The sequence below is a fragment of the Periplaneta americana genome, chromosome 17, assembly GCF_040183065.1.
Source record: "Periplaneta americana isolate PAMFEO1 chromosome 17, P.americana_PAMFEO1_priV1, whole genome shotgun sequence".
In the NCBI taxonomy this organism is placed as follows: Eukaryota; Metazoa; Arthropoda; class Insecta; order Blattodea; family Blattidae; genus Periplaneta; species Periplaneta americana.
This window is the reverse complement of record NC_091133.1, coordinates 111,053,649-111,197,827: the sequence shown is the minus strand read 5'-3', so window position 1 is coordinate 111,197,827 and position 144,179 is coordinate 111,053,649.

Sequence of the window (144,179 nt, the reverse complement as noted above, 5' to 3'; positions counted from 1 at the left end):
TGTAATGAACGGCAACCATTTTCAGCAACTTGTTTAAAAATTCAGATTAGCTTTTTTTGAATTGAGGTGGCTAGAAGCAAAGGAATGCTAGTGACATTTGTAATAACATGAGTTAAGTGCATCCAGTGTAAGCAAAAGTATCTAAAATTTAAGTGGCAAAGGGATATTTTAATCGCATCACACGTTAAAATTTAAATAAAAATTTTACCGGTTTTACGAAAGCTTAAATATGTAAACCCCATTTTCTCAAAAGTAACTTAAGTGCACTTACAGCCCTTTACTTATGACCCCCTCAATTTAAATGCACTCTCTATATTGTATGTTAACATCAATAATTAATATGCTAAATAAAGTAGACATTACGTAACGAACATAGCCGCCTAAAAAGTTGAGTTTTTGAAAAAAAAATGTTACTACTCTACTGTATTTTGATAAATTTCGTAAAAGTGATGATCAAACTGAAAATCGTAATATCGTATTTCCCTACAACATAAATGGATACACTACTTTTCTCTCCTCCTATACCTAGTAAAATGATTTGTTTACATATTGCAGTGTTAACATCAAACTCCTGTAATGGAAGGGGGCAACAGTGTTTCCGAGTATAGCCAGGTTAATGTTAAAAATGTTGGTAAAAGTAAAGTGATGTCCCTGTATATCGCAAAACGCTGACAATGAATTTCGGGAGATTGAACATAGGCTATCTGGCTTGCAGAAATCATAATCGACGAGATTCACTATGCTATTCATTTTTAAAACATGTAGAATAGTCATAAAAGGTTAGATAGCAGAAACTGCTCACAGTGGTAGCCAGGGTTTGGCTAGCTTTTAATCAGATCGGCGCGAATGTTTATTACTTTCTGGACGACTCTCCTAATAACATAAAGCCTCCCGTGTATTGTGTAAACTCTTCGTAAGTTTTCTTTCCTTGCGGATCTCCCATTGTTCTGAAGATGAAGTCAGACTAGCCTTCCGAAACGTCGAAATTTTTCCCAGCAGAACGAAGAGATGGAACCTGAGGCGGTTTGGTAATAACCTATTTTACGTTCTCGAACTTATTTCCTTCCCCGGAGTTGCGGGAAGCGTCTGGATCGATGAACCCTGCCATATTCTAGTTCTTTTCTCTGAAATGGGGGCTCGAGCACACATCAGCTTTCTGAGAGAAATGCCCCCTGGATAAACTCTGGTATACGTTGTTGTTGTCTAACTTCCGTCAAATATTTGCTCTGTCAAAGCAGTGCTTTGACTCTAGAGGCCGTGGTTGCGCCGATATTTCAGTTTTATGGATCTTCAAAGTAAGACAGAAGAAGCGGGAAAACTTCTATACAATGAACTGAAACTTCGTAATGCTGATACCACCTTTAGACATGAAGGCGAATCAGGGAATATTTTGTTTATAACCATAAATTAACATCTTTATTATTACAGTAGAACCTCTATTATCCGTGGTAATGAAGGGGAGGGCTGAGCGGTTAATCGAAAAAATCGGATAATCCGTACCACAGAAAACTTTCATAAATTAAGTGTTGCATAATGCAGTTTTCGTAATTTTCTCCGTAGTCATGTGTTTAACACATTAGGTTGTGGATCAGAAGTTTTAAGTATGATAGCTCTGTTGGAAAGAATGGGTGAAGAAAGAGTAATGCTGAAACTGATCAGGAAGAGAAAAAGGAATTGGCTGGGTCACTGGTTGAGAAGAAACTGCCTACTAAAGGATTCACTGGAAGAAATGGTGAACGGGAGAAGATTTAGGGGCAGAACACGATATCAAATAATAGACGGCATTAAGATAAATGGATCATATGCGGAGACTAAGAGAAAGGCAGAAAATAGGAAAGACTGGAGAATGCTGGGTTTACACTGACAGAAAATTATGAATGAATGAATGAATGAATGAATGAATGAATGAATGAATGAATGAATGAATGACGGGTTTCCAAGGGTCAAGGAAACTTCGTATCATGGATTTCTGTGGAAAGATAGGAAAAGTATAGGTCTCATGTTATAGATTTAAGTAATTTATATACTTTATCTTTGTTTTTTATTAAATCCCGCACAGTTGTAACTCCAATCTCGTATTCCGATGTCAGATGAACCACAGTTCCTCTTTTCCAAAACCACTCAATTATATGCACTTCGATACTTAGCACAACCTGTATTCTTTTGCCACTTCTGGAAGACGTTTTGCAGAGAAATTAAACAGGTCACTCGAACAGTAGATCATAATGTGCAAGGGCAAACGCTTGTAATATCACTCTCTATAAAAAAAAATACGTACTAATGTATTGTGCAGTACTCGATATTTTTTCTGCAACAAAAAGGGAGAGAATGACAAACGGATAATCCAACAATCGGTTAATAGGGTGACGGATAATCGGGGTTCTACTGTATTATTATTATTATTATTATTATTATGATTATTATTATTATTATTAATATTAGTTTCTGTCTTGGTCATCAGTCGTCAATCTCATACTCTACATACAAAAAATATCACGAGTCGCCACTGTCCATAATATTCTTCGACTATCATGCTCTACCGCTTGCCGATTGCAGGGGACTTACTCCGCGTGTTATATCTAAGTAGGTGAAGACTGACTTTATCCTATACTGACGGAGCAGTGTAATTTGAAAATCAAACTGAACGTAAACTTTGATAATTTCGAAGCTTGCCTTAACGTCATATTGAACTGTTACCACAAACATTCTCGTACACTTTGTTTTATCGGGTTAATTAGCATGAATTACGCCAGCACTCTCAATTGCATTCACTCCTATAATAACGTTATTAATAAAACTCATAATTATCGTAAAAAATCGTCTTGGACCTAGACGTAATCCGGAAGGAGAGCTAATTTTAAATCCTCATAGTACACAGGGAACATTTTTTTAATTCGGATATTTAACACTGTTATCAACTACGAAGCTATCTGGTGTCGGTGGAATTGATGATATATAGATATGAGACCGAAAATTCGCCATAAGATTACTTATCATTCACCGTACAGTTAGATTAAAAGCTCGGGAAAAAAACATTCGGGTTATTTAGCCCAAACAGGATTCGAACTCACGGACGAACACAGCCTCAGAAAAAGAGTCCCGTTCGTTACCCCGCTAGCGATGATTCACATGGAAAAGTCATCATTGAAGTTTACATGCAGGTAAAAAGTTACTTCACTTCTTCAGTTAATGACATGATGTAATATTCGTATGAAGGAACAACAGTTTCTATCACCCTGTACTTTTAATTCGAGAACGTTACAGTTAAAAACATAAGGTTTACTCGAGAGCTGTTTATAAAATATGACTTTTATAACTTTTTCTATGCATATCTCATTTCAGTGTTCAAAACTACGTCGTAAAGGCGTAAATACAAAAAAGTCAACCATTTGGAAACAGACATTCTAGCCCTGGCTTTTCAGACCTGACGTGGTGAAGTGTCAAAACACCAAAGCGAATACGCCCCGAGGGAGAATTTCTATCGGTAGGTGAATAAAAACACGCGCTGGAAAACTCATAAAACTAAACTATATTTGTCGCCTCCTCATATTTATTTAATACAGTGGTACAAACCTTGACAAAATGTAACTCGCCAACGCAAATTAAAAATAGTCATGAATAGCGCTTCAATTCTGCATAGCTTAATAAAAGTTGCTGCGTTTGCTATGTAAGAACTTTCATTGTAATATATTATAATCAGAGAGATGTTGTCACGGAATGGAAATAAGATATCCATCCAGTGATAAAACTTTAATTAAGAACAAAAATTTATTTATACACAATTGGCATAAAAAAGTACTCATCGTCACACCTCTGGAAGACGACGGATGCCATCCATTGCCTCTTTTGCTCTAAGCTTCTAATTGAGTGCTCTACAGTTTTTTTAGTTAGTTGTTTAACGACGCTGTATCAACTACTAGGTTATTTAGCGTCGATGGTATTGATGATGGCGAGATGAGGCCGAGGATTCGCCTTACGGTTCGGGAAACCCTTGGAAAAAAAACACAAGCAGGTAATCAGCCCAAGCGGGAATCGAACCCGCGCCCGAGCGCAATTCCGGATCGGTAGGCAAGCACCTTAGCCGACTGAGCTACATCGGTGGCTCTACAGCTGTTATAATAGCTTGTATATTTATAAAGTTTATCTCTCTCCGTGGTTCTTTCTCTTAGGGAAAAGGTCGTACTTTATTTATTTTATACTCGACCATGCCGAAATGTAGTAATTATACACCTGGTAGCAGACCTTTAATGCATGTCATTAAAGTACACCTACTCATTAAAGTACAGGTGTTCAGCCAATGACATCTCAGCTTACAGGTGTTCAGCCAATGACAAGTCAGCTTTGTACCGTTATAAAACCGCAAGTATCGATTATTCTCGGATATGCACTCGAAAGAGAATTAGCGAAAAGTCACGGAGGCTGGAAATCTAATACTGTCGCAGAACGTTATGTTCTGTTGCTATAATAATTAGCGTTAATTGTAAATAATATTAAAATAAATTCAATTTGTCATCTCGTTTTTCAATGTCGAATTCAATAATCAAGGTTATATCAAGTTTAACGGGATTACATCAAGGACAATGACATTATTGATCCTCGGAAAAAATCAATACTTTCGCGTCTGCGCACATCTCACAATTCACGACCTAGAACAATGTCACTTCCGATCTTGTCAGATACAAATAAAATGTATACATCTGAATAATTTCAAGTTAGAAATATGGTCGAGCATAAAAAGTCGTCTGAAACTCGCCTATAATGGTAATTAAGACGCTCGTATGAAAATTATGAAACTCGCTTGCGCTCGTTTCATAAACATCCTTACTCGCTTCTTAATTACTATCATTATAGGCTCGTTGCATAATGTACTATTATGCTATTTGTTTATGAACATAACAGACAAAGCCCAGTTACAATGTTCAAGACTTAAATTTACATAATTTATAAAACATAAAGAAGGAGACGAAACATACCCTTATTAAAAACAGGAACAAAATAGAAAAGAGAGAAAAAAATTGGAAATAAGGTGTGAAAGTAGTTTGGAATTAACTAATAACAATATTCTGCAAAATATAACAAATTATTCTATATTTAGAAAAATTCATATTGAAAATATCAACATTCGGAGGAGGATGTAATTCATTGTATAACTGTAACATTTGGAAAACTGGAGAAGTTTTGTGTGATTCAGTATTTTACCTTGGTATGAAAAATAAATTTCGAAATTTTTTATTAAACTTGGGTGCATATAATGTCATATACTTACTTACTGGCTTTTAAGGAATCCGGAGGTTCAATGCCGCCCTTACTTAAGCCCGCCGTTGGTCCCCATCCTGAGCAAAATTAATCCATTCTCTATCATCATATCCCACCTTCCTCAAATCCATTTTAATATTACCTTCCCATCTACGTCTCGGCCTCCATAAAGGTCTTTTTCCCTCCGGCCTCCCAACTAACACTCTATATGCATTTCTCGATGCCTATGATATCATATAATAAAATAAATTAACACAGTCGATCTTATTATTAATAATTTTATAAAGAAGGTTTGGAGATTGACAATTTCGTGTAATTTACAAACTAGTAAAATGGAAATGTTGAAGCATTGTAGCATAACTCTCATAAGTAGGATAAATATTATAAAATCAATAATATAATCATTTTAGACATTTATTTGGATTTTTTATAGTAAGACAATATATTTGTTAGTAACTCGATTCCAAGTCCACCGTTGTGGTTGAGGGGTTAGCGAGTCTAACTTCGAACCCAGCGGGCCCGGGTTAGATTCCCGGTCGGGACGAGTTGCCTGCGTGAGGTTTTTTCGGGGTTTTTTCCTCACTCCAATGGATTAATATCAGGTAACTTTATCAGGCGATTGGATACCCACTCATCTTTTCCACTTCATTTCCTCCCCTATCATCCTTTCAGTCATCATCCCGTTACTTCTTGTTTTCAGATCGCTCAACAGGCGGCCCTCCGAAGCTGCTGGCTCTCTCGACCGACCTCCGTGGATTGTATTCAAGTGATGATGAATAGCTTCTGCAACGGAACCCGGGGCAGACCTTCTCGGGGGAGGACTTCCGCCTTAGACGGTTAAGGGAGCCTTGGGGGGGGTTGCCGAAGCAGGAGTGGTACATGGTCTCTGTTGGCTGTAGGGACCGGTAGTTAAGGGGGTCAAGTGGTTAGGTCGGTGCGCGTAGAGGATCAGTGGGCACGCAACTCATCCCATATCGGGAGGTGTACAATAGACCTCAGGTCGTAGTGCTGGGATATTCCTCCCTCCCTCCCTTCCTCCCCAACAAGGAAAAAACTGGATTCCAAATAACCGCACACTCAGGGCTCCGCGAAACACAGGTTGGTGATCGCTGCCATAATACTACATTACTACATTCTACATTGCCTTCCCAACATCAGCTTAACTTGAAGGTTTCTTCATTGAGAACTGATAAAGGAATTTGATCTGAGAATCCACAGGGACAAGCGCTTGTTTTTGGAGATTACTATAGCCCCGTCGCTCTAATTTCCGGCAGCCAATCGCGTTGCAGGTCGGCTACTTTTAAACGTGTGCGCCTTGTGATTCGCTGATGAAGAAGTTATTCATTTCTTAAAACTCGATAAATACTTAATATAATCGCCCGCCATTTTGGACTTTTCGTTGGCGTTCGCAGAAAGCACACGAAGACGTTATTTGCCGCTCAATTATTTGCTGAATTACAGTGCGTTTGATTTATTATCATAGGAGCTACGACATGATAACGTTTAACGGTGTGGCAAACAGATTCCTCGCATGGTACCTCGGTAACGAAAGGACAAAAATGGCGAACGATACTGCCTACCTAGACTTTATAGAGCCTTCACTTCCTAAGACGTAAGCAAAGAGGAGGAGTCACGCCGGGAATAACAGCGTCGCGACTATAGGAATCTGGTACGTGGCTTGTCAACTGTTTTAAGCTCTTAAGTTGATTTTTGTTTTCAAACTAACTCCCAGTTTAAAATGTAACCAGTTTCTCCCAATCTCATTGTTTGTAAAACTGGCACATATTAACACTCTGTAAATTACGTAATTCCTCCACGTATTATTGTCATTACATAGCGGCTGCACACGTGTACTGTCACATTTCCCACATTGAGTTAGTTCAGTTTACTTATACTGTGTTCGTTGATTACATTGTATGTTATAACCCGTGTTAAAATTTAATTGCAGCTTCCGGCACTTGTTTTTACGTTCACGACGTCATAGGTTTGTTTGCCGAGCCTAACAAAAGACAGACGATTTTACTCATTTAATAATATTTTCCGCACTTAATATTGTATTTTTTTAAATTATTCTCGTTGCCGACGTACTTCAGAAAGAGACGATATGCAATTATTTCTTCTGCTACTTTGTATTCTAAGGCAGTGACTCTATAAATTAAATATTGCTACATACCCACAGCTTCTTGCTTAAAATTGTAGAAACAGGTCAAGAATTGGACTCACCTGGAAAGAAATAAAACACACACATTTAGATATGTTTTCAATAATCTTTGGATTCTTCTTGTTAATTGCATGGGATAACCACATTCATATCGGATAGACAGAACTAAATCGAATGTATGACCAAAACCTATTTCACTCGTGTACCAATGCACCATTACCTTCTCCTCACATCGGCACTCTAATAGATAGTAGATCCTTTAAAATCGCAATGGCTTTATGCCTTGCGAGTAAACTCTGCCAGCCACACCAATGTATTTGCGGAGGAATTGCTGATATTTACGGCCATCATGCACTCAGCTGTGCGAGGAGCAAGGGTTGCATTCCTAGACATACGAGTACATCACTCAATGATATCATTAAAAGATCTCTGACTTCTTGTGGCATCCCGTCTCCTTTGGAACCACCAGGTATTAGTCGCGCGGATGGTAAACGACCCGATGGTCTCACCTTAATGCCATGGTCTAGACGAACATCTTTAATTTGGGACTCCACTTGCGTTGACACTCTAGCTCCACCTCACTTGCCGAATACCTCCAGACGCGCAGCATCTGCTGCTGAATTAGCCGTGAAAAAAAAAGTCAATAAGTATGCTCATCTTTTAGACAATTATATCTTTGTCCCCTTTGCTGTGGAGACCTTCGGTCCTTGGAGTCTTGACGCTAAAGTTTTGGTATCTCAAATCGGCCAAATATTGATCTCCATTACTGGTGATAGTCGTTGCACTACTTATTTGCGTCAACGTTTAAGTATTGCAATTCAACGCGGAAATACAATGAGCGTTTTGGGTACTCTTCCAGAGTCCAGCCCTTTGGCTGAACTCTTTCTCTTGTAAAATTTATTTAGTATTCCTTAAGTAAATATTTATATTTAGTTTTATATATTGTATGAAATTATTTAAATAATTTTTCTGTTTAATTTTATAAACATTTGTGTTTCAAGATAAAATTTCTCAGTAACACTATATTGTATAATCTTGTACCAAAATTGTAGCTATGAAATATTTATAAGGTCAATTCGCCACAATTTCATGCACCAATGGAGTATAAGATCTATTGATGTTTAACCAATCAAATCCAACTATCAACTGCAAACTAATCGAAACAATCTTGTCGCACCTGATGCGCATTTTTTTTAAATATCTTGTCGCACTTGATGTTCAGATGTTAAATATTTTCAATGTTTCCTTAACAATACAATGGGCAGTGACATTGCGAGATGGCCGTGCTAGAAAATGTAATCTATTCCTTTATGTTATAAATTATTTATTTATTCGCGAAATAGCGTTATTCAAATATCAGAAGAGTTCGGTAATTCCGTTGTAAATGCTTGTACAGATGTGATATAAGAAATAAAGGAAAACCGATACTTAATAATAGGCTACAATTCATAAATAAAATTGTATTAAAGTTATTTCATTCAACCTTATTCAGGATAGTTATAAATAGGAACCAATTCTTTAAAAATATATATCACAATAACAGCCAACAGAGAGCATAAACGTTTCACGTAATAACAGGGATCCTTTGAACACCCTGTCACTTTTTATGTCAGGGGTAGAAGTGCCCTGAGTTCAACGTAAAACCACAGTCTAGTATATACAGTCGCGAAGCTCCATACGTAGTAAATATGCAAACATTAGATAGTTGCTCACCACTAGGATCGCTAATATCGCCTCATTACAGGCAATGCAAAATAGTACCGTCACAGTCTATTGTTTCTAGCACCCTCAAAACTCAAGCTTCGTGACTGTATATAGTAGACTGTGGGAAAATTGGAAAATAATATTAGACATTACAATATTTTAGTTCCTCTCTTAAACACTTTCTGAAAGAATTAGCACAATCGGTTGGAATTTATAGATTTTATTAACGTTTATACAAAAATCGCGTTTTTAGCTCGAAATACGACGATTTTTCCCACTTGGACGATTTACACTAACAAACCCATATTTTTCCGCATGCGACCATAATCTTTTGATAGAAATTGGTGCATACACTCGAATTTAACATTTTTTTAAGAAATTAGAAAAATCCGATGGGATTTGTAATTTTTATTCATGTTTATAAAGCTTAAAATCTCGCAAAAACTAAAATTTTGTTTGAGTGGAAAATCGAAACGAGTGATAGAATACTGTTTAATAACGCATATTAAGGGGATCCGGTACTAGGACGGCTATGTTAAAATCATTATTCTTCATGAAGCTTTTCTCAGAAACTGCTAGTAGTAGGCACTTGATTTTTTACACGTTATTGTTACATATACTGACCTGAATTAACACAGCCAATTAAAGGAAAAGTGCATAGTCCATTAAATATAATTTTTTTTTGTTCCGGTCCAAATTTTAACTACATTTTATATATATATATATATATATATATATATATATATATATATATATATATATATATATCAGTACATAATTATTTTCACAATTTAGATTTATTGAAAATCTCATGTTAAATTAGGGACATGGCTTATGGCAATGTGCTCTGAAAAACTTATTAGTGCATTCCTGGGCCTTATTCACACTTGTTTTTGAAATAGTTATTGGGAAGACAGAATAATAATTATATATATATATATATATATACATACATACATACATACTAGTGGCTTGTGCAGCAAATGCTGCAAACTAAGTTCATGGGACGTCCAAATAAACATTTTTCAGATTTATTTTCAATGAAGAATACCAGACATTCTGAAAGTTATTTGCTTCCATAATAATTAAAGATACTCTCTCTCGAGCCAATACTGAAGAGAACCACGCATATAAATATCTACACCACACCGCCATTAAATATATGAAAAAGACCCAACCCCACTTGATTAATAACTATAACAATATTTGATTTTTAATAATATTATTATCTTACGTAAGTTTTATAGCTTTCAGTAACATATACTATATATATATATATATATATATATATATATATATATATATATATATATATATATACTATATAGCCGCCACTCAGTAAAATACAGAAATCAAAATCTAATTTAAGTTATTCTCTACATCTACTTATATAACCCCAAAAGTTTCACTTTCATATCATCAATATAGCATTAATATGTATAATTAATGAAAAATAGTTACATCACGGCATTAACTACAATAATATTTCATTTCTAATAGTAATAATGTCATCAAACCACCTCAAGTTTTGTACTACTACTACTACTACTACTACTACTACTACTACTACTACTACTACTACTACTACTACTACTATATATACCACGTTGGGATCACTCCCTCCGTGGTAGCCTGATTTAGAGACTTAATGAGTTTTGTAGTTTTTAATATCCAATACACAGCTGTACCCAGAAAATTACACACCACAGAATCGAACCTGTAAATTATTTTTAGTAAGTTAAGTTTTTAAGAACCAATTTAATTTGAGCTCTAAATATGTCAGCATTCTTGCAGATCATGGCCTTCGTGTAACATTGTTTACTGTAGTGTGTGTTTTGTTTCATTCTGAAATGCAACACGGCCGACTTGATGCTCGCTTCGCTTCTCCTGAATGCAATTAGCTAGTTCTCAAAACTGACGACAGATGGATTTTAGAAAATAGGAAAATTATGTAGGAAAATTGGCATTTCACTGAAAACTATTATTTTTCCGAAAAACTTTGGGTTCCAAGCTTAAAAATGAGAGGCCATTTATTAAAATTCGTTCAGCCGTTTTCCCGTAATTTCCATTACCAGTTAAAATTATATATATATATATATATATATATATATATATATATATATATATATATATATATCAAATTAAACAGAAAAGAATGTATAATTCTATAGCATAAAAGTCGAAAAAAAAAGTTTTTTAATTTTGCCCACCGGATCCCCTTAAAAATACCCAAATTAAACTGCATATTGTGAATCCTAATGAAATATTCTATTTTTGATATAAAAGCAATATTGCAAGGAAAATATACACATATCTATTTTAATAAAACTTTTATGCTTCAATATCAACAGTCATTTACATATATTTTATGACGTGAAAGAATATCAATTTCCTGTCGTGTAAATCCGTCACGTGACGTTCACAATGTGGATCAATAAACTGTGTAACAACCCTGACTGTCAATGTCTAACACGACACAAAGCCTTCATTTAAACAATAGCTTCCATTTCGCACATGTGTACCTAAGTTAAAGCAATTGCGACAGACAATATCTTCACTTGTATAATTCCAGGGCTAGACTTCAAATTCCAGTCTTATCAGAGCTACGCCGGTATTTTAATTATTTCCACCTTCATCCCTGCTGCAGGAATGTGGCAGCATATGCGGCTATCAGTCGTGCGAGTCCGGATTCGATTTCCGGTGAGGTAGCTGGGTGCAAATTTATATCCAGCCCACAAACCCAGGTTACCTATCATTTTTAAGCGAGCGGTTACAAATCCTTTATTTATGTGACTGTAAAGTAATGAGTGTACGATACCTACGACACTACCATGGAAATGGCAATAGCCTGCGATATTTATTATATACAGTCAGTAAAAAATGTCTCCGTACACCAGGCTCACATATTAACACTTGTGAAAAAATCTGATTAAATATATAGTAAAAAAAAAATAAATTTTATTATTACGTTAAATATACTCTGTTTACGGTTAGTACCTACAGGAAACAGCGTAGTTACCTCTGTACATTTTCTTGTAAACATGACACAACACAACTGAGAACTAAAGGAGAGTACATAAAGTCTCCGTACGGGCAGCACTGGTGTAAGAGAACCTGTGTTTGTTGTTGTTCAGAAAACTACAGAGTCAGTATAGAGTTGTCTGTGACTATAGTAAGGTAAGACGCAGCAAAATTTGGGACTACAATGGAAATACCAATACCAATTAGAGAGTTAATTGTTAAGTCGATAAAAAATAGGAGAAAATGTAAAAAAAAAAAACCTCTTCTGTACAATATATGTTTGAAGGGTACAATGACACAAAATAACTGGTTAGTAGAATTCGATCAGGACGATCCAAGAAACTGGAATCCAACCATAGACGGGCAGTATTGGGATCCGCTGCAGGTGTGGGAAATTTGGTTTTTGTGGACGGGACTATGGTCTGGATACAACATTTGAATATCCTGAAGGAAAACCTACACGACAATGCTGAAAACTGAACATCAGTGAGACATTTATCTTTCATCAAGACAATGACCCTAAACACACTGCCTAAAATGTGAAGCTCTGGTTATTGTACAGTACAAAAAAACAGCTCCAAACTCCTCCACCATCCCCCGACAAGAACGCCATAGAACATTTATGAGATTAAATAAAACGAAGGCTGAAAAAACATAAGATAAGAAGCAAGCAACAATTGAGGAAAAAATTCTAGAAGAATGGAGCAACATTGAGCCAGAGAAAACAAGTACCAACAATCCCTAAAAGCATGAGGGATGCAATAAAAACAAAAGGAGGTCTAATTGATCACTGAATGAAGAGTGGTTGGTGATTTGAATGCATATAAACTGTAGTGTACGGAGACTTTTGTTTTATTATGTTTTTGGTTTTCAGTTTCATTTAATGTAATTTACAAGTTTGTTTCGTTATTTTTCAAACTGTAGTATATAATTCCGTTAGTATACATCAGGATAATCTATACAAACGGATCAGCACGTTTTTGTTTTACTTATGTATATGTTATTATGTAAAACAGAATAAATTTGTAGGTTGTACGGAGACATTTTTTACTGACTGTAGGTACATATAAGCTAACAGCAATGTCACGTCTTAAGATAAAGTTTCCATTACTAATAATTAGACAGTGATGCGAGATGACTTATCGTTGAATGATAGTACACATTTACTATATGTTACATTTTTTTTTTTTCATTCAGACCATTGGCTGAACAGATTTTAAACGTAAACAGACGACGTCAACATGCTGCTGTATCTCCGTACAGTCAGAAGGAAAAGAAAAATAATGTACTGTAGTACATACCTTCCAAGGTTCAGTCCTCGTCATCATTGATGCAATTACCAGCGTTGCAGTAAACGACGATATATTCTCGTAAGTTGTCGAAGCTGAATCGTCTTCGCTTATCGCTTAAACAGTTTTTGTATCGAGAGAATTTCTGAAGAAAAACTCTAAAATGGGGATCACTCAATTTCTTTAGAGGAATATTTGCACTGAGCATCATCTTGCAAGTGTCGTTAGACTCGCACAACTAAATGATGATGATGATGATGATGATGATGATAATGATGATGATGATTATGGTTCCTCAGATTTCATTTCAACGCATTTCCTGTGCGATGTACTGTTGCAATGTTTCTCTATAGCCTGAGTTGTTCTGGTTTTTATTTCAATTTTACATAAATTACACACGATGTTGTCTTCGTTAATACATAAAATGTCACTCTCATACTTCTTAACCGCATTTCGTATCTCTGAGCGAATTTGACGTTTTGCCATTATGAATGGATCAGCACAACATATTCAACGCGTACTAAATACTTGAGCAGGATAACACAACTGCACACATTGCGTTGCAATGTTACTATGAAGAGATCGGGGTTCATTCGTTTTGTACGCTGCTGTACTCGCCAGGTACACAAAAGACGGACGGCGCGGCACGTGCCATATACTCTGATACGAAACAATTTCACTTTTCCTTAAGTAATCCCGCATCCACTGTCTACTAATAATTAAGTTTACATTACATTACACAAATATGTAAATAAATGATAAGTAACTAAGTAAATGACTAAATAAATAAAAAATAAATAAGTTATGTTAAATGTTATGTTTTATTTAACGACGCTCGCAACTGCAGAGAATAAATAAGTAAATGAGTAAATAAATAAATCAATAAATAAAATAAATAAGTCATCATCATCATCCAAACAAGTGTAAGGTCCAAGACCTGTTATGGTCCCTGTGAGTCATTCTCGGTCTCTTCCCCTGGATAGAACATTTTGTAGCATTTCCGGGGTGACTTTAGCACAGACTTCAATTATACGGTTATTTAAATGTTCCACATTCTCAATTTTCTCTTCATCCTACCAAGCTCTTTATGTAACCCCAAAAGAAGAAATCAAGGGGTGTTAAATCTGGAGACCTGGCCGGCTATTCTACTGTTCCACGCCGACCAATCCAATGTCCAGGGAACTGTTCGTCCAGTCTGCTGCAACATTTATGTGGCTTAACCTACCAGAATGAAGAATGATATCAGTCTTTTCCTCTTTCGATAATATCATAACGAAAATCAAGAAATTTGTTACAGGAAAGCTTCAAATAATCACAACAATGCATTGAAACTGTCACAGGCTAACCAAATAGTAAAGCAGGAAAAATTAATTACTAGAATTGCATAAAAATACCTTTACCAAAGCCTCTTAGTACTGTACCATGTTACAAAATAGCTATCTGCAGATGCAATAACTAATGTTTGTGTCATTATGCCAGTTATGATTGAACAACTTGAAAACGATTAGAGATATCTCAAACGGATTGCACCATTGTTTTTTTCACAGAAAATTTCACATGATTTTGAGTATTTACACGGCCCCCTTTTCCATTTAAAATTTCAAAGTTGCATTCAAAATGGCGGGTTTTGAGATAGCTGAGGGCTAGAATCGAATGTGTCACTGGTAAAGCATTTGGTCTTACAAATACTGGTAACAACTATAGTAATCGAAAATCAAGTATATGGACGATATTTATATGGTTCCAGACTTTTGAATCACCCTGTATAATAGCTTACTACAGTCTGACTTGCAACAGCATGTGACTGCCGCTGTAGTATGTGCGTTCTTGTTCAATGTAAACACGTAACATTTTGTCCTGTGTTTCGTATTGAAGTTTGACGAAAATTTGCTACAGTGTACTATACGCATTCAAATATCTAATCCAGGGTTGGGCAGAATTATGCACTCTGTGCTTGCACGGTGTACTACGAGAGAAGTGTGCTTATAGAGTGCACGAAAACCGGTTTATTCAAGTTGCGGTACGTACTGTATGTTTCAAAAGAAAATGTTATTCTACCAAACTAAATAAGAACACAAAGTAATGAACACTTCCTTAAACACAAAACAAAACATGTCTGTTGCACATTAATTCGTATTACTCAATTTCTCAAGATTTGAAGAAACTGCATAAGACTCGACCTTGAATCACATTTTGCTCGCATCTCTCAATCACATCGCAGGTCAATCAATTCACACTATAATGAAGGGGGGACGTTATCAATAATCAGTTGGAATCAGAACATGTAGCAAAAATACGCAAATCCATTTCCAGGCAATCTAAATCGTGGAACCTTGATGTAAATTCCTCTAATAGACCGGATAGAATACATGCGTACATTTCGAAATTTTCATTGTCCAAAATTCTATGATGTCTCCGTGGTCTGTTGGTCAGCATGCTGGCTTACAGATCTGGAGGTCCTGGGTTCGATTCCCGGGTTCGGCTCTCAGAAGAATTACCTGGGTGTCTAGAGTCTGGAAATTTGTATGAATATGAGTGTGCCGGGTTAATATTAATTAACCAATCATCAAAAACATAAAATACATAATTGTAATTTTATTGTTCATATTGTAGTTGGAATCTCCAGGTAGAAGGGCAGAGAAGGCCTGACCGCCTTATCTCTCCCAGGTTAAATAAATAAATAAATACTAAATAAATACTAATACTAAGACTGTCGCTGGGCAGTTACCTGAATACACGTTTCAACGTCACATTGTTGACAAGTAACTCCATCTGTTAGCACAACCATAAAAGCATCTAATATATGCCTTACAGTTACCAACAACGAAAAAAAAAAAATTCTATGCGCTTAGATAAGGATGGGAAATGATATATTTCGCTCTTTTGCATTTGACGTATCCATAACAGCAATTTCTCCTTAAAAACTGCAATTCTTACTTACTTACTTACAAATGGCTTTTAAGGAACCCGAAGGTTCATTGCCGCCCTCACATAAGCCCGCCATTGGTCCCTATCCTGTGCAAGATTAATCCAGTCTCTATCATCATACCCCACCTCCCTCAAATCCATTTTAATATTATCCTCCCATCTACGTCTCGGTGCTGGGTAACTTTCGGTGCTTGACCCCGGACTCATTTCACCGGCATTATCACCTTCATTTCATTCAGACGCTAAATAACCTAGGTGTTCATACAGCGTCGTAAAATAACCCAATAAAATAAAAAATAAAAAAAAAAATCTACGTCTCGGCCTCCCTGAAGGTCTTTTTCCCTCCGGTCTACCAACTAACACTCTATATGCATTACTCTATATGCATTTCTGGATTCGCCCATACGTGCTACATGCCCTGCCCATCTCAAACGTCTGGATTTAATGTTCCTAATTATGTCAGGTCAAGAATACAATGCGTGCAGTTCTGTGTTGTGTAACTTTCTCCATTCTCCTGTAACTTCATCCCGCTTAGCCCCAAATATTTTCCTAAGCACCTTATTCTCAAACACCCTTAACCTATGTTCCTCTCTCGGAGTGAGAGTCCAAGTTTCACAACCATACAGAAGAACCGGTAATATAACTGTTTTATAAATTCTAACTTTCAGATTTTTGGACAGCAGACTGGATGATAAGAGCTTCTCAACCGAATAATAACACGCGAAGGGCTAACAACCCATCACTGTAAAAAACAGCTTGTTACGAATCCCTACAATAAGCCTCGGAAAAGCTGCAATTCTATCTGCAAATTGTGTATTAAGAATTTCTTTTCCCTGAAGCCCTAAATTTAGCTCATTTAAAAGCTGCGTAAGATCTGTTATAGCTGCTGGCACACTACAGCGCGCGAACTTGGAATGTCCCGTGCGCACGGAGCGCAAATGCACTCAAACGCCCATCGCTGACTAATCCCTTGATCGTCGGAAAACGCGCGCATAAAGATTTACGCCGTTATTCGGGTTGATGTTCTCAATTATTCTTGTTTATACATTAAACTCCAATAGCTATACGGCGTTCCTGAGATTATGGTAACGGTAAGTAAGCAGCGTAATTAGATCTTTAATGAGCGACAGCTTATTTTACAGGCAATAAATCTAAGACACCAACCCAGGTATGCTCAAAATTGTAAAAGCGCCGATTACACGGATGATGCTGCACCGCATAACACACACAGTGTACGAACTGGGCTCCGCAACTACACTGCAGCACCGCACGTGGCATCGCTCTCACTGTCTTACAAATACGGATAATAAACTGGATTTGAAAAAGGAAATTTTCAGTTATTACATTATTTATTATATTTTATACATTTATGATACTATTATATCATAGATGTTATTTTCATATTCCACATTCAACATGTGTAGGCCTATTCTTTTCTGCAAGTAATCGGAATCTATTTCCAACGAATTTACTGCAATGCACAAAAGATTCTCATCTATGTTTGGATTTTTGGATTTAGCAACCTTCATTCTCGAAAATAATTGTTTGCACATATACTGTATTTCGAGTGACAGCGAATAAGCTCATCTTGGGATATTGAGTTTTGTTCATTTTTGAATACTTCTATGCTTGGCAAATCATATTCTCCGCATTTAGTTCTGAATTCTACGTGATTTTGTAAATCAATTAACTCGTCCTGGAACTGCACTCTCACGGATTGTACTCAATTTACTATGAAAGGATTAATAAAAAGATTAATATCACTTTCCATACGTCCAAAATCATTAAATCTATGTTCTGTGAATTCACATTTGAGCTGTTCCATTACAGAGATGTAATTAACTATATTTTGTTCAGGCACCATAGATTTCTTTACAAGTTCACCATCCGTGAAGGGTTTTTAATGCCTTAGCTAATTCCCAACATACAGTACTACACAACTTGCTCCTAAACATAGACTCTGAATTGTTCGACTCTCTTCAATGTTTGGCCTATGATGAAGTGCTTTCAGTTCTTGAAACTGTAGTGCACGTTGCACCCCTGAAAAATTATTTTATCATAACATGTATTTCTGTTGGAATAAAATCATGAACAATAACAATAATTGTAGTAGTAGTAATAATAATAATAATAATAATAATAATAATAGTAATAATAATAATAATAATAATAATAATAATAATATTGATATATGAATACATATTACAGAAAACAGCTTCCCTGTCATTTCGGCATGTTCTGGATGGCAGAGCGTATAATGTTTTATGTTGCTCAGTAGTATTCCTGACAATATTTTACAACATAGTAAACACTTTACGTTTTCACAACAAAAATAGTCTTCCTCCCACACTGTACGGAATGATCGTTTGCTTACAGAAGGTTTTGACTGTGTCATTGTCCCGCACTGTTCGTGCGTTTACTAAGTACTTGAACTGCCTTCCGCAGTCATCCGTCGAGCTTCGAACGAGGAACAACACGCTCTACATTCGAAGGTTGTGATTACAGAACGTAATCGGGAGTCAGAGAATGAGCATACCTGCACTAACCCCATGCTAAGAATTTTGACCGTCCTTAAAAGCTCAACGATAGCGAGCACTCAAGATCAAACGGTAAGAGTGGTAGCCTATCCACTTGACAACCAAGACTGGCTAGACTTCGTTAACTTTGCTATTACTGCTCAGAACGCTGTGACTTCAACTGAACACGCGATGTCGTCTGACACTATAAATTACAACTTTCTGCACGAAATTGTCTTTGTCCAGTTGTCAGGGATTTCAAAGCACGACAGATTCAACAGACAAAAGTAATATACTGAGGTGACGAGGGAAAAGTCCCAGAAGATGGAACCAGCAAGCAGTTCCTAAACGTTGAAAATTTAAAATAAAACACAGTTCTTACATTCGGAAGCCTTCAATTTAACATTTTACCCTCTAACTACGGATTTTAAAATTAACAATAAAATTTTAAATACTATACTGTTCGCAGACGATCAGACAATTTTTAGCGGCTCTGAAAAGGATTTACAATTTGCAGTTTACAAACTAAATGAAATAGCAAAGAAATTCAATATGACAATCTCTGAAAGCAAATCGAAAGTAATGGCATTCAACGGAAAAGATCATATGAGATGTAAAATCAGCATTAATGACAGCATAATAGAACAGGTGAACAATTTTAATTATTTGGGATGCAACGTATGATACTGCCAGAAAGAAGATATTAATATTAAATTAAATAAATTCTACAGAATGTGCGGCACTATAAAAAGAACACTGAAAAATAAAACACTACAGAGTACACAATTAAAATTTTATAAAGTGATGGCGGTACCTACCTTAACATATGCAAGTGAGAACTGGACTCTTAATCGCGCAGACAGAAGAAAAATAGAAACTGCAGAAATGAAGTTCTTGCGTTCAATAGCAGGTGTGACAATATTAGACAGGAAACGAAATGAAGATATTAGAAAATACTTAAATATTTCTAATTTAACAAATAGAATCGAAAGCATGAGAAATGGCTGGTATGAGCACGTTCGAAGAATGCCTACAGACAGAATCCCCCAACAGTTACTACAATACAAACCAAGAGGACGTAGAAGTGTTGGACGCCCAATCACTAGATGGGAGGACTCATTAAATTTCGCTTGATGTGAAAACAGGTCAAAGGCCTAATTTCATGACGCAGGAGAAGAAGAAGAAGATCCTCATTGAAATAAATATACTATGTCATGAAGATGACAATATTTTCCATTATACATTTTGCACATTCGGGAATCAATTTTGTTTCTAGCGTTGTAAGTTATACAGAGACATCATTTTATTTTTACTTCAATTTTTATTGTACCTGAGTTTTTGAATGTACTTCACTCCCACCCCTTCTATTAATGAAGTTCAATCGTCCTCCACACAGATCCAAGACCGCAGATACAGTCATAGTAGCCTTACGGTCATAGTAAACAGTAAGTTCCAAAAATATGTTCGCCTTTTCTAGTGACTAAAGAGCGTTCAATATTGCATCATTTTCCATTTGTCTACGTCGCATCCAGGTTTCCCCCACTTGCTTCTATTCACCTCTCTGTAAATGCTAGTGGCTGGGCTGTCTTAGCTCTTTTCTAAGAACATTAATTTCTGTTAAGAATTGGATGTCTACGTAATATTATACCCATACAATTGTTTAAAATAACTTAAATAAAAGGGCCTCGTTAAGTAATTAATTGTCACGTGATTTCCTCCCTTTCTACGACGCTGCGACGGAACCACTTGGACGGCCAGTAGATAGCATATCTGAGTAATTTTATCTTTTCGGATCGGGCAGAAGTGAAATTTGAATTTACAGTACCGTAGTTTCCCCTAACTATGGTCCACATTTGTCACATTTTTCTTTGTATATTCAGTACTATTCATCCAGATTAAGTGAAATTTTGGCTTCGGACTCCTGTAAGTTTATATTAAATAAATATTGGCATATGTGTTTGAAATTATTTAATTACAAGTGTTAAAAAAATAATAAGCATTGGTACATAGTTGTATTCTGAGTTGCCCAACTATGGTCCACTCATATATTCATGCTTGAAAGCATGAGTGGACTATAGCTGGAGCTATAATTATTCGTAAATCAATACATTGAGTTTCTAATTTAAGGGTAGAAACATAATCTAGCACAGAAATATTAAAAATAAATGAAAAGTACATGGATTCTTTTTATTAGTACACATTACATAAACACTCAATAAACAAGTGAAATCTGAAAGTAATTTTTCTGCAATAATGAACAACTACACTCACCGGCAAAAAAACCCGGCCACCTAAAGTTTCTCAATTTTTTATGAGGTGAGAATCAGAAAATCCTTTATGAAAAATGAAGAAAACATTGCTTCCCAGAAAAAAAAAAACTTATTCATTATCATTTGCGCTATTATTTTCAACGCCAAACAATGGATATAATTAAAAGGTGTAAAAACTTACAAATTATATCAATTTTCTTCCAAATGTTCAACTGATTTTGTGGCCACCCAGATGTTGGTAATAGCGGGTATTACCTCCCCGTGACTGTGTGACTAGTTGGCCCGGTTTTTTTTTAAGGTGAGTGTATATCAAAGAACAAAAGTACGGTATCAAAATAAACTAACACATTCGTAGCAAAATATTATGCAAATACTGTAAATACACTGTTAATGTTTATTTATCGTACTGAGAACTACATTCATTAGGCTTATTTCGATCATTTGAATCTCCACTTCTCTTGTAATTCTGAAATTGAATCATAATCTGTATCCTATTCAATTTCATCGCTCTCATAGTCACTCACAGAGACCATCATTCGTGCTAGTACCATTGATGCTGGAACAGCCTGTTTCTTTGTTTACTTGACTATAATATTAAATGGTGTTTTAGAATATACTGAGATACCGCATTTGCAGAAGTAAATAATCACATTGATCACATTTTATTGAAACAAATATTTCAAAATGAAATACGACTATGGTCCACGAAAAATTGTGGTACATAGTTGAGGACTGACTTCTAGCCTTGAAGTTAAACATTTTTCACGCAGAGTCCTTAACCTCTGCCAGTGTAATTATTACGTGAAAGTAAACACTATATAGCCAGGTTTAATTGTACAAAGAATCATATATCTATAACGTACCAGTTCTACAGAGGAGAGCTTAATAAAGCAGACAATCACAAACTGGATGATTTCGTGTCTTCACACATTCAACAGAACGATGCACACTGACCTTGTTAAGCATCCATATCATTGCCACGTGTAATGGTAGATAGAAGCATCTATGGGGAACATAATTCCATCACAGTGGCGCCTTAAATGGCCAACACCGAACTCTTGGGAGACTAAGTAGTACATAATGCGTTTTGGACCATAGTTGGGTGCCTGGACCATAGTTATGGGAAATTACAGTACGTAAGGTCTCTTTTATAGAGTAGGTACAAAATTATTTCAACATGAGTTACTGATACGAAGTACGAACCTGGTAATTAGAACTACGTACAATAGTCTATAGTGCGATAATATGCACATTAGAACTGTAGCCTGTATCAAAATGAACGGCCACTATTTTCAAAAATGTGTTTCAATATCCATATTATGATTATTTTTCAATTTAACTTCATTCTCTATAGCGTAGGCTACGCTAATGTGCTGTAGACAGTATAATATACACTGCATAATGAATACGTCCGCATGGAAAGCTCAGTTCGTGAGTAAAAACACTCATTGTTAATACTGTACTGTATTTTGATTAAACAAAATACCTAATGAAAATTATCAAACTCAAAATCGCGATATTTCCTAGTTTACGTAAATGGATGAACTACCTTTCTTTCCTCCTATACCTAGTAAAGTGATTTGTTTGTATATTACGCCAGTATCATCGAACTCCAGTCGTGGAAGGGGGTAGCAAACGGTGTTTCCGGTTCTTAATCGTTGATCCAAAGGTATAGCCAGGTTAATATTACAAATGTTAGTAAAAATAAAATGATGTCCCTGTATTTCTGTCTATAGGCTCACAGACACACTCAAGGATAGGGGCTTAGTCTGGAATTGGCATTTAAGTGGACTCATTGCACTATCGGCCAGTAGCGGCCGGTGATCAAAATCCTCGGTGAGGTCAGATGCAACTAGTTTAAGTGCCTCCGATAGGAAATGTTTGTTTATGATATTAATTATTATTGTTATTATATTATTAATATCATTATTATTGTATTATTATTACTATTATTACTCTATTCTTATTACTATCAATGAAAAATAATAATTTCACTCACCAAATAAGCTGTTATGCTCTGAGTTTCAGTGATTGTTTCAGTGTGATGAAGCATCCCATATTATGTGTTGAAATTCCCCTTTCTTTCCTTTATTTTTATTTTTTTCCTTTGACAGCAACAAACAAGGCCAAGAGAAGTTTATTTTGCATCACATTACCACATAACCATTTATGTTGTCCATACCAGGATGCAATAGAAACTCGCGTTTTAAGATTATGTGTCAGAAAAATTATCAGCGATGTCGTAGGTATCTCGGTAGTCTCTCTCTTTATTTAAAACTTCCTTTCTTTTAGTATTATCTCTTCTCGAAAAAGGACACTAACAATGAATTAACTGCACCAGCATTATTTCTCTCACTTGTTTCTGTTTATATTTTCCCGAAATACATAACAACATTGGCTCAGATTCACTACTGTACTACCAAGTACAATAGTAGAACACCCTCGCTTATGTCATATACTGAGACATAAGAGGAGAGAATCTCGAGTGGGTTTCTGCCTGCCAAAGAGCTGGAATTTTGTTATTTATGGCCTAGTTAGGAAGACAAGTCACCACTGCTATTCCCACCCCACTCTATCCTTGAGGCCGGCCCATGGATGGGAGGAGTGAAACCTGACCAGGCCAGCCGAATTGTGCCTCAGCTACAACGTTTTAAGCGTTAACTCAAAGCCCGCGAAAGGACATGAAATGCATTAAGCCAAACCCGGCACGAACGATTCTGGCCTCAGGAACAAATTTTACTGCAAAACAGGTCTATATACATCACAAGCCAGACCCGGCACGAGCGATCCCGGCCTCAGGAACAAATTTTACTGCAAAACAGGTCTATATACATCACAAGCCAGACCCGGCACGAGCGATCCCGGCCTCAGAAACAAATTTTACTGCAAAACAGGTCTATATACATAAAAGTTTTCAAATGCTTCTACAGCGATATATGCTTCATTCAAATAACTAATACGTCATATAAAAACACAAAATTTGATTTCAGTTAAGCCAAGTGACTGAGGCCCGGCCTCACTTGCCTCAGTCAATCAGCCGCCACTGCTATCGGGTATGGAATGATGTGTATCACAAAAATATGAGAGACTTGATTACGACAAATGTTAGCGCAATTTTTTGGAGGTGTGAAGTCTGGATTCATTGAAGAAATGGTTTATTCCATATAAAACTATCAGTTCAGTAGAACTTCAACAAATGGTATCATTAATTGAATTTTGAAAACAGAGTAGTCACCAGATGACTGATAGCAAGTAATGGTCTCTTAAACCAATTTATAGTATACTAATTTAGCTATATTACATCTAGAAGTACTAATTTACCCTACAGAATATATATGTAATATTGACAATTAATAGTTAAGGAGAAAAATTCGCTCCGGCGCCGGGGATCGAACGCGGGTCCTTGATTCTACGTACCAAGCGCTCTGACCACTGAGCTACGCCGAATTCAATCCACAGCACCGGATAGAACTCTCCTGCCTCGATGCTGTCCTTTTGTGGCCTGACTCCAAGTTAGGCATATACAGCGACATCACTTTATTTTTACAAACATTTTTAACATTAACCTGGCTATACTCGGAAACACTGTTACCCCCCCCCTTCCATTACAGGAGTTTGGAGTTGCTAGTGCAATATGTAAACAAATCATTTTACTAGCTATAGGAGGAGAGAAAAGTAGTGTATACATTTATGTTACAGGGAAATTATAGTATTACGATTTTCAGTTTGGTCATTACTTTACAGTATTTTATCAAAAAAACAGTAGAATAGTAACATTTTTTTTTTTTTTTTTTCACAAACTCAAGTCTTCAAGCGGTTATATACATTATGTAATGTCTGCTTTATTCAGCATATTACTAACCTAATTTATTCTTGAGAATTTTGTGAGCACTTCCGTAAGAAACCCCAATTTCTACAGCTAACTTCTTGACCGACTTATTAGGACCTCGCTGCATCCGTTCTCTAGCATCTTCTACAGCATCTTCTGTCACCTTTGTTGGCCATCTTACACTTTTCTTCCTTTCTGTACACCCTGTAGCTTTAAATTTATCTACTAGATTAATGACATTTCTACGAAAATATTCCGTAATGATATAATCAGGAAATTGTGAAAAAAAAAAAAAAAAAAAAAAAAAAAGAAAAACTGTTGTTCACATTCCGTTATATTGTAATTCCAGTTTCCATCATCGTCCTTCATACCTACACACAGTAAAGCAAAACTCTTGTTTAAATAATGCTGTTAAGTACCGTGCCATATTATAGGGTACCGTACTTTTGATAACTCTAATCTTCACTTGTGCTCAGTCCACACAGATAAATTCAGTTATGCTACACACCATACTTGTGTGAAAATAAACTTCAATAATATAAGCTTTTTCTTCTATAGAAAATGCAACGTAATTCTGAAACACACTGTACTCTGTACTGTTTATTTCACTGCTAGCAACAGCAGCCGTAAGTTTGTGTGACTGACGTTAGCAAGGACATTAGTGAAAGGGGTGGGAATCAAGTACATTTAGAAACGCAGGTACAATAAAAATTGAAGTAAAAATAAAATGATGTCCGTGTATATATTGACATATATGTCCAATGTCAACTGCCATTATACTAGGAGCGCACTCAGCTGAGTGACTTGTTGGCCGGGAATCCGCAGTTATTATGCACTGCTAGCTGAGATTTTTTTCTTAAATATTTCTCCTTAAATATTAATTGTCAATGTTACAGACATATTCTGTTGGACAAATTAATGTATATCTATAATATTCTCGAATTTAACAATTTTAAACAGTTTCTTGAATTAAAAAAAAAACTTCTTGCACAACAGTTATTGTCAGATTGTCTGAAACTTCTCACGAGGTCAATCAAATGTTGACAAATAAAATTTAATTAACATTTTTATGAAATATTAATATTAAATTCCTTCGGGGAATATTCATTTTGCACTTAGATTAAAACTTGTTGTAAGTGATAAATGCATAAAATTTAAACATTTATTGTGACCTTCTATATAGACGGAGCTCAAAAACCTAATTAATTTTTATTTCCATGACTATTTTCAAGCTTTAGAACAAATATGAACTAAAAATTTTGAAAACTTTGTCGCAAAGAGCCTTTCTAGCGACATCAATGTAATATATATTTTTTAAAAGTATATAATTTTAAAAAAGTGCAGGATAATAGACAGGGTTTGGAGTTGAATGGGTTACATCAGCTTCTTGTCTAAGCGGATGACGTGAATATGTAAGGAGAAAATCCACAAACGATTAGGGAAAACGCGGAATTCTAGTTGAAGCAAGTAAAGCGATAGGGTTGGAAGTAAATCCCGAAAAGACTAAGGATATGATTATGTCTCGTGACCAGAATATTCTACGAAATGGAACTATAAAAATTGGAGAATTATCTTTCGAAGAGGTGGAAAAATTCAAATATCTTGGAGCAACAGTAATAAATACAAATGACACTCGGGAGGAAATTAAACGCAGAATAAATATGGCAAATGCGTGTTATTATTCGGTTGAGAAGCTTTTGTCATCTGGTCTTCTGTCAAAAAATCTGAAAGTTAGAATTTATAAAACAGTTACCTGTATATTACCGGTTGTTCTGTATGGTTGTGAAACTTGGACTCTCACTTTGAGAGAGGAACAGAGATTGAGGGTGTTTGAGAATAAGGTTCTTAGGAAAATATTTGGGGCTAAGAGGGATGAAGTTACAGGAGAATGGAGAAAGTTACACAACGCAGAGCTGCACGCATTGTATTCTTCACCTGACATAATTAGGAACATAAAATCCAGACGTTTGAGATGGGCAGGACATGTAGCACGTATGGGCGAATCCAGAAATGCATATAGAGTGTTAGTTGGAAGGCCGAGGCGTAGGTGGGAAGATAATATTAAAATGGATTTGAGGGAGGTGGGATATGATGGTAGAGACTGGATTAATCTTGCTCAGGATAGGGACCAATGGGGGGATTATGTGAGGGTGGCAATGAAATTCCGGGTTTCTTAAAAGCCAGTAAGTAAGTATATAATTTCAAAACTAATAGCCCTAATGGCAACAAATTTTGTGTAGATGATAGTACGGTAGGCATTTTTAAGTAGTTTAAAATTCATAAATGTTCGATGAATATTGTAGAAGTTTTAAAATAATTATGTATAATTTTAATTGTCATTTCTCCCCAGCATTGGAAACTGGAAATAAAGCACAGTTGAAAGACAGGAACTGCACCTTACTTCATTCTTCCACTAATCCACGGGCCCTGAGTCAAATTAGCAGGCTGGATGCATGCCATTCAATTGCACTTTGCGTGCCGGACGTCCGTTGTGTGCCTCACTCCGCATATTTAATAGTGTCTGATTCTCATCTCCCTAATAGAGCGCTTCTCATTTTTTTCATCATCCAGGAAAGGTTATGACACATGCACAGAGATACCTGCAGTGCTCTGGGATTCGAATGAAGGTACAAAATAGGCGTTCCTATTGTAAAAACACAAATCACGATAGCGGAGGCTGATTTATGCCACTTCTATAAAGCGGACAATAAAAGCTCCAATTACTATACGTATAAGAGTTCAAATACTCGTCCCTGGTCATCGTGTTGATTAAAATCGACGAAGGTGGGAAATAATGAAACAGATTAGCAGTGATGTCTGTTAAGTTGAATAAATATGCTCTAGGGAAGCAAATTTTCATCCCTGTGAAAAAAAAAATGCTTACATTGTTGCAATTAATAAAGTTTTGAGAAACATAGAATTCCAACATGTCCATTTTCACGTACAGTATAATAAAATTAATTCTTGAACAAAATAAAGTTCTTATACAATATTCATAAACTTCTTTTTCTTTTTCTTCTACTTCTTCTTCTTCTTCTTCCCTTCAAGTATTAAGCCAAATGGCCTGTTACGATCTCACAATTGAATTTTCAATCCAGCGCTTCTTTTGACGACCGAGAGATCTCTTCCCGTTTGGACGATAGTGGAGCATGACTCTTGGGATTCTATCTCTACGCATGCGATGGAGATGATTTATCCAGTTGTTCTGATAATGTTTTACGTGATTAATTATAGGTTCTAGTTGTAATACTTCCATTACATCTTCATTGCGTTTGTGATCCCATTTCGTATATCCCGCTGTATATCTCATAAATTTCATTTCATTAGCCGTTATTCTGCTTTCGTCTTTCTTCCTCAATGTCCATGCCTCACAGCCGTAACAAAGTACAGGTCTCGCCACAGTCTTGTAAAGGCGAATTCGAGTATGCCTTTGTACTAGGGAAGGTTTCATAATGCTGTTAATTATTCCCATTGTTTTGGTGTATTTAGAAATTTTCTGTGAAATGCCTACTTCATCGAAAAAAAAGATAATGTGTATCCGAGATATGTAAAATAATTTATCCTTTCTAATAGTTTTGAATCTAAACATATTTTGCTGGGCACAGGGTATTTTCCGCAGAAGGCCATGATTTTAGTTTTTTCTTTATTAATTTTCGTATCATATTTAGTTCCAATTTTGTTAAATTAAAAATTGAACGTTGTAATTCATCTTCTGAGGATGCCACCAGAGCTAAATCGTCTGCAAAAAGCAATGAATCTAGTTGTAAATGTCTACTGAGTTGCATATAAATCCATGAGGCAATTGTTTCCATTCTCTAATTATTTGATTCATATTATATGATAAATAGCAACGGCGAAAGGCCGCAGCTATAAGTTGTTGTGGAACATGGTTTGTGGCCAATGGGCCTACATTTAATAATTTATTTCTGTTCACCCTATCAAATGCTTTTCCCAAATCAATGAAAACAATATGTGTTTCTAAGTTGAATTCCCGGTGTTTTTTAAATGAAATAATGTAATTCAAACTAAACCAAATAATTTTATCCACTTTGATTATGTAATGTGGACTTTACATCACTAATAATATTTTGTAATAATATATTACGATACGAGGTTGAAAAGTGCTTTTAAAAAATCGAGGAAAAGTTTGAAAAAACGAACAGAGCGATTTATTCAATTTTCGAGATCTTATAATACACTTCACCAACGTGTATTGTACAGTATTTTTTGCACGATAGTATATTTTGAAAATAATATTTTTTTAATCTCAATACGTACAGTACATTACACTATGAACAGCTGACTGAAGATCAGCAGTCTGGCCAACGTACAAACTTCGCCATCAACTTCAATGTGAAGGAGTAAAAATGACTGAATCTACGACCATTAATCGTTTATTAATGCCATGAGCAACAGTTTCTTGAAATAGACATAAACCGTACTAAATTACAAGAAATATAAAATAATATTTGACATAAAATGTAAAACAGATGAATACAAACAATACAAATGAAATAATACTGGTAATAATAGCAATAACAAATACCAATAATAATCGTAATAATACAGAGCAATGCAGCTTAGAAATTTAGAATACATTTACAGTGATGTCAAGTAATTCACTAATACAACAGTATAGTAGATACAGTCACGTCCACACTTGTGGAGTAACGGTCAGCCGCGAAACCAGGTGGCCCGGATTCGAATCCCGGTGGGGGCAAGTTGCCTGGTTGAGGTTTTTTCCGGGGTCCAGACTCATTTCACTGGCATTATCATAAATAACCTAGATGTTGACAGAGCGTCGTAAAATAACCCAATAAAATAAAATAAATATACAGTCACGAAGCTTGAGTTGTGAGGGTGCTAGGAACAATAGATTGTGTCGGTACTATTTCGTATTGTATGTAATGAGGCGATATTAGTGATCCTAGTGATTAGCAACTATCTATGGATGCATATTTACTACATATTGAGCTTCGTGGATAGTTGATTAACCAGTTATACAAAACAGATTTAAATTGTATATAGTGTAACTTATTAAACATTGTTATAGCAACATAACTAAGTCATTTTTTGGACTTACTTAATCCAACTCTAGGTTGTACCTTGTATTATAGTGGTGAACTTCTGTTTTAAGGTGATAAGAATTAACGTTTTTCTTAATTTTAATTATACATATATATATTTTTTATTTTACTGGGTTATTTTACGACGCTGTATCAACATATAGGTTATTTAGCATCTGAATGAAATGAAGGTGATAATGCCGGGGTCCAGCACCGAAAGTTATCCAGCATTTGCTCGTATTGGGTTGAGAGAAAACCCCGGAAAAAACCTCAACAGGTAACTTGCCCCGACCGGGATTCAAACCCGGGCCACTTGGTTTCGCGGCCAGACGCACTGACCGTTACTCCACAGGTGTGGACATATATATATATATATATATATATATATATATATATATATATATACAGGGTGTTTCAAAATACGGGGCATAATTTCAGGTATATATTTCCCACTTGTAGACAACCAAAATAGTTCATTACAACATGTGTCCGGAAATGCTTCATTTCCGAGTTATGGCCTTCACAATATTGAAATTCACCGGAACGTTTTTCTTTCCGCAGGTCGTTGTCATTACAGAAGATGTTCAAAATGTCCACCTCCTGCTTGAATACAGACCTCACATCGATGTCTCATTGATCTGCGAACACGATCCCAAACTCCAGGAGTATTGCGTATGTCCTCAGAACATGCCACAATTCGATTCCGAATGGATTCCAAATCAGGCACCGGAGACGAATAAACCAATGATTTTAAATGGCCCCACAAGTAGAAATCGAGAGGGTTCAGATCAGGTGAGCGTGGAGGCCAAGCAATTGGGCCACCTCTACCTATCCATTGATCAGGAAACCTTCGATCCAAGTACCTACACAACACTGAATGTAACCTTCGCCTCGGAATGAACTGTCAGAGTGCCCTCTTAATGTCTCCTTTGACGGCAACGACCTGCGGAAAGAAAAACGTTCCGGTGAATTTCAATGTTGTGAAGGCCGTAACTCGGAAATAAAGCATTTCCGGACACATGTTGTAATGAAGTATTTTGATTGTCTACATGTGGGAATTACATACCTGAAATTATGCCCCGTATTTTTGAAACATTAATTAATTAAAATTAAGAAAAACCTTAATACTTATCAGCTTAAAACAGATATATATATATATATATATATATATATATATATATATATATATATATATACACAGTGTGTATATCAATGTATGATACTTAAATTTTTCTTTAATAAATAGTGGTCTACAGTGAGCGTCATATGCAGAGCCTGTTAATATGTGTAAGGTCCTTTTTTTTTTTTTTTTTAAAGAATGAGAATATTGGATATGCTACTGCTATTTCCCGAAATATAAATACCATATGATAATAAACTACTGAAAAGGCGTAATAAGAATTTATGAGGTAGAATTTTGGTATTAAAGGTTTTTAATGTCTTGATAAGTAAAGAAAATTACTCTTGATAGCCTAAGATTCAGCCGGGTGTAGACGAAGGTTCTTTAATGGATATGGATATAAAGTATAGGACTGAAATAATAACAAATCGGTATGCATCCTAGAAAACCTCCCATAACGTGCTTGTGCATTACAAATAATTATTGCAGGTTTAACTCACCAAGATATGAGCTTGGGTCTCCATATTGAGTATCCTACTAATAACACACATCTCTATCCCATGTTCTCACTACAATTGCCTTCAAGGCAAGGGGAGTAACATAAACAAAATGCAAGTGATGCGAGTGTATGAGGTTTAGGGCTTTCCAGACGGTTGAGCTTTAGTGTTGCTGTTGGGAGTTTTAGTGTGATGTGATACAACCGTTCCTGAGGGTGAGTTACCCGATATGGAGTGGGACAAAACCTTCAATCTTCATCTGTTCACTGCGAAGCACAGTTATTCGAAAGGCTACAGCGTCACATTTTTACGATCAGTTCAGGGTTAGAATCCCAGACAATGCACAAAATTGGTGGCTGACAAAGAAAATTTCAAAGGTCACTTATATGAAACTCATTTTGCAGCCACAACACCGCAATTTTATTTTACCTAACACCATGATCCATACAGGAAGCATCATCGTTCGCCGCAGAATTTGTTTTTCAAGAACGATATCCGGCTTTAAATCCTGGCTAGTACATTTTGATAATATGGGTTCGTGGCAAAGAACGGAAGAATCTCACGGTCACTTGGCGAAAAATGACGAGAAATTTTATCTGTAGAGTCTATAACGGACACAGTTCTTTTACGTCCCATAAATCTAAGACATTGGACCTACATTATTGTTTCCATTCCAAAGGAATTTTTACTGCCTTTAAAATTCCATCCCCCTGCACTGACAAGCAAACATTCTCATGGGGGCAGATAAAAAAGTTATTCTTTTCTTCCATCATGTTAATAATGTCAAAACAAGTGCCACTCGAGCGCAATTACGATGGCCTTCCAGAAAGTAAGTTTCCCTGGGGCCGTTTACAGAAAGGAAACACAATTTCATGGAAAGATTTATTGAAACAGATACCGATATTGTTGAAGTATTTTTCAACATATTTTCCACCGGAAATGAAACAGTTGTCATAACGTGGGTTAATTTCTGCATATGTTGTATAAAATTAACTTATAAACACGTAAACTAGACTTAGTGCTGATATTTGCAATAAAAATATGACAACATCGTGAAAGAAATCATCACCGTCTCATGAATATGCCTCTCAATACATGTGAGAAATATAATGAACGCTGGATTCAGAGCATTATTTAGTTTTGTTTATGGTAACTGAGGACATAACCTTTGTTCAAGTTCTGTTCTTTCCACAACGAATTTGGTACCTGGAATTACATTTTAAACTGCTTGTCATCGAATTCAATTAACTGATTTTATTTATTTACTTATTTAATTATGTATTTAATTATTTATTTATTTATTTATTTATTTATTAATATATTAGTTAATATATTTATTAATTAAAATATTAATTAATTTATTTGTTTATTTAACGTTGTTTATTTGTTTATTTATTTAACGTTGTATATTTGTTTATTTATTTAACGTTGTTTATTTATTTATTTAACGTTGTTTATTTATTTATTTAACGTTGTTTATTTGTTTATTTATTCAACGTTGTTTATTTGTTTATTTATTTAACGTTGCTTATTTGTTTATTTATTTAACGTTGTTTATTTGTTAGTTTATTTAACGTTGTTTATTTGTTTATTTATTTAACGTTGTTTATTTGTTTATTTATTTATTTATTTACTAGCCGTACTCGTGCGCTCCGCTGCACCTGTTAGATATAAATATAAAATAATTACATAATTAAAATAGGACGTTTGATCCAGGGAACAACTTTTACAACAGCGCAAGATAATCTGCTTCGCTCATTACCCAATTTTTTTGCATTGCATTTATTGCATATATATTTTATGTATTTTAACACGATTCAATTGAGCATTTAATTATAAAATAATGGATTGCTAAGCTAACGTACTATTACTGCATACTAAATCAATACAGTCTCGTTGTTCGTTAATTCTCTGAGATTAAAATGAGTGTACATAAATATTATTTTAAGAAATACAGAAAACGAATGTACAAAATAGCCTATCAAATTTTCTGTGCATAAGAAGCTATTTTAATCTTACCTGTCCTCGATTTACTTAGACGTTACTGTAATAACATTATAGCATTATGTCCATCTAGAGAAACTACACTTTCCAATGGTGAAATAATAATTAATTATACAAATCGGTTAATTTAGCTTCTGATATTACTTCATACAAACACAGAAACATTCTCTGTAGGCTATGTTTAATAGCTTTCGATTGTTGATGTCCAAGGCCCCTGTTTCGATTGTTGTTGTCCAAGGCCCCTTATAGACGAAGTCATTGGTTCTTAATTCATTGCACCGTCTTAGATGGCGTTATTTTAATTTTAAAAATCATTTATCTCATTAAATATCAGTCCTATCAAAATTTTGTAAAGAATAAAACGTATCGGAAATCATTGTTAAAGAAACTTTTGTTATGTAACATTTTTCACAAAAATCAATAATAAGCGAGATATTTCGATTTATTTAATTCAGGCCCCCTTATAACCCCCCTTTTAAATAAAGTATTTTGAATGCCATATAGCCTAAAATCTAAGTTACAACGAACTTAATTTATGTTCCAATTTTCATCGAAATCTGTTCAGCCATTATCGTGTGAAAAGGTAACAAACATACAGACAGACATACAAACAAAAATTTCAAAAATGCGATTTTCGGTTTCAGGGTGGTTAATTATATATGTTAGGACCAATTATTTTTGGAAAATCGAAAATTACCAGAAAAATTTCGGCTACAGATTTATTATTAGTATAGATTTATTTATTTATTTATTTACTTATTTACTTATTTACTTACTTACTTATTTATTTATTTATTTATTTATTTATTTATTTATTTATTTATTTATTTATTTATTTATTTATTTATTTATTTATTTGCTCTTGGAAAGCTAGAGGACCACGGCGAAATTCAATAATTTTTATCATCAACTGAGATATCACAATAATAAAAAAAACTGAAAACTGTATCTCATTAAATATTGACTATTGGATCTATATTCATATGACTTGTGCAAAACGGCTTGTAGAAACCGATTCCTAAAGAGCGGGTCATACTTAAAGAATCACCCTGCACCTACGAGGGTCATTTCATAAGTCATGGCAATTATGTTATATCTTCCGAATAACCGAAAATATGGTTAGTTCAGTGTATACGTTTGAAAACCTGTTGTACACTGTACGGGATGTCACCACCAGATTGCGTCTGTGTGCATTAGTGGCTAGTTGACAGCACACGCAAAAATTAGTATACTAGAGGCTGTACTCCAAGATATAAAGATAAAGATAGCGTATTGTGTCCCATGAAGGGCAAAGGCCTCCTTAAATAAGGGAAAGCTCTACTTGCCTAACGTGATGAGCTAGTCCACGTTAGACGTGATATTTAAGTCTAGGATCTTGAATCTCTTTAACAATGATTCTCTCACTGCCTTTCACAACTTCCTGTCTTTGCACAAATGTCTCTCGAGTAGTTTCCACTTTCTTCTGTCTCTTCCTTCTCTGGACCAGTGTTGACCTGCCTGTTCTTTGAAGAAGTCTGCCCATCTGCGCCGAGGTGTGCCTTGAAGTCTCCTTCCTATACAGTGGTCCCACATGGTAGCTCGGTATGTCCATCTGTCGCCTGGTAGCCTGGCCACGTGTCCACCCCATTTCCATTTGGATGTAATGGCTGCATGTGTGATGTCCTGTGTATCTGCCAGTTGGTACAGTGTCGCATTTGGGATTTTCTCCTTCAGTGATACGCCCATAATTTTGCGCATCATTTTCCTTTGACACGTTTGCAGTTTGGACCTGTGTTTCCCTGTTAGCGACCATGTTTGGCACCCCCTTTCTGGGTGCTCCAAGATGAATGTAAGTAAAGTTGAACAGCGGTCATATGTGAAAATTGGAGATCTTGGAACATCCTTCCTGTCCACACCTGTGGAGTAACGGTCAGCGCGTCTGGCCGCGAAAACAGGTGGCCCGGGTTCGAATACCGGTCGGGGCAAGTTACCTGGTTGAGGTTTTTTCCGGGGTTTTCCCTCAACCCAATACGAGCAAATGCTGGATAATTTTCGGTGCTGGACCCCGGACTCATTTCACCGGCATTATCACCTTCATCTCATTCAAACGCAAAATAACCTAGATGTTGATACAGCGTCGTAAAATAACTCAAAAAATAAAATAAACATCCTACCTACTCGCCTGATCTCAGTCCATGCAACTTTGATCTCATTCCGCAATTGAAGAAGCCGCTGCTTGGGAAGTGGTTTGCAAACAGGGAGGAGATCTTAACAGCGTTTCGACGAGAGGTGGTACACATAGACGAATCACACACAGCCGATGGTATTCAACACCTGCATCGTAATTGACAAAGATGTGTGGAAGCCTTGGGGGATTATTTTGAAGGGTGTTAGCTATGAGTAATGTACTTTGTTTCCTTTTCTGCATAATAAAACAATGATTTCCATTTACGCATCTTTCAATTTCCCTTACACATTGCCTCCTGTACCCGGAAATTTGATACTAGCATTTCGAAGCACATTCCAGTGACCTTCAATCGCATATAGTGAATTTCTATTCCTGCAGCTTTATTGACTGATATAATATAGTTGTAATGAATTTAAGTAATGACCCTCGTATATTCATATGACTTATTTCCGTAAAACGACTCGTAGAACCGATTTCTAAAGCGCGGTTCATACTTCATGAATCACCCTGTAGCTATATACCTAAATGTTCGGAAAAGTGTGAGCACAGATAATATTTTAAATAAATTATATAGCAGATACATATCATACAAAAGTTTTGTAAAATTATTGTATTGAATCTAGTATTTTAGATTATTACAGCAGAGCTTCGATTATCCGAAACAATTGGGGACGGAGGATGTTCGGATAACCGATCATTTACGAAAACAAATTGTACCGGTGTCATAGGAGCAATATGAAAGAAAAACACTTATATTAATCACAAAACTCTACACACAGTATATATTTTGTATCCACATGTCTTACAAATAGCACAGAGAACTGACTAGTCTAGTTTGACAAGTTCAAAATGGCCATTGAAGTAGGCCTACAGTTCAGGAAAAGAAGACCTTTTTTTTTTTCAGAGCTGAGACTCGCTTCCTTTTACAGCTAAATCTCGCAAACAGCGCTAGCAAAACTTCTACATGGCGCGCGCTCAAATCTAAATTTGCCGACTTGAACGCTTTCGGTTAACCGATGTTTCGGTTGATCGATTTTTTTAGTAGGTTATTTTACGACGCTTTATTAACATCTTTGGTTATTTAGCGTCTGAATGAGATGAAGGTGATAATGCCGGTGAAATGAGTCCGGGGTCCAGCACCGAAAGTTACCCAGCATTTACTCGTATTGGGCTGAGGGAAAACCCCGGAAAAAACCTGAACCAGGTAACTTGCCCCGACCGGGAATCGAACCCGGGCCACCTGGTTTCGCAGCCAGACGCGCTGACCGGTTGATCGATATTCGGATAATCGATGCTCTACTGTATATTATTAAATAAATTTTTTACTCGTATATTGTGTGCAATAGTAGTTCTGATTGAGTGGAAGAGAAGGCCTAAAGTCCTTAACTCTACTAACGAATAAATAAATAAATAGTTCTCATGGTTTATATAATTAAAAAATTATATCGAAATACCTCAGTTCAAAATTTGTAATTTGTGCATGCATTTGAACTGATGAATTAACATAATAAAAACTTAAACTATGCAATTTCTAGATTATATTTTACTCCTATTTGGCCTTATACACACACGCGTTTTATTTCACCCATTCTTTGAAGCAATACCACCACAGATTTTACATGTGAATGAATTAACACAACAGACGGATTTAACACAGACCGGTGAATGTATTTCAGGCCTGGTGTCATTTGGGTCGTTAAGAAATCAATGCAGGTACGAAATAAGCCGGATTAAGTACGGACCAGAAGTGCGAGAATATCGATCTGAAGTGCTGCCGAGTCTCAAGGTGTCCAGCCGACATATCACAGAAGGGAGAGATTAATGGCTATGAGAGAATCAATGGTCTCCGCTATAATGGAGAAATTCCTTCCCATATCAAATAGCCAAGAATTTTTATATACCTCGCTCAAACAATACTACAGAAAACGAGTCAATTCTAATAACCTCAGGCGACATTTTAACTTCGGGAGAAAAATATTTTATGGAATCGGTCACCCCCTGAAGGAGATCTCGAACTAGGCATAAATCCCGCTGATATTAAAGTGAAAATATTTATTTATTTACTTACATATTTGTTTACTTACTTATTCACTTGCTGATTTACTTATTTATTTGCTCACTTATTCACATATTTATTTACTTACTTATTCGCTTATTTATTTATATTCATTCATTCATTCATTCATTCATTCATCACCAGTTCACAGGTTAAGCCGTTAAGGCTCGTTTCGGTCACAAAATTTCCAGTTAGAGTTGTGTCCATCGATTTTTTGGCCTGCCAATACTTTTCTTTATGAACTTATTTATAGGCTAATCTAATATTAATTTGGTATGCGGTATTCATTCATTATTTCAACGTGTTCCTTCCAGTTGTACCTGCTGTTTGTTGTTTAGTCAGCTGATAGATGTGTATCAGCCAGAACCTCAATCAGAAGTATCCAGTTGTCCCTTTATAACTTTGTCTGTTAACTAAGTATCCAGTTGTCCCTTTATAACTTTGTCTGTTAACTAAGTATCCAGTTGTCCCTTTATAACTTTGTCTGTTAACTAAGTATCCAGTTGTCTCTTTATAACTTTGTCTGTTAACTAAGTATCCAGTTGTCCATTTATAACTTTGTCTGTTAACTAAGTATCCAGTTGTCCCTTTATAACTTTGTCTGTTAACTAAGTATCCAGTTGTCCCTTTATAACTTTGTCTGTTAACTAAGTATCCAGTTGTCCCTTTATAACTTTGTCTGTTAACTAAGTATCCAGTTGTCCCTTTATAACTTTGTCTGTTAACTAAGTATCCAGTTGTCCCTTTATAACTTTGTCTGTTAACTAAGTATCCAGTTGTCCCTTTATAACTTTGTCTGTTAACTAAGTATCCAGTTGTCCCTTTATAACTTTGTCTGTTAACTAAGTATCCAGTTGTCCCTTTATAACTTTGTCTGTTAACTAAGTATCCAGTTGTCCCTTTATAACTTTGTCTGTTAACTAAGTATCCAGTTGTCCCTTTATAACTTTGTCTGTTAACTAAGTATCCAGTTGTCCCTTTATAACTTTGTTAACTAAGTATCCAGTTGTCCCTTTATAACTTTGTCTGTTAACTAAGTATCCAGTTGTCCCTTTATAACTTTGTCTGTTAACTACGTATCCAGTTGTCCCTTTATAACTTTGTCTGTTAACTAAGTATCCAGTTGTCCCTTTATAACTTTGTCTGTTAACTAAGTATCCAGTTGTCCCTTTATAACTTTGTCTGTTAACTAAGTATCCAGTTGTCCCTTTATAACTTTGTCTGTTAACTAAGTATCCAGTTGTCCCTTTATAACTTTGTCTGTTAACTAAGTATCCAGTTGTCCCTTTATAACTTTGTCTGTTAACTTAAAAATGTTTAATTCATTCCTAATATCTTCATGTCGTTGTTTGTCCAAAAAGCTGCATCCAGCAATACTTCTTAAAAATGTCAGCTGGTTCTATCATTTTTTATTGTACTTCAAAATTCATAGCCATATAATAGTATATGAACAGCCTTCATCTTGTAAAATTTTAATTTAGTGTCACTTCTAGAGGTTTCTATACAGTAGAAATGGAACATAAGCAAGCTATAAACTTCTTAGACATCACCATAACCAAAACAAATAACAGACACGAATTCAAAATATATAGGAAACCCACTACAACCACAACACATATACACAATTCATCAAATCATCCCATACAACATAAGCATGCAGCTTTCCGTACAATGACACATAGATTAATTAATATACCAATGAACAAAGACAACTACACGGAAGAATTAAACACAATAAAATATATAGCACAAGACAATGGATACAACCCTAACATAATAGACACACTAATAAAAAAGGCAAAACAAAAACAGACCAAACCAACACAAACAGCACGCGAGAAAAAATACATAACATTAACATATCACAATACGAATACCCACAAAATCGCAACTCCATTCAGAAAACTAAAGTACAAAATTGCATACAAAACAAATAATACAACACAGAAATTCTTAAACAACCACACTAAACATTCAAATATATATAATTCAACTGGAGTTTATAAATTAAAATGCAATAGTTGCCCACATTTTTACATAGGACAGACAGGAAGATCCTTTCATACAAGATACAACGAACATATTAAAGCTATAACCAAACCTTACATTACATCAAATTACGCAGATCACATTATCGACAATAATCATGACTACAATAATATAGAAACAGATATGGAAATTTTACACATCACACCAAAAGGTTTACAGTTAAATATCCTAGAACAATACGAAATATATAAGAATACAATAGCACACCCACATTACATACTTAATACGCAACTACAGTTTAATACGCACACATTGTTTGACATCATAATACGTCATAACATACAGACAACCAACCCCCACCAAAGGAACAACACACCCCCACCCCTACCATCGACAACTGCACATCGCAGAGCCAAAATCAGCAGTGGTTCAAGAGACACTGAAGACGACGACAAATAGCGTCGAAACGGGCCGTCTGTCGAAGGTAAATACCTTTTTAAACAATTTTAACACTTTTAACGTATGACAGTGTAAATTTTATGTTTCCAATGACCTCTTTTAGCATCTCATAATAACTAAGTTTGTTGATTTTATTAAAGATGTTTTCGTTTTTTGAAATGAGAAATATTACAGCCGAGATAGTTAAAATGATTGACTTGTTCATTAGTCTCTCCTTCTAAAATAATTTTAGCTCTTACAGTATTCGGTCCTTGAAAAGCTAAAACTTTGGTTTATCTGCTGACATATTCAGATTATATTGTTTAATTACATTATTTCAATTCTGTAAACTGTCTTCTGAGCTATATACGAAGACCTGACCATCTCCAAAGAGTAATGTATACATTGAATAGTGACGGTGAAAGGGAACACCCTTGTCTTACTCCTACATTTATAACTAGACTTCGTGGAATTGCCACGAGAATCGCAAGGTTTACTGCGCACGCGGTATAGACTGTATGAGAAAGGGGCGTGCAAAGGATGGAATATGCCTCTGATGTAAACACCGAACAGTATACTGCGGTTACAATAAAACCTGTGTCCTGCATTCAAGAAATATAATGAATGATCATTGAAGTAGGAAACGTCTAAACATGTAAATACACAATTATTTTATAGTGAGATATATTAACTTTTAAAATTTAATGTAAGATACTCACATCATTCTTGAATATGTGCATTGCAGTGAAGAGTTACGTACATTTTGAGCGACTGCAAAGTAATCTCCTCCGATGGTCACTTAAACAGTTTTTATATTGGGAAATGTACGTTCAACATCACACGATATAATACATGCATATTTGAAGAACGGAAAGTCACTACTATTTAGTACACCAACTTCAGACGTCTTGTCGTGACCTGATACCACATCATTTATAATACGAAGTTGTGAATAGGCAGAATTTTTAGCAATAATGTTTCTCAACTTACATTTCACTTTTTATGAAATTAGTGAATTGTTATTTTGGATAACGGTTTGTGATACTTTATCCACTATATTAAGGGCTTCTGAGAGTTGTAGTTTAGACGATTCTAACAGGGTGATGCTTTTGCACACGATTTTAAAATTAGAGTCAGTGAACACAATATCTTCCAATATTCAGAAGGCAATGATTTTATAGGTGCAACAGCGGAACTGTCTGTGCTATCCAATGCATCAATTACCTCCATTATTTTACTGTAATGTTCTGCATAATTCTTGTCTGCACTGAACAAATGTTAAGCTTTGGCTATTCCAACCACAGTAATGCAAAAACAAGTGCTTACATAGGTATACATTAGCTGTAGCTGCTCTATCTATTTGGACCGGTCACAATTCTTAACATGAACTGCTTATACTACGAGACCGGGCGGTCGCTCACCTCCTCTATACTACCGTACATCGGCAACCGGATAGCATGCTGCGTGTGGCAATTCAACGAAGTCTATTTATAACTGACTTTGCATTCTTGGTTATTTTTCGTTTGTTTCAATTACTATTTTGTTTTCTATAAAGTTCCTTTTGCAGTTATTAAATATTGTGATACTCCTTTTTGTTTCGTAATGCTTCACAATTTGCTTCTGTTAATATTGTCGAATGCTTTTTCAAAATCAACAAATGCTACAAAAGTTGGTATATTTCACTCCCTATGTTTTTCAATTCTTTGTTTACTTAGATATTCATTCATTAATCCCTTTCCTTTATTTATTTATTTATTTATTTATTTATTTATTTATTTATTTGTATATTTATTTATGTCTGTATTTATTTATTTAAGTTTAACCTAATCTTACACAAAGAAAATGACCGTCTTCCACACGACAAATACCCTTCGGAAGACTTTGGTTGATTCCGTCAGAGCTTAGGTTTACACGTGAACAAAATTCTTATGCAAAACTCAACTCTGTTTTTCCTTAGTTTTGTTTGTTTATTGCTTTTTCGGTCTGTTAATAGATCAAGTGTTATAACTAATCCGTAACAAATATATAGGCCTATCCAAGGAGTAAATTAGATGCAAAATCAACATAACAAGACCTGTGTTTATATGTGAAATAAAATTCGATTTAAACACTTAGGAAAGCATGTCCAGAATTTTGAACTAATTTAGCAGCGCCTGTGTTCGTACAAAATAAAAGATTTATTTACACGAGAATTACCTCCCTACTCATGTGCTATCAATATAAAACAATACCTCCACTGATATATTCGTAAAATAGACAAGCATGCTGATGAATCAGAGTTTATTACCCCTGTGGTCGAGGTTTATGGAGGTGGGTAGAATCTATAAACTTCCCCTCCGTTATGAGTTTGTCGTCTGTGCATATGAGGTACAGGAAAACGTGTAAGATGCTAATTATCATAGCCACACACTAAACTCTAAAGTTTGCACTAGTACCTCACTTGAGGGACGCCACTAAGCAACAGGCTGGCTTGTAAAAGTCGCTTGCAAACTAAGGCGCAGACCACGTATCGATGTAGGGTGGAAATTACTTTTATAAATCGCGGTGCGCTTCCAAATTAGTTATAAATGCTTGCGGCGGATCTAAAATTGCATCATCTATCACTCTCTCCTTCATCTCGAGAAGAGTTTTAATGGAGGTGGTAGAGTATATCGTGTGAAAACCCCCTCACACTGATGATACAGGTAAGGCAAGCTAATTCTAATGCTAAATGGTATAACTTCCTTAATAAAGAACCTATTAAGAGGCGATGAAATGATAACATGACAATAATATAGTAATGATGGAAAAAGACTAGGCTTTCGACAAAGAAGCACAAGATGTCGAAAATAGTTAAGCAAGGTAAATCGTAAATAATAAAAGGATAAAGAAGTTAGAAATTTAACCTGTGATATGTAAGTGTTAAAAGTGCATATAGAAATATGAAAAAAAAAATTATATATATATACACATGAAAGCGAGCCTATCTAAAAATTACACAATAAAACTTGGGCTCTATATAAATTAAGTGCAATGACTTAAATTAGGTACGCACAACTCAGAACTATGTATAAATAAGATTCGAACTAGAGTCGTGCACAACCGGTTACGAAAAATAGAAATTATACACTATTGTAACTTTTAATTAAAAATTTAATGTTATTTTTATTTACAACAACAACCACACACCCTTCAACAATGGGTATTTCACTCAACACTGCAACACAGTAGTCGCTTTGCACACCACACAACGAAAATAACTATTCACGTTTATTAATGAGAAGAATGTTTAAAAAGAAATGCTGTTCAAGAGAATTTCAGAAATTCATATCACATATTCACAATTGACTGTAAATAGCTAGTTTACTCGTATGTGTTTCTGCCATAGTAAGAGAAGTTGTAGTTAATGCAATTAGTAAGGATATATGAATGTGTTAATTTTGTATGTGTATATATTTTCAGGTTTTTTTATCCTTAATCTAACATGCCACAGGGCAAAACAGGCTGCAATAAAAGGAGATACTACTACTGTTAATAATAATAGTAATAATCATAATAATAATAGCTATAATATTACCGTTTTATATCATATATAAGTTTTATGTAATTTTCATTTTTTTCTGTCTTGTCTGTACATTTTGTATTTTTTTTTATTTTCGTAGGTTATTTTACGACGCTTTAAATTTTGTATAATATGTCTATGTGTTATACATACATTTGTATGTCATATGTCTATTTCATATCATTTTATGTCATATATGTCCTTAAAATTAATGTGTATGTTTCTACGAAATGCTTACTTAATTTTCTTTTTATGTAACAAGTCTTTGCGTGATGTGTCCTGGGAAAGTCTGGTATGTAATATGTTTGTGTTTCATATATTGTGCATCTATTTCTATTATTATATCTATTTTGTCTCATATCTACGTATTTGTATATAATATAACTATGATCTTTATTATGTCATACACATTTAATGTAATATGTGTATTTTATGTCAAAAATATGTATATATTTTATGTAAATAGGCTATTTGTACAGGGCTATGATATGTATGATTTAACTACAGCCCTAATATACCTTCGGGTAAAATAGGGGTCTATAAACTTGGATGTTCAATAATAATAATGAGAAGTACAACAATGTACTTCTAATTTCAACTAATGTTCACAAAGCACTATTTACAAAACAGAACTGTCAGTTCTCAGTTCACAGTTCACAGTTCGTTCGCCTTGGCTAGTTCTTCTAGCTCACTCACTCAAGTTCACGGTACGTCGAACCCAAGACTTCCAGAGACAGTCCACTGCACTTCGAACCCAAGATTTCCAGAGTCAGTTCACTGCACCTCCAACCCAAGACTGAGAGCACTCGGAAAGTTCCGCTAGCACATGCGTCATGCCAGGACATTACTCTATCACGTACACGCAGTCGCTTCGCGCAACATATGATTTGCTAGCTGTGGGACGAGCGGGAAAGTTACTTTATAGACGCGCCTCGTATGAATCAGCAAGCTTAGAATAATCTATTTTAGTACAAAAAATATTGATAGTGGTAAAAATACAGTGATTTTAAAGCTGCTACTTGGCGATTTTTGTAAACTGTCGTTGGCGATATTGTATAACCAATAATGCTTATTTGTAAATTTCTTTAGCTGATTTTGTAAAGTTCGTCAAACTTTACACATTAATAAGATAGCATTGTGAAACATAGTTTAAAAGCATTTGTAATCTTTTACTTGTTACTCGTAAATTGTTAATTTGCTAGCATTGTGAAACGGGTCCCTGGTCTAATAAATGTTTTGAATGATGATTATGATGATACTTACTTACTGGCTTTTAAGGAACCCGGAGGTTCATTGCCACCCTCACATAAGCCCGCCATTGGTCCCTATCCTGAGCAAGATTAATCCATTCTCTATCATCATATCCCACCTCCCTCAAATCCATTTTAATATTATCTTCCCATCTACGTCTCGGCCTCCCTAAAGGTTTTTTCCCCTCCGGTCTCTCAACTAACACATTTCTGGATTCGCCCATAAGTGCTACATGCCCTGCCCATCTTAAACGTCTGGATTTAATGTTCCTAATTATGTCAGATGAAGAATACAATGCGTACAGTTCTGTGTTGTGTAACTTTCTCCATTCTCCTATAACTTTATCCCTCTTAGCTCCAAATATTTTCCTAAGAACCTTACTCTCAAAACCCTCAATCTCTGTTCCTCTCTCAAAGTGAGAGACCAAGTTTCACAGCCATAGAGAACAACCGATAATATAACTGTTTTATAAATTCTAACTTTCAGATTTTTTGACAGAAGACTAGATAACAAAAGCTTCTCAACGGAATAATAACAGGCATTTCCCATATTTATTCTGCGTTTAATTTCCTCCCGAGTGTCATTTATATTTGTTACTGTTGCTCCAAGATATTTGAATTTTCCCACCTCTTCGAAGGATAAATATCCAACTTTTATAGTTCCATTTCGTACAATATTCTGACACGAGACATAATCATATACTTAGTCTTTTCGGGATTTACTTCCAACCCTATCGCTTTACTTGCTTCATGTAGAATTTCCGCGTTTTCCCTAATCGTTTGTGGATTTTCTCCTAACATATTCACGTCATCCGCATAGACAAGAAGCTGATGTAACCCATTCAATTCCAAATCCTCTGTGTCTTCCTGAACTTTCCTAACGGCATATTCTAGAGCGAAGTTAAAAAGTAAAGGTGATAGTGCACCTCCCTGCTTTAGCCCGCAGTGAATTGAAAAACCATCAAATCTATACTAATAATAAATCTGTAGCCGAAATTTTTCTGGTAATTTTCGATTTTCCAAAAATAATTGGTCCTAACATATATAATTAACCACCCTGAAACCGAAAATCGCCTTTTTGAAATTTTTGTTTGTATGTCTGTCTGTCTGTATGTTTGTTACCTTTTCACGCGATAATGGCTGAACGCATTTCGATGAAAATTAGAATATAAATTAAGTTCGTTGTAACTTAGATTTTAGGCTATATGGCATTCGAAATACATTATTTAAAAAGGAGGTTATAAGGGGGCCTGATTTTTGTGAAAAATGTTACATAACAAAAGTTTCTTTAAAAATAATTTGCGAAAAGTTTTATTCCTTGAAAAATTTTGATAGGACTGATATTTAATGAGATAAATGAGTTTTAAAATTAAAATAACTGCCATCTAAGGCCGTGTAATGAATTAAAAAACAAATGACTTCGTCTATAAGGGGCCTTGGACAGCAGCAATCGAAAGCTATGAAAGATAGCCTACAGAGAATGTTTCTGTGTTTGTATGAAGTAATATCGGAAGCTAAATAAACCGATTTGTCTCTATATACCTTGTAATTAATTATTATTTTACCACTGGAAAGTGTAGTTTCTCTAGATGGACATAATGCTATAATGTTATTACAGTAATTTCTGATATAATATAATATAATATAATATAAGTTATTTGAAGGGTTCAGTACCATAGTGGGCCAAGCACCATTTACTGAATACGTAGAAAACAAGGGTTAAAATTAAGTTATTACCACAATTCAATGGAAACCTATATATAACAAGTAAAATAAAATATACACATTAAATCTAAATTATGTCAATCTTCATTAAACTATGGTTGCCTGTAGTAAAAATTAAGAAACATGTTAAAGGAATTGTCATTACACAAAATGAGTGTCTCTGGACCAAAATGATCGCATTTTAATTATTTGGATGCAACATATTAAACGATTTATCCTTCTATCAAACACGAATGTTCCCTGGATCAAATGTCCTATTTTAATTATGTGATTACTTTATATTTATTTCTAACGGATGCAGCGGAGCGCACGGGTACGGCTAGTAATAATAATAAGCATAATAATAATGATAATAATAATAATGGGCTGAGTGTTAAAAATCCAGCGTTAATTGAATTTTCACCATTACGTGGGCTCGACATGGCTTGAACACGTTCCCCCAGGGGAGCGACGAAGTATGCGGTGGAGTCGCAGCTGTGATTAATACGTGCAGTGGAAGGCCCCGGGCTGGTGTTATGTCACAATGGAATACCTGTGTATTCGGGAAAAAAGTGTGTCCATGTGGCAGGCACAGCCCGCGTATCCATCCCCCACTGAATCAGACTGCCGAGCCGTGAACTGTACAGCCGAGGAGTTGAGCACTCGCATTCCGTTTGCATTTCAGTTTACGTTCCACCGATGCGACCACCAGCCTTCGCAACTGTGAATTAAGTCCTGTGCAGTGGGTTAGAACTAGGAAACCTAACCTAACCAATAAACAAGGATCTAACCTGGGGCCCGTTTCACAATCCTTACAAATTACAAATTAACAATTTACAAATAATAAGTAAAAGATTACAAATGCTTGTAAATGCTATCTTATTGTCGACCTGGTTGGCGAGTTGGTATAGCGCTGGTCTTCTATGCCCAAGGTTGCGGGTTCGATCCCGGGCCAGGTCGATGGCATTTAAGTGTGCTTAAATGCGACAGACTCATGTCAGTAGATTTACTGGCATGTAAAAGAACTCCTGCGGGACAAAATTCCGGCACATCCGGCGATGCTGATATAACCTCTGCAGTTGCGAGCGTCGTTAAATAAAACATAACATTTTTTTTTTTGCTATCTTATTAGTAGGCTTCGAGACTTCGGACCCTATAGAACAGTTCAGTGGGAAATCTGCATAACGACGTACTGAATATAGTGGTAAACCGTACAGTGGGTGGGGGTACTGTAGAATGAATGCCAACAAATACGCAAAGAAAAACGCTCTGGATTTGAAGGTTCTGATGAATAATTTGGTTTTCATACAAACCTATTTTCAAACTGTGTCTGAAACTATTACACGGTCGGTTAGAAAAGTCAGAGCAAGAGGTGCCGGAAGCCCTCAAATTAGTTGAGGAAATGACACAGAGAATTAATGAGACACCAAGTACACCGGTTACTGAACGTGTAAAACAGAAGTGGACATCAATTTTATGTAAAAATAACGGATATGGAACATTGCGTAATATACACAGCAAATTAGTGGACATAGAGTCACCCGAGAATAAAGGACTGTCTCTTAGAGACTGCAATGATGTTAGGTATTTCTGTTTTGCTCCTATCATGTCATGCGACGTAGAGCGCAGCTTTTCACAGTACAAACTGTGTTTGGTAGACAACTGAAAAATATTTACGTTTGAGACACTGAAAATGTATATTGTAGTACATTGCAATTCGGTACTGTAACTGCACTTCCTAAAGACGACCAATAGGATAAATGAAGAAATTAAAATTGCTACATGTTTATTTCCACCATTGACACTGTGTATAATTAAACACAAATGCTTATAAAAGACAGGAGAATAAATGCTTTTCACATTCTTTTGACATTGTCATTGTGTAATGTATATTTACTTTCAGAATGCACATATGTGTGTGTTTCCCCATACTACCATACTCTATTCTAAATAGCAACGTTGTTACCTCAACACATATCTACTTTTCACTACCTGCAGCGAGTCAACAACCTATAGTACAAGCACAGTAAACTTATTGTATCGGGTCCAAAGTCTCGAAGCCTGCTTATTAGTTTGTAAAGTTTGACGAACTTCACAAAATCAGCTAAAGAAATTTACAAATACGCATTATTGGTTACACAATATCGCCAACGACAGTTTACAAAACTCGCTAAGGAGGAGACCTAAAGTCGCTGTATTTTTACTACTATCGATACATATGTTTATATTTTGTACTAAAATAGATTATTCTAAGCTTGCTGATTCATATTTCACCAACAGAAAATATAAAGTATTGTTAACGAAAATTAAAAGTATTTAGATTTTTATATATTGGCGACAATGGAAATTCATGTGATGTGATTGGTCGAGTATACCAATATGTCTATTACTTAAATGAACAAAGTTAACACCAAATTCAGTCAAATAAGTAAATAACAGATTTGTTCCACGTGCAAATGTGCAATTGATAAAATAATTACGATGTCTAACTACAAAATCAGGTTCATTTTTTGTGTTGACCCATCAGTATTTATTAATGTTGCATCCATAACCTCACAAACATTAGTGATCGCAGCAGCAGCATAAAAATTCTGTACTATACAGTAGTAAATAACATTTTGGTGATCAAAACCCTGCCCCGAATTTAACTCTTTTAACAACATCATCTACCCTATGGGCACTTTTGCACATTGATATCTTAGAAATTCCGTCCTTATCTCCTATCGGACGGAACTGACAGCTAGTTTGCACCCAAGGCAAAACAATAGTTCTCGCTTTGAGGTTAGGGCATCACTTTTCTCTTTTGGATGTTGGATATGATGTCCCATATCTTGTAGGAGAGATTCCAGCGAAACGGGACTCGAAACGACTTCAGAATACCGCGTATGTAGTGTCTTTATTGCATTATTGAATTATTTATTTTTGGTGCAGGGAACTTCTTTTTTAAGTGCGAGTATTTATTAAATACAGTCTTCGTATATAAATACTTACGCGGTATTCTGAAGTATAGCGCGGGGCTCATTCGAAACTTTTCATTAAATTCATACAATGATACGAACGTGTTATTAATTCTTAGCCGGAGAATTTTACGTATAAATCTTCGTTTGGTTAGCCCTAAATTCAATATCTTCGTCTGAGTCATTAGAGTTCCTTAATAACATCAAAACTGCGTTAGTTTAATTCTTAATATTAGCTAGTTACTCAAAAATTAATTTAATAAGTATTTCTTTATCGTATTTATTCATAATTTGTTGCAATATCAAACTTTACATATCTCAGAGGTATTGTAGAAAATGTGCTAATTTTACAAGTAAAGTTTACACGTTTGTAAAATTACCCTTCATTGTGAAACAGAATACTTGTAAAATGAGCAATATTTAATTTGTAAAGATTTGATTTCCTTTGTAAAGTTCAACATTACAAACAAAGATTGTGAAACAGAAGTTTACAATTTACAGGCAAAGTTACAAAGTTTGTAAACATTGTGAAACAGATCCCTGGCCGTTAGCTCTGAGGTCAACAGCGCCAAAGATGCGCAGCAGCCTTATTCTCTCTTAACAAACGGTATTCATGAAAGATACTTTGCTTTTGTGGCTAATGTATGAATAATATAAAATTCAGGTATTTTTCAGATTTAGCGAATTTTCCCTACGGCACTATGGACGAGGAAACCGCCACTGCATACAGCTCGCCGCGAGGCTTGAAGTCGACATGAGCACCAGGACACAGTGATCTCTCTCACTCACACGAAATCTTTTTTTTACATGCTGTATCTGTATAATGTTCATGCGAACGATCCACATGAAACGAAAGCCACAACGCCTCTGCACATTCCTGACCCACGAATGTTTTTGATATATTCGTCTGCCTTGGACTTGTTACTCTGCATTGTGCTCTTATTCCTCATTTAAAAGGTAGGTAGTAGAGTCGTGCACAACCGGTTACAAAAAAAAAAAAAAAAATAGAAATTACTTATATATTGCTATTGGACTAGAGATGAGCTTAAACGATATTTTCAAGTATCTGCGACAACTGTGACTGTGACAATTAAATATCTGTGACTTTTATCGGTGATTTTGTCACACCGATATTTTATACCGATACGTAAACACAACATGCATGAATTATACCGATATTTTGTCACACCGATAAAAATTAGCAGGAAATATTTAAGAATACGAAATAGAAATATGAATACGATTTCTCTATACACACCACTCACCAGTGATTTATATGGGAAAATCCAACAAAGAAATTATGTACCTGTACCATTAACAAATAAATACTTACCTAACTGAACAGTAACATGTCGAAAGTCAACCTCATGTACCAAGAGGTTATATTATAGATATTGAACCAGTTGATCATTTTTAAATGTAGTTGGGTATGGAGAAATTGAGGTTATATGATTATCCTAATCGTTTTAAAAATTGATCCTTTTTATTGTATATAATATAATGGATAAATTATTTTAAGTCGTGCATTAACATTACAATATTCAGTCATAGAATAAAAATTAACGGAACATAAGTATTCGGAAAAACATTGGAAAATAATTATAAAACAAAACAGTTTTATTCAGACAGGATTTTACACAAGATTAAGTACTGGTAACCAATGGTGTTATTATTTAAATCGTGTAATAACTACATCATTTATAATAAGACGGAGAAACTACCGCCCGATTGCTGTTATTGTATCATGCGCACGCGCAAACCAACGACGTAGAGGAGAAAATATGTCACAGAGTACTGAATACGGAGCAGATTTCGATAGCAATATTTTGTCACAGATATTTCGCGTCATCAGTCACAGATTTATCTGTGACAAAAAAATACTTGTGACAAAATATCGGTTTGTGAAATATCGGCCATCTCTATATTGGACGCCTGTCGCTGTAGTCAGTATGCAAAGCTCTTCCGTCTCGCGGAGTGTCTCCGGTTCGGTTTAACGAATATTCGAGTTGTTTCTCACTCTTTGTGGGTGAACGGCAAAGGCAGACTACATTGAGCCATGCTGGAGTTTCAAGAGTCCTTGCAAGGATGCGATTATCATCGTGTAGACTACTGTTTAACTGATTATTCTTCTTCTCTCACTACCATCAATCAATCAATTAATCAATCAATCATCCATCGACTCAATTTATTCATTCATATATTTAATGACTGATTCATTGACTGATTTAGTGATTCATTGATTGGTTCATTCATTCATTTTTTGATTGGTTCATTAGTTAATTGATCGATTCATTCACTCAATATTACAGTTAATGTAGTCAAGAGTAAAATATATCTTCTTAAAAATGAAAGCTTAGAGTAATTAAAATACTTTAACAACTACTGTTTTAGAAGTATGCATTTTGAGTTTAAAGTGCAAACGTTACAATAAAATGTATGTACTTATTTTGTCTTCTATTTATTAAGTAATAATTGTAATTTATTTTATTCATGCATTTCGTTACACATTTATTTCCTTTGTTGTTGCCGGTGTCCATTTGTTCATAATATATATATATATATATATATATATATATATATATATATATATATATATATATATAACGTATGCAGTCAATTGTCGGCCTATATTAAGCAAATACATTTTTCACATTACAGCAGATGGTAAATTTCCTTCAATTATTGTTACTCCGTTTATGTACTTAGAAAATGTCAGTGTTCTGTCTAGCCTGCAAAACATCAGGGGCAACCGGTTGAAATTCGAACATTCGGTCGGATGCTCTCTCACCGATCGAATGAAAACCGGTTGTAAGTTCTATTCTGCAGGTCTCTAGTAGGTACAGCTTTGAGCACTGAAAAATTGACCATATCAATTTTTTCTCAGTGTACAGTGTTCTCTCTAGTCTGCAAAACATCAGGGGCAACCGGTTGAAATTCGAACATTCGGTCGGATGCTCTCTCACCGATCGAATGAAAACCGGTTGTAAGTTCTATTCTGCAGCTCTCTGGTAGGTACAGCTTTGAGCACTGAAAAATTGACCATATGAATTTTTTTCTCAGTGTACAGTGTTCTGTCTAACTTGCAAAACATCAGGGGCAACCGGTCGAAATTCGAACATTCGGTCGGATGCTCTCTCACCGATCTAATGAAAACCGGTTGTAAGTTCTATTCTGCAGCTCTCTGGTAGGTACAGCTTTGAGCACTAAAAAATTGACCATAGGCCTATGAATTTTTTTCTCTGTGTACATAGCTGACACACAGTTGTATATTAATGCACATAAAATCTTATCACTTTTCAATATAAAGGGTGAGTCAGGAGGAAAGGTACATAGTTTGAGGGGTGATTCTGAACAAAAAAGTTTCTATAAACATATGTCCTGTTCTTAACAATTTCGGAGAAAACTAATAGAAACAATGAAGGACATGAAAAGTGCAGGTGATAGTAAATTAAACACTTTTACCGCATATTCTGTTTAATTATGTACTTTTATTTACACATGTTCGAAAAGTTCACCGTCAACTTCAATGCACTTTGCAGCTCTTGTATACAGCTGCTGTGTTGCTGATCTGAGCTGATTCGGACATTCCTTAACTTAAGCAAAAACATGTAAAATGCGAGTAAGAAGTTTCTATTTTGCGCTTGTAGACTTTGCTTTTAAGTATACTCCACGCACAATAATCCAATTTAGTAATGTTGGATGACTTCGATGGCCAAGAAATGACTCCACCGCGACCGATCCAACGCCCAGGATACGGTTCATTGATCCTACTATAACCTAATCTTTTGGTTGTGTCCACATATAGTGCTGATGAAGGACATGAGACTCACGCCCGTGATTTTCAAACAGCTGTATGTCAGATTCTAGTTATGAAGAGGGCATATGTTCATATAAACTTTTTTGCTCAGAATCACGAATATTATCACTCCTCACACCATGTACCTTTCCTCCTGACTCACCTGTATTAAAATAATTTTCTATTTTTAACATGAGTTTAAACCATAATTTAATTAATTACTGAAAATGGCGGTTATAATCGTTCCCTGAATCCAGATTTTTTCTCTTAACTTGATCAGTTTTCAACATTTCCGTGTTCTATTTTTGTAATTTTAAAGCTGAAATATAGGTATACAAGACTGATCACAATCAGATTTCTTGGCAACTAAGTACTGTTTTCAATTTACGTAATAAGTGTTCATGGTATTTTAATCCAATTGGCGTTAATTGCATTCTACACATGGTCAACTGAAGACTTGAAATAAAAAAGGCTCTAAGTGCCATAATCATGAATTTGAGGAAAATGAGTTTTAATTAATTAATTAATGGTCATACAGTAATTTCAGTATTGGTGTGTTTTAATTAAATGATCATAGTATGGAGCTAGTGTCCAAAGGAGCTTACAAACGTAATATTGTAATAGTATTAAAAACGTACCGCAAGTGGAAATTTAATGAAAGGCTCTAAGTTCCATAGTTCAGAATCAGCAAAAATATAGTGAAGAGGACAAACGAATGAAACAAAAATGGTTTTTTGTTCATAAAGTAAAAGTTTATTCTGTAATGCTTCTGTAAAACTGTTTGTGGTCATCATTTGTCAGGTACTGTATCATTCCAGTCAATCTTTTTTCGTCTAATACCTGGATTTTCTTCTGAGTTAACGAAAGTATTTCAGAAAATGTTCCTCTACAAACTTGCCCATCTGGAACTGTTGCTTGTCTCCTGGTCTGTGAAAGGTCATCGTAGTTAGCGATCAGCAATGAGACTTACAGTCCGCGTCACCGTTTTTGGCGTGTGAAATAAGTAATGGGAATGTTAAGTGCGAGCGTTTTACATTTGCCGCAGTCAGTCTGACAACTGTGTTTGGCAAATGGCTGATGTGACGTGTATAGGAAGTGGTACCATTCTCAACTGCACTAGCAACATGCTTACAAACTGGGCATTATATATCTAGGACACATGCCAAAAATGCTGGCGCCAACTTTACCTCCTGTGCTGGACAAGCTTTTGCAGGAACATGTTTATTACTTGAACTTATGTATTCATTTCCTCCATTTTTTAACTTTTTTTCATTGCAGCCGCAGTACCTTCTCCTTTAATTCGTCGTTTCTTTCCACTCAAACTGTTACAAAGATCTGCTGCCTCCGCCATTTAATCTATGAGGAGGAAGCGCGCGGGACATAGAGCCTTTCATACGTTAACAGCAGCGGCAGTTAAACCGCATGCTATCTGTCGATTGCATTTGGTACTACATTTTCAATAGTGGCAGTTCGAGCCTTTTATGCATTATAGGGCTTGGCAAATAGATCCCATTTTATACACAATTTCAAAATTCCTTATTATGACACTTAGAGCCTTTTTTATTTCAAGTCTTCAATTATTCCCATAACGCTAGCAGGAATGATTTAGAATATGAAATTTCATATTTTGCCTGTCACTATTCATCAGCAATGAAAACTGCCCAACAAACTCCTCTCAAACGTCCATCCTTCCAGTATTTTGGACCGTACAAATGTGTTCACAACTCGATTTTCCGAACCGAATGTCTATCCAGCTTCCTGAATTATAAAAAGGAGAGCAACAGGTCAGTGAGTGAACTCTCCAAAATCGGGCCGAGACAACCCTGACTCCAAAGGAGAAGCTCCATAAAAAAACGTTAGTGGGGGGGGGGGGAGGAAGGGAAGATCGAAGAACAGGGCAGAGAACGATAATTGACGGATGGACACGTTGGGTGCTCACTGCCCTCCGCAGAGGTCTTCGTGTCACTGTCCATCTCCATTTACGGGCGAACTCTGTGCAGTACATTAAGTGCGATCTTCTGCCCCATCAATATGAACTCTGAATTGAAAGGTAGGCGACGATAGCAAGCAAAAGATGCGAAAACAAATGAATGAGGTGTATAAAAAAATTGAATGCGCTTTTATATTTAAGTATAAAAATTAGTGCTGTTGATCGATCAAAATAGTTAATCGATTAATCGAGTTCTGGTCGAGTTGAAAAAATGTTTTAATATACTGTAATACAGAATTATTGTTAAACTAGCCGTACCCGTGCGCTCCGCTGCACCCATTAGAAGTAAATATAAAGTAATTACATAATTAAAATAGGACATTTGATCTAGGAAACATTCGTGTTTGATAGAAGGATAAATCGTTTATTATGTTACTTAAATTGTATTAAAAAAATTAAAATGCGATCATTTTGATCCAGAGACCACTCATTCGGTCATAAAAATTATTTTAGGAAATACAGGAAACGAATGCCTATCAAGTTTTCTGTGCATAAGAAGCTATTTTAATCTTACCTGTCCTCGATTCACTCAGAAGTTACTGTAATAACATTATAGTATTATGTCCATCTAGACAAACTACACTTTCCGATGGTGAATTAATAATTAATTACACACATCGTTTAATTTAGCTTCCGATATTACTTCATACAAACACAGAAACATTCTCTTTAGGTTATGTTTCATAACTTTCGATTGTTGTTGTCCAAGGCCCCTTATAGACGAAGTCATTTGTTTTTTATTTCATTACACCGCCTTAGATGGCGTTGTTATTGTAATTTTGAAGCTTATTTATCTCATTTAATATCAGTCCTATCAAAATTTTGATTGGAATAAAACTTACCGGAAATTATTTTTAAAGAAACTTTTGTTATGTAATATTTTTCATCAACATTAATAATACGGAAGATATTTCGATTTATTTAATTCAAGCCCCCTTATAATCCCCCTTTTAAATAAAATATTTTGAATGCCATATAGCCTAAATTCTCAGTTACAATGAACTTAATTTATATTCCAATTTTCATATAAATCGGTTCAGCCATTATTACGTGAAAAGGTAACAAACATCCAGACAGACAGACATACAAACAAAAATTTCAAAAAAGCGATTTTCGGTTTCAGGCCGGTTAATTATATTTGTTAGGACCAATTATTTTTGGAAAATTTCGGCTACAAATTTATTATTAGTATAGATTTAACTTGTGTTCGGTGATAAGGTAAGTATTAAATGTTGTATGTATATATATATATATATATATATATATATATATATATATATTGTATCATTATATTACAAAACAACTATTTTAATTACTTACTAACATATTTATTATGAGCCTTATAATTTATTGTGTCAATTTTATTCCGGGAATTTTTTAGACAAACATAAATAACAAAAAGTATGAAAACTCACCTAGTTAATACTGCTTGATCCATGATTGTAAACAAGTGAGTGCATTCACATACTCAGAATTAAGTGCCGCTCTGCGTTTAGTAACAATGTTTCCTGCGTCACTAAACAAGAAAAAACTTTTTTTCTATCAAGCACTTCTCCACGATCGTTCAATTTAAATCCAAACGTTTCACCGAGTTTACCTCTCAAATTCTCATATGACATATGACAAACCACAGAAAACTGATTTTTTTTTCTTTATCAAATTAAACACACAACCTTCATATACAAACTCAGTACAGAAACTACAACTGCAAAGCTACAGCGGTCGAAACAGAAGACTGGCCTCTATTGTAAACGAATTACCAGGTTTCTCATTTGCACACAGTGTAGACACGGCTATTTTATAAGGGATGAGGGTGACGAATCCCAGAAAAGTATGTATTTCATATGCTAGGAAGATGAGCTGACAACGAAATGGAAGTTTTTTGGAAAACCATAAAACTTAATAAAAGTTTCGCATTGTGTTTCAACTTTCAATAGAGGTAGACTAGGTCACTGTCCTCATATCTCCATCTGTTTCTGAAGTGTTTGTACAAAGATTTTCCCTACGCTACTTGGTTTACAGTTAGAAAATAACAGTACTATTGTGATTTTAAGTAAGCAATTTCCGAGAGAAAAATATTGTCGGAATTTTTAGTATGAGTTTGTATTACCAAATAATAACACTGGTCAACAAAATTAAACACATTTTTTGTTAAAAGATAAAGCATGGGCGATTCTTATAGCATTTCTTGTGCTAATTTCAGGTCTGTTTTCAAATTTTTTCTATCACCCAGGGATTTTGAGTAAATTATATGAAATGTACTTCAGACTTTTCTGGTTTGATACTTTGTAACATTTTACCTAAAATCATATTTATTTACCTAAAATGTGCGTGAAATATATTTTAGGCTATACTTCGCTTGAGAAACATCTCTTTTGAGTGTCCAGCAGTAGTCTGACAGAATTTATGGGCTCCATTTTTCCTGGTAGCGCCTTTCCATTTCAGAAAAATCCTAATGAAAACGCTCCCCATGTTCGTCGTTCACTACCAGAAGGTTTTGAGGAAAGAAAAATATATGAGAATCCAAGAAGTTATTTTGAAAGATACATGACACCTAATCACGTTATAGTTGGAGGTGTAGGCATAGCATTAAGGGTTTGTTCAATGTGGTGATGAGAGACATGATCAAACGCTTAGAAATGTCCAGAAAGACTACACAACAATTCTTTTTATGAACTTTTGAATCCTTAAGGCATCCATTAATAGAGGAATTTAGGAAAACACCTGGACCAGACATAAAACCTTGTTGGTTAAGATTTAAATCAAGTTAAGATCGTAACTTGATACCTAATACACGCTCAATAATTCTGCGCAGAATAGAATAGATCGTAATTGGACGCCAGTTCTTAAGACTATCTGGATCACCATCCTTATAAATCAGAATTGTGCAGTCTTATGAGGAATACAATTTTATTCATTTTTATGAATTCTGACTTCACGGGCACCAGAGATCTAAAGTTATAGGTGAATTGTTAATGCAATAAAATGAATTAATATTTTAAATATTCTATTTCCATTAGGATATAGCAATAAAAATAAATCAATTTTTCTAAAATTACAAAAAATGGTGGGTGGTTAAAAAATTCTGACTTCATTTTTGCGATCAGCAGATAACATTACACAAGAAACAGCAGAAATTGTACATTTAACAAAATCATTGTTGACCAGTGAATTAATATCAATTACAACCGATTTATTTTAATCCACTCGATTATTCGATTAAATATTTTTGATCGATTAAATCCCACAACACTAATAAAAATATAGGGGTGTCATCTGAAATTTCAAAGTGGGGGTGGCTGGGGGTGAAATCTAAAATGCAATTAAGCCTCGTTTCAGACTTCCCCCTTAATATGTATGAGGTGTATTTTGTTAAAATTAAATCCAATTTAAATAATTAGTTATTTAGTCTGGGAAGTTTTGAAATGAAAGCCCTGTATAGTACGACATTAATATTGGCTTCGTGCAGTCTCCAGTTCTCAGAATCCGAGTGTCTATCTCAGGTCATGGAACACCTTTGGTAAGTGTTTCAGAGTGTTTATGTTCAAGATAAAGTATCAATACATTCCCCAGATGGAGGAAAACATGAAAAATCTCATGTCTGCAGATAAGGCTATGATGACGCTATATTATTCATACCAATGCAATTTGCATATTTCCAAGATCACGCATGTGTTACACCCGCAATAATTTCCATCCGGCACGCGACAAGAATAGGTATTGGTCAGCTTATCACGACAAAGAACAAGTTAACATACCAGTGCCATCTGCCAATACAGCTGCAGGCAGTCCATAAATGGGTGTAACGTGATAGCGACGGATTTTCAGCGGAATGTTGTCACCACGATATAAATACTGACAAAGGTTGCATCATGTATGTATCAAATGCATACAGTTCATTACTTCATCACAGTATAGAGAACACCATTTGTTGTAAGTAGAGCCCGGATGTTTAGGCATTTAGAACAATTAAAATAGGCAGGCAAAAAAGACAATAAATATGTAAAAAGCGGCATTATAAATTTTGAAAAGACATAATACATTTTAGCAATAAATTTAAATTATATCAACATAACTCACTTATTTACTTCGTAGGTGACGCATGTTGACTTATAATAGTACATTATGCAACGAGCCTATAATGATAGTAATTAAGACGCGAGTATGGTTGTTTATGAAACGAGCGCAAGCGCTCGTTTCATAATTTTCATACGAGCGTCTTAATTACCATTATAGGCAAGTTTCATACGACTTTTTATGCTCGACCATATTTCTAACTTGAAATTATTCAGAAGTATTCATTTTATTTGTATCTGACTGAAGATCGGAAGTGACCTTGTCCATAGCTCGTAAATTGTGAGATGTGCGCAGACGCGAAAGTATTGATTTTTTCGAGGAACAATAATGTTATTGACCTTGATGTAATGTAGAGAATAACATGAACTAATTTTGATATAAACTGGAAATTGATTTAGAATTGAAAAACGAGATGACAAATTGAATTTATTTGAATATTATTTGCAATTAACGCTAATTATTATAGTAACAGAACATAACCTTCTGCGACAGTATTGGATTTCCAGCCTCCATGACGATTCCCTCGTTGTCTTTCGATTGCATATCCGAGAATAATCGAAATCCTGAACTTTAATGAATAGGTGTACTCTAATGACATGCATTATAAAGGACTGCTACCAAGTGTATAATTACTACATTTCGGCATGGTTGAGCATAAAATACTTTTTTTTCCCGTGATTGTCTTTTCACAAACCTTACATAACAAAACTGTTCCATCGGCTGAAAACACACGCGCACCAAATTCACTAACGTAAGCATGAAGTTTACTTTTCAATGGTTGAATGAATTTAGGCATTCTAGCTAACCGATCTTATACCTTCTGTCACCCGTCAATAACTGATTGTTCCTCACTGAAATTTCTTTCTCCTATAATAATAAAAATGTGAGCACAAAATTGAAACAGTAAGATTTGAAAATATGAAAGCAAACAATTCAAAATGCTACGTGACAACTCCTATGAGAACGAGCTTAATATTTAAAATTATAAATTCAAAAATTAGTTCTATTCAGTCAATACTTAACATAAAACACAATAAAACATGTTAAGACAGATTTAAAAACAAACGTTTTCGCCAATTTTGATTGGCATCTTCAGGTCGTGTAGGTCGAATGGAACACGACCTGAAGATGCCAATCAAAATTGGCGAAAACGTTTGTTTTTAAATCTGTGTAAATGTTATTATAACATGTTTTATTGTGTTTTTATGTTAAGTATTGACTGAATAGAACTCATTTTTCAATTAACATTGAACTTAACGGAACCAATATGCCTTTGAAATTAAAATTATAAAGCTGATTGTTGATATCGTGAAGACATGGCAATATTATATTTGCAACTGTGGATTGTCGATCATTACTCATATTACACCAATAGCATTAAAGCACGGTCCCGCGCCGTGGCGTCGCGGTCTAAGGTATTCTGTCTAGGACTCGCGTTACGGAATGCGTGCTGATTCGAGTCCTCATGGGGGGAGACATTTTCATGAAATTTCGGCCAGTGTATGGAACCGGTGCCCACACAGCATCGTGATGCACTTGGGGAGTTACAATAGATAGCGAAAATCTGGTTTCGCAAACCAGCTATAATGGCTGGGGGGATCGTGCTAACCACACGATAGGATGATCGTCCACCTCTGCTTCGGCATGTGAGCGTGAGGCCAGCAACCGGCTGGTCGGTCTTAGCCCTTCAGGGCTGTAGCGCCATGGATTCTTCTTTTATTAAAGCACGATTATTAGCAGATTAAGCACCGAAATAAATTACTTTTATTTACTATTGTTAGTAAAGTTAGTCATTGTTTCAAATATCTAAATTTGATACACATTACATTACAATTAATTAGAAAATTGCAATAAACAAGAAATATTGCTTTAAAAAGGCATTTCTTAGTAAGAAACACCTTAAAAAGGCAAAATAAGCAAAATAAAAATTGCCCTATCAGTTTGATTTACTCCAAATCTCATTTAGTATATCTATGCAAATAATGATTTACTTCCACCCATTAAAAAAGGCATTTTGCCAAACATCCGGGCTCTACTTATAAGTATACACGATACGTGTACAAAACAAAAGACTAAAGATAACTTACACTTACAAAGTTACGAGATAAGCAAGGAATATTGTTATTTGAAGGTCATACGCTATAATCATAGTCTAGTATATACAGTCACGAAGCTTGAGTTGTTGAGGGTAATAGAAACAATAGACTGTGCCGATACTGTTTCGCATTGTCTGTGATGAGGCGATAGTAGCGATCCTAGTGGTTAGCAACTATCTATTCCCTACGTATTGAGCTTCGTGACTGTATATACTAGACTGTGCTATAATGGTGGCAATGATTGTGGATATACAGTCTTCCCAAAAATAAACGGCATAACTTCAGGAATGTGTTGCTAATATGCAGAGTGATTCAAAAGTTCGGCGACATAGACAAACTCCGTTATTAGTACAGACAGCGAAAAATGGAAAGAAGGGAAAGTTCTTAGAAATACGTAGTTTTGAATCTAACGTGCTTGAATTTTCAACCTAGAATGCACCTTCGAGATTGTACACTGGTACCAGGCTCAATGAGAACGCAAAATCCTCTTTTGCAACATGCATTTGTCCTTGAAGGGGGCATTTACGTTATCGCCACCATATTATATTAGGCAAATTACAAAATGATGACGATAATAATTATTATCAATTATTAGCAATGTTGCCAATACAAGTTGAGGAAAGGCCGGGTTGTACACTGGTACCAGGCTCAATGAGAACGCAAAATCCTCTTTTGCAACATGCTTTTGTCCTTGAAGGGGGCATTTACGTTATCGCCAACATATTATATTGGGCAAATTACAAAATGATGACGATAATAATTATTATCAATTATTAGCAATGTTGCCAATACAAGTTGAGGAAAGGCCGGGTTGTACACTGGTACCAGGCTCAATGAGAACGCAAAATCCTCTTTTGCAACATGCTTTTGTCCTTGAAGGGGGCATTTACGTTATCGCCAACATATTATATTGGGCAAATTACAAAATGATGACGATAATAATTATTATCAATTATTAGCAATGTTGCCAATACAAGTTGAGGAAAGGCCGGGTTGTACACTGGTACCAGGCTCAATGAGAACGCAAAATCCTCTTTTGCAACATGCATTTGTCCTTGAAGGGGGCATTTACGTTATCGCCACCATATTATATTAGGCAAATTACAAAATGATGACGATAATAATTATTATCAATTATTAGCAATGTTGCCAATACAAGTTGAGGAAAGGCCGGGTTGTACACTGGTACCAGGCTCAATGAGAACGCAAAATCCTCTTTTGCAACATGCTTTTGTCCTTGAAGGGGGCATTTACGTTATCGCCAACATATTATATTGGGCAAATTACAAAATGATGACGATAATAATTATTATCAATTATTAGCAATGTTGCCAATACAAGTTGAGGAAAGGCCGGGTTGTACACTGGTACCAGGCTCAATGAGAACGCAAAATCCTCTTTTGCAACATGCTTTTGTCCTTGAAGGGGGCATTTACGTTATCGCCAACATATTATATTGGGCAAATTACAAAATGATGACGATAATAATTATTATCAATTATTAGCAATGTTGCCAATACAAGTTGAGGAAAGGCCGGGTTGTACACTGGTACCAGGCTCAATGAGAACGCAAAATCCTCTTTTGCAACATGCTTTTGTCCTTGAAGGGGGCATTTACGTTATCGCCACCATATTATATTGGGCAAATTACAAAATGATGACGATAATAATTATTATCAATTATTAGCAATGTTGCCAATACAAGTTGAGGAAAGGCCGGGTTGTACACTGGTACCAGGCTCAATGAGAACGCAAAATCCTCTTTTGCAACATGCTTTTGTCCTTGAAGGGGGCATTTACGTTATCGCCAACATATTATATTGGGCAAATTACAAAATGATGACGATAATAATTATTATCAATTATTAGCAATGTTGCCAATACAAGTTGAGGAAAGGCCGGGTTGTACACTGGTACCAGGCTCAATGAGAACGCAAAATCCTCTTTTGCAACATGCTTTTGTCCTTGAAGGGGGCATTTACGTTATCGCCACCATATTATATTGGGCAAATTACAAAATGATGACGATAATAATTATTATCAATTATTAGCAATGTTGCCAATACAAGTTGAGGAAAGGCCGGGTTGTACACTGGTACCAGGCTCAATGAGAACGCAAAATCCTCTTTTGCAACATGCTTTTGTCCTTGAAGGGGGCATTTACGTTATCGCCAACATATTATATTGGGCAAATTACAAAATGATGACGATAATAATTATTATCAATTATTAGCAATGTTGCCAATACAAGTTGAGGAAAGGCCGCCAGACATGAATGAAAATCCGCTGAATCTTTATGCTATCAATTTAAGGACAGAGGTTTACGAAAGCATACAAAAAATTATGGCAAAACATGCAGTAAAACATTTTTATAATATTTACCACTAGACTTAACATAGCCATACATAAATTTTACTACTGAATCTTGAAAGAATGCTGAATTGAATGGCTTGTAGTTCATTTAATTTAGATTATTAATTTGTCCTTTACAATTTGTTTAATTGTTGCAACAAATCGAAAATATACTTAAACATAAGATCAGATAGGCACATTTTCTAGTAAACTAATATAATAACACAATTGGTCCCAAATTTTTACCAGATCTTGCATACTGCCTTGTGATAGTGAAACTCAGTTTTTATTTTTATGACTTGAAAATTAAGTTAGTTACATAATTTTGTAGCCCTTCCAGTACTACTTTACGGAGCAGAGACTTGGACCTTAACAGAAAGAGACAAAAGACGACTAGAAGCCTCAGAAATGGAATTTCTAAGATCAGTGGCGGGATATTCTTTATTACAACACAAGAGGAATGAAGATATCAGAAAAGAATTAGGGATGGAGGGAATAACACAAAAGTTAACAAATCACCGAAATAGGTGGATGGAACATCTAGAAAGGATGGAGGATCACCGAATCCCCAAGAAAGCTTTCCAGTATGCTCCAAGAGGAAGGAGAAATGTTGAACGTCCTAGGTTTCGTTGGAGAGAACAATTCTAATGGGGACGGAACGGGCCTACCGGCTCAAACCGTGATGTTGATGATGATGATGACATAATTTTGTACCTGCTGTGAAAATTATTTTTTCCAAACGAGAATGTTTTAATATGACACAACACCGATTAATTAAAAAGTGAGTTCCTTGTAGCTGTACGTATGAGTAAGATCTGATAAAAATTTAGGACCAATGAGATGATTAGTTTACCCGAAATTTGTACTTACGTAATCTTATGTTTCAGTGTATTTTCGATTTGTTGCAATAATTAAATTATTTAGGACAGATGAATAATCTAAATTAAGTGTACTATATGCCACTCAATTCAGCTTTCTTTCAAGATTCAGTGACAACATTTATGTATGGCGTGTATGGCTATCATAAATCTTATTGTATATATTCATAAAAGTGTCGATGCATGTTTTGCCTTAATTTTTTTAATCCTTTCATAGCCCGCTGCACTTACATAAATGTTTCTTTTTACTGTGAGAAGTTAAATAATGGCTAATGTCTTCATATCCACTAATTTTTCTCCGATAAATAATACGTATCTTAAGCCACTAGAATAGAAGTTCTGATTCTAGAGTATGGCCTAAGGTCATATATATAACAGATAGCTCATCCCTATGTTAAAATCGGCAGCACTTTGAAGAGAACCACCGCCAGGATCGCCACTCGTCCTCCGTAAACGAACACAAGATGGCATTACAGTCGCTAATGCAATTCAAATGAGAGTTATGACTTGACTCCTTATGTAACAACTAGATGGCAGCATAGTAAACCTGAAAACAGTTGTTACCATCAAACAGTGTTGAAAACTGACGGAATTCCAACGTAGCGGAAGGGAAAGGAATGGTATTGACGGGTGACGGTTTTTTTGGCGGAAATTACGATTTACATCGTCTTTTGATTTTTTTGGCTGCTGTTATTTTTAATTGTTTAATTTTTGGGGGATTTTATTTTTTTCTTTCAACAGCACTGCCACGCCGTACCATGTTAAGAAATCCGCTGTTTCAGATTTCCTCATAATCAAGACAGAGTGACGAATTATTATTTTAATCAACATTGGTAAGTAAGTTGTGTTAAAATTTGCTTTTTATTTGTAGCCTATATAGATATATTGAGTTGGTTTTATTTTTTACTAGTGGCTTGTGCAGCAAATGCTGCTGCAAACTAAGTTCGTTAGACGTTCAAATAAAAATTTTTCAGATTTATTTTCAATGAAGAATACTTTTCTTTTTGATAGTTATTTGCTTCCATAATAATGAAACATACTCCCTCTCAATGGATTTTTTAGGCCAAATACTTTTTTCTCGAACCTATCCAACTTCAGTTTGTGAGTTTCAACGCGAAAACGCAAGTATCAATGTCAGGACGATAGCAGTAGCTATTTCAGGTCATTGTGGATTGTAGGCAAAAGTTAAAAAAATGTCAGGTTTGCTAAGCTTTCGAACAATAGCATTTTCGTATAGCTGCTGGATGTAGAACTTGAAATGTAGAGCGTAAAATCATTTTATCCTACTAAGAGATCCTGCTGAAATTATCTGGAGACTACAAAATTTTCTAGGCCTCTTATTTTATCAGTAAGTAATACCTTTTGGTCTTTCCTTAGGAACTGTAATTTTTGTGCTCTCTCGAGCCAATACTGAAGACAATGACACATATCAATATCTACACTACACCGCCATTAAGTATATGAAAATGACCCAACCCCACTGGGTTAATAAGTATAAACATATTTGATTTTTAATAACAATATTATTATCTTACTTAAGTTTTGTAGTTATATATAGCAGCCACTCAGTAATAGAAATGAAGATCTAAATTAAGATATTCTCTACATTTACTTACATAACCTCAAAACGTTTCACTTTCATGTCATCAATATAGCATCAATATTATGTACAATTAATGAAAAAATAGATGCATCATGATATTAACTATAATAATATTTAATTTCTAATGGTAATAATGTCATCAAACCACCTCAAGTTTCGTAGATTTGAATATCCAATACACAGCTATATTCAGAAAATTATACACTGCAGAATCAGTTTTTAATAACAAATTGAATTAAGCTCTAAATATGTCGGCAATTCTGCAGGTCATGGCCTTAGTGTAATAGCCTATTGTTTATTGTAGTGTGTGTTTTGTTCTGAAATTCAATCAAGTCGGCCGTGATTCAATAAAATTAGTTCTCAAAACTGACAACAGATGGATTTTGGAAAATACGAAAATTATGTAGGAAAATTGACATTTCATTGAAAACCACTATTTTTCCGAAAAACTTTGGATGCCAGGCATGAAAATGAGGGGTCACTCATTAAAATCCGTTCAGCCGTTTTCCCGTAATTTCCATTACCAGTTCAAATTATATATATATATTTTTTCTTATCATTATTCTTTTTTTTTTAATTTTGACGGATTCTGACGAATTTGCATGTGTTAGACTCATGGGGATACAATTTATTTGTTGGCAACACTGGCGTCAAAGCCTATAAGGCCTAGCAATCTGGGTATGGCACGAACGTCATGAATCACCCGGAATACAAGAATTATTTGTTTATGCATCTTGAGGCGCATCAATAACTCAGGGCACCATTCTGATCATGCAGCCATCGTTGCGGAGAGCTAACTCGAGTTGGAGTTGCCAATCCTGGATGCGAATGTAAGTATAACAGCTGAGCCTGAATATTACGCAAAGAAGTCAAGACTCGAGTTTGCCGAAGTTGCAAAGTAGCAGACTGTCTGACATCAATCAATCACGTCGTGCTTCACGCATAGCACCCGCTGTAAGCCTCACCGAACAAGAGCTGTTGCGGCCCGCCAGGGTTTAAACGATACATTGATCCGCCTGCGCCTTCACACGGATCCCTGCTAGCGTCGGCCCGTTATGTTGAGAGAATGGAAGAATTAGAATCGTATACCACGAAGTCAATGAACAAGAACAATTCCAGATAAGATAATAATAATAATAATAATAATAATAATAATAATAATAATAATACTTACTTACTTACTTACTTACAAATGGCTTTTAAGGAACCCGAAGGTTCATTGCCGCCCTCACATAAGCCCGCCAGCGGTCCCTATCCTGAGCAAGATTAATCCAGTCTCTATCATCATACCCCACCTCCCTCAAATCCATTTTAATATTATCCTCCCATCTACGTCTCGGCCTCCCTAAAGGTCTTTTTCCCTCCGGTCTCCCAACTAACACTCTATATGCATTTCTGGATTCGCCCATACGTGCTACATGCCCTGCCCATCTCAAACGTCTGGATTTAATGTTCCTAATTATGTCAGGTGAAGAATACAATGCGTGCAGTTCTGTGTTGTGTAACTTTCTCCATTCTCCTGTAACTTCATCCCGCTTAGTCCCAAATATTTTCCTAAGCACCTTATTCTCAAACACCATTAACCTATGTTCCTCTCTCAGAGTGAGAGTCCAAGTTTCACAACCATACAGAAGAACCGGTAATATAACTGTTTTATAAATTCTAACTTTCAGATTTTTGGACAGCAGACTGGATGATAAGAATTTATAACTATGATGTCGCACCATCTACCCTTAAGTACTAAATATGATAACCTGTCACTGATAAATTCGACCTTTTTTACTGCTGATTTTATTCTTTTATGAACAAAGAATCCTGTTCCTAATTGGTGATTATTGTTTCCTTCCCCATAATACAACAAGTAATCTCCTATTTGTGATATGCCATTCCCATCTAACCTAACCTCTTGTACTCCCACGAAGTCTATTCTATATCTAGCGAGTTCTTTAGCTACTAATGTTACCCCTCCTGTTCTATAAAGACTAGTTACGTTCCAAGTGCCAAATCTCAAAACCTTATTCCTTTGCTGTGGTCGTGCCAGAGAATCAGTCCTATTCCGAGGCTTATTATAGGGATACGTAACAAGCTGTTTTTTACTGTGATGGGTTGTTAGCCCTTCGCCCAACCCCCAAGCTGGAGGACCACCCCTTATCGGCTGTCCACGACTGCTTATTCAATATATTCGCAGCTACCCTCCATATCTGGAGGCCGTCTCCTCTATCCGAATAATAATAATAATAATTTTCTCCTCCAGACGTTGACAGATGTTATGACGCCAAATACAGGGTGTTTAAAAAAGTATCCAATATTTCAGGAGGTGATAGTATGCAACAAAACAAGAAAACAGTAGAGCCCGGACAAGAAGTTATGGCACCAGAGCGAGGGACGTATTTTAGTTCGTTTGCTTGGACTCGCCCTCACACTCAACTGGAGGGGTGTTGGGTTAGTTGGTTACTAGCATTCCGAGTGTTCAGATCGTTCTGCTACTACCGCTATTGCTAATACTGAAAACATTGTCCTTCTGAGCGCCCTCATTATGGCATTGTCTAAGGTATGAAATCATAGAGTAGTTCATAGTCAAGGACGTGAAATAGCATACAATGTATGGAAATTCATGTCAGAAGAGGCTGTAAATGGAATACCAATTCCACTGAAAAGCGTGTGTGCAAGAGTACTGGCTGCCACAGGTATTTAAAAGCGAACCTTGGCAAGAATCAGGAAAGAAGGGGAAAATATTGAGGCAGGAACAGCAGATTCTTTCTCCAGTCCGGAAAAATCACAGCCGAAGAAGAAGATTGTTGCAGCTGTAGACAGTTTTGATGAGGAAGTCATAAGAAGACTCATCTGTAACTTCTACGCTACGCATAAGCAGAGGCCGACTCTGCTGCAATCGCTTCTTCCAAGAATGGATATCAGTGTATGATTATGTGAAGAAAGTAGAGAACAATTACATTGAAAGTGAGCACGTGATGGACAGTATTTTGGAGAACTTTTCCATAAACTTAGGGACATCTGATTCCAGCACAGATCAGTCGTCTGATTCGGACGGAGAATAAGAATATAAAGATGGAATAGAGGGCGTGATTCCATTAGGTACCTTCGGACTCTTGAGTAAGAAAGTGGTGATACTGAGGTAAGACGAATGTTTTTAGAAAGAGATGAAACGGGTATGCCTGCCGCTCTGAGCTAGAGGACCGTAACCCAAACAACCCCCACTCCTCTATCCTGCTGGCCGGAAATTTAAAACTTCGCGCAGGTTCGTGCCATAACATCTCGTCTCAGCTCTAATATGCGTTACAAGAGCGGTATCTTGAAGTTTTCATGTTCGGGGAAAAGTTTGAAAAAGCGAAACGTAGTTGAGCTTTTTTAATTTCCGAGAATTGAAAGAAAACATACCGCTCGTGTATCGTACATTATTTTGTGCGAAGATCGTTTATTACATACCTGAAAGACGAATTTCTAATTAGTTGCAATGAAATCTCCATCTTGGTTTCTGTTCAATGACGGCAAATTTGCAAAACAAAAATATCTATCTTCAACATTGTTGCTTTAAAATGTTTTCTGTGTTTACTATACTCCAGCAGGCCGTGATATACGACTGTCTTTTTTTTCCCCAAGTCTATGATGAGTCTGGAATCTTGTTGATTTTTTCACGGCTTCCTTAATGTTACTTGCATCACGAATGCAGTAACTTCAGTGGAGTTGTAGAGTTTACTTAATTTTTGCAAATATTTAAAAACAATAATTAAGAGTGCAATTTAGGTGAAATTGCAGTGGTAAGTTTCCAATTTATAATTATTACTATATTGAAGGTCTCTAAAAATAATATGTTAAAAGCCTAAAGCAGTAAAATCAATATGTCACTTAAGCGGTAAGAAGAGGGAAATTGTTATGTGTGTTAGGTTGGGAATACTGAATGTGGAATTTTGGACTTTCCGCGGATTGGTTTTGTGCGGCAACCAAGCAAATACGCACGATCTCTCACAAAAAATGTTTAATAAACATGGATCCTACAACACATACTTTCTGAGATCTGAACATTTGTTCATAAGAGGTGCTCAATGTGACGTCCATTTATGGAAATGAATTTTTGTGCCCTACAATAGAGCAGGCTACCAGATAATCATATCCTAGTCGTCACTCCTGGCATGGAGTACTGATACGTCGCAAGGAATACAGAAAACATAAGTTTGTTTGCGGATATGAGCGGGGTTCAGCAGAGATGGTGTTGTGAATTTTCATAATCAGCATGTGTGGGCTGATGAAAATTCCCATGCACTTGAAGAAACAAGGCATCGGCACCGATTCTCAATCAACCTAGATGGGTAGGTGTTCTTGGCGAGAGATTAAGGTCCATACGTGCTACCACAGAGATTAACTGGGGCTCGTTATCAGGACTTCCTTATTAATCTATTGCCGACCTTGCTGGAGTATGTGCCATGTCAGCAAAGACTACAGATGTGGTTCATGCATGATGGCAAACCAGCACATTTGTTCCGTAACGAGCGTGAACACCGGACGCTGACATTTCAGGCCCGCTGGATTGATTGGGGAGGCCCCACACCTTGGCCTGCTCGTTTCTCGAATCTAAATCCCCTAGACTTTTGGTTATCAAGAACAACCAGGTCAATTTCAAAGAGTGCGTGATTTCTTACGCCGAAGGACAGAGGAATGCATTACCATGAATGGACGTCACATTGAGCACCTCCTATGAACAAGTGTTCAGATCTCAGAAAGTATGTGTTGTAGGGCCTATGTTTATTAGACATTTTTTTCTTGTTTTGATGCATACTAGCACCTCCTAAAATATTGGATACTTTTTTCTTAACACTCTGTATATATAGGATGATTCAGGAGAAAAGAGCAAAACGTTGAGGGTTAATAATGTGGACAATTCTAAAGAGAAAATATTATACAAAGATATGAGGATCATTTCATACATAATACACAGGTTGGCAGAACTGTGAAGTGGATGACGCAACACCAATGAAAATTACGTCAGTTACAGATGAAAGATCGAGAAAGAAGCACGTGTGTTTGTTTCGTCCATATCATACTCTGTGTTTAGGTACCGAGAGCCAGAAATGGAGTCTACACGTGTCTTGGGTACTGTGACGATTGGAGATCAAAGATCGAATCTTTAGTCAAATATTTTAATTTTTGATCATTTTGTTTTAAATTCGAAAGACGAAAATATATCTTATGTTGGTGAACAGTATGCTTTCCCAATGTATGTCATTTTAAAGACAATTCAAGAAAAACTACACACTTTAACATTACTCGCAACATGAAATAAACTATTGTGAAACGAGTACACTGCATAATGAAAAAGTACGTCTCATTTTAATGACACGGATTTATTTCTCTTTGCTGGCAGACTTAAAGCTATTCAAGAGTAAATAGCAGATGACACAATGTACCTCAGACGTCGTAGATACTGGCGATTGTCGGTTGTGGTGAGATCGCTTGACACCTGTCGTCCACAGACACGTACCTGTAAATAAAGAAAAGAAAATGTATTCACATTACTGACATAACTAACCGAGACAAAAGACTGCCTTCTTAGTAGTCGTCACACACAAACACACAGCTCCTCTCGAGTTCCTTGTTACAGACAAAATGAACAAATGAACCCTGAAGCAGAAACTGAAGACAAGTGCCAATACTACACAGCTTTCCGTTTAATCTCTCCACATTTTTACTTCTAGTAAATTGTAGTTCTATGTATAATAATGTAAATAATTTTGAATAAACATATTAATCGAAAATGTAAATTGATATTACAGAAGTAAAATTTATTTGATATTTAACATAAAAAACAAGAGAAAAGAACGCACGAATGATACAATATGAACGTATTACGGTTCATTGCAGTATTAGAATGTTTTTAAATCTTGAAATTTTCGACTTTTGCTAGTCTGCAGTTACAAAACTCTATCTCCGGTATGGGATATCTGTAAGGCTGCTATTACTCCATCGAAGTTCTTTGACAAAGAATTTGATAAAAGATAGGATTTGGGGTGTATTACACTACATAAAATCTTTTATCAACGATAACCTAAAATTAGGAACAAAAGCTCATCTAACACTTGTTCCACAACAGTTAACACGTATTCCGAGGATTTATTGATACTAATATTTATGCCTTAAGTTTAAGATTTGTTGATACTAATATTTACGCGTTAAGTATAGAAAACCATGAATGAAGAACAGTATTATGCTCCTTTAGCTACAAATAGTACAATTATTACATAAGCATTTTACTAGAAAAGAAACAGAAAAAGAAGAGCCTGTGGGTTAAACTGTGGATTGCAAAACGTGATAAGAGAGGTATCCATCAGAACTTACTGAAAGACCTACAATGCGAGGACTTGAAAAGTTATACAAATTATTATAAAATATTATTATATAATATTAATATTATATTATAAAAAATATTTATTTACAACATTTAATTACCTTCAGACTCCAATATCAGAATTTTTGTGGTAGCAACAGTCCAGTTATATTTGCGTTTCGCCTTATTTGTTTCAAGGTATAGAAATATTTTATCAACAGTAATCTCACGAGAGGTTTTGATTTGTCTGGAGAAAATCAAAACTCGAGTGGGATTTAATTGACTATTACACGATTAGAAGTAACGAAGTACTCCAATACAATAAAATATTAATTGACTTACGAAAATACAACTGTCTTCAAAATGTATTATTGTACCATCTCAACATTACAAATATTACGCTAGATGCATTCTAGATGGCAGTAGTGTGTTATGATTAGCTGTTATCTTGCTATCAGTTGTGCCAAGTATGGAATCTTCATTGGACTCTGTAGACGATTACTAGCAATGCCTTCTCAATCTAGATCACGATGGCAGTGTTACTAGTCAAGAAGGCTTTGTTGATTCAGTTTCATTTTTATTAAAACAGTTGCATTCCACTTAAATTATCCGAATCCCAGTAATCAACGTCACTTGACAGATGATTTTCAATAAATCTTAATATTAAACAATCTCTGATACGTTACTATTCATAATATCATATAGCAGAAGCTATATTTTATTTTATTTTATTTTATTTTAGTGTGTTATTTTACGACGCTGTATCAACATCTCAGGTTATTTACCGTCTGAATGAAATGGAGGTGATAATGCCGGTGAAATGAGTCCGGGGTCCAGCACCGAAAGTTACCCAGCATTTGCTTGTATTGGGTTGAGGGAAAACCCCGGAAAAAAACTCAACCAGGTAACTTGCCCCGACCGGGATTCGAACCCGGGCCACCTGGTTTCGCGGCCAGACGCGCTGACCGTTACTCCACAGATGTGGACTAGCAGAAACTATAACATAACCTAAATAATATATACAAGTGTTAGAAAAGTTTTAATTAACGACGATGACATAAAAAATAAACATGAATAATTTTAAAAGAAACAATTATAGAAAGTACATTTTAAAATTTGAATGTTTTAGTGGCTGGTGGTTCAGTTGATGTTATATTGGACGTGTGCGTAAAAGAAGTGAAACTCGTTGATGTAGGCCTACATGGTGTATTCCTCAACTTATTCAGGATTTCCAAATGGTGCTCTTCATTTATTTGTAAATAGGGTTTCAGGGAAGATGCATAGCTATGACCAGTGATCTTTATTAATTCTTGTTCTTGAATGCCAATGCGAGTCATATTTGAAAGTGCTGTGCATCGACTGGAGTGGTTTGTATTTTTTTTTTTTTTTTTTTTTGACGTCCAGACCAGCGCAGTTTGAAATGTTGCCAAACAAAGAAACAAATGCTAGGGACGCGGTAAAATTGTGCGATAAGCAGCCATGATTGGTTGAAAGACGCCCTTTCGTACCGTTTTATTGGTCAAAAGTAGTGTGACGTAGTAAAAGTGTAACAGTCAAAGATAAAAAGATGCACTTATATTTTATAAAAGATCTTTTATCGAAGAAATTTTTATAAAAGAAAACCCATTACACTGTCATATATTTTATGATATATATTTTATAAAAGATCTTTGTCAAAGAACTTTGATAGTGCAATAGCAGCCTAGCGCTGACTGGATTGCACCTGTGAGAGAAAAAAAGATAGAGATGACTGGAGAAATTGAATTTTCTTGTAGACAAAAGAACAGGCGATAAATACCGGTATATAGACTATGTCTGCAGTGCCTCGTTCAGGGCAGGATGCATTTCAGCAAAAATAAATAAATAAATAAATAAATAAATAAAAATAAAAAATAAATAATAATAATAATAATAATAATAATAATAATAATAATAAATGTTTTGTCAGCACAGCGGTGGTCTACGAAATAGGACGCAGGGAAAAGGAAAGCCATGCAGCCATTTCGGAGAAACTGGGAATTCCAATGAAAGTCTTTTTCAGAAATATGTTTATTTTTAGTGTAAGACATTGATAAGGTTCTAAATTTAAATATTCTAACGTTTTATTTTCAAAAGGAAAATATTTTACAAGTTTTATGGGCATTGAATCTAAGAGTTTAAAAATAGTAAAAATGTAATATCCGTGACAACTGACAAGCAAACGTTCTGATGGGGGCAGATAAAAAAGTCACATTTTCTTCTTCCACCATGTTAATAATGTCAAAAGAAGTACTTATACAAATTTTAGCCACTCGATCGCAATTACGAAGCCGTCCCGAAAGTGATTTTCCCTGGGGCCGTTTATACAAAAAAGCACAATTGCATGGAAATACAGGGACATCACTTTATTTTTACCAAAATTTTTAACATTAACCTGGCTATACTCGGAAACACTGTTGCCCCCTTTCATTATAGGAGTTTGATGTTACTAGTGCAATATGTAAACAAATCATTTTACTAGGTATAGGAAGAGAGAAAAGTACTGTATCCATTTATGTTGTAGGGAAATATGATACTAAGATTTTCAGTTTGATGTTCACTTTTACGGAATTTATCAAAATACAGTAGAGTAGTGGCTTTTTTTTTTTTTTTTTTTTTTTTTCCAAAAACTCAACTTTATTTAGCATAATTAATTATTGATGTTAACATACAATATAGAGAGTTCACTTAAATTGAGGGGCTCATAAGTGAAGGTCTGTAAGTGCACTTAAGTTACTTTTGAGAAAATGAGGTTTAAATATTTAAGCTTTCGTAAAATCGGTGAAATTTTTATTTAAATTTTAATGTGTGATGCGATTAAAATATCCCTTTGCCACTAAAATTTTAGATACTTTTGCTTACACTGGATGCACTTAACTCATGTTATTACAAATGTCACTAGAATTCCTTTGCTTCTAGCCACCTCAATTCAAAATAAACCAATCTGAATTTTTAAACAAGCTGCTGAAAATGGTTGTCGTTCATTACAATGCAGGCTTCAATTCTTTACGCATATTATTAAAAACATTTTGAAGCATATTCTCTGAAATTGAATTTATCGTTTCTTGAATATAATTTTTTAGTACGATATTATTAATATGGGGTCTTTCTTCTATAGAAAACGCAACCATATTTATGAAACACACTATACACTGCAGTGTTTACTTCACTGCTTGAAGACTTCGAATGCAACAGCGGCCGTAAGTTTGTGTGTCTGACGGGAGCAAGGACATTAGTGAAGGGGTGGGAGTGAAGTACATTCAGAAATGCAGGTACAATGAAAATGCAAGTAAAAATAAAATGATGTCCCTGTATTTATTGAAACAGATACAGCAATTGTTGCGGTATTTGTCAACATATCCCCCACTGGAACTGAGACATTTGTCATGCCATGGGATCAATTTTTGTGTCGTAGAAGTCAGCCGCCTCAGATCGGAACCAGCGTTTGACTGCGTCTGCACCTCTCTCTGTCATGAGAAATGTCTCAATTCCGATGGAAAATATGTCGGAAAATAGCTCAACAATTGCTGTGTCCGTTCCAATAAATTTGTCCAAAATTTGTACAGGGACATCATTTTATTTTTACTTCAATTTTTATTGTACCTGAGTTTTTGAATGTACTTCACTCCCACCCCTTCTACTAATGAAGTTCAACCGCCCTCCACACAGATCCAAGACTGCATGTAGTCATAGTAGCCTTACGGTCATAGTAAGCAGTACGTTCCAAAAATATGTTCGCGTTTTCCAGTGACGAAAGAGCTTTCAATATTGAATCATTTTCGCACAGGTACTGTCGTCCATTTGCCTACGTCGTATCCCGGTTTCCCCCACCAGCTTTTATTCGCCAGCTAGTGGCTGGGCTGTCTTAGCTCCTTTCTCAGAACATTAATTTCTGTTAGGAATTGGACGTCTACGTAATATTATACAACTGTTTAAAATAACTTAAATAAAAGGGCCTTGTTAAGTAATTAATGTCACGTAATTTCCTCCCTTTCTACGACATAATCACTTGGACGGACAGTAGATTGTAGCTATGTCTGAGTAATTTTATCTTTTCGGATCGGGCAGAAGTGAAGACTGAATTTACAGTACCTATGGTACCCTTTTACAGAGTAGGTACGGAATTATTTCAACATGAGTTACTAGTACGAAGAATGAAACTAGTAATTGGGATTAGGTACAATAGTCTATAGTGGGATAATATGCACATTAGAACTGAAGCCTGTATCGAACTGAACGGCCACCATTTTCAAAAATGTGTTTAAATATCTATATTATGATTATTTTTCAATTTAACTTCATTCTCTATATTGTACGCTAATGTGCTGTAGACAGTATAACATACACTGCATAATGAATACGTCCACATGGATAGCTCAGTTCGTGAGTAAAAACACTCATTGTTAATACTGTACTGTATTTTGATTAAACAAAAACCTAATGAAAATGATCAAACTGAAAAACGCAATATTTCCTAGTTTACGTAAATGGATGAACTACATTTCTTCCCTCCTATACCTAGTAAAGTGATTTGTTTGTATATTACGCCAGTATCATCGAACTCCATTCGTGGAACGGGGTAGCAAAGGCGTTGATCCAGAGGTATAGGCAAGTTAATATTAAAAATGTTAGTAAAAATAAAATGATGTCCCTCTATAAGCACTTCTTTTGACATTATTAACATGGTGGAAGAAAAAAATTTAACTTTTTTATCTGCCCCCATCAGAACGTGAGATGGCTGCATGACAATAAATGTTATGGTTCTCAAAAACATATTGCATAGAGCCGGGTTTGAACCTCGGTCGTAATGACGAGCATGGAACCATTCAAGCACAGTGAAGGGCAGTTTTTTTCCAATCTGGCAACAGTGAACTTCGCGAATTTGGTATGTTGTGGAGATCACAAGCATTCCTCCAATACCCATCGCAGGACGCATGAATGGAACAAACACGGAATCCACTGCTCTAGTACAAACATCAACTCCGCGCGCGTGTGTGTGCAGAATGGAAGTATGCTAATCCCGAATTTCACATTCTCCCAGAAAATTGGACAGCCATCATTGTTTGCAATCGGACGGATGCGTCCACTCTATGTTAATAGCGGCATACCGAGTGCACAAATATTAACTCCGTGATACACATCGAAAATCGATCTGCGTGTCCCATCTACAGTCTTGCTAAGGTCGCGTAACACGTCATCTTGTGACGAAATCACAGACGACCTCTGACATTCATTACCGAAAAATGCTTTTCTAACGCACCTAACATCTTCACATCTTGTCAGTATATCTTTTCATTAATAGTCTTCCTCGTATGTAATCGTGAAAACTTTGTAACTAATTCAACAGTTCACAGCATAAATACACGTCAAAAAAATTACATTCATACTCCATCGGCAAGTCTATCGTGCTATCAAAAAGGAGTGCGTTATATGGCAGTAAAAATGTTTAATAGCCTCCCTATCGATATAAAAAATGAAACTCAAAACATGAAATTATTTAGGGCCAAATTAAAGAAGTACCTAATTTCTCACGCCTTCTAATCTGTAGGTGAATTCATGACATTCAATAACACTTCATGAAATTGATACTAAAACTATGTGTTGTACTAGTAGACTATATTGTAAATCTCGTCTGTATATATTTCATCTAGACTGTGACTATAAATTAAGATTTTATACTAGTATTAAGTTTTTTGACTTGTTCCATATTCTAGCTGTAAGCTTGTATGAATACCATGGAATGTTAATAAATACAATACAATACAATACAAGCTCCAAACTTAGGCTATTACTAGAGACGACCACAATATGAAGAAAAGTTTGCCAAAATATGAAACTTATTGCGGCTAAGTATGAAAATACGAAATTAATATGTCAGTGCTAAAATGTCTTCGTTTCTAAACCATCATTATTACATCAATACAGTAAAACCTGTCTGAAAGACCACCCCTATTGAGAGACCACTTCTCGTAAAGACCGATTTTTTAAAGAACCGAATTAAAAATCCATAAAACAAATGTAAATCACACCCCTTTTAAGAGACCACCTCTCTCTCCGACCACCGACCAGTGACTGAATAGCCATTTCCTTCAATTCAGCCCTTTTAAAAGGCTATACTCTATTTTGAAAATTTACAATTTAGTATTTTATTACATTACTGTAGCTTAAATAAATTCCAAGAAATTGGTACAGTACTAGAAGTTAAAATGATGTTTGGCAACGTTGTTAAGGGGAGTGGGTAGTGATGCCTGTGCGTTAAAAAAATTTCAGTACAAAAGTTTAATTCAATATTTCTAGGCTTTTAATGCTCAGAATGGAATAAACATTTTCATGCTTTTATAATGCTTCTACAATCAGATTAACTCCATATGTAGATGAAATTATTGGGGATCATCAGTGTTGTTTCAGGCGTAATAGATCGACTATCGATCAGATTTTTTGTACTCGACAGATATTGGAGAAAAAATGGGAGTATAAGGGTACAGTACATCAGTTATTCATTGATTTCAAAAAGGCGTATGACTCGGTTAAGAGAGAAGTTTTATATAATATTCTTATTGAATTTGGTATTCCCAAGGAACCAGTTCGATTAATTAAAATGTGTCTTAGTGAAACTTACAGCAGAGTCCGTATAGGCCAGTTTCTATCTGATGCTTTTCCAATTCACTGCGGGCTAAAGCAGGGAGATGCACTATCACCTTTACTTTTTAACTTCGCTCTAGAATATGCTATTAGGAAAGTTCAGGATAACACCTGCGCTGTGACGTGACATATACTTCGAATCAGGCAACTTCAACCCAGTTTATAGGTAGCTGGAATACGGACTCTAGTTATCACTGTGTATGTATGTATTTATTAACACTGAAATTGTATATACACTAGGGAGACAGTGATATGTAATATACAACAGCATTATAATAATTACAGCAATGAATTAGCAATACTTCAATAAAATTACTATAATTACAACAATAAAATAGCATAGATAAATAAAGGCAAAATTAATTTTAACTATAAATAAATGCAATAAATCTAGGTCTACAAATAAAGACTATGCTGTAATAACGCCTAATATAAACAAATGTAAACCTAACTTATAAGACAGTATTCCTATTAAACCCAATTATTGTCACCTTAATTAATTACATATCAACTTATTTAATTACATGACACAACTTAATTACACTTCATCTACATTACTATTAAATTTCAGCAGTCTATGACGGTCTGTGCCACTACCAATCTCTGTTGACATTATCTTTTTAAAGGTTCATGACTTCTACTTATGTATACCAACGGTGCAAGAACAAATAAAAATATTAACTCACTGGTTCCGGCTTCAAGAGGCGTAGAGGATAGGATACAAGAGTCAAATAACCGCTCCGCTCTCAAGAGAGTGACCTTTTCTCATCTAGGAAATGGTCCTCCCTTTCCTGGTCAAAACAGAGGTAGGTTCCAGACGCTTTCCGGCGTAATTTGTTTCGTCGAGATGCCGGTTGCATTTCCTGTACTTCCTCCTATCTAACTCAGCTATTCCAACTATCATTACAACCTCCAGAGCGAGTTCATAACCACTCCATTTCAGCTTCTCTGTGCCATTACACTGGCCCATTTCGTCGGAGTGAACTTCCTCTAAACAATATGCGAATGAGTTTCGGAAACAAGTTTACTTTTTTTTCCCTGATATTTTGTGTGTGTGTGTGTGTGTGTGTGTTCAGAATTCAACAGAGTTCATCGCCATCAGTGACAATTCAACTTGCACACAAATAGACAGCCATTTCTTAACATGTTTTACAAAGAACAGGTAATACAATATACAGGAACATCACTTTATTTTTACCAAAATTTTTAACATTAACCTGGCTATACTCGGAAACACTGTTGCCCCCTTCCATTACAGGAGTTTCATGTTACTAGTGCAATATGTAAACAAATCATTTTACTAGGTATAGGAGGAGAGAAAAGTACTGTATCCATTTATGTTGTAGGGAAATACGATATTACGATTTTCAGTTTGATTATCAATCACTTTTACGGAATTTATCAAAATACAGTAGAGTAGTAACATTTTTTTTTTTTTCTTCAAAAAACTCAACTTTTCAGGCGGCTATGTTCGTTATGTAATGTCTACTTTACTTAGCATATTAATTATTGGTGTTAACATACAATATAGAGAATGCATTTAAATTGAGGAGGTCATAAGTAAAGGGCTGTAAGTGCACTTAAGTTACTTCTGAGAAAATGGGGTTTAAATATTTAAGCTTTCGTAAAATCGGTGAAATTTTTATTTAAATTTTAATGTGTGATGCGATTAAAATATCCCTTTGCCACTAAAATTTTAGATACTTTAGCTTACACTGGATGCACTTAACTCATGTTATTACAAATGTCACTAGCATTCCTTTGCTTCTAGCCACCTCAATTCAAAATAAGCTAATCTAAATTTTTAAACAAGTTGCTGAAAATGGTTGCCGTTCATTACAATGCAGGCTTCAATTCTTTTACGCATATTATTAAAAACATTTTGAAGCATATTCTCTGAAATTGAATTTATCGTTTCTTGAATATAATTTTTTAGTACGATATTATTCATATAGGTTCTTTCTTCTATAGAAAACGCAACCATATTTCTGAAACACACTATACACTGCAGTGTTTACTTCAGTGCTTGAAGACTTCGAATGCAACAGCGGCCGTAAGTTTATGTGTCTGACGGGAGCAAGGACATTAGTGAAGGGGTGGGAGTGAAGTACATTCAGAAATGCAGGTACAATAAAAATGCAAGTAAAAATAAAATGATGTCCCTGTATAAAGTAGATAGCAAGATATCAGTATGATGGAAGTTTCCTTTCATAAAACTCCAACTAACTCAGTGGAATCGAATTGCGATTTTGAGACAAAAAAAAAGTAATATTTTCAAGATGACCATGGTTATTGTTTCTTAGATTACAATCATAACTGGAAATAGAACATCCATTTTAAATACGCTCTCTTAAAACGTCAATATCAGCCGTTACTAATATCATGCTTACATTGGAGATATCGAGGCGTGTGAGAAAGAAATGTTAAACGTGTCTAGACCCATGTTTATATGAAAATTTTCAAATGTTTACTCCCCAAGAATATCTGACACAAATTTAAATACACTCTATACATACATATACAACAATGGCGGGAAAAATGTTAGCATTGTATTTCAAGCACAATGGTAGAGTACGTAATAGTTTGTATAAAAATATTTATTTACGCAACAAATATAAATTCTGAATCAAAATATGTGTGTGTATCTAATGCTCTGGATTTAACAATGAAGTCATCATCCTTCTTGCTTCCCAATGGAAGGTCCACAAATGTCCTAAGAGTTTCACAATTAGCCAGGTGCTCCATCTCCATATGTCCTCTTCTCTGGTGCACAGATGAATCAAAATATTAAAACTGTTATCGCTGGCGCTCCAAGCGGCGGAGAGTTGCAACATATGAGACAATGTTTCTATTGACATACATCGTTGGATTTCCCAGCCTTGTAAGATTACGTAAAAAAATGTGCAGGATAATTTATTGCTAATTCTGTATTCAACATCCGTTTTGAAGATTAGCACAAACTGCGGAATGTTCATCTCGACTGATAAAAATTACCTACGGAAATGAAGGCGAAAAATAAAAAACCTAAAAATTGTAATCAAGAAAAAATGAAACATATACAACTTCAATTTGGAAATTTATATGTATTACATCGGTTAAAATTTTTAATAGAATGAATAGCATTGAAGTAACCTATTTGTGGAAAAGTACATCACCAAATGTCCTAATAATATTTTGCAGAATAACATCCAGACCAAATAATGCTTTTTGGCACACCTATATGGAAATTGCTGCTTTCGTAACACATTTTTGATTAGAAACTTCTTCTTTGCTGTACGCATACGGCAAAAACATTGTTAGATTCATTTTTTCATACGAATACCAAAAGTTGTCATAGTAACATAATGTTGTTGTTTTCTAATGCCAGGCGTTTGACAATAAAGTCGTTTGACCTCTTGCACTCCAATATTTTTCAAAGATATTATCATAACTAGCCACTGATGCACAGATTTTGAGGTGTTCCGAATCCATTGCTTGGTTTGAGTTGCATAATGGGCAGTTAGGGGACTGACATATTCCAATTCTATGCAGGTGTTTGGCCAAACAATCATGGCCTGTTGCCAATCTAAATGCAGCTACAGACGATTTTCGTGGTAAATCGGGAATCAACTGTGGATTTTGATGCAGAGAGTTCCATTTTTTTCCCTTGGGATTGAGTTATCAAATTTTGTTTGTTGAAGTCTAAGTATGTAGATTTAATAAATCTATTCACAGAGTAATACGTAGATTTAGTAACAGGTCTGTAAGTAGCAGTGCTGCCCTTCTTTGCTAAAGCATCCGCATTCTCGTTTCCTAGGATTCCACAATGGGATGGTATCCATTGGAATACAATTCTTTTATTGAGTGATATTAATTGAGAGAGCATTTTAGTTATTTCTGCTGTTTGAGATGAAGGTGTGTGTTTAGAGACGATTGATAGAATAGCTGCTTTGGAGTCTGACAATATAACTGCATTCCTAAATTTATTGATGTGGCATAGAAGATTCCTGAGACATTAATTTATTGCAATGATTTCATCATCAAAACTTGTTGTTCCATATCCAAGAGATCTATAAAGTGAGAAGAGACAGCACGTAACACCTGCACCGGTGCCTTGTTCTCTGGAGATCAAGGATCCGTCGGTGTATAAATGAAGCCAGTTTTGTGGAGGGTATCTAATATTAATTGTCTCTAAAGACAATTGTTTCAGCATTTCAGTGTTTACTTCTGATTTCAGTATTTCTTCTGTTAAATTTAGATTATATTCTATATTTAATAGAGTTAAAGGGTTTGGCTTAATTTGTAAGCTTTCTTAGTAACATAATGTAGTTATAGACGTACTATAAACCTATAAAGACAATGTAGTATTAGAAGGCCGATATTCGTAGCGTACAAAAATATCAATAGTCTGTGATTTATTAATAACTTAATTAATTCACATATAATTTCCATGCAGTTACGCCAAAAATATTATACGTAACTAGTACGAATTGAAGAAGAGGAATTCCCTGGGTGTCTAGAGTCTGGAAATTTGTATGAATGTGAGTGTGATTGTGAGTGTGCCGGGTTAATATTAATTAACCAATCATCAAAATATAAAAATACGTCAGGACTGTCGCTGGGCAGTAACCTGAACACACGTTTCAGCGTCACATTGTTGACAAGTAACTCTATCTGTTAGCACAACCATAAAGCATCTAATAAATGATATAGAGTTACCAACAACAACGGAAAAAAAAAAAAATAGTACGAAAATATATATTCCGCGCAATCGTTTCGAAAACGTCTTACTCGTACACAAAAGCATCACTTTCTGCCCTAGGTACGTAAATAACTATTTTTAACCGGTACAAGGATACTACGAAAATGGCAAAAAAAAAAGACTAGAAATCCAACAACAAATGTAAACATATTACCAATTGTTTCAAAAAAAGGGGAGAAAACTAAAGACGATGATACTAGGTATAAAAAACCGTTTAAGGGTGTAACTCAAGGATAAAGAACTGATGTTACGATTAGCTCAACTAAGCTGTGAGATCGATTTCCGCTTGGTCTGATCACGTGGCTGAACTTTTTCAGAGTCTTTTTAAACTGTAAAGAGAATTACAGGTACTCCCCGTTGAATTCCCGTCTCATCGTGATATAGCCAATGCAACTGTTGCTGAATAACCTCGCAGTTGATACAGCATCGTTAAATAACATGACCTACATGGCTATTCAATAGGAATAGTAAATACTTTAGGAGGTGGTAATATGGGCTATTTCGAGTAAAATAGTTCATATAAACATGTGTCCAATTTTCAATGGGTGTGGAGATTTGAATGTTACGCACAACAAACGTTACAAGTGGCAAGAATGAAAGACAAATAGCTTAATGAATACATTGTTTATTTACATAGTATCTAAACATTTCAACAGTTCAATGTACTTTCCGCTCCGTTGACAACAGTAAGTGTTGCTTTTCTGGGATCTTGTTCTTTTATGAGAGCAGCAGTATTCATAATACGAGCGACCAATTCTTTCTTTGTGATTACTTTATTGTACACTTCGCCTTTCATCCACTCAGCACATAAAAAATCGACAGGAATGTCTGGGAACCTTGGTGGTCAATGCACGTGACCACTGCACCCGATCCATCGTTCAGGAAATGGGAGTTTTAGATGGTGTCACCTGACGCTAAAATGTATAGGGCTCAATCATACTGGAAGGATATGCCCATTCTTGTAACCAAGGTAACTACAAACAGCTGTTTGAAGAGCGCTATCCTCAGACGATATAAGAAAAGCGCCACGTAATATTTCTTTGAGTGTAGGCAATAGTACGTAGTCATTTGTCGTTTCTTCGTACCATTTGTAAGATTTTTCGCGCAATATTCAAACAGCCTTATCAACACACTCATTTAAAATTGGGCACATGTTTATATCAACATTTCTGCTCAGAACAGTCCACACTATCACGTCCTGGAATATGTATTTCTTCTGAATCACCCTCTGTATTAAGTTATGGCAGCAAAAGCATGGACATGGATTTTTTTTATTTATTTTAGTAGGCTATTTTACGACGCTTTATCAACATCTTAGGTTATTTAGCGTCTTAATGAGATAATGCCGGTAAAATGAGTCCGAGATCCAACACCGAAAGTTACCCAGCATTTGCTCATATTGGGTTGAAGGAAAACCCCGGAAAAAACCTCAACCAAGTAACTTGCCCCGACCGGGAATCGAACCCGGGCCACCTGGTTTCGCGACCAGACGCGCTAACCGTTACTCCACAGGTGTGGACTCATGGACATGGAAGAAATATCATGAGAGCGGAGTAACAACTTATGAAATGTGATTCATGTGGGATATACTAAATGGGATCTAAAAAGGAATATTCATATTTTGCAAGAACTCAAAACCAAGTCAGTCCTATCTGTTGATTTTTTGGAACATTTTCAAAAATTATTTTACGTTATAATGTCCCCATCTCTATTCGTAATTCACAAGAGTAGTAATTATTCAACTGTTAGTACACGCAATGTGTTTAATTCTTCAAAGTTATTGGTTTAAGTACACAGTAATCTTATCTAGTTCAGCTAAAGCTAAACTGTGCGTAAGCCAGAACTACATACTTCGCAAGGGCTAGAAGTTATGACCAGAGCTAGGAAGTTGGTACCAAAGCAGTAGATTTCACTTGAGTATAGCGAGGAATATAGATGTCACCCACGCCTCGCCCTGCTACAGACGATACACAGAATGTTCACAAAAACAACGCATAGTGGCATTCTGTGGAGTTGTATAGAGTCGTGAATAGTTTGAAGAACAAAATGAGCTACTATTATTATTTAAGTAATGTTAATATTATGCACGATTCCAAAAAAGTAAACTCATCTGTTATTAAATAATTATGCAAACAGGAGTGTTTTATTTATTTTTTTCCCGGATTATACTTCGTTAAATGTTGACGTCTCGTGCTGCTATGCATTCGGTTGCGTCACAGTTCAAGTTCAACATCGGAATTACGATACGAACTTCCTAGCTGTCATTACAATTGAAATGAAAAATTTTCTTAAAAACAATTATGGGTGTAATATTATGTGCCACATATGAGGTACATTAGATTCACAAATTAGTTGTTCACCTGATGATAGTACGATATACTGTATCATATTTCAGATTGGCTCCAGTAACGTCTTGTGTCGTAGAACGAATATTTGTAGAGAAAAATAATTTTTTTTTCTGAACATAAAAGGAGTATTTCATTCCATGAAATGAAAATGTTCAATGTTATTTGTTCTAAAGAAGCTAGAATTATAATTGTATGCCTTGTATGTTATTTTTATATGTATAGGTAAATTATTTTAGATTGGAAGTTACGAAGTTTATAATTACAAATCATTATTTTTTTATATTATTTTCTTGTTCTAAGGCTGTGGACGATTGAAGCACATGTTTGATTACCACCTGGCTGTACATGTTTGTCGTTCTGGTTCACTGACATTTGATTCGGTAGATATATAGTCCAAGCTCACACAACTTATCAGTTTTGGTACCAACTTCCTAGCTCTGGTTATGACTGTCTTTCACGCAGCAGTAAATCATGTTTGATTTCTATTATTTCATAATCGCACACGTTATTTCACGAAGCCAAGTGTTTCTCTATTTAACATTAACATCCAGAATTACTTCAGAACAAGTCCATCTCTTGATATCAGAGATTATTTCAAAGTATTTCTTTTTGAGAAAATAAACTAGCCACTAGTCTTCTCGTGTTAAGGCATGAAAGTCTTTGGATTCTTATGCTTCCACAGTTACACCATCTGTTTGATTTTAGCAGAAATGTGCTCCTTTGTAATATTTCGACGCAGATCTACCATTTAATTGCTGTGTTCTGGAAATGCAATCAGAATAGGATCAACCGTGTAAACGGGAGAGAAACTCGTACAAATTCAATTTATTTTATTTGATCAAAATACTGTATTATTTTACAAAACACAGAAAATGCGCAAATTCATAACACGAATGAAACAAAATGCTGCCAACACAAAAATTAAATGCAAACAAGGAAAATAAACATGTGGCGATCATAGTAATGTTCCAGATGTTTTGTGCCAAAAATCTATTGACAACAGGCTACATACATACAGCCTGTAGTAGACTATAATATGATGTACTGAAGGAAATTGATATGTTTTACTTACTTACTTACTTACTTACTTACTTACTTACTGGCTTTTAAGGAACCCGGAGGTTCATTGCCGCCCTCACATAAGCCCGCCATTGGTCCCTATCCTCAGCAAGATTAATCCATTCTCTATCATCATATCCCACCTGCCTCAAATCCATTTTAATATTACCTTCCCATCTACGTCTCGGCCTCCCTAAAGGTCTTATTCCTTCCGGCCTTCCAACTAATACTCTATATGCATTTCTGGGTTCGCCCATACGTGCTACATGCTCTGTCCATCTCAAACGTCTGGATTTAATGTTCCTAATTATGTCAGATGAAAATTACAATGCGTGCAGTTCTGTGTTGTGTAACTTTCTCCATTCTCCTGTAACGTCATCCCTTTTAGCCCCAAATATTTTCCTAAGCACCTTATTCTCAAACACCCTTAACCTATATTCCTCTCTCAAAGTGAGAGTCCAAATTTCCCAACCATAAAGACCAACCGGTAATATAACTGTTTTATAAATTCCAACTTTCATATTTTTTGACAGCAGACTGGATGATAAAAGCTTCTCAACCGAATAATAACAGGCATTTCCCATATTTATTCTGTGTTTAATTTCCTCCCGAGTATCATTTATATTTGTTACTGTTGCTCCAAGATATTTGAACTTCTCCACCTCTTCAAAAGATAAATTTCCAATTTTTATATTTCCATTTCGTACAATATTCTCGTCACGAGACGTAATCATATACTTTGTCTTTTCGGGATTTACTTCCAAACAATTGATGTTTTATTAATTCGTAACTAACCCTCCATACAAGGTACTGAATTTAAGACAAATAACAAAACAATAATTTCAGAAAAATAAAACTGCTTTCTTTTGAGACCGAAATTTCCTCTTCCCTTCGTTAAAAAATTACTTTCAACTCTGGAGAATTCACACTTCTGACCGAACAATTTTGTAAATTTAATATCAGTCATAGTTTATTCTTATAGTCATAATTAGTGTCCGAATTTAATCAATAAGCATATTTATTTTTGTTTTTACAGACAGTTCCCACTTATCTGTAAATCCTGAACATGGTATCATCATTCCATGTATAGTGTGTGTGTATGTATATGTGTGTATATGTATATATAAGTTGGTTATTTTACGACGCTGTGGTTATCTAGCGTCTGAAAGATATGAAGGTGATAATTCCAGCGAAATTAGTCCACCGTCCAGCGTCGAAACAGGAAAAACCTAGGTAATTTGTCCCAACGAGGATTTCAACCCGGGACAGTTCGTTTCACGTTCAGGTCAGGTATGCTAACCGTTACATGTACTGCGCTTTTCTCTTGTTATTATAACAGAAATACGTTTTCATTATCTGCTGAAATCATAATTCAATTTAAACATTTTATAGTATAATTACAAATAACCTGATTAATACATTAATTTAATGAACAGTTTATTATGGAGTGTCATTTTCTTTAGATACAATGGACATAGAATTAGATCCTTTGTAGATGTGGAAGTAGGATTTCGCACTTTATTTAGTACAGTAGAACCCCGATTATCCGTCACCCTATTAACCGATTCGTGGATTATCCGACTGTCTTTCTCTCGACGCCCCCCGTTTTGTTTTTGCTGCAGAAAAAATATGAAGTACTGTATAGTATTTTAGTACGAATTTTTTCTACAAAGTGTTCTTTTACAAACTTTTACCCTTACACAGTATGGTCTACTCTTCGAGTGGCCGTACTGTTTAACTTCTGTGCAAAATTTCTTCCAGAGGTGTCAAAACAAAACGTGTTTGCTGCAAAAAAAAAAGTGCAAGTAAGTGAGTGGTTTGGGAAAAGAAAAACTGTGGTTCATCTCGTATCAGTATTTTAGTACGAATTTTTTTTTACAATTTAAATTACAATTGTGCGCAATTTAATAAAATAAACAAATATAAAGTGTACTAAGTATGTAAATCTACAACATGAGACCTGCACTATCCCTGTCATTCCACAGACAGCAGTCATAAGAAGTTTTCTCAGCCATTAAAAACCCGTCGTTTAAATTAATGAACTTCTAATCTACTACCTATAGGTACAGTGCGTTAAAACAAAGATTACAGTGGAAATTACGAAATCTTTTGTGGTACGGTTTATCCGATTTTTTCGATTAACCGTTCACTCCACCCCTTTCATTACCACGGATAATAGAGGTTCTACTGTACAATGCATTCGCGCTCATCGATTTACGTAGAAACAGTTGGCGACACTGACTAAACAAAAGAACGACCATGCGATAAATTGATAGTGATAAATCGAGCTGCAGAAATTATCGCGATGTATGGCTGTGATTGGTTGAAATTCAAAATTTCATTACACTTCATTGGCCGAAAATGGAATGACGTCATATAAACGAAATAGTCGCTAGTAAAATAGTAATATTAGCTTCATGCACCAGGCCTCACGTCTTCTGCATCACCTCTGCTAACACATATAAAACATTTAGCACAAGTGCTGTAAACTTATTCCCGCGTTTTGCTGTAGTCAAGAGGCCTAGCGCTCATTCTACGTAATCTGGGGCGTTTTGTTCCCAGACGTTATTTTTCTTGTGCAACGCGGTATGCTAATCCGCGCTTGTTTTATCTAAGTTGGTGCATTATCCCCTCGCGTCGTCCCAGTCGCTCTGCTGCAGAAACATTGAATATTATTGTACGTTGTGTATTAAGCATTACTCTAATTGCTCTTGCTTGTGTAATATGAAACAGCTTTAATTCGTTACCATGGAGTTCGTCTTCCCGCTTCTTTTATTTAGCAAAGAAGTAACTTGATGAATGTCGTCACCAGATGAAGCAGATTATTTTTTAACGCTGTAAGGCCGAGCGTGCTGTAGGACAGAACTACGGTCGTAAATTCTAATTCTTCGAGGCGTCTAGGGCATGAATGTGTGCCCTTGTTAACGCGATATCCTTTGTTGTCTTACGGTCTTTTCTTCGATCGTTGGATAGCTTTTTATCCTATTGATAAATAGGTAAATTACTGTAGAAGTGTTTCTACAAATTCTAGATAACTTCATCTTGTGGTAAAGCATTGGATAAATTACACAGTCATAAACAGTTCGATATCTATTTATCAAAGAACAAATCTTCAACATCGCGAAGATAAAACAGCTGTTAACCATGGATTTTCTTGATTTTCTGATATTTTTACTGAACGGAACAAAAAAAAATATGTATGTAATAAGTGATTTTAGCTCTTTTTCTGATGAACAAATAATTGAAAGAATTGTAAGATCAAGAATTTATTAAGAAAGGTAAACGATATATAATTATTTCATTTTATGATTTCTTTGCACGTTCCTGGTTAGTTATGTAGTCATAATATGCTTTCCATATAGGCTATATTTCTTTCAGACATAACTTCTTCGAATTACATTCAGAAGTGAATTTTTTTTAAGTATACCGTTTGTCAAAAATCACAGTCCTCAACATTTTAGAAAAAGCTAAATACAACAGAAAACTCTCAGGAGTAACATTTTAGGTCAGCATACAATACACATTTTATTTTAGTTTTACCGAAGCAAAGTTATTTCATTGCAACAAAAATGTGTATTACAAAAAATCTATGCCCATGGAATAAAATCGTAAACTGATATGAAATCGGCGCAAAATTTACCAAATGAATCACCTTTTCTTTTCCATTTAACAGAGAAAAAGTTAAGTTTTGATGTTCAGTGTTATTAAAAAATACGAACGGCGAAAATCGGAGTGAGAGAAGTGTCCAACACGCTTGGATATCACACAGACTCTCTCCTTCAGCCACAATTTCCCTTGGAAGAACGAGTTTTCGCCTGTCTTGTAAGTAATTGTTTCCCTCCAGTTTCTCCATTTGTTTGTTTAGTCAACTATCTCAAAACAGGTCTGAATCTCACAAGCGATTCTCCATTAATAAGTGTATATTATTTTTGGGAGTGTTTTTGTAAGTAATTTTATGAGGTTATTGATATGCTGATAAATTATTTGTACTACTACTTACATTCTTGCAGAATGATATTTACCGTATAAGTACTGTTTTATTTATTTACTTATTTATTTATTTACTTAATTATTTATTTATTTACTTAATTATTTATTTACTTACTTAATTACTTATTTATTTATTTCCTTATCTATTTATTTACTTAATTGCTTAATTACTTATTTATTTACTTAATTATTTATTTATTTATGTATTTACTTAATTACTTATTTATGTATTTACTTAATTACTTATTTAAGTATTTACTTAATTACTTATTTAAGTATTTACTTAATTACTTATTTAAGTATTTACTTAATTACTTATTTAAGTATTTACTTAATTACTTATTTAAGTATTTACTTAATTACTTATTTATTTATTTACTTAATTGATTATTTATTTATTTACTTAATTACTTATTTATTTACTTAATTACTTAATTATTTATTTACTTAATCACTTATTTATTTATTTATTTACTTAATCACTTATTAGTTATTTACTTAATCACTTATTAGTTATTTACTTAATCACTTATTAGTTATTTACTTAATCACTTATTTATTTATATACTTATTTATTTATTTATATACTTATTTATTGATTTATATACTTATTTATTTATTTATATACTTATTTATTTATTTATATACTTATTTATTTATTTATATACTTATTTACTTATTTATTTATTTATATACTTATTTATTTATTTATTTATTTATTTATATACTTATTTATTTATTTATTTATTTATTTATTTATTTATATACTTATTTATTTATTTATTTATATACTTATTTATTTATTTATTTATATACTTATTTATTTATTTATTTATTTATTTATTTATTTATATACTTATTTATTTATTTACTTATATACTTATTTACTTATTTATTTATTTATTCATTTATTCAACTACTACGTTCACTCAGAATGGCGATCGAACTGAAATTCGCAGAGTGATAGACCGCGCTTTTAGCATTGTGCTACCGGTGGGGGTCTACATCGCTTCCTCATTGAATGTTATATTTATTGTAACTACAAAAATAGTGACTGGCCGCTTAACAACGTTATTTACTTACAATACGGTAAAAAAAAATTCGATCAAGTAGAACAGAAAAGTATAATTACTATGAATTGCATGCTTCTAAATAATCTGGTTAAATTTCTGATACTAATAAACCGTCGGATATGAATGAATAAATTTAACCTCACACTACTGTATCTACTCGCTGATTTGTAAGGCTTGCACTGGATATAATTTACGTTAAAGTGAGAACCACTTACGAGCCTTTTTATTGGACACAAAATAAACTAAGTTCTTCTGCCAAGCATAATGTAGAGGTTTTAATATAAAAACAAACACTCTCATGCTAAAGCAAACTTTGAAGGTATCGACTGTTACGTTACAATAAACAGGGGACAACACACGCGAAAAACATTCACGATAATTTTCAATTTATCAAAAGAAATACTCATTTTATGTTCAGAAAAAAAATAAAAACAATATATTTGTACTCTGAAAATATTCGTTCTACGTCACAAGATGTTACTGCAGCAAATCTGAAATATATTACAGTATTTTTTACTGTCATCAGGTGAACAACTACTTTGTGAATCTAATAGCGTATCTCGTATGTGGCACATAAAATTAAACCCATATTGTTTTCAAGAAAATTTTTCATTTCTATTGTAATGGCAGCTAGGAAGTTCGTATCGTAGTTTCGATAATGAACTTGGACTGTGACGCAACCGAATGCATAGCAGCACGAGACGTCAGCATTTAACGAAGAATAATCGGGGGAAAAATAAACGTGTTACACACTCTTGTTCGCATAATTATTTAATAACAGATGAGTTTACTTTTTTATGAATCATGCATAATATTAACAATACCAAAATAATACAATAATAACAGGAGGTTCATTGCCACCCTCACATAAGCGCGTTATCGGTCCCTATCCTGAGCAAGATTAATTCAGTCTCTACCATCATATCCTACCTCCCTCAAATCCATTTTAATATTATCTGCTCATCTACGTCTCAGCCTCCCCAAAGGTATTTTTCCCTCTGGCCTCTCAACTAACACCCTATATGCATTTCTGGATTCGCCCATACGTGCTACATGCCCTGCCCATCTCAAACGTCTGGATTTAATGTTCCTAATCATGTCAGGTGATGAATATAATGCGTGCAGCTCTGCGTTGTGTAACTTTCTGCATTCTCCTGTAACTTCATCCCTCTTAGCCCAAATATTGTCCTAAGAACCTTATTCTCAAACACCCTTAATCTCTGTTCCTCTCTCAAAGTGAGAGTCCAAGTTTCACAACCATAAATAACAACCGGTAATATAACTGTTTTATAAATTCTAACTTTAAGATTTTTTGACAGCAGACTAGATGACAAAATCTTCTCAACCGAATAATAACAGGAATTTCCTATATTTGTTCTGCGTTTAATTTCCTTCCGAGAGTCATTTATATTTGTTACTGTTCCTCCATTATATTTGAATTTTTCCACCTCTTCGAAGTATAAATCTCTAATTTTTATAGTTCCATTTCGTACAATATTCTGGTCACAATACATAATCATATACTTTGTCTTTTCGGGATTTACTTCCAACCCTATCGCTTTACTTGCTTCAAGTAGAATTTCCGCGTTTTCTCTAATCGTTTGTGGATTTTCTCCTAACATATTCACGTCATCCGCATAGACAAGAAGCTGATGTAACCCGTTCAATTCCAAACCCTCTGTGTTATCCTGAACTTTCCCAATGGCATATTCTAGAGCGAAGTTAAAAAGTAGAGGTGATAGTGCATCTCCCTGCTTTAGACCACAGTGAATTGGAAAAGCATCAGACAAAAATTGGCCTATACGGACACTGCTGTAAGTTTCACTAAGACACATTTTAATTAATCGAACTAGTTTCTTGGGAATCACTTAATATAACATAATTAATTAAAGTAAATCTAATTTATATCCTAACCCTATTATTTATATCTTAACCCTATGTTTGGCTCTATATTCAATATATTTCGGAACACTTGTCTTCTGAATTAAAACTTGTAAAATCTGAACAAATATCGTGACTAGCAGACGAAAATTTACGAGTGGTATTAAGAGTGGCACTTTGTAACGTATTTTCCTAGGTTGTTGTAGCACAGTAAAAATAAAGGTGAAATAAAATATAATCCATTCATCTGTAAATCAATATCGTGTAGCCTACGTCAGAAAATTGGGTTGAAAGTCCGCCACTGGGATCCGAATGGAATCCTTTATTTTCACGATTAATATTACATCTTATGTATTGCGGCTTGCGTCCAGTGATGTCATCGTGAGTACAAATTTGCCGATGGCTGCTGCATATTATCACCAGTGCTTCAAATTTTCTCTTAAATTGAAAACAGTTGTTGAATAAAAATCTTACTTGCTTTAGCTTCAAATTAGCCGTCAGAGTATTTGCAGTTAAAGCGGCAATGTTAAATAATCTATGAATCTAGTACTCCATCAGCTAATTCATGCCGCTTATCTCCAAGTATGAAGGGGGATCCAGGCCACTCGGGCTTGCTTCATAAATAATTGCGTGCACATTATGCTAATCTAGTCATTAAACTTGATGTACACAGCAATCCCGACGGGACAGGCTGAAATAACACGACAAAAAACCCTCCGATTATCAGGACGCAATCCAACATACAGGAGGAGCGCTGTTATACATGGATTGAAATCTTGAAAGTCCAGAACAAGACGGCTCTATGATCAGAAGATAATTTATCATGATGACGTATTTGATTTGGACGCGAGAAATATCCCACGGCGGGCAATTGTTACAACTACAGTTAACTAACTTATTCTAACCCGTACGAATTTATTTAACGTCCATTTTCAACTATAGAAACTCCTCAGAGGCGATGATAATTATGATCATACGAAGTGAAATTTGACAGCCAAAACAAAGTTTATCAAGATGGTGCGATGGCGTAGCCTTCAAGACATTATAAACAACTGAGATAGGTTATGCACACACATGAATGGAATTTAAAAAAAAAAGGAGAGTTCGAAATTATCTGAGCTTGTAAGCAAAATATCCCTTATCGCTTTCATTATTTCCAATTGTTTTATTTTATTTTTCGCCTGCTTCAATAAACACATAGAAATTTCATGGACATTCTGTATAGGCTAGGCTAGGCGCAATATTATATACAGGGACATAATTTTATTTTTACTTCAATTTTTATTGCACCTGAGTTTTTGAATGTACTTCACTCCCACCCCTTCTACTAATGAAGCTCAACCATCCTCCACACAGATCCAAGACCGCATATACAGTCATAGTAGCCTTACGGCCATAGTAAACAGTACGTTCCAAAAATATGTTCGCGTTTTCCAGTGACGAAAGAGCTTTCAATATTGAATCATTTTCGCACAGGTACTGTCGTCCATTTGCCTACGTCGTATCCCGGTTTCCCCCCACCAACTTTTATTCGCCAGCTAATGGCTGGGCTGTCTTAGCTCCTTTCTGTGAACATTAATTTCTGTTAGGAATTGGACGTCTACGTAATATTATACAACTGTTTAAAATAACTTAAATAAAAGGGCCTTGTTAAGTAATTAACTGTCACGTGATTTCCCCCCTTTCTACGACCCTACGACATAGCCACTTGGAAGGACAATAGATAGTATGTCTGAGTAATTTTATCTTTTCGGATCGGGCAGAAGTGAAGATTGAATTTACAGTGCATAAGGTACTCTTTTATAGAGTAGGTACAGAATTATTTCAACATGAGTTACTAGTACGAAGGACGAAACTGGTAATTGGAATTACACACATTAGAACTGAAGCCTGTATCGAAATGAACGGCCAAAATTAAAAAAAAAATGTATTTAAATATCCATATTATGATTATTTTTCAATTTAACTTCATTCTCTATATCGTACGCTAATGTGTTGTAGACAGTATAATATGCAATGCATAATGAATACGTCCACATGGACAGCTCACTTCGTGAGTAAAAACACTCATTGTTAATACTGTACTGTATTTTGATTAAACAAAAACCTAATGAAAATGATCAAACTCAAAATCGCGATATTTCCTAGTTTACGTAAATGGATGAACTACTTTTCCTCCCTCCTATACCTAGTAAAGTGATTTGTTTGTACATTATGCCAGTATCATCGAACTCCAGTCGTGGAAGGGGGTAGCAAACGGCGTTGATCCAAAGGTATAGCCAGGTTAATATTAAAAATGTTAGTAAAAATAAAATGATGTTCCTGTATAATATAGGCTATTACAAGATAGAATGACTAGCGATTACCTACTCTTACAAGTTTTGAACTACCGGTAGAGAAAATATTAGTGGTAGGCCTAAGACCCATAACATTTTTAAAACTTTTAACAGAGCAATATATTATGACGAAACGGACTTCTTGGTCAAAAATCAAGAGTGGTGGTGGTGGTGGTGGTGGTGGTGGTGGTGGTGGTGATGGTGGTGGTGGTGGTGGTGGTGGTAGTAGTAGTAGTAGTAGTTGTTGTAATAGTAATAGTAGTAGTAGTAGTAGTAGTAGTAGTAGTAGTAGTAGTAGTAGTAGTAGTAGTAGTATAGTTCGCGCAAGGAAAGATTATCGAAAAACAGTGGTGGCGTTACTGTTTGTTTTGACGTGTGCCGAGGGAGCGAGAGATGCGGGCCGATGGAAGTACTGCCTCTTCCAAGAAGATGAACAGATGGGGACATAGCCTGTGGAAATGAAGAGCGTAGCAAGAGAACAATCAGAAGCGAATTAAACGCGCAACATATGTTTACGAATAAAATAATGATTCTCTGCGAGGGGAACGCTCCATCACTACATAATAAAATAAACGCACTTGGAACAAGACACGTAGGTATTCACTGAAACTAAAACCGTAATGAACTATCACAATGCAAGACTGATTCTATCGATGTCGTTTCACATCCGACTGTACTCTTGAATATCATTCCGTGACCTTTTCTGTCGCCAGCCCTTCCTTATCGAATTGTTTCGTACGCATTCCTATCGTCGGTAATCACTGCTTGCGAGACATTGTGGTGGTGGTGGTGGTGGTGGTGGTGGTTGTAGTAGAAGACAACAAAAAGATTAGCTACGATGATGATTTGTTATCCAAATCAGAACTTTTTGCGTTTGATGATATTATCATTAGGGGTCCTATTTTACGGTGAAAAAAGTCATAAATTTCCGTATAAACATTTGCTTGACTTCGGTGTTACTTATAAAAAATGCCTTAAATTCTGTATTGTTCCACATATAAAAAATATAACCTATTTTATTCTCGTCGTGCAATATATAGGCCATACACTGGAAGTCTCTAATATAAAGGAATCTTAGGGTCGATTTCTAAAACGAGGTCTAGACCACGGCCATGGCTTTAAACCGCGTTTGGATTTATAAAACGAGGTAGTTTTCATTTTTCTGAGCCATGGCTCGAAACAATGGTCTGAAGTAGAGACCACGGCTGTGGCAGGTTAAAAACCACGGCTTCATGTATACAGACGTGGACAAATTATTAACAAAATTGACAATTTTTATGATAATTCTGTTTACAAAATTTGACTTTTCAATTTACACTACAGTTGACAATTTTTCATATTTCTATCATTATAGTAGACAGAAAAATGCAAAAATGTCAACTGTGGTTTAAATTGAAGTGCCAATTTTTGTAAGAATATATAATGAAAATCTTTAATTTTGCTAAAAGTTTGTAAATATGCAAAAATGTCAACTGCAGCCTAAATTGAAGAGTCAAATTTTGTCAAAATATAAAATAAAAATCTTCAGTTTTGCTAATTATTTGGAAATATCCTAAATGTGAACTGTAGTCCAAATTGAAGAGTCGAATTTGGTAAAAATATTTAGTAAAAATCTTCAGTTTCGCTAATAATTTGTAAATATGCAAAAATATCTAATGTAGTCCAAATTGAAGAGTCAAATTTTCTAAAAAATATACAATACACATCTTCAATTTTGCTAATAATTTGTAAATACGCAAAAATGTCAACTGCAGTCTGAATTGAAGAATCATATATTGTAAAAATATATAATAAACATCTTCAATTTTGCTAATAATCTGTCCACGTCTGTACAAGATGGAGGTAGTAGATCAGCTGGATGATTATTATCAAAGGAAAACTTGTGTCTACGAGTATTAAATCTCCGGATTAGAGTGATGAGAGACAGGAATCCTTTGTAACGACGATAATTTCTGGCAAATATTTCGATTTTCCAAAAATCAACGCAAAATTTAGCAAGAATGCTAAATAATAATCTGCAACGAAATTCAAGAGGCGACAGGTTGATAATTTTTTTACATCTTCTTGTTGCTTTGAGGGAAGTAAGATATAATATTTTATATTAATTATACTTTTATGCCTATAGGACGATATATTTTAATTCTTAGTCTTTACAGTAGTTTTGGACATTTCATTTAATACTCGACAATGTTGTGGGCCTACAAGAATATGAGGCAAACATGATTTTGTCTTATTTCAAGTTTTATGCTACTGGGGCTTTGCACGTAGTACTAGCGTATTATACTGTTTATGAAAACATTCTACTTTCAATTGATATTTTAATCCAGTTGATATTTAGGTTATTAATTCCTTAGGACAGTGTTCTCAGTTAATGTTGGTATTAGTTATGAACAAACGTTAAACTACAACATAAACGCTCGACTTGTGATAATTATTTGGGTAATATCATTCCGGTACCTAAAAATCCGTTCCCTATTAAATACTAAGTAATGCTAGTATTTTAAACGCAAGTATATTCCCTAAATATAACAACACCTTAGCTGAGAATAAAAGAACGTGACTTACTGCAATTCAATAAAAATATTAATCCCGATGTTCATTTCTTTCTAATATCGACTGTGTACAGGAATAAAAATCGATTCTTAGCTGCGTTGCCATATATAAAACCCACGAACCTCTGTTTCTTCTCAAGCCGTGTCTCGACTTCGTTTTAGAAATCGCAAAAGTATTCAGATCTCGATCGCGATTTAAAAGCAGAGGTTTGGAACCACGATTTCGTCCGTGTTTTAGAAATCGACCCTTAGAGTTCTTTGTACATTCTAACAGTAGGCCTACTGAAAGGTTTCTTTCGGCACTTACATGTTGTGTAGGGAAATTTGTGTAACAGTCTCCCATCCTGTGTGGGAATAATACAATATAAACTAACAGACACCACAAAACATTCAGGATATTTTTACATTATATTTAAAAATAAAGTAAATTGAAATCAGTTTTAATATTAGGTTCAAATTTTAAATCTTTCAAATTTCAAATTTCAAATGCATCGGAAGTTGCTATAACATGGTCAAGTATAAATTTATATAATAATACAGAATATAACATATAACACAGAATAATACACCAGACTAACTTCATCATCATCATCATCATCATCATCATCATCATCATCATCATCATTCTTCACGAATTAGGCCTCTGTAGACCTGTTTCGGCCCCATCTAGCAGTCTTCTTAAAGGTCTTCCTGGTCGACGATGTCCTCTAGGTTTATATTGCATCATAATTTTTGGGATTATTGAATTTTCCATTCTTCTTACATGATCTAGCCAATTGAATTTGTATCTGCTGATTTTTTCTTCTACTGACTCTACTTCTAATTGTTCTAAAATTTCTTCATTCCTTTTTCGGTCTAAAAGAGTATATCCTGCTGTCCTCCTCAAAAATTTCATTTCCGTTGCTTTGATTCTGTTCATGTCTTTTTTCTTTAATGACCAAATCTCGCTTCCGTATAAAAGGGCGGGTAATGCTAGTGTATTATATATTTTTATTCTTGTAGATTTTTGTACCAATTTAGCTTTCAATGCATTGTTCATTATTCCTAGAATTTGTGTAAATTTGGTAATTTTCTTGTTCACATCTTTTTCATTTTGATAAGATATTTCATAACCCAGATAAGTGAAATTTTGCACTTGTTCGAGGCATTGGTTATTGTGTATTATCTTACTTCTGACTGGGTCTTGTCCTAAAAATGCCATTCCAGACTAACATACAGCCTCTCCTGTCCAAATGCCATCCTCACCTTCCCGTGGTCCACCCTGTTTCTACCAACGAGGAAATGGCGACCGAGTCACAGCGGTATAACTGTTTCATCAAATGCAGAGGAAATGCTGCATTACAAGCCTGTCCAGAGGCTAAAAGTGGCAGCCCCACTACTGGACTACCTAACGATAAGGCTAGTAACCAATCTTAGGGAAAATTACATTACTTTCAAGCCTCAAACAAGCAGTATAAGCACCAGACTAACTTACAGAATATAATTACAACAGAAATAGAAATAAAATAATACAATCAGTATAAAAGGAGGAAACAATAATATTAACAAAACTTAAGGACCGAGTGAGTAGCGCTCGTGTTCGGTCGCAGTTCAGATATAGGCCTATTATTAATATAAGAGGAATATAGAAAATAAAATAAAATAAAATAAAATAGGAACTAAAATTAAAATTACAGCGAAGTACAATGAAATTATATAATATAATATAATATAATATAATATAATATAATATAATATAATATTAACATAGAGAAGAACAATATCGTACGTGAATAAAGTAGGACAATTTATGAAAAATATACTGTATATTCCGAAATTATAGAATACAAATATAATATAGGCTGATTAATTCATACACATAGGCTATAAATTTATTTAATCAAATTGAAGACATTAACAAGGTTCAAAATTCTATATTAAAATAGGATTTGAACTCAAAATTTTGTTACCGGTTACTTTGAAAATTAAAATGTCATATATATATATATATATATATATATATATATATCGAATTATGCACACTTCATCCCCTATTATTTATTCGCTCATTTTCATACTCTCTCTCGCTATCATAATATTAATACTCGATCACAACGCGATAACACGCTAGAAATTCCACTTCACACATCATCTCTGTATTCCTCATCTTTCACTGTTACTACCTCTCGTCACTGGAACTCTCTGCCGCCTGAAGTCAAGGGCTGCCGAACATTGAAATCTTTCAAATCCAAGTTAGAACATTATCTTATGACGAGTTGCCAAACTAACTTACTCTTATGACAAGTGTTGTATTGCATGTTTCCACGTATTCACATTTTGTTATGTTCTAGTGATATTTAACTTATTTTGTATTTTTGTTTTCATATTTTCCGATAATGGTATATATCTATAAGTTGAGCTATATATAAAATTATAATTTTCCTTACTGTGGGTACTTTAAAAATATTATTTTGATTGTATGATTTGTACTGCACTATTTTATTACTACTATTAGTATTATTATTATTACTATTATTATCATTATTATTACTATTATTATTATTATTATCATCAATAATTGTCTTCTTTTTTATACTCTGTATGCCTCATTTATTTTGACCTGCTGTTCACATTTTTTATTATACTTTTTTCTTTCTTTCGGTATGTTATATATTATGTCTGATTTCTTCTTACTTGTTGTTTACATTTTATTATTATTATCTTATTCAGTTTTGTGTGTAAAATTGTAGTGTTTTTGTAACGGAGTTTTTACTCCTGGTTAAGTGTTAGAGAAGGCCGTATGGCCTTAACTCTGCCAGGTTAAATAAATTATTATTATTATTATTATTATTATTATTATTATTATTATTATTATCATCATCAATAATTGTCTTATTTTTTATACTTTGTATGCCTCATTTATTTTGACCTGCTGTTCACATTTTTTATTATGCTTTTTTCTTTCTTTCGGTATGTTATATATTATGTCTGATTTCTTCTTACTTGTTGTTTACATTTTATTATTATTATTATCTTATTCAGTTTTGTGTGTAAAATTTTAGTGTTTTTGTAACGGAGTTTTTACTCCTGGTTAAGTGTTAGAGAAGGCCGTATGGCCTTAATTCTGCCAGGTTAAATAAATTATTATTATTATTATTATTATTATTATTATTATTATTATTATTATCATCATCATCATCATCAATAATTGTCTTATTTTTTTATACTTTGTATGCCCCATTTATTTTGACCTACTGTTCACATTTTTTATTATGCTTTTTTCTTTCTTTCGGTATGTTATATATTATGTCTGATTTCTTCTTACTTGTTGTTTACATTTTATTATTATTATTATCTTATTCAGTTTTGTGTGTAAAATTGTAGTGTTTTTGTAACGGAGTTTTTACTCCTGGTTAAGTGTTAGAGAAGGCCGTATGGCCTTAACTCTGCCAGGTTAAATAAATTATTATTATTATTATTATTATTATTATTATTATTATTATTATTATATAGCCTACACAAAAATTCGGATAAATTCGTGCTAAAACAAAAATTCGTATTAAATCGCAAGTGTGCTGTAGCGGCTTATTCATCACTACTTCTCTACTTATCGCGAAGAACTGCAGAGTCTACGACGATAGCGTAGATTGTACCGGGACTCGAACAACTATTGTCTGGAGTAGGATGCCGCTATTGTCTCCTCTGATGCTGGAGATAGCTGCTAAATTTATCGATTCAACTGTTCAAGAGGTTTGTGCGAGCGGCAACGGGCAGAGAGCAACATAAAATAATCACACGAGTGCAGTAAATCTGGCGACCAGGTTGAACAGCATGTCGAGACCACAAAATTCTACCGAGAAAATACACTTTGAAGACAAAGTGACAAATTGCACACATGAATTCTTACTGACTTCGACAAGAAACAAATTTTCCACAGCCTGCCAAGTTAATAATTATGAGTGCGTCAACCACCTATCAGTTTCATGGCGTATGGTGAACGAGAGTAGGGTTTGATCATCGGCAAAGCGTGTAATTCGTGATGGATAAAGATGACACAAAGGCACTGTCTCGTATTTTCTCAAAATATTTTCAAAGGCCCCATTATCGCCAGCCCATCGTCTCATATCCTTTGTAAATGCTGAATAGCAATATTACAAAACATAAAAAAATATACTCGAAAACGATTACGAAAAGCAATATAAAACCACCGATGTAGATCACAAGCAAACGTTCTGATGGGGGCAGATAAAAAAGTATTTTTTTTTCTTCCATCACGTTAATAATGTCAAAAGAAGTGCTTATACAAATTTTGGCCACTCGACCGCAATTACGAGGGCCGTAAAAAATTGATTCGCCAGGGGCCGTTAACAGAAAGAAAAAACACAATTTCATTGGACAAATTCATTAGAACGGACACAACTTGTTGAGCTAACATATTTTCCATCGGAATTGAGACATTTCTCATATCATAGGATCGACAAAGAGAGGTGCAGACGCAGTCAAACTCTGGTTCCGGACTGAGGCGGCTACTTCTACGACACAAAAATTGATCCCATGGTATGACAAATGTCTCATTTCCAGTAGGGGATATGTTGACAAATAGAGCAAAAATTGCTGCATCTGTTTCAATAAATATTTGCATGAAATTGTGCTTTTTTCTATAAACGACCCCAGGGAAAATCACTTTCTGGACGGCCTCGTAATTGCGGTCGAGTGGTCAAAATTTGTATAAGCACTTCTTTTGACATTATTAACATGGTGGAAGAAAAAAAATTTAACTTTTTTATCTGCCCCCATCAGAACGTTTGCTTGCCAGATGGTAGCACGTTTACTCTCTGATCGAGACTATATTCGGGCGTGGCTTCAAATCCCACTTGAGGTGATTATCTAGTTGGATTTCTTCAGAGGTTTATGTCTATCAGATCACTTCATGATTTTTTATTTGGTTATTTAACGACGCTGCATCAACTACTAGGTTATTTAGCGTCGATGAGATTCGTGATAACGAAATGGTTTTTGACGTGATGAGGCAGAATATTCTCCATAGATTACCTGGCATTTGCCTTACGGTTGAGGAAAACCTTGGACAAAACCCAACCAGGTAATCAGCCCAAGCGGGGATCGAACACGCGCACGAGCGCAACCCGGATCGGCAGACAAGCGCCTTAGGGTACGTACACGTTGGAGCGACGATAAACGATAAAAGAAGCAGCGATGCTATATCGGAGAGAATTGAAGCATGCATTGTCATTGAGGTGTGCATATTGGAGTAACGATAAAAGCGAAGATACACGATAAAAGCGACGAAAAAGAAAAGTTCCATTTTCTTCGCTCTTGTCGTTCATATGATCTCTGTTTAAGATAATATTAATCTGTATAATTACCGGCGGTTATCAATATATCCGAATATTAATCGATTTATTATTATTTCGGCATATTAAATTAATTATTGTAGATATTGGAAAATTGATCAGTTGTGTATTTATTCGTCATATGTTATGTGATCACAAGAACTAATCACAACACAACGAATTTATACTATCTTTGGGATGAGAAACGCGTTTAATTTTGTACGTATTTAAGTTACATTAACCTTGAACTTAGCAGCTGATATTTCCTATATATCTTCTCTCATTAAGTGGAAGTATATAATATCTTCTACTGATAAATCAAAATGTTCGTTTCCCGCGTCCTCGTTGCTCCGATATGAACACTCGATTCTTTGATAATACCAAAGCGTCGCTAGATCGTTTCTTTTATCGTTTATCGTTGTTCCAACGTGTACGTACCCTTAGCCGACTGAGCTACGCCGGTGGCTATCACTTCATGGTATCTGGCGATGCGAGGCCGAGAAGTCGCCATTTCATTATCACCAATTCCATCGATGTTAAACAGGATAGTAATTGATACAGCACCATTAAATAACCCATTAAAAGTATATAAATATAATGCGATACAATCTTAGAAACTCATTTGGAAATATTCATGTATTCATCACTGTAAATTACAACATTTTATCCATGGATATTCTCTAATATAGGCGAGATATTCTGATCATTTGGCAAAACACAAAAGAGAACGTAGGGGATACAGCAATAAATAATAGGTTTTCCTTCAGCCCTAGTGTCTCCCCATATAACTCATAATCAGGGAAAGGATTTATATGTAAATACATATTTACTTATAAAGCTAATATAATTTATATTTTGCATTATCTTTATGTTTCACAATGTGTAGGGTTGAAAAATCCTACTTTTATTTTCCATATTTTTCCATATTTTAGAGTTTAGTACATATTTTCGTTAATTTCCATATATTTTCCATATTTCATATAAAACAGTCCATATTATATTAGGTTTAACAATAAAACAAAACAAAATTCCATTAACTTTTAAAAATACATTTCAACAATAGAGATTTAAACACATGTTCAGTAATCCCTTTAACATCAGAGTTATTTGAAAATTAGCAGTCCTATCAACAATGGGAAAGTAAGTTACAAAACTGTATTAATTTAATTTAAAATTTTTAACAGACTTCAGTTGTGCAGCTCAACAGTTAAATGCCAGTCAGAGTACACATAGGTTCAGTTTTGTAAATCATACTATAAAGACGGTAAATATGCCAAAAGTACGTCATTCAGTCAATTTAAAATCAAAACTAACAAGTTACATTTCAGAATTTAAAGAAGATGGTTTATCAACTGACAATAAAATATTATTTTGTAATTTGTGTCAGTGTGCAGTATCATCTACACAAAAGTTCCTGGTGCAACAACACATTACAACTAGTAAACATCAGGCCAACAAACAACTAAATTTCAAGCAGAGACAATTGTTTTTAACACAACCAACAACATCGAATGTAAGATCTGAGTTTAACATCGACCTGTGCCGTTCTCTCATCTCTGCTGATATTCCTCTCTACAAACTAAAGAATAAGGTCTTCAGGGAATTCCTTGAAAAATATACTCAACATACAATCCCGGATGAGTCAACACTTAGGAAGACGTATGCTCCATCCATCTACGATGAGACAATACAGAAGATAAGAGATGAAATTAAAGATAGTTCAATTTGGGTTTCCATTGATGAGACTCCCGACAAAGAAGGTAGACTTGTTGGTAATGTAGTTATCGGTTTGTTAAGTGAACAATATTCTGAACGAATTCTTTTACATTGTGATGTTCTAGAAAAGTGCAATAACAAAACTATAGTTAAACTGTTCAACGAAGCTATGGGTATCCTGTGGCCAAAGGGTATTATGTACGATAATGTGTTATTCTTTATTAGCGATGCTGCCCCTTATATGGTCAAAGCTGGACAAGCATTATCTGTTGTATATCCTAAATTGACTCATTTTACTTGTGTGGCGCATGCATTTCATCGTGTGGCAGAAGTGGTCAGAGACAATTTCCCTAAAGTAGATTTGTTGATTTCATCAGTGAAAAAAGTATTTCTCAAAGCTCCCAGTAGAGTTAACGTGTTGAAAGAAATGTACCCTGAAATTCCATTGCCACCAAAGCCAATTTTAACTAGATGGGGTACATGGCTAGAAGCAGTTGAATATTATGCCGAACATACAGACTCTATTAACAATGTTCTCCTTGCATTGGACTCTGAAGATGCAGTCTCAATTGATACTGCGAAAACAGTTACCTGTGACATAAGTGTGAAGAATGACTTAGCTCACATTCAGCATACATTTTCATGCATCATAAAAACGCTCAAAAGTCTCCAAAATAGGCACCTTTCACTATCTGAAAGTTTTGAAATTATAAATAGTACTGTGGAACAACTGAATCGTGGTAGAGGTAAAGTTGCAGATGCAGTAAGAGCTAAGGTGGACACTGTACTTTCAAAAAACCCTGGATATGAAGAACTACAAAAGGTTGTTGCTGTGATGAGTGGTGAATCAACAGTGAAGATTAACTTGGACTTATCCCCAGCAGACATTGTGAAATTGAATTATGTACCAGTTACTTCTTGTGACGTCGAACGCTCTTTTAGTCAGTATAAATCTATCCTCAGAGACAATAGAAGAAGATTCACTTTTCAGCACTTGAAAGAAATGTTTGTAACCTATTGTTATGGTAACAGACAATAAAAATTGTGTTTTGTTGAAACTACATTGGAAGATAAGGTACGTCCATTATATTTTTTGTTTAGTTTGATTAAAATGTACCAATATTTAACGTACATAGTCATTTTTTTTATAATTTTAAGTCCATATTTAATTCCATATTTTGGTAAAAATCCATATTTAATTCCATATTTTGGTAAAAATAACTACATATATATTTACATATTTCATATATTTTTAGTCCATATAAATCCGTTCCCTGCTCATAATATAATCTCCCAGACTACCTTGAAGTATCGTTAGCCACCGAGTCTCGTTCGGATATAATACAATTCTTTTAGATTACTTACTTACTTACTGGCTTTTAAGGAACCCGAAGGTTCATTGCCGCCCTCACATAAGCCCGTCATAGGTCCCTATCCTGAGCAAGTTCAATCCAGTCTTTATCATATCCCACCTCCCTCAAATCCATTTTAATATTATCTTCCCATCTACGTCTTGGCCTTCCCAAAGGTCTTTTTTCCTCCGGCCTCTCAACTAACACTCTATATGCATTTCTGGATTCACCCATACGTGCTACATGTCCTGCCCATCTCAAACGTCTGGATATAATGTTCCCAATTATTTCAGGTGAAGAATACAATGCATGCAGTTCTGCGCTGTGTAACTTTCTTCATTCTCCTGTAACTTCATCCCTCTTAGCCCCAAATATTTTCCTAAGCACCTTATTCTCAAACATCCTTAACCTATGTTCCTCTCTCAAAGTGAGAGTCCAAGTTTCACAACCATAAAGAACAACCAGTAATATAACTGTTTTATAAATTCTAACTTTCAGATTTTTTTATAGCAGACTGGATGATAATAGCTTCTCAGCCGAATAATAACAGGCATTTCCCATATTTATTGTCTGTTTAATTTCCTCCCGAGTGTTATTTATATTTGTTACTGTTGCTCCCAGGTATTTGAATTTTTCCACCTCTTCAAAGGATAAATTTCCAATTTTTATATTTCCATTTCGTACAATGATGTAACCCGTTCAATTCCAAACCCTCTCTGTTATCCTGGACTTTACTAATGGCATACTGTAGAGCAAAGTTAAAAAGTAAAGGTGATAGTGCATCTCCTTGCTTTAGCCCACAGTGAATTGGAAACGCATCTGACAGAAACTGACCTACACGGACTCTGCTGTACGTTTCACTGAGACACATTTTAATTAATCGAACTAGTTTCTTGGGAATACCAAATTCAATAAGAATATCATATAAAACTTCTCTCTTAACCGAGTCATATGATGGAATATATAGTAATAGTTATTAATAGTAAAATGTAGTTAAGGGTGGTTTCCTGAAAAACAGAAATGTAACAGAACCACCATTAACGAATTATACACAAATTGTATGTGATTTTGATGGCAATAACACAGCCTATTAGGCATATCCCTAATAAAATAAGGCCAAAAAGGTGAACAATTTTATGCTATTAAGGGCATAACATGAAGTTCTTCGCAGTACTCATCTGCAGTGGCGTAGCATGAAATTTTGAGCAGGGGAAGCTAACTCAAGTTGTCTTTCATGCAATATGAGAAAACGTATTACAAAAATACAGTCTTAAAATAAATAGTAGTCAATTTCAAGTCGGCAGTCGAAGATTGGTTGGAACATCGTAACACCAATAAGGCATGACCTCAAATGATACGTAATAAAATATGATTTCACGGTTTACACATATCTCTTAACAAATAGACACGTATACGTATAACATTAGCTCACTCCCTATCATACTTAGAGAAATCACAATATTAGTATCATTACGTAAGTATGCGTCTGTCTTTTGGTTGTGTCCTTCATCCACAGCAAGGGAGTCGGTCATTTGTTTTTTAAATCACACTTTTGTTCGTAAGTCAGCTTTGATAATACAATTGTCCTAAAAAAATCAAGTAAATTAGTGTCAGGAACCGTTATTTCGCTCATTATTTATTATATCAGCCACAATGCACACTAACACTTCAACTGAACGCAACTGACGAAAAGGGATAACTCGGAAACTACTTATTTTAAATGTTAAAGCTGGCTTCTTTGCGAGCCTTGCGACTAGGGTAGTTTAAAAGGGATGGAAAATCTGCGGGGTGGATTACACAGAAGAAACCGGTCTGCTTGGAAGCTGGTGTGTGCAGGCTTCTTGTTACTGCTGCATCACAAATCATCCTGAGCTGCCGCATCACAATATTTAACGCGTAAATATAAATTCTATTAAAATTAATAAATAATTTTCTTCATAAACTGCAGGTTTATTATGAAATTATTATTAACTGGGGAAGCTAAGCTTTTTAGCTTACATTGACGCTACGCCACTGCTCATCTGAATCTGTATGAATTCTGTAACAAGTCCAAAGATACAATACAAGACACGTGTGTCAGCCACATTCTTTTCTCCTCGCCTCTTTAAGGAGTGCGTTCACCCGGATCAATGAGGAGAATCGCAAACGCAATGGAAAATACAAGCATAAATGAAACATTCAAACTTTAGTGTCCGCGCTGATGAGTACGGAAGATATTTACACATGCAAATGCGAACTAATGTACTGAGCACTATTTACTGGCCAATGCCTGTACAGCAGTAGCGGCTGGTGGACAAAATAATGAGTGTGCTACAATCTCTATATCGGCCTACTGTATACACTTACATGTATTTATATTAATTTGAGACTCGCCTAGTGACGAAATATGAAGTCCATACGACATTCCTTCCTACTGCAGAACTTGTCAATTACCCTGGAGTTAAACCCCTCCACCTTGGACATCATACTCTTTTCTATTGACAGTATTGCAAGAGCAGTGAGGCGATCCTGGAACATAGTGTTCCTTAAAAACGTTTTTATGCGTTTAAAGAAAGAAAAGCATCTTTCTGGCTCAGCAGTGGTCATTGGTGTTGTAACCAAAATATTTAACAACTTCGTTACTTTACAGAATGGATCCTGTGAATTGTTGGAGGCTATGTTATGTATTGTAACAATTGAACAGCTCCATCTACATTTCAGAAGTCGGATCTTCCGTATAGAACTCCAAGCTGTCTTTAACACTCTTTTGTTCAGTACAGTATAGCTGTTGACAGCAACTTCAAGTTCGCGTTCAGGAAAATTATGCGAAAAATTGTCAAAAAAATTCGCTGTTTAACAATTTTGTTGCGTCTAGGTAGCTTAAAGACTGAAACGATAAGTAGTTTCCTGAATTATAGTCACATAATTCCTTGGCCTCAATTTTCTAGACTGATTGATTCAGGAGGAATCTCAAAAACCAGGTAGATGGCAGCAGCGGTTGGACACTTGAATTACCAAACACATTGTACATAGTTCCGAGTTCTTCCACAAACAAGCATTCTTTCGTTACGCTTTACTTTTGTAATCTCCAAGCTGTGTTGTGCTGAAGCTGACTACAGCACTTCCCCGCGTAAAAATAGCCAATCAGAGCAGTGATTTCAGCTTTGCACATGCGCATTAGTTGGCTACATTCTCATGTAGAGTTTTGAGTAGCACAACGAACCCCCTGAGGCAGCGAAGAGCGAAGACTAAACACTCTATAACGCGTCGTGAACATAACCACGGGAAATTGTCAAATGGCAGATCAAATACTATGGTATTGCAAATACATTATTTGAGCAAAAAGTATCATTGTGCTGTAGCACTGTAGCACATAAGGACGGGCCGCCCCTGCTGTACAGCAACACCGACCTACAACCGGCGCGGCGTGGCGACGCCTGGCCCCCCGATCAATCATGAGGCGAACAATACACCTGGCTGGCTCACTACAATATCTTACGAGACTTCTTACCTTCGCTTACAACCGATGTGGAACGGAAAATTGAATTGGCGATGGGAATCGATTCTCGAGTCCGAAAGCCTTTGATGGCTTCCATGAAGTTTTATTTTATCTGCCACATGCAAAGAAGAGACTACAGGCTCACGAATGCCTATCGGAAAGGGAGGCGCACTTATGAAATAATCTTCATAGAAATGCTCCAAAAGAAGGTAGGAAATGAAACAAAATTAACATTTAGAGTAGTGGTTCTCAAAGTGGAGTACGCGGGCCCCTGAGGTCCCCAAAGCTCATTCTGGAGGTCCGCAAATGTTCTGTATAGGGGAACTTTTTTTTTCTTCCTTCAGAAGAAGAATTTTTATTATTTTCTGTGGAAATAATGTCAGGACAGTTGTTGGCACAACTTATAAAGTCGTTCAAATGTTGTCGACAGCCTTCAAGACTGTACGAAGGATTTTCTTGTGTGCAATAATGTCTTGAGTGCATTGTCCTTGCAACTTATAAAGCCATTTCATTATTATTGTAGACAGCCTTGGTGTGTAAAAAAAAGTAATGAAGTTAGTCTATTAAGGCTATGGATCGGTGAAAATAACGAAAAAGTATTAAAAATGTTCATTTTGTTTTTAACACAAAAAATAAAATAATGTTTCAGTTTTCTAAATCTGTGCTTATTTTGGCCTCATGACAATTTAAAGCCACTCAGGACGAATTTAAAACTACAGTATATTGGTCTACCTGAAAAAATTGAACTTTGAGAAGGGATAATTATAGATCTTGTGTATACAACTTTTAACACTGTATCACTTCGGAATATGTATGATAAGACTTTCTTGTGTTAAAATTCAACGTACCTCGTTTACATGTTTCGACCTATTTATGGGTCACCTTCAAAACTGGTCGTTGTTGGCCTCCTGTTCTGTTTCCTGTGAGGGTGCGTTCGTGTGGTATAGTGTAGAGTCAAAGAGTGTGTGTGTTTTGAAGTTGAGTTGTGTGTTGAGAATATCGTTGGGGTGTGTTTTCGTGTGTCTGTATATTTCATATTGTTCTAGTGTGTTTAGTTTCTGGCTTTCCGGTTGGATGTGTAATATTTCCATGTCTGTGATGATGTCTCTGTGGGTGTGGTTAGCATTTGTGATGTGTTCTGCATATGTGGAGATGTTTTGTAATTTTGTTATGGCTGTGATGTGTTCTTTGTAACGTGTTTGAAACGATCTGCCTGTCTGTCCTATATACAAGTTGTTGCAGGTGTTACATTTGAGTTTGTATACGTCTGTGTGGTTGTATTTGTTTGTTTGTGTGTTGAGATATTTTTGTAGAGGTTTATTTGTTCTTTATGCGATGTTGTAATTTAATTTCTTGAATGAGGTTGCAATTTTGTTTGTGTGTTTTTGTTTTCGTATGTTAGTATGATATATTTTTTGTGTTTTTGTTGTATTCTTATGTTTTTTGTGATTATGTTTTGTCTTACGTATTATGTTGTCTATTATGTTACGGTTGTATCCGTTTTCTTGTGCTATGGATTTCATTGTGCTTAGCTCTTCGTTGTAATCCTGTTGGTTCATTGGTATGTCGAGTAGTCTATGTACCATTGTCCGGAATGCAGCTTGTTTATGTTTATTGTGATAATTATGTTTAGGAAACAGACCAGACCAATATACTGTAGTTTTATTAATTCGGCCACAGAAGATGGTGATATTATGTTAGTCATACAGAGAATGAAATTCATGACCTTAAAAAATACTGCTTGAAAGCAACATCATGTAAGTAGCAAAATTTGATTTCTTATATTGAATTATTTCAACGTCGTAATTGCTTGTCTGTTAAAATGTGTATATGATAACGTTATGCAATTTGTGGTCGTTTGTTTTGTATGGTTTTTGGAAAATATAATTTCAATTAATGCTCCGCCATAAATGTTGTAACTAAAACTTTGTGCATCCCTCGTGTTTATCGTACGGCTCGTCCTCCCCCCACACTTTACCTGCATTTTACGTTTTCACTGTGCCTAAATGAGACGCTCTACTGTACATCGATACTCGTATTTTGCAGCACAATAATCAATTTTAACGATAGTAATTTTCCTGCCTTAGTACAATAATCTGCCACATTTTCGGTTTTCTGGAAACTTCATCCTCCATTACTTCGAGAATCTGACTGAAAACAACATACCGCATGTAAATAACTCAGTACTGTATTTGGTTAAAATGCTCTAAAGAAAAATACTAATCTCAAAATTGCTTCCGAGAACCAACTTACTATAGGCCTACTTCAAAGGTCTATTTCAAAAAGGTTTATTATCCAAATCAAACAACAATATACCACATATAAATAACTCAGTGCTGTATTTGGTTAAAATGCTCTTCAGAAAAATACTAATCTCAAAATTGCTTCCGAGAACCAACTTACTACAGGACTACTTTAAAGGTCTATTTCAAACAGGTTTATTATCCAAATCAAACAACAATATACCACATATAAATAACTCAGTGCTGTATTTGGTTAAAATGCTCTAAAGAAAAAGCATTAATCTCAAAATTGCTTCCGAGAACCAGCTTACTATAGGCCTACTTCAAAGGTCTATTTCAAAAAGGTTTATTATCCAAATCAAACAACAATATACCACATATAAATAACTCAGTGCTGTATTTGGTTAAAATGCTCTTCAGAAAAATACTAATCTGAAAATTGCTTCCGAGAACCAACTTACTACAGGACTACTTTAAAGGTCTATTTCAAACAGGTTTATTATCCAAATCAAACAACAATATATACCGCATCTAAATAACTCAGTACTGTATTTGGTTAAAATGCTCTACAGAAAAATATTAATCTCAAAATTGCTTCCGAGAACCAACTTACTATAGGCCTACTTTAAAGGTCTAATTCAAACAGGTTTATTATCCAAATCAAACAACAATATATACCGCATCTAAATAACTCAGTACTGTATTTGGTTAAAATGCTTTAAAGAAAAAGTACTAATCTCAAAATTGCTTCCGAGAACCAACTTACTATAGGCCTACTTCAAAGGTCTATTTCAAACAGGTTTATTATCCATATCAAACAATATATACCACATGTAAATAACTCAGTACTGTATTTGGTTAAAATGCTCTAAAGAAAAATACTAATCTCAAAATTGTTTCCGAGAACCAACTTACTATAGGCCTACTTTAAAGGTCTATTACAAACAGGTTTATTATCCAAATCAAACAAAAAATATATACTACATGCAAATAACTCTGTGCTCTATTTGGTTAAAATGCTCTACAGAAAAATACTAATCTCAAAATTGCTTCCGAGAAACAACTTACTATAGGCCTACTTCAAAGATCTATTTCAAAAAGGTTTATTATCCAAATCAAACAACAATATACCACATATAAATAACTCAGTGCTGTATTTGGTTAAAATGCTCTTCAGAAAAATACTAATCTCAAAATTGCTTCCGAGAACCAACTTACTATAGACCTACTTTAAAGGTTTATTTCAAACAGGTTTATTATCCAAATTAAAGAACAATATACCACATGCAAATAACTCAGTGCTGTATTTGGTTAAAATGCTCTAAAGAAAAATACTAAACTCAAAATTGCTTCCGAGAACCAACTTACTATAGGCCTACTTTAAAGGTCTATTTCAAACAGGTTTATTATCCAAATCAAACAACAATATATACCACATGTAAACAACTCAGTGCTGTATTTGGTTAAAATGCTCTAAAGAAAAATACTAATCTCAAAATTGCTTCCGAGAACCAACTTACTATAGGCCTACTTTAAAGGTCTATTTCAAACAGGTTTATTATCCAAATCAAACAACAATATATACCACATGTAAACAACTCAGTGCTGTATTTGGTTAAAATGCTTTAAAGAAAAAGTACTAATCTCAAAATTGCTTCCGAGAACCAATTTACTATAGGCCTACTTCAAAGGTCTATTTCAAACAGGTTTATTATCCAAATCAAACAACAATATACCACATATACATAACTCAGTGCTGTATTTGGTTAAAATGCTCTTCAGAAAAATGCTAATCTCAAAATTTCTTCCCAGAACCAACTTACTATAGGCCTATTTTAAAGATCTATTTCAAACAGTTTTATTATCCAAATCAAACAACAATATACCACATATAAATAACTCAGTGCTGTATTTGGTTAAAATGCTCTTCAGAAAAATGCTAATCTCAAAATTGCTTCCGAGCACCAAGTTACTATAGGCCTACTTTAAAGGTCTATTTCAAACAGCTTTATTATCCAAATCAAACATAGGCCTATAAAAAAGTGTATGTTACTGTAAATTCACAAAAAGAAGCAGCTTGCTATATATATATATATATATATATATATATATATATATATATATATATATATCCATAGCAACAAGAATGGCCTCGTTACCTATCATTCTGCTAGAGCTTTGAGAACAGTGTCAATAGGGAATGAAATGTGCTGAAAGGGAAATGACGTATTCGTCTTGTTAAGGATCCTTGTGAGTTGATCATCTGTATGCACGTGCGATATGCTCGTTAGTCGTCACCTCTCAACGTCTCGTGTATACCAATTTAGGAACACTTTTTACATACATGAAATATATTCACGATTCAAGTGAAAATCCCAAACTAGAGACACCGTTATAAATTACTCTCACTGAGCAGTTTTTCAGACAAATTCTAGAATAAGTATAAACCACTGACATTGCTGTATAAAAATGTTTGTCATAGTATGTTAGTTGGAAGACTTGAGGAAAAAGTCATTTCAGGTCAATTCATACACAACACAAAAGTCCACTAAAAATGTCCACAACTGAAACGTTCAATAAAATAAGGCTACTAATCAAAATGTCCAATAAGCAGAAATGTCCACAAATCAATATGTTCAATATACAGAGTGAGTAAAAAGTATGGAACAATGCTTGTAACCTTCTTCATAAAATTAGAAATAAGAAACTACTTATACAAAAGTTGTAAGGTATCAAAGAAGGAATATTTTGAACATATTTTCAAATACTATGCTTTTCATTTATAAACAGTGTATCAAGGAGTCTGTTTTTTTTTTAAATGGCACCATATACTTATACCCCATTTTTGGATTCTTCAAGCCTCAGTAGGTACAAAATCTTCTTTTTTTTTTGCCATTTATAAACTATTGTTTAAAAAAAAAACCTCTTTTGGTGACAATGTATGTGTACTCAATAAAGGGAAATGTTAATGCTTCAATACACCAATTTGAGGAGGCTTTGGATTAATCCGCTGAATCCGAAAATGCATCTTTTTTTGTTCGTATCACGTAAGGTTTTTAAGATATTCTATGATTTCACTTTTCGATAAACAATCCTCCAGGAAACATCTGGCGAGGGTTGGGGGTTGTAAACCAAGACTAAAGCTAATGCATTTTATGAGTTTATAACTTATTTCCGGTTTATTATAGTTGTTGGCATATTCTTTTGTACTTCTAATAAATAAATATTGGTCCCTTTTATTCAATAAATTTAATAACAGTTCAAAGTGAAGTCTACGCAATGAACAAACAAGGGTGTGGTTTTCAGTATTTAAAAGAAAAGTTTACCATTTTGAGTGAAGGCAAATTAAAAGAGGGCATTTCTATCGGTTCACAAATTCACATAGTTATAGCTGACTCTTTGTGTGAGGAAAAACTTTCCGTTACAGAAAAAATGGCATGGAGCGCTTTCAAAGATGTTTGCTCAAATTTCCTTGCAAATTCTAGGGCAGACAACTACATAGAACTTGTGGAAACAATGTCAAGTGCATATGAGAAAATGGAGTGTGATATGTCTCTCAAAATACACTTTTTACATTCTCATTTGAATTTCTTTTCTCCTAACCTTGGAGCGGTAAGCGACGAGCATAGGAACGATTTCATCAAGAAACATCTGAAATGGAAAGGCGATATAAAGGTAGATCATCATCCAGCATGCTTGCAGACTATTATTGGTTTATTGTAAAAGGCAGTCCCGGATCTAGTTAAACAAAGAAATCATCCAGAAAATTATTTTAATTGGAAGTTCAAATTCCGAGTTTTTTTAATTATATGCATGAAATATTTTTATTGTTGTTGTGTTTTAAACTATGTAATATCATTTTTGTAACCAGTACACATTTTTCAAGTATTATGAGGCATTTTGAATGCCTAGTATGTTGTAATTTTACCAGTAGCAGTGAAAAATTAATAAAAAAGAAGTTTTTTCATTAAAAAAATTCAATTCATTTTCCCCGGAAAATGGTAGGTGATGGGGCAATTTGAATTTTAAATTCATATTTAGGACACACATATCAGTAATATTCAACTATTTTTATTTCGGAGCAAGACAAAAAGTAAAATTTTGTTGTTCAGTGATCGGAAAAATACCTTTGGGGAGACGACATAGATGGGAGGATAATATTAAAATGAATTTGAGGGAGGTGAGTTGCTCAGGATAGGGACTGATTGTAGGCTTATGTGAAGGCGGTAATGAACCTCCGGATTCCTTGAAAATCATGTGTAAGTGTCGTCCTTATTGTTCCGTACATTTGTCTAAATCTGTGATGAGAATGGTGGTAATCATTTTTTTATGCTCGACCATGCCTAAATGTAGTAATTATACACCTGGTAGCAGCCCTTTAATGGACCTCATTAAAGTACACCTATTCATTAAAGTTCAGGAAACACCATTGTGGCAATATGAAAGCGCAAGTATCGATTATTCTCGGATATGCAATCGAAAGACAACTAGCGAAACGTCACGGAGGCTGGAAATCGAATACTGTCGCAGAAGGTTATGTTCTGTTACTATAATAATTAGCGTTAATTGTAAATAATATTCAAATAAATTCAATTTGTTATCTCGTTTTTCAATGTCTAAATAAATTTCAAGGTTATATCAAGATTAATCTTTATTTTACTCTCTAGATTATATCAAGGTCAATGGCATTTGTTTTTCGGAAAAAAATCAATACTTTCGCGTCTGCGCACATCTCACAATTTACGAGATATTGCACAAGGTCAGTTCCGCTCCCCAGTCAGATAAGAATAACATGAATACTTATGAATAATTTCAAGTTAGAAATATGGTCGAGCATAAAAAGTCGTATGAAACTTGCCTATAATGGTAATTAAGACGCTCGTATGAGAAATTATGAAACTCGCTTGCGCTCGTTTCATAAACATACTCGCGTCTTGATTATTACCATTATAGGCTCGTTGCATAATGTACTATTAAACTATGGCTCATTTATTTATTCACTAGTCGTACCCGTGCGCTCCGCTGCATCCGTTAGAAATAAATATAAAGTAATTACATAATTAAAATAGGACATTTGATCCAGGAAACATTCGTGTTTGATAGAAGGATAAATCGTTTAATATGTTACTTAATTTAAATTGCATCCAAACAATTAAAATGCGATCATTTTGGTCCAGAGACACTCATTTGGTGCGATGACAATATTATTCCTTTAACATATTTCTTAATTTTTATTACATGCAACCATAGTTTAATGAAGATTGACATAATTTAGATTCAATGTGTATATTTCATTTTACTTGTTATAGGTTTCCATTGAATTATGGTAATAACTTTCTACGTATTCAGTAAATGGCGCTTGGCCCACTATGGTTCTGAACCCTTCAAATAACTTATATTATATTATATTATATTATATATTATATTATATATATTATATCAGAAGTTACTGTAATAACATTATAGTATTATGTCCATCTAGAGAAACTACACTTTCCAATGGTGAAATAATAATTAATTATACAAATCGGTTAATTTAGCTTCCGATATTACTTCATACAAACAAAGAAACATTCTCTGTAGGCTATCTTTCATAGCTTTCGATTGTTGTGTCCAAGGCCCCTTACAGACGAAGTCATTTGTTTTTTAATTCATTACACGGCCTTAGATGGCAGTTATTTTAATTTTAAAACTCATTTATCTCATTAAATATCAGTCCTATCAAAATTTTTCAAGGAATAAAACTTATCGCAAATTATTTTTAAAGAAACTTTTGTTATGTAACATTTTTCACAGAAATCAATAATAAGCGAGATATTTCGATTTTTTTAATTCAGGCCCCTTATAACCCCCCTTTTAAATAATGTATTTTGAATGTCATATAGCCTAAAATCTAAGTACAACGAACTTAACTTATATTTCAATTTTCATCGAAATTTGTTCAGCCATTATCGCGTGAAAAGGTAACAAACATACAGACAGACATACAAACAAAAATTAAAAAAAAGCGATTTTCGGTTTTAGGGTGGTTAATTATATATGTTAGGACCAATTATTTTTGGAATTACCAGAAAAATTTCGGCTACAGATTTATTATTAGTATAGATTTATGCTCGAAATTCCTTGCCTCATTATAAGAGACAATGCAAAGATACACAAGCAATCAGACGAACAGATTAGGTAAACTTGGAATTCTTAGAGAAAATAAAGAGCTAGCATGCTTTTGCAATCAACTGTTCGAACAAGCGCCACGTCCCGACTATTTCTATCTGTTCCCAATTGCCCTTCCTCTCTTTTTTACCACAAGGCACATTGATTCACAAGTGCTTCGTGGCAATAAAGCCTGGAAGTGCTCTCCCAACAAGTAATTTGGTGGCAAGCGCTGTCCACACCTGCCACTCTGGTTATCGCGTACGTCTTGCACACAACCCCCACGCTACTAATGCGATCGCGGGGCTGGAAAATTACATTGCTCACCTTCGGCACTCTTCAAACGCAACTGCAGCGCCCGGCGAATCAGATTCTGCAGGCTCTCTTTTCACGTCTATCAGAATTCAGTCTTATACTAAATAACTTTAATAGTTTACGAGTTACTTACGACAAATTATCAGTCAGGAAAGAACTCAGGAAACAAACTTTTTAGGAATTTTCATGACGGTGATGATGAGGTGTTAATATAGTGGAGAGGTATATCGACGGCTCAGTTCAAAAGGGAAACAACTCGAAATTTAAAGTTTCGAGATAACTGCATTTTAAGGGGAGTTGGTCATTATCGCATGCAAAATAATGGTAAAAATAGCCTATCTTCAAGCAGTCATATATATAATACTATTTATCAGAGGTCTTTCATTTTTGTTAGCTATGTGTCTATGCATATTAAGCTTTAGAATGAAAAAGAATGGATACTCTAGAGTAAATCTTTATCCTTAAATTAATTTTTTTAATTAACCACAATTTTTTTATAAATTCACTATATGTCTGTGATTAGGTACACTCTATTCACTTATTATAGCACATATTGAATTGAAAATTTGACTACTTACTGCTAATAGATACTAAAACATACCCTACTAAAATTATTCATGTATCTGTAATATTATGAGCATAGGACTTATAGAAATCATCACTGTGAATAAATTAAAATAAATTGAAGATTAGTATAAGCCCTATGCCCATAGTATTACAGATATTTTAATAATTTTAGTAGGGTATGTTTTAGTATCTATTAGCAGTAAGTGGCCAAAATTTTAATTCAATGTGTGCTATGATAAGTGAATAGACTGTACCTAATCTCAGATATGTAGTGAATTTATATAAAAAATATGTTTAAATTTAACAATTAATTTAAGGGCAGGATTTACACTAGATTAACCATTCTTTTTTCATTTTAAAGCTTAATATGTATACATATATCACTAAAAGAAATGAAATAGCTGTGATAAATAGTATTACATTTATGACTGCTTGAAGATAGGCTATTTTTATCATTACTTTGCATGCGATAACGTCCAATTCCCCTTAAAGTGTCATGTTGCTGTGAAAAAATCCAACTAACATCACTCTAATTTGAAACTTACACTACATATTAAACAACATTAGCAGAATTTGGAGTAACTGCGATGAACTTGGAATTTACTTGGAAGTTTGTTTTTCTGGACATAATTTTTTAGTTGTTGCCTTTTTGATCTGGTACTTCGGATAAAATATGTCCATGGTTTTTATTCTTTTATTATTACAAGAATATTGTATGAAGAAGGATATCCCAAACATTTGGTAAATATTGTGACAGCGACGTGAGATTCGAACTCACGACCAGCGTCCCGCAAGAGAGCAGACCGCGCGTGAGCCGACACAGGCTCCACGGAGCACTGAGGGACGGCGCGCGGCGGAGAGAAGAGAGGGGAAAGGGCCTACGCGACGAGGGAAGAGTGCGCGCGCATCTGGTGCTGGTAGAGAGGAGAGCGCTCTGGATTGTTCTGGAGAGCTATCTCTGGAGACGCGTCGAACTTTCGAGGCTACGTCGCTGTGATTATAAAAGAAGAAACGCCAGCGAACTCGGGCAGTTTTTCAGTTGATTAGTCAGCCAGTCAGTGAGTAAGCCAGAGCAAGCAAGCCGGTCTTGTGTACCGGAGTTCGACTCGAGTGTGCGTCCACAACTATGTCAGCATCCGAAGGCCTGAGTTAGAGTGCAGTGGACCGCAGTTGGAGGGACCTGAGTTCGAGTACAGTGAACTATCTCTGAAGGTCTGTGGTTCGAGATACTGTGAACTCGAGTGACTGAGCTAGAAGAACTGTGAACTGAGAACTGATAGTTCTGATTTGTAAATAGTGCTTTGTAAATATTAGTTAAGATTAACAGTTCATTGTCGTTCGTAATAGTCCAAGTAAATTGTCATTGCCGTCAGTGGAGTGCTATAACGAATACTGTGTTGAGTGAAAATCCTATTGTTGACGAGAGCGTTTAAGGTGAATTGTAGAAAGGAATTATTGTTGGAAGAATAAAATCCTATTGTTGAGTTGAAATAAATTTACAATATCATAAAAAGCTTATATGAGACAAAATTATTGATAAGAGCAGGTAATCAGGTAAGCAATTCAGTAATAGTAAACCAAGGTGTGAAGCAAGGTTGTCCGCTATCTCCAACATTATTTAATATATACCTCAATAAAGCCATAGAAGAATGGCGGAATAAAATATCATTTGGTATAAATTTAGGAACAACTGTATTAAATACAATGCTTTTTGCCGATGATCAAATACTGATCGCAGAATCTGAGGATGATCTACAAATGGCAACTTACCAGCTCCAGCTAATAACAGAAGGATATAACCTAAAAATTTCTAATAACAAAACTAAAACAATGGCTTTCAGAGGGCTTAACCATAGGTGATGTAAAATAGTTATTAATCAAGGAACTATACAACAGATATCTTCTTTTAACTACTGAGGCTGCAATATACTGTATCTTATCTGGGTGAACAGGATATTAACAGTAAATTGAGAAAATTCCAACAGATGTGTGCAACAATAAGAAGAACTTTAAGAAATAAAACACAGCGCTCAACACAATTAAAATTTTACAAAACCCTAGCAGTTCCATTATTAACTTACGGTTCAGAAAACTGGTCATTAAACAGCGCTTCAAAAAGAAAAATCCAAGTAAGTGAAATGAAGTTCCTTCGAGGTGTTGCAGGTTATACTTCATTGGGTAATCAAAGAAACGAAAATATCCAACAATTATTAAATATTTTTAATTTAGAAGAAAAGATTAAAAATCAGAAACAAAATTGGTACCAACATATTACAAGACTGACTAATGACAGATTACCAAAACAAATTATGGATTATGCACTAACAGGATATACTAGAAATGGCGGAAGACCGAAAATAAGATGGACAGATGATTTAAGCCTTGAAAACGGAACAGGCCAATAGGCCTAATCCCTGTAGCTGAAGAAGAAGATTATTACAAGAGAATTCCAAGGTTTTCATTTTTCTAATATCGTAAAACATTTTCATGGTTTTCATTTTTGTAGTATCACAAAACATTAGCATGGTTTTATTCATTAGTACACAAAAACACAAAAATGCAAGGCCAGTGTTAAGTTATGGTAAGGATGAAAGCAGGATAACAGCTAATGAGACGCGACATACAGCAGGATATACAAAATGGGACCATACACGAAATAGGAAGTAATGGAAGAACTGGGACTAAAGCCAATTCTCCACTATATACAGGGACATCATTTTATTTTTACTTCAATTTTTATTGTACCTGAGTTTTTTAATGTACTTCACTCCTTATGTCTCGTGACCAGAATATTGTACGAAATGGAAATATAAAAATTGGAGATTTATCCTTCGAAGAGGTGGAAAACTTCAAGTATCTTGGAGCAACAGTAACAAATATAAATGACACTCGTGAGGAAATTAAACGCAGAATAAATATGGGAAATGCGTGTTATTACTCGGTTGAGAAGCTCTTATCATCCAGTCTGCTGTCCAAAAATCTGAAAGTTAGAATTTATAAAACAGTTCTATTACCGGTTCTTCTGTATGGTTGTGAAACTTGGACTCTCACTCTGAGAGAGGAACATAGGTTCAGGGTGTTTGAGAATAAGGTGCTAAGGAAAATATTTGTGGCTAAACGGGATGAAGTTACAGAAGAATGGAGAAAAATACACAACACAGAACTGCACGCATTGTATTCGACATAATTAGGAACATTAAATCCAGACGTTTGAGATGGGCAGGGCATGTAGCACGTATGGGCGAATCCAGAAATGCATATAGAGTGTTAGTTGGGAGACCGGAGGGAAAAAGACCTTTAGGGAGGCCGAGACGTAGATGGGAGGATATTAAAATGGATTTGAGGGAGGTGGGGTATGATGATAGAGACTGGATTAATCTTGCACAGGATAGGGACCGCTGGCGGGCTTATGTGAGGGCGGCAATGAACCTTCGGGTTCCTTAAAAGCCATTTGTAAATAAGTTTGTACTTCACTCCCACCCCTTCTACTAATGAAGTTCAACCGTCCTCCACACAGATCCAAGACCGCATATACAGTCAGAGTAGCCTTACGGTCATAGTAAACAGTAGGCTACGTTCCAAAAATATGTTCGCGTTTTCCAGTGACGAAAGAGCTTTCAATATTGAATCATTTTCGCACAGGTACTGTCGTCCATTTGCCTATGTCGTATCCCGGTTTCCCCCACCAGCTTTTATTCGCCAGCTAGTGGCTGGGCTGTCTTAGCTCTTTTCTGAGAACATTAATTTCTGTTAGGAATTGGACGTCTACGTAATATTATACAACTGTTTAAAATAACTTAAATAAAAGGGCCTCGTTAAGTAATTAACTATCACGTGATTTCCTCCCTTTCTACGACCCTACGACGTAACCACTTGCACGGACAGTAGACAGCATGTCTGAGTAATTTTATCTTTTCGGATCGGGCAGAAGTGAAGATTGAATTTACAGTACGTAAGGTATTCTTTTAAAGAGTAGGTACAGAATTATTTTCGGATCGGGCAGAAGTGAAGATTGAATTTACAGTACGTAAGGTACTCTTTTAAAGAGTAGGTACAGAATTATTTCAACATGTTACTAGTACGAAGGACGAAACTGGTAATTGGGATTAGGTACAATAGTCTATAGTGCGATAATATGCACATAGAACTGAAGCCTGTATCGAAATGAACGGCCACCATTTTCAAAAATGTGTTTAAATATCCATATTACGATTATTTTTCAATTTATCTTCATTCTCTATATTATACGCTAATGTGCTTTAGACAGTATAATATACACTGCATAATGAATACGTGCACATGGACAGCTCAGTTCGTGAGTAAAAACACTCACTGTTAATACTATACTGTATTTTGATTAAACAAAAACCTAATGAAAATGATCAAACTCAAAAGCGCAATATTTCCTAGTTTACGTAAATGGATGAACTACTTATCTTCCCTCCTATACCTAGTGAAGTGATTTGTTTGTATATTACGCCAGTATCATCGAACTCCAGTCGTGGATGGGGGGGGGGGTAACAAACGGCGTTGATCCAGAGGTATAGCCAAGTTAATATTAAAAATGTTAATAAAAATAAAATGATGTCCGTGTACAAAATTACCAGGCCAACTGGATGGACCTCTACAACGGATGTCATCGCACAGAATTCCAAGAGCTATGCTTCGTTATCTGCCTCAAGGAAAGAGATCACTGGGGCGTTCAAGAAGCGCTGGAGGGACAATTCTTCTCTGAGACCGAAACGGGCCACATGGCCTAATACTTGGAGGGATGATGATGATGATGATTATATCATTAAATAAATAAAATTAGTAGAAATAACAAAACGATGGGAAGAAAATTTGACTACCTTCCATAGACGGTTACCTTAAACACAGTATCTATAGGAAAACTAAATTCTTCTGACGAGAACAGAACATGATTAATGTTGAAAGTAGAAGTCATTAATGGATTGTATCAAGTTCATACCACCAAAAAAAGAAGACATGGGAAGTCGTTTGAGGACCGTTGACAAAACTCAAGAGAAAAATAAACGACGGAAATATTTCATGTACGGCACAAAATGGAACAGCTATGACGTATTTTCCTACTTCATTCAGATGCGTGTATTTGGCCATTATAATCGCTGAAATCCCCAGCAGGAGAATAAGCTGAACACTGCAAATCGTGATGTGCAAATGGAGTCCATGTACCATTATTCCTATCCACTTCACTAATTAAAATATACAACTCTCAATTCCATGCGAATTGTCAATTACAATGGAAATCGTTTTATCTATACTAACGAAATGATTAGCCTATTATCATATTTATGTACACTATCGATCACAATTTACATGTAACAACCCAACTTGTAACAATGGTTTTATTATCTGCTCTCAGCATTTGCTATAGAACGAATAGTCCCCCTCCCCTTGTGCTAAGAAGGGATTCGAAGGCTAGCACCGCAGCCTCGAAAGGGCTTATTGTGCTTAACGCTGAGGAATGTTCAACAAAACCCGAATGGAAGCTTTCTTCTAAATATCGTGACTCAGGTATGTGTCGAGTCAGTCACGTAGGCTTAGAGTTCGGTGAAATCCATGTAGACAAGGGGTTCTTAACCTCTTTTGGCTAAGGCCCAAAGGCGATCAACTTGCGCGACTCAAAGGTCTCTTAGGAGTTCATCAGTTGCACTCAATATAAAATTTTACCTGATCGAAAAGCATCAGTTGCTCTTCGTGGTCAAGTCTCGGTATACATCAGCTGCAACCGATGGTCAATTTCCACGCGGCACCATTTTATTTCTCATTTTATAGAGACTTACGACTCTCTGTGCAGCAGTTTGTTATCATAGGGTCCGGTTAAAATGATGTTGAAAATAATCGTATAAGTAGGCCTAACTTGGTACTCGATAAAGTATCTAAAATATTCGTACCGGTAACTTGGTACTCGTCAAAGTGTTTAAAATATTAATACCGGTAACTTGATACTCGTCAAAGTGTTTAAATTATTCGTACAAGTAATTGATACTAGTCAAAATTTTTAAATATCCGTCAAAGTGTTTAAATTATTCGTACAGGTAATTGATACTAGTCAAAATTTTAAAATATTCGTTTCGATAACTTAGTACTCGTCAAAGTGTTTAAATTATTCGTACAGGTAACTTGATACTAGTCAAAATGTTAAAATATTCGTACCGGCAACTTGGTATTCGTCAAAGTGTTAAATTATTCGTACAGGTAATTAATAGTAGACAAAAATGTTAAAATATTCGTTTCGATAACTTAGTGCTCGTCAAAGTGTTTAAATTATTCGTACAGGTAACTTGATACTAGTCAAAATGTTAAAACATTCGTACCGGCAACTTGGTATTTGCCAAAGTGTTAAATTATTCGTACAGGTAATTAATAGTAGTCAAAAATGTTAAAATATTCGTACCGGCAACTTGATATTCGTCAAAGTGTTAAATTATTCGTACAGGTAATTAATAGTAGACAAAAATGTTAAAATATTCGTTTCGATAACTTAGTGCTCGTCAAAGTGTTTAAATTATTCGTACAGGTAACTTGATACTAGTCAAAATGTTAAAACATTCGTACCGGCAACTTGGTATTTGCCAAAGTGTTAAATTATTCGTACAGGTAATTAATAGTAGTCAAAAATGTTAAAATATTCGTACCGGCAACTTGGTATTCGTCAAAGTGTTAAATTATTCGTACAGGTAATTAATAGTAGACAAAAATGTTAAAATATTCGTTTCGATAACTTAGTGCTCGTCAAAGTGTTTAAATTATTCGTACAGGTAACTTGATACTAGTCAAAATGTTAAAACATTCGTACCGGCAACTTGGTATTTGCCAAAGTGTTAAATTATTCGTACAGGTAATTAATAGTAGTCAAAAATGTTAAAATATTCGTACCGGCAACTTGATATTCGTCAAAGTGTTAAATTATTCGTACAGGTAACTTGATACTAGTCAAAATGTTAAAATATTCGTACCGGCAACTTGATATTCGTCAAAGTGTTAAATTATTCGTACAGGTAATTAATAGTAGACAAAAATGTTAAAATATTCGTTTCGATAACTTAGTACTCGTCAAAGTGTTTAATTATTCGTACAGGTAACTTGATACTTGTCAAAAATGTTAAAATATTCGTACTGATAACTTGTTACTCGTCAAAGTGTTTAAATTATTAGTACCGATAACTTGATACTAGTCAAAATGTTAAATTATTCGTACAGGTAACTTGATACTAGTCAAAATGTTAAAATATTCGTACCGATATTTTCGTACTCGTCAAAATATCTAAATTATTCGTACAGGTAACTTGATAGGTCTACTTGTAAACGTGTTAAAATATTTGTGCCGATAACTTGGTACTCGTTAAAGTGTTTAAAATATTCGTAGCGGTATTTAAATAACTGTACCGGTAACTCCGTACTCGTCAAAGCGTGTGTGTTGTGTATTGAGAATTTGTTGTGTGTGTGAACAACTGAATTTCAGAACACACACACTATTTGACTCCATATTACGTAACACAAACGCAACTCCCAGCAAAACAACTGAAGAAACCGGAAGATGCAAGAACCTCAGTAGTTCTGAAGATAGCTCCTACTAAGCTGAAACTAGTCAACTAGGTACTTATAAACTTAGTTCACAATTGACACTTGAAAGTGATCATTATAAATATTCCTAAGTGATATAGTGTTAAAAGTTGTATAATCAAGATGTATACATAATAAGAGTTTGTACACAAAAAATAAGTGCTACCTGTAGCTCCTGTACAAAGTTTCATTAAAGATCCTTAGATAGAAAAGTTATGAATTCTGTCTAAAACACTTCCTACAAATGGATAGTTTCTCTCACACAGAAACAATCGAAGTTTGTACAGAAAAAATAATTATGTGCTACCTGTAGGCCTAACTCCTATACAAAGTATCATGAACACCTATTATTAATTTTATCTAAAACCATCCCTGCAAAGGCGTAGATCCTCTTACACATATGTAATCAGAGTCTGTGGACAAACATATATATACTATACTAACTGCGTGTAACTCTTGTTTCATAAAATTTGTTATATAGGAGAGAGGTTTATTAATTTTGTCCAGTTAGACTTGCGTCCTGACTCATTACGCGTCGCCACTCGCTACTGTTCTAAACTCCAAGTGACTATGCTAATATGAATAAAAATAGTTGGCCAAGTGCTATACCAACACTCAATGAACACAATAATAAAACGAATTTTTAGAGTGACGCACGACTGGGCGACGGACGGTCCCATTAATAAGTCTACGACCACATTCTGGTTGATCGATGAGGCTACTGTGTGACAACGCATCAATAGTTCAATCAAAAGTTGGTGATGTATTATACAGGGACATCATTTCATTTGTACTTTAATTTTTATTGTACCTGAGTTTTTGTAATGTACTTCACTCCCACCCCCTCTACTACTAAACTTCCACGCACAACCAAGGCCGCGTATGTAGTCAAAGTCGCCTTACTGTCATATTAAACAATACTGAGTTAGTGAGTATAGTACGTTCCAGATATATGTTCGCGTTTTCCAATGACGAAAGAGCTTTCAATATTGAAATATATTTTCGCAAAGGTACTGTCATCCGTTTGCATACGTCGCATCCCGGTTTCTCCCACCAGCTTCTGCTCGCCCCCCTGTAAAGGCTAGTGGCTTGGCTGTCTTAGTTCTTTTCTGAAAACATTAATTTCTGTTAGGAATTGGACGTTTAAGTAATATTATACAACTGTTTAAAATAACTTAAATAAAAGGGTCTCGTTAAGTAATTAACTGTCACGTGATTTCACCCCTTTCTACGATCCTGCGACAAAACCACTTGGACGGACAGTAGATAGCATGTCTGATTAATTTTATCTTTTAGGATCGGGCGGAAGTGAAGACTGAATTTAGAGTACGTAAGACATTCTTTTATAAAGTAGGTACAGAATTATTTCAACATGAGTTACTAGTACGAAGGACGAAACTGGTAGGAATTCGGTACAATAGTCTATAGTGCGATAATATGCATAAAAGAACTGAAGCCTGTATCAAAATGAACGGCCACCATTTAAAAAAAAATGTGTTCAAATATCCATATGATGATTATTTTTCAATTTAACTCCATTCTCCATATTTTACGGTAATATGCTGTAGAAAGTATAGGCTAATATACACTACATAAAGAATACGTACGAATGGACAGCTCAGTTCGTGAGTAAAAACACTTATTGTTAATACAGTAGTGTATTTTGATTAAACAAAGACCTAAAGAAAGTTATCAAACTCAAAATCGCGATATTTCCTAGTTTACGTAATTGGATGAACTACTTTTCTTCCCTCCTATACCTATACCTTGGCCAAAACTACTTCCGACTTGACAGCTTATAGAGAAGGGGGAGCAGTGTTGTCATGTTGCCCATCTTTCGTGTAAGGAGCGCGCTGCCGATAGAGTGCAGTAATGAACGGCTGACATGAACACATACATTTCTAACCAATTTGTTGAATACTAGGCATTAAAATTTGTGTACATTATTATTTTTATTAGCCTATAATAATAATAATAATAATAATAATAATAATAATAATAATAATAATAATAATAATAATAATCAGTAGTAGTAGTAGTAGTCGTAGTCGTAGTAGTAGTAGTAGTACCGGTATTCTTCAATGTAAATACCGTTAGAAAAGCGTCGAAAGGACTGTAAACTGTAAAAACAGTTTTAATTTAATACGAAGCCACTACTTTTATGAGTGTCGGTATTCTTCAATGTATTATTGTTAGAAAGGAGTTGAGAAAATTGTAAACTCTAAAAATATTTATAATTAAAAATCTGCATGGCCTTTTTCTTTTCAAATATTGGTAACAGTGCTCTTATTAATTTTAACACAAGCAACAGTTCTCATTACGACTTGCGCCAAAGGTAAAAGAGGCCCGCCATTATCTTTTCTCCTGTCAAAATACTCTCTTACATAACACACCATCTCTCGCGCTTGACTGTTTAACGGGACACCTTGTCCAATATTCTTTATTCTCCGCCTGCCTTTCCTTCCTTCCGACATTGCACAAGTCATCTATTTAAAAAAAACTCTAGCAGAAATTAGAAAACACACACTCCACCAATGACAACGAAGATAATAGTGTAATATAATTTAAACACAATAATTATCGATACACTAAAACAATAATACAACTAAATAATGTTTTTAATTTACACAAATCACGCGTTAACCAGCCACTCAGTCATTCCGGCCACAGTATTCACCACTAGGCCCTGGTATTCACGTGCAACTTGTAAACATAGACAAGGCAACACCGTCCCGTTACCATCGTTACGCGTCTCTTGTGATTGGTTGATTTGAATGGTTGCCATGGTAACATGCTAAAGGCGCCATTTGTCAGGTCGGAAGTTGTTTTGGACAGACCATAGTAAAGTGATTTGTTTGTATTCTACGCCTGTATCATCGAACTCCAGTCGTGAAAAGGCGTAACAAACTGTGTTTCAGGTTCTCAACCGTTAATCCAAAGGTATAGCCAGGTTAATATTAGAAATGTTAGTAAAAATAAAATTACGTCCCTGTACATGTTTACGCAGAGAAGCCCCCTCAATCTGGAGACAATCAGATGGACACGACGCTCCATTCGGGAGGGAGATGAGCCCAGATTTGGGGAATATTCATATCGAATACGCTCTTTTTAAAATCACACCCATTACTTACTTACTTATGCATTTTAAGGAATCCGGAGGTTCATTGCTGCCCTCACATAAGCTCGCCATCGGTCCCTATCCTGAGCAAGATTAATCCAGTCTCTACTATCAAATCCCACCTCCCTCAAATCCATTTTAATATTATCCTCCCATCTACCTCTCGGCATCCCCAAAGGTCTTTTTCCCTCCGGTCTCCCAACTAACACTCTATATGCATTTCAGGATTCGCCCATACGTGCTACATGCCATGCCCATCTCAAACGTCTGAATTTAATGTTCCTAATGTGTCCAGTTCTGCGTTGTGTAACTTTCTCCATTCTCCTGTAACTTCATCCTTCTCAGCCCCAAATATTTTCCTAAGCACCTTATTCTCAAACACCCTTAACCTCTGTTCCTCTCTCAAAGTGAAAGTCCAAGTTTCACAACCACACAGAACATAGCCTAATTCACAAAGTCCTCTTTTGCCACAATTCCTCCTCTTGAATTCTCTCCCAATTCTTTTAAATCTATGCGTACTTGATCTAACCATCTACTACGGGGTCTTCCTAATGTTCTTACACCTTTGATTTTCCATTTCCAATGTCCTTCTTGATAGTCTTGTTTGATTCATTCTTTTCAAATGATCGTATCATTTTAATCTCATTTTCACTATTGCATATTTTAGTTTTTGAACGCCTAATGTCTGTTAAGGGGAGAGGATGGTATTTTTTAAAACTTTTTTTCCTATTTGGTGTAAAATATTAATTTTGTGTATGTAGAGAGCTCATAGCTGTGGCAACTCAACCAACTAAAAATATTTTGTGGGAAAAAAAATTATTTGGGGGCCCAAATTTGAAAAAAATATAACCAATGCAGGATTGTACTAAAACCGATATATCTAAGCCGTTTTTAAAGATAGAATCAAACAGTTTTTTGCAATGTATTTGCAAACAAACGGACGTATTTTTAAAATGAAATCAATTAACAAAATTCTGTTATAGAGAAAAGTTTCCCAATAGTCTAAAGAATGTGTGTTCTAAATTTCATGCATGTATCTTTAATAGTTCAGAAATTATATCCATTTTTGTCTGGCAATGTAGCAAAAAAAAAAAAATGAAGATACTGGAAACCGATAAAAGCGGGCGTGAGATTTAAAAATCCATAGCGCAGGAACTTTAAAAATGACGTCTCAACATCCGATAAGGGCACAAATACCCACAAAATGTTATGCTATGCATTCCACACATATCACAGAGTATTTGAAAGAATTTTTTTTTTAATTTACTCATTTTTCACCAAAAAATACCATCCTCTCCCCTTAAATAACTTTATTTCTGATTCTGATTTTGAAGCCGAGAATCTCGGATCCAGTGACAACCCCCGTAAGCACTGGATCACGAGGACTAGCCTACACCTGCCGGTTGATATGCTACAGGACAGAAATTAATATTACTAATTAATTAACAGTACAGAAGTTAAGCGAGTATCTTAAGACAATATTATTAAGTGCATCTAGGACAGATAATTATAAGTTTGTGATCTTGTGGCAAAGAGCATGGGGCGAAACACTTTCTCACACGAAGCGATGCTGTATAGGAGACGGTGCAAGTCCAGTTAGTATTACTGAGCTTACAGGTTCACTTCCAGTCAATTTTAAGACCAACTAATATCAGATGATATGAAAGCTCACACAAAATACATAAATCAGCACACGGTTGAAGCTCTATAAGAACTGAACTCTAACTCACTGTCATATATCATAGTGAGAGATATTGAACCATTAGCTAATGCTCATCACGTCCGCCAATCGATAGCGATAGTTGCCCTCAAACTCCTCACGTCATGTTCCTTGGGGGCACAAACACAGCCATATGAGTCCTTAGACTTTCACAGTCGTTGGCTTGAATTTTGCCAGTAATGGTAAAAACTTTTACAAACATTACCTTTTCCTCCATTGGAACAGAGCCATCTTCAGTTACATGCCGGAGCATGCGGACGTTTGGCAACACTGAGAGGAGGCGAAATACAACACGTTAGTACAGTGCTTTGGTTTCGCTGTCTCGTGTATATTTTCGACATTAATTTACACAAAAGTAAGTGGATGTGATCAAGATTCAGAGTATTAATGTATGTAATTTATTACGGAATCCGAAATTATATTTCATTTGAGTTTAAGAATACCGCGTAAGTACCTCTACATACAAACAAAGAATGTACCACTTAAAATAACTTAAAAATAAAATAAACGTATGCACGTGCTTTATTGATGGCATAAGAACAAATAAATACTTAAAGAAATGTTACTTGTACCAAAAAAAATAACGACGTACTTTTGCAGTACCCTATTCATTCAAATCAATTAACCAATACATAGCTAGTAAATTGACAATGTTTTGCCGATTTATGGTGTTTCACCTCTGATGTGGAAGGTCTAGACAGCATATACAGGGACATCATTTTATTTTTACTTCAACTTTGATTGTACCTGAGTTTTTTAATGTACTTCACTCCCACCCTTTCTACTAACTAAGTTCCAACTGTCCTCCATACAGAACCAAGGCCGCAGTACTGAGTTAGTGATTATAGTACGTTTCAGAAATATGTTCGCGTTTTCCAGTGACGAAAATTTCTAATATTGAATCATATTTTCGCACAGGTACTGTCGTCCGTTTGCCTACGTCGCATCCCGATTTCCCCCACCTGCTTCTGCTCGCTCCACTGTAAAGACTAGTGGCTGGGCTTCCTTAGCTCTTTTCTGAAAACATTAATTTCTGTTAGGAATTAATTGGACGTCTACGTAATATTATGCAACTGTTTAAAATAACTTAAATAAAAGGGCCTCGTTAAGTAATTAACCATCACGTGATCTCCCCCCTTTCTATGATCCTGCGACATAACCACTTGGACGGACAGTAGATAGCATGTCTGAGTAATTTTATCTGTGCGGCTCGGGCAGAAGTCAAGATTGAATTTACAGTACGTAAGGTACTCTTTTATAGAGTAGGTACAGAATTATTTCAACATGAGTTAATAAGTATGAAGGACGAAACTGACAATTGGAATTAGATGCAATAGTCTATAGTGCGATAATAGGCACAAAAGAACTGCAGCCTGTATCGAAATGAACGGCCACCATTTTCAAAAATGTGTTTAAATATCCATATTATGATTATTTTTCATTTTAACTTCATTCTCTATATCGTACGCTAATGTGCTGTAGACAGTGTAATATACTCGTACACTGCATAATTAATACATTCGCATGGATAACTCAGTTCGTGAGTAAAAACACTTACTGTTAATACAGTACTGTATTCTGATTAAACAAAACCTAATGAAAATTATCACACTCAAAATCGCGATATTTCCTACTTTACGTAAATGGATGAACTACTTTTCTTCCCTACTGTACCTAGTAAAGTGATCTGTTTGTATTTTACGCCAGTATCATCGAACTCCAGTCGTGGAAGGAGGTAGCAAACGGTGTTTCCGGGTCTCAATCATTAATCCAAAGGTATAGCCAGGTTAATATTAAAAATGTTAGTGAAAATAAAATGATGTCCCTGTACATTTTAATCTGATGTGATTATCTGTCGTGCTTTTCTATAAATATTTCAGATGCCTAGGAAGCCGATTTTGGTTTGAACCTGGCCAGTCACCATAACAATACTGTTATCCTGAATTATTTGTTATAATTTTTTTCAAATAAATTTTTAATAAATGTTACTACAGAAAACAATATATTACGATGTACCGAAGTACATATATTTCAGTGCAGAGGAAGAGTGGAACAGAGAAAAATTCTCTCCGACACCGGGATTTGAGCCCGGGTTTTCAGCTCTACGTGCTGACGCTCTACCCACTAAGCCACACCGGATTCCCATCCGACATCGGGAGCTGAAAACCCGGGTTCAAATCCCGGTGCCGGAGAGAATTTTTCTCTGTTCCACTCTTCCATTATCATACAGAAAACAAGTTAAGAATGTAAACTATGCAAAAGAATCAAAATATAAACAAAACAAACTATGGACATATTATAATAAAGTATGAGGATGTAAAAATAGTTAGGCCAAGTGTAAATATCTATGAAAAATGCAGAAACATACCTTTTAACAAAATATGTAACAAAACACAACTTTACCTATTAAGTATGTGCCAATTAGCGTAAACTCAGTAAACTTTAAATCCTGTAAATACGAAGTGAAGAGAAACATGTTTATAACTAACTACAAAAAAATAATAATAAACAAACTCTGAAAACCAACAGAGCGAGTGTGTGCGTCTACAAATTATACATGGGTCTGCAACATTTATGGGATCACAAAATAGCTGTTTACAATGAACTTGAAAATCAACGGAGTAACTTTATTGATATATACAGCAGGCGATACCCAACAATTTGGTTGGAACAACATTTTCTGCTACACCACGAACCACAAGTAAGACTATAAAAATTTAGTTTATAAAATATTTAATACTAGCCGTACCCGTGCGCTCCGCTGCACCCGTTAGAAATTAATATAAAGTAAATACATAATTAAAATAGGACGTTTGCTCCAGGGAACATTCGTGTTTGATAGAAGGATAAATCGTTTAATATGTTACTTAATTTAAATTCTACTTAAATAATTAAAATGCGATCATTTTGGTCCAGAGAGCAATCATTTGGTGCAATGACAATTCCTTTAACATGTTTCTTAATTGTTATTACATGCAACCATAGTTTAATGAACATTGAGATATCATTTAGTTTTAATGTGTATACTTTATATTACTTGCTATATGTTTCAGAAGTTACTGTAATAACATTGTAGAATTATGTCCATCTAGAGAAACTACACTTTCCAATGGTGAAATAATAATTAAACAATTAATTAGCTTCCGATATTACTTCATACAGACACAGAAACATTCTCTTAGGCTATGTTTAATAGCTTTCGATTGTTGTTGTCCAAGGCCCCTTATAGACGAAGTCATTCGTTTTTATTTCAGTACAGCGCCTTAGATGGCGTTGTTATTGTAATTTTAAAATTCATTTATCTCATTAAATATCAGTCCTATCAAAATTTTTTATAGAATAAAACTTATCGGAAATTATTTTTAAAGAAACTTGTGTTATGTAATATTTTTCATGATAATCAATAATAAGCGAGATATTTCGATTTATTTAATTCACGCTCCCTTATAACCCCCTTTTAAATAAAGTATTTTGAATGCCATATAGCCTAAAATCTAAGTACAACGAACTTAATTTATATTCCAATTTTCATATAAATCGGTTCAGCCCTTATCGCGTGAAAAGGTAACAATCATCCAGACAGACAGACAGACAGACAACATACAAACAAAAATTAAAAAAAAAAGCGATTTTCGGTTTCAGGATGGTTAATTATACATGGTAACACCAATTATTTTTGGAAAATCGAAAATTACCAGAAAAATTTTGGCTACAGATTTATTATTAGTATAGATTTAGAAGAATTGTCAATCATTAACCGTAAAAATTGCCAAAGACTGCACCCGTATTATTTTCATTTATAGTCTTGTTTTTATCGCCAATACGCACTTAGTTTATAATACATAAACAATGAACGTTTGGGACGACCGCAAATATAATTTCATCGACACACATTTATGTCATAGGCCTACGTATGGCTACGATTTTTAGGTAAATAAATATTTTTAAATTGCACTGTAATAGAAACTCGTAATTGTGTTTCAAGTTTCGAATAAGGTCGCTTGAGCATACATTTTGAATTTTATTTTACATAAAAACAGATAAAAATTATGTTTTCATCAAATAATTTTCGACAAAACCCCCCATTTCAGATTAATCATCACCCGAATGTTCAGTGCAGTTGTTTAGACGTGACAGCTGTTTCTCGGAATTCCTATCTGTGGGTCTGTAGAACTGCAGTCTACACTCTCACCATAAGCCAGCGGTGTCAACTGATGCCCATAGGAGCAAGCGCGCTTCAGAGCCCAGGAGAGCCTGAGCGCTTTACAGCGGAAAGGAAAGAGACAGACGAAAGAGGTAGTATATGCCGTTTGGTCGAGCTATATAGCCTACAGGGATGGCCAGCACTGATTCAATAGATAAAGGGAAGAAAACTTATTAAAACTGTATCCATGTTAATTTTTAGATTTCTCTCAGAAGTATAAGTGCATTATAAGAATGTAAGTTTTAATTTCAAAGTTCATTTTTCACAAGTTTGCTTTTTTATTCAAAAGGAATATTTTCTCAACTTTTTTTAGAGCAAAGTGAAATGTTCATATATATTTGTTTAGTAGCCTTACAGGTACTAAAACAATATTTTCGTAAATCAAATATATCGTAAATACGTATTACTGAAGATAGTGTATTAAAATGTTTGAAAATATTCGCATGGAAAATGTTTGTAAGGAAATGAATTAACAAAGCAAATACTGTTACATCACAAACAAAAGATATGTGCTTATGTGTTGTAAAACGTCAGCTCTATATCTTCAGCACATTTCGAGATAAATTAATATTCTGATAACAGAAAGTTTCGCACCAATATCACCTAAAAGCATAATGCGATAAGAGTTTTATTATGTAATATTAGTTACAGTTAAAACATATACCTAGACAACTTTGCTTTCTACTATAATATTGGTTTGATTACTTTTATAAGGCTAAAGATACAATCAATATCAATTTCAACTTATCTTGTCATACTCAGTGTCTTTCTTTGGGGTAACACTTTCTTTATGAATGATGTGTTTAATTCACTTAGTACAGTATAGTTGTAGTTATTATGGAATTTGTGTGAATATTCCTTCTTTACTCTTTATTATGTTATTAACGTTTAAAACACAACTGCAATATTAGGCTAAGAAATTGGTGTTAGTACTTTTGTTTCACAGACAATATAGAAAATAACAAACAGAAAGAAGCCATATAAAAATAACGACATAAAATTTCACGTTCCGTTTGAAGTTTGTGCACCACTGGTTTCTTAATCCAACAGGCTGCTTATTCCTCCTAGCATACCTAGCGCTTAATTCCTGCGCACGACGTCAAGGTCAGAAAAATGCGCTTGCTTTGACATCACTGCCATAAGCGATAAGAGCTGTCACCACTAAAAAAATTTTACTGTAACTAAAACACATGAACATTGATGTATCATTTATGAGATTCTTATAAGTTATCATAACTCTGATTCGGGAAGCAATTATAATTTCATAAATATCAGCTGCCTCTGTTTTCGTTTCCAATCATATACATGTCTCTAGGTTGTGTATTGTTGTTTCTCAATGGCCAGGGCGCTCTTTTTCCCAGTACAAGGCAGTGTTCCGCGATAATCGTCAGTCATTTGTCATGGCCAACTTGAGGATGAATCTCATTGTGTGCTGTAATTCTTCAGCAGTTGGCGAGACTGCGTAATTTGTACAGATGAGTACCTACTGCATGTTCATATTCACATAAAATAACTGAAACATAATTAAATATTATTCCTTTTGTCACATTTTCCCGATTTTTAGCACATAAAACATTAATATATTCCCGAATTTTTAACACCTAAAATTTCGAGCCTTAATAACAAGATTCAAACCGTAAGAAAGTTTCCCTTTCACCATAATGAGAGAGAGAGAAGAATCCAAAAAGGATAGCTGCCCTTGAAAAAGGGGTACCGAGCGGTAACAGCACCTAAATTAATTGTAGATCAACAATATTCGATTTTAAATTTAAATTTTATTTTTATTTTATTTTATTTTAATTTAATTTATTTTTGGGGGGGCAGCTATCCTCGACATGAATAATTTATTTTTCATATACAGGCTGTTTCAAAAATACGGGGCATAATTTTAGGTATGTATTTCCCACATGTAGACAATCAAAATAGTTCATCACAACATGTGTCCGGAAATGCTTCATTTCCGAATTATGGCCTCCACAACATTGAAATTCACCGGAACGTTTTTCTTTCCGCAGGTCGTTGTCATTACAGAAGATGTTCAAAATGTCCACCTCCTGCTTGAATACAGACCTCACATCGATGTCTCATTGACCTGCGAACACGATCCCAAACTCCAGGAGTATTGTGTATGTCCTCAGAACATGCCACAATTCGATTCCGAAGGGATTCCAAATCAGGCACCGGAGACGAATAAACCAATGATTTTAAATGGCCCCACAAGTAGAAATCGAGAGGGTTGAGATCAGGTGAGTGTGGAGGCCAAGCAATTGGGCCACCTCTACCTATCCATCGATCAGGAAACCTTCGATCCAAGTACCTACACAACACTGAATGTAACCTTCGCCTCGGAATGAACTGTCAGAGTGCCCTCTTAATGTCTCCTTTGACGGCAACGACCTGCGGAAAGAAAAACGTTCCGGTGAATTTCAATGTTGTGAAGGCCATAACTCGAAAATAAAGCATTTCCGGACACATGTTGTAATGAACTATTTTGATAGTCTACATGTGGGAAATACATATCTGAAATTATGCCCCGTATTTTTTAAACAACCTGTATAGAGCTGTACAGATGGTTATTTACAATTAACAAGGAATGTCTTAAAACATTAATGGCTATATCTTGAAGTTCCAAAAGATCGATATGGAAACGATGAAAGAAATTGATACAAAATCTTGATATAGTGCCCCTTGCACCAAAGAGCAAGCCAATTACTTCCCAGCGACAAACGGCTATGCGGTATTTCTCTTCCAGATAAGGAAAGCAGGGTTCATAATGTCTTTTGTTTTCCAGATCTACTTCTTGTGGTTGGAATTCGGCACCCTCAAATCTTATAGTGGGATCGATTATGAAGCCAATCTTTTGATTGTTATCAATTGCTATAATGTCGGCACGTTTGGTGGAACCAGTGGATGAAATACAATGTACTTCTTCATAAATGTCAAACTTTCCAGACTTCTTGAGACATTCAGCAATTCGGCTTCTAACCCAGTGATGACGATTGTTCCGCAACAGTTCTCCTTTTCTGCAGAAACCAAGAACATGAGGAAGGGTTTCGTACTCGTTGCAATGGCGGCAATGGGATTCTTGGCTCCTACCAGGGACATTACGTACTGCGATGACATTGCAATTCATTTTTATAGCGTTAGTCCATTAAGAGGTGGAAAGGCCTTTCTTGGTTGATATCCAGGAATTTGATTCTGACCATTCTGAAAAATGCGAAACATCTTTACCACGGTTAACTTTTTTCCATTCTCCAAACTGTTGATTTCGTAGTTTCTTCTGTAGATTTCGCACATTAGGATCAAATCCCCCTCCTCTAGTGTTTTTTTTTCCTTTTCGGTGTTGTGGATTGAACTTCGGCGTAGCTCAGTGGTTAGAGCGCTTGGTACGTAGAACCAAGGACCGGGTTCGATCCCCGGCGCCGGAGAGAACTTTTCTCCTCTAATAATCATCGTTACCGTAACAGATATATCCTGTAGGACCATAAATTAATCTTTACGTAGATCTTTCACCATAATACGATGAAAGAGTAATGGAACGGAGAAAAATTCTGTCCGGCGCCGGGATTTGAACCCGGGTTTTCAGCTCTACGTGCTTTATCCACTAAGCCACACCGGATACAACCCCGGCGTCGGACAGAATCGTCTCAGATTAAGCTCCAACTCTTGGGTTCCCTCTAGTGGCCACCCTCTGCACTACGTCATAGATGTCTATGAACGTAGGACCGAAGTCCACACATGTGCTGAGGTGCACTCGTTATGAGTGACTAGTTGGCCGGGATCCGACGGAATAAGCGCCGTCTTAAATTACGAAGTGATTTACGCATATCATATATATTATTTTAATGTACCGAAGTACATATGATATTTCCATGCAGATATTCTGCGTCATCATACGATGAAAGAGTAATGGAACGAAGACGCCGGGGTTGTATCCGGTGTGGCTTAGTGGATAAAGCATCAGCACGTAAAGCTGAAAACCCGGGTTCAAATCCCGGCGCCGGACAGAATTTTTCTCCGTTCCATTACTCTTTCATCGTATGATGACGCAGAATATCTGCATGGAAATATCATATGTACTTCGGTACATTAAAATAATATATATTTCACCATAAAGTTTAACAGATCCAAAGGTGTACTTTACAGTAACTGATCAACTGTTGTGCATTTGATGAAAACAAATTTCTAACTAATATATGGACAGGATTATACGGACTAAATTTACGATCACCCAGTATTAAATTTATGGCTAGTTGTCCATTAGGCTTAAATTACATTACCCAACCATTAAAAAAAAAAGCTTGTGTTTCAAAGTGGACCAGAAACGTTTCATTTATGCAGCGATGAAAATATAACAAACATTTATGCAGCTACCAAAACAAACAAATGCGCCAAATTGACAGTTTTATGTAAATAATCAAGGCATGTAGGCTGCAATAACACCAATTTTTAAACGCGTACATCAATTTAAACATAGCACTCGACAGAAAACAATGCGTACTATTCCACAGTAAAAGTAATTGAAGATGATTACACTTGTTCTACAATAAAGCTCATTTATTAGTTGCATTCCGATATAAACAAGAGGAAAGCATCCAAGCGAAACGCCAGCCCATTTGTATGCAGTAATTACCTCATTTAACTAACTTTTCGACTTAAGAACGTCGTCAACACAAAGTTTGCAGATGGATTAAGTCTAGGTCAGTTATACCCAGCTTTACAGAGCATCCCATTCATGCTACCCCATCTCATCTGAAGTTTATCAATGACTGCAGTCCAAAAGGCTCCTTCCATAAGCTTCATGTAACTTTCCTTCACACATAATGAATAGAAGCAACTTTTACGAAGAGTGTTCAAAGAATGGAGCTTACGAAATTACTGCTCCACTCTTCAGTTTACGTCACCCATCTATTTAATCTCTATCCCAATTATTCACCCGTCCGCATATTCAAACGTCCGTTCATGAATTCATTTTAAAACAAAATGGCAACAATGCTTCATGTCACATGTCTATGTTGTTGAGATAATCCTTGTATAGTCGGACCATCGGATCTGTGCCCCCGTAAGATATGCGAACTGAACATTAATTCCTTCTCAGCCTCGGTGATTCATTTCTCTCCCTGTATTCCTATCTCTCTCTTTTCTATCTCTCTCCCTTTCTGTCCCTCCCTACTCACAATTTTGGCCTTCTTGCGGGACAGTTTACAATATTTGCACTTGCAGTCCAGTGTTGTCAACTCAACATGAATACTGTAGCACGGAGTGGCGAAAGAAATATTATTAAGCAAGTACGTAATAGCATTTTGCGATGAAGAGAAACAAACAGGTCAATATCTGTTTCCTATAAATCAGGCAACGAAAAGAGCAACTGATATCACAGGTGAAACTTATTTTATTTCAATTGATTATGTATTAAAATTACTTAACTAATACTAATAATACAATATTTTATGTAATTTATATAGACAGGTCAGAACTCCTAATAAAGAAAATCAGGAGGGAGGGAGTCTGTGCAGGAGATGAAAAGCTAAAATCACCAGAGAAGAACAGACCAAGGGAATCTTTAATTCTTGTAGATCATATGATCCGATGTATTTTAAGAAAAAGATACAAGAATTTTATACCGTTCAGAAAGAAGTTTCAACATTGAAGAAATTACTGAAGCTTGCGAGAGAAGCAATAATTTCCAAGGTTGGAGAGAAGAACTACGGAAAGCGATTCGAGACATGGGATTTAGGTTTAAAAAATGTAGAAATACAAGATGTATCTTGATTGAAAGAAATAATATTGTAGCAAGGAAGATCAGTTATTTATGACACCGTTTGACGGAAGTTTGGCAACATCCCTATTCGGCAAGGTTCGTGGCCTGCTGTTTAACGTGGTGGGAGGAAAGTGGGTGGAATGGGGTGAGTACAGGCGTTAACTTTTCCAAGAACGACGACAGCGCTGAAGGGGCACAGATCCGATGGGCCGACAATATTACATGGTGGACATGAAGCGCTCTTCTTGGCGTCCAACTTTCAAAGCGATTTTTCGAACGATTTGGATCTTTTTCCGTTTTGTGTTAGACACGTGACAGTGTTCAAGCTAAGCCCCTAGATGTCATTATCAGCTCCTTTCGCACCGAAAGCGAACATAAAGCGTTTTTCCCGCTTGGCCAATATTTACGTTTAATCCATCCAATACAATGTCTACGTTAAATATTTATCCATTATATTTACCCACAAGCAACGTTCGACTTGAAGGGGACCACCCAGGGAATTCCTCCTCCTTCTTGATTTTTCGTACCAACTTCTGCATTCATTTCTTCAGAAAATTCCCCTCTCTGAATATAAAAGGTGGATGGTAACCTCTACACCAAAATGAAACTGGTAATAGGTCATGAGAAGGAATTTGAAAAAAATCTTAATACTTTTTTTTGTCTAACATTCACCGTTTCGTCCACACCTGTGGAGTAACGGTCAGCACGTCTGGCTGCGAAACCGGGTGGCCCGGGTTCGAATCCCGGTCGGGACAAGTTATCTGGTTGAGGTTTTTTCCGGGGTTTTCCCTCAACCCAATGCGAGCAAATGCTGGGTAACTTTCGGTGCTGGACCCCGGACTCATTTCACCGGCATTATCACCTTCATCTCATTCAGACGCTAAATAACCTAGATGTTGAAACAGCGTCGTAAAATAACCCAATAAAATAAAAAAAAAATTCACCGTTTCAGAGGAAATCGTTATGTTTCTATGAAGTATTTGGCAACATCACGGCTAGTGCAATAACTCTACCAAGTGTGGCCTGCACTCCTTACATTCCCCTCCCCCTCTGCTGTACTCATTCGGTGACGCGCGATAGTGTGCTACGTTGCAAGATTTATTTTA